A 144179-nucleotide genomic window follows, 5' to 3' on the forward strand; every position below is an offset into this window, starting at 1 on the left:
CCATATTTCTAGGCAGATTCTGTCTTTGCCCAAGGGTTTTGGTGAGGTAGCTTACCCCAACTTGGACGCATATCACTCCGCCTGTCTCCTTAGTCAGGCTTGCGACTGGTTTGTCGTGCATTCCCCCAAACCATGGGTAATTATTGAAAAATCCTTTTTAGGGTCAATTAATATTACAGATCTAATTGCCTATACATAGCGTTCCGAAATGGTCTGGTCCTGGGGACGCGATTACATGTACTTTGAAGCTCTGGCACTCAGTGGTAGTGTCTGACCCAACTATTACGTTACCTGCAGCGGATCTTCCTATCAGAACCATAGCTTGTATTATCCCTAACCTTACGCTCGATGCCTGGATCGATGCTGGAGTTGTGAGACTGAAAGATCTTTTCTCTGAAGGTGGTTTAGTACCTTTCTCTCAACTCCAATTTCATTTTGGTATATCGAAACATTTACGCCACTGGCTCCATTCCTATATTGACAAGTCTGATAGTCCCCATCCTCTACCTGCTCTTTTACTCTCTAGATTGTCTTCCCCTGGTCATAGAGGTGGGATATCTAGATGGTATCAGTATATTGTTCTTTTTAATAAAACAGGTAAACTACCTTGCAGATTAAGTGGGAAAACGACCTCTCTATAATCCTCTAGGAGGAAGAGTGGGACACAATTTCCTTAATGTGCTTTAAAATCTCTAAATGTCTCCAGCACTCCGAAATGTTCTATAAATTATGTCATAGGGCGTACTTCACTCCGCAGTGGCTTCATCATATCTGGCCCTTGACATCCCAGCTATGCTTGCAAATTGTGGTACTGTGGGTACCATTTTACATATTTTTTGGGACTGCCCGGTCTTGAGGCCGTTTTGGACAGAAGTGTTCTCTCTTTTGAGGGAAGTGTTGAGAGCGGATGTGCCACTGGACCCAGTGTTTGCCTTATTCCACTACTCCCCACATGCTGTCCTCAGTTGCGATAGGTATATTGTTGGCCACATCATAATATCTACCAAGGCAGCAATAGGTCAGTTGTGGAAATTGCAGTCAATACCTAACATTCAGACTGTTATCAATAATACCCATAAGCATTTCCTTTTTGAAACAGCAGGGTGTGTGTACTCTTCATCTCCTTCTTCCATCTATATGAGATGGTTTAAATGGAGTGAATTCCGGGAAAGACAAGATCATTCCGTAATTTTTAGTGATCCCATTGACACGTCAATTTTAAATTCTCCACAATCTGATACTAACCAGATGTAACAGATACCCTTCTTTTTTTTTTATGTTTCAATGCCTGTGTATGATGTTCCCCTGGACATATATGTTATCTCCCCTTTGTCTATACGTTTCCTCTCATGTGTCGCTGTACTGTATTGTTTTTCTCTTTTCTCCTCTCTACAAAGTTTTCTATCTTAATCTTCTTTATTCTTTTTATTTCTTATGGTTCTGTCTATGTTTGATTTAAAAAATGTTATGTACACTGTTGGTGAGCTGAGTATTTGGATCAAGATTTATCGTGATGTACATGTTTCATGTGTACGCTCAATATTGTATATTTTGTACGATATATATTAGTGTACACTTATTTCTTGTTTCTTCTATATTTGGAAATTAATAAAAAACATTATTGAAAAAAAGAGAAAGGTCTTTGGATGTGGTCCGGGCTCTCCGTATATATGTGGGGAGAACTGCCTCCATTCGGAGGTCTGATTCCCTCTTCGTACTGTTTGGTTTTCACAAACGTGGCTGGCTTGCAAACAAGCAAACTTTGGCCAGATGTATTAGAATGGTGATTGCACAAGCTTATGCGCAGGCTGGTCTCCCAGCTCCTGCTGCTATCAAGGCCCATTCTACTCGGTCTGTTGGACCTTCTTGGACGGCTCGCCGTGGCGCGTCCTCAGACCAATTGTGCAAGGCGGCTACGTGGTCCTCTGTGAACACGTTCATCAGGTTCTATGCCTTTGATACTTCCGCCTCTCAGGATGCCTCCTTTGGATGCCGGGTTCTTGTGCCCACTACAGTGCGTCCCCTCCCATGAGGAACTACTTTAGGACATCCCGATGCTATTCCCTGTGGAATACCAGTGTGCCCTGCTGCAGAAAAGGGGATGTATGGTAAGACTTACCATTGTTAAATATCTTTCTGCGAGGTACACTGGATTCCACAGGTCGCCCACCCTGACGCACTTAGCTTCTTTGGGTTTGTATGGCATTAGCCGCTGGTCCCTTCTCCTGTCATGAGAACGTGGTTCTATGTGACTAACATCTACCGTCTCTTTATCTGCTACTGCATTGGACTGGTAAACAAAACTGAGCTCCTGTGCACGGAGGAGGGGTTATATAGAGGTGCGGTGCATCCTGGGAACAGTCAAAGTTTTTAGCCTGTTGGTGCCTCAGATCAAGATCCAACTCTGCACCGCGATGTTATTCCCTGTGGAATCCAGTGTACCTCGCAGAAAGAGATTTAACAATGGTAAGTTTACCATAAATCTCCTTTTCTACCTACAAATGAGAAATCAAAGAGCATATAGTAACCAAAAATCGCCTTGCTTTGCCTTACTGGCAAAGAAACGTCTGCAAACCTGTTAGTTAAAAGGGAGTGCAAATTCCTTATACTGCTTTATGAAACATACTGCCTAGCTCAAACCTACTGTAACCAGAGACTATTTCACTTGGCATTATGGGAGACAATGCAAATCGGAGCTGTGGGCACAAGTTGCCACCATTTCTACTGCTTTTAAGGCATCTATCAAAATAATATCCCAATTTCCCTTGTGCCACTGGTTACCTGTAATTGTTTTTTCCCCCCGTTATTTTTGTTTTTTTTCTCTTCCACCGCACTGTGGGCTTTTCATGTAATGTTTTCCTCCACTGATGGCACACTCTGTCCACTGGCCAGGAGCTACTCGTCGCTGCTCGGGTCACAGCGGCTGCATGTGATGTCATGCAGCCACCCGCGGCCCACCCCGGCATAGTCCAGCCACACCTGCGTTTGCCGGACCGTGCCCCTTAAATGGCAGCTTAACACCGCTGTCCCGCCCCCTCCTGCCCAGCGACCGCCCCTGCCTGTCAATCAGGCAGAGACGATCGCTAGCTAATGACAGCCGTTGGCTGTTTGGCATGCGCCTGTGCAGTTCAGGCCTGATCGCTGCTGTGCGAACACGCACAGCACCGATCAGGTCTGAATTAGCCCCTATGTGCATTGTTTTTGATGTCTGTAAAGCGCCTTGAGTCCTGTTGGAGAAAGAGCGCTATATAAATAAAATTATTATTAATATTATTATCTTGTGATCCCCAACATTGCAGTTTAACATCGCACCTGTCAGCGACGGCCCTGATCACCAGCAAACCATCACCAAGGCAGAGTAAGTCCTGGGCTGAGCAGAGACCGCACAAACTGATGTTTCTGCAGTTCTGCTACAAATGCGATCGCACACCTGCACATACCATATACCCACCCTGTAGGCGGCGACTACCTGATAGCAGGGCTGCAAAAAACGCACCCTAGCGATCAGGTCTGAATTACTCCCAATGTTTGGCTACCATAATTCCAAGTGATGTATGCAGCCACACATTATGACTGCCCATTGGTTGAAATTGAATTGCCCTCTTAAAGTCTTATACAAGACACTCATTATTTATATTTAGAATTTGAGTTAAATTATATATTTTATCTGAGCAGCATGGTGTTTTATGACTTATTATAACTGAGAGTGGGTTATGTTGCTTGGTTGTTAGAGATAGGAGGTAGGAGTAATATGGTATGAGTTTATTTTGCCTTATAGGTTTGCCTTAATGTACTTCCAGTCAGTAAAAATGAAGTACCATTTTAGGCCATCAGTAAGAATTAGAATAGCCGACAATTAAAATGTAATTTTGTTCTGACACTAATAAATTCCGGGATGCGTTTAAAATGCCGTCTGTTGGGATCCCTGCGTTCAGGATACCGACGCCGAAATCTCGACAGCCAACAATGCCGCCCGCCGGAATCGCCGCACACCAGTGCTATTCCCACTAGTGGGTGTCCACGACACCGATAGAGCGGGAATAGATCCTGCGGTGAGCCACGGAGCCCACTGCATGGCAAGCACAGCGAGCCCGTAAGGGGACTCTTACCGCTCGCCCTGCTGCTGGCATTCTGGCGGGCGGATGCCGCTGTTGGGATATTGACAACCACGTCCCTTCCACCGGTATTAAGTATGTATTCCAGAAATTATCTGTAGAACTATGTGTATGGTTAGGAATACTTTAAAGAGCTTCCCTTTTATTTGCTTCTATTACATGGCTTGTTTACACTTTATAGAAACTTTTAGTTTCCTGGTACTGATGCGTGTTTGGCGCACGTTGGAAGCTGTCAATTGTGCTTCTGTAGAGCTCTGAAGTTATATGGATACCTTGAAGCCTACAACAATAAAAGATCTAGCAAAAGCTAGTTCTTCAATTGCGGAGCCACCACTTATTATTACGTGTGAGATAAGATTGATTTGGAAGGGGTTGAGCAAATTTTGACACCCCTTTAAACAATTTTGAGAAATGGTGGCTCAATTTTAGAACTGTGACTATTTTCAAATATAAAGCTTGTGCTGACTGACATAGTAGATGAGAAACTGCAGCACAATGTGTAAAAGTAACAAATCACAGCAAAAGCCACCCATAGGAAGTCTAGAAAAATTTAAACAAAGAAAAGAACAGAACAGCGATTCTCACGTTATATCCCTCTGTTATTTTTAAGCAGTTTGCCCATTTCTGCCTCTTTTGCCCCATGTTTATGTGCTATCTCCTTATCATGTTTTCACCCATTAATTTCTGCATAAGAGACAAAAATGACAGCAAAAGCCATAAAAAGACAATATTAAGTCCCAAATAGAACAGCAATTCTTATGCTCTGTCCCACTGTTCGATTCAAGCAGTTTCTTATTTTCTAAGCGTTCAGTCTCTTTTGCCCCATTTTTATTTCCTATTTCCTCAGATTCTTTGTCTTCATCATTCATTTCTGGCACTGTAATTATATTAGTCCCTGAGCTTGCTGAGTCTTCCTTTCTACTCATGCCTCCTATCTGTCCAGTCTCCTTTACCCTGTGCTTATTTTCTCCTTGTATGTCATAATTTTCCTCATTCTTACTTCCAGATATGTCCTGTTTTCCAGGCTCCATTACCCCATTTTTTGTTGCCATTTCCTCATGTTCGTTGTCGTCAGACTCTTTTACTAACTTACTTTCTGACTCTCTTTTCTCTATAATCTGTTCTTCATTTCCTGTTGATTTGGCTGCTTCTGTCCCTGTCTCATTTCCTAAACTTGAGGGCTGTTCCAGCACTGTCTTAGTTCCTGAGCAGAAAGACTCTTCCTTTCCGCGCTCACCTCCTGTCTGTCCAATCTCTTTTGAACTGTTCTTAATTTTTCCTTCTGTGTCATTTTCCTCATTCTTAATCCCAGATATATGCTGTTTTCTAGGCTCTATTACCCCATTTTTATTTGCTCTTTCCTCATATTCTTTGCCTCCAGACTCTTTTAGCAAATGAATATCTGACTCTCCTTTCTCTGTCACCTGTTTGTCATTTACTGTGGATTCGCTAGCTTCTGACCCGGTCTTATTTCCTGAATTTGTGGGCTGTTCTGGTACTACCTTAATTCCTAAATTTACAGTCTCTTCCTTTTCACTCTCACAGGAGGTCTGTGCAACCTCTTTTACCCCTTGCTTATTTTCTCCTTGTATGTCATAATTTTCCTCATTCTTACTTACAGATATGTCCTGTTTTCCAGGCTCCATTACCCCATTTTTTGTTGCCATTTCCTCATGTTCGTTGTCGTCAGACTCTTTTACTAACTTACTTTCTGACTCTCTTTTCTCTATAATCTGTTCTTCATTTCCTGTTGATTTGGCTGCTTCTGTCCCTGTCTCATTTCCTAAACTTGAGGGCTGTTCCAGCACTGTCTTAGTTCCTGAGCAGAAAGACTCTTCCTTTCCACGCTCACCTCCTGTCTGTCCAATCTCTTTTGAACTGTTCTTAATTTTTCCTTCTGTGTCATTTTCCTCATTCTTAATCCCAGATATATGCTGTTTTCTAGGCTCTATTACCCCATTTTTATTTGCTCTTTCCTCATATTCTTTGTCTCCAGACTCTTTTAGCAAATGAATATCTGACTCTCCTTTCTCTGTCACCTGTTTGTCATTTACTGTGGATTCGCTAGCTTCTGACCCGGTCTTATTTCCTGAATTTGTGGGCTGTTCTGGTACTACCTTAATTCCTAAATTTACAGTCTCTTCCTTTTCACTCTCACAGGAGGTCTGTGCAACCTCTTTTACCCCTTGTTTATTTTCTCCTTGTATGTCATAATTTTCCTCATTCTTACTTCCAGATATTATGTCCTGTTGTCTGTCATTCTCACTATTTTGATTCTTGTCTTTCTCCAGATGTGTGTAATCTGTATTTCCATAGTTGGAAACACCACTAGACTGCTTTACATTACCTGGTTCTCCCTCAACCTGACTCTCATAGTTACCCATATCGCAATTCTTATGTTTTCCTTGGACTTCCTTTATATCCTGACTCCCTTCGGCTTCATTTTCTTTTATCTTCTTTTCCTCATAAGGTTTGTAATCTGTCAGTTTTTTCACAGGCCCCCAGATAAACTTCTCTTGCGGTTTGTAGTGTGACCAGGCGAAATGTACCAGGTCCTTGCGTGCTCTCTTGTCCTTTACAGTGAACATGAAATAGTCTAATACACTTCCTTTTACATTCTGTAATTGGCCCTCACACAGGGTCTCCTCCAGGAAAAACCTGACAAGTGGGGCCTGGAAGTGTTCATAGCCCAGCTCCCCCAAACACTTCAGTATCCGTGTGATCCTCAGGTTGTTGTGGCTGCGACTGTGGAGAAGGACAGATTATATTAGAAGTTTGCTGCATGTTAATACCACTGTACCTACAATTCCCATGATAGCTGCAGAACTTCATCACTCACTTGTCCAGGTTACTAAATCTCTCCTTCCAATTTTCCGCTCTAGCCACTTCTCCAGTCTTCTCATCCTGGAGACTGATGCCGTAAAATCCCAACATAAGTTTGTAAGACCTAAGGAACCTGCGTGTGATATCTTCATCCTTCTTCATTATCTAGAACAGGTGCAAATATTATAAATTGAGCAGGTGTTTAACATAATAGAATCAGAAAATAGTTGTTAGTTAACTCTGGTACCTCAATCTCATTCATTGTCAAGGGGACAGCATGTGGGTTCACACCACGCTCCTGTAGTGGAAATAGCCTGTAATGAAAATTGTATATCACTACTTATAATAACATTTTAAAAAAAAAGGGAAAGGGGAGATCCTGAGCACTAGATAAGAATGCAAGAAATGTTGAGTAAAGGGCCCGATTACGCCTCAATTGTAGAGTGCGGAAATCGCTACTCAGCGACTTCAGCACTTGCTTCAGCGCATGCCCTGCCGTCTGGACTGTTTTAGGGGCAGGCCGTGGTGGCTGCATGACGTCACATGCAGCTGCTGCGGCTCAAAAGATGGATGCTCTCCGACTGCCCTCACAGCTAGGCAGGGGGCAACCCTTCTGCGGGGCTAGCTGAATTAGCCCCTTTATGTGGAGGTGCGCCCTGAGAGTTAAATTAGATTACAGGTTCAGGAATTACTAAACTTTTAATATATGAAAGCTTAAAAAGTCATGGTAGAAAATAAATGAAAACTAATATAAACACGTAAGTTTAAAAAGATCCAATGTTTAGCAAATGAAAATGTGTTATCAAATGTATATATATACGTGATAAATTCAATAAAATTGTTAATAGCAGTCACAGCATATTTAATACTTTAATCTTAGATTATAAACAATTATAGTGGTTCAACATGCAGTATTGTTACAGTAATCCCTCGTCATAATGGGAGTATCACAATCAGCTGTTAGAGCAGGGGTGGGCAATTATTTCAGCTGAGGGGCCACTTGACACTTTCCTGTCAGTATTCGAGGGCCGCACACAAAATAGCAGCTCCCCCCACTTGCCAAAAATATAGGGACGTGGCTTCATGGGGAAGGGGTGTGGCCAAAAAATAATACAGATTCATTTTAGGCTGCACAATAGTCTCCATTATTCAAATTACGCCACACAGTAGCGCCACTTACACACATTACTCCAGGTAGAGCCCCTGTCACACATTACGCCAGGTAGAGCTCTCTTTTACACATTACAGCAAGTAGAGCCCCCTTTTACACATTACGGAAGGTAGAGCCCCCTTTTACACATTACGGCAGGTAGAGTCCCCTTTTACACATTAACATTTTATTTGGGATAATCATTGCACAGCAAGCAAATTATCCAGTGTCTTATGGCCCCTGGGGAAAGGTGTGACACAGTGACAGAACACGGGGCTGGGACACGGTGATGGTACACAGGGTATGACACGGTGACAGAACACGGGGGGTGGGGGGTGACACGGTGACAGAACGCGGGGGGGTGATACAGTGACAGAACGCGGGGGCGTGACACAGTGACAGAACGTGGGGGGGTGACACAGTGACAGAACACTGGGGGTGACACAGTGACAGAACACGGGAGGTGACACGGTAACACGGCGGGGTGACTCAGTGACAGAACACAGGGAGGTGACACGGTGACAGAACACAGGGGGGTGACACAACACGGGGGGGGTGACACGGTGACAGAACACGGGGGGGGTGACACAGTGACAGAACACGGGGGGGGGTGACAGTGACAGAACACGGGGGGGGGGTGACAGTGACAGAACACGGGGGGGGGGTGACAGTGACAGAACACGGGGGGGGGCTGACAGTGACAGAACACGGGGGGGGGCTGACAGTGACAGAACACGGGGGGGTGACACAGGGACAGAACACGGGGGGGGGGTGACACAGTGACAGAACACGGGGGGGTGACAGTGACAGAACACAGGGGAGTGACACGGTAACAACACGGCGGGGTGACTTAGTGACAGAACACGGGGGGTGACACAGCGACAGAACACGGGGGGGGGGGATGACACCGTGACAGAACATGGGGGGGCTGACTCAGTGGCAGAACATGGGGGTGACACAGTAACAGAACGTGGGGGGGTGTCACGGTGACAGAACACGGGGTTGACAGGACACGGTAACAACACGGGGGGGTGACTTAGTGACAGAACATGGGGGGTGACATGGTGAAAGAATCCAGGGGATTAAAGATCTCCCCCCTAACCTAACCTAAATACAGTCTGACGCCACTGCCCGCACACACAAACATATACACACACACACTCTCTCATATACACACACACACACACACACACTCTCTCATATATATATATATACACACACACACACACACACACACACACACACACACACACACACACACTTTCTTTCCCTCACTTTTTCCATTAACTTACTGATCTGTGTCTGGTTGGCAGTGGCAGGAAGGATGGATCTGTAGCAGTGACTTATGTCCCATGTAGCTCCGCTCCCTAAAGTCCCGCCCCCTCGTCTCCGCATAGCTCCGCCGGTATCCGGACTCCAGGTCGACAACAAAAAGGTCGACGCCAATTGGTCGACACACCTTAGGTCGACATGGACACAAGGTCGACAGGAACAAGGTCGACATGGAAAAAGGTCGACATGAGTTTTTCACAATTTTTTTCTTTTTTGGAACTTTTTCATACTTAACGATCCATGTGGACTACGATTGGAACGGTAATCTGTGCCGAGCGAAGCGAAGGCACCATGCCCGAAGCAAGGGGTCGCGGTGCACTAATTGGGGTTCCCGGTCACTCTACGAAGAAAACAACAACGAAAAAACATAAAAAACTCATGTCGACCTTTTTCCATGTCGACCTTGTCCCTGTCGACCTTTTGTCCATGTCGACCTAAGGTGTGTCGACCTTTTGTTCATGTCGACCTAAGGTGTGTTGACCAATTGACGTCGACCTAAGGTGTGTCAACTTTTTTGTTGTCGACCTGGAGTCCCAGACCCAGCTCCGCCCCCTTTTCGTCTGATCGCTGCCTTTTTCAATGGGGACTCTGGAGGCGGGAGGATGAGTGTGTCAGGCGCCGTGCAGCAGCAGCAGGGGAGACAGGCGCCGGCAGCTTGGAGTACTGCAGAGCAATGACAAGCAGCTCAGTCAGTCGGGCCGCTTGTCATTGCATGCTGGTGGGAAGCAGTGGGCCGGTCAGGATCGGTTTGCGGGCCGCATCCGGCCCGCGGGCCGTATTTTGCCCACCCCTATGTTAGAGCCAGTCTGCTATGGTAGGTACACACTGGAGCGTTGTCTGGCCGATTTGCTTACAAATTGTCTACATTGCTCAGTGTGCATGGGTGATTGCAACGCTACCGTGGCAGCTAGCATCGGACGCTAGGTTTGATGTGCTGCACATCAAACCTAGCCATATCGCTAGCGACATTGTTTATGCTAATGGAGGACGAAACATGATTGTTCCATTCTTCATTAAACTCGTTCCAGTGTGTACACTCAATCTGGGCTCAAGCACATTGTGGGCGTCATTCCGACCCGTTCGCACGCAGCGGCTCTTCGCTGCGGTGCGAACGGGTCTGGAATGCGCATGCGCGCCATTGCCCGCCGACAGTGGTCGCCGGGCAACGACGCTGGATACGAAGAAAGCGGTCGCAGCGGCGACCGCAAGCAGATTGACAGAAGGAACGCGTTCCGGGGCGTCACCTGTCCGTTGGCGGCCATTTTCGGGGAGTGGTAAGTAAAACGCAGGCGTGTCTAGGCAAACGTTGGTCGGATGTCTGACGTCAAAGCCGGAAGGAACGTCGCTGGATCCGTCACACAGGGTAAGTAGATCCAGCTTTAATCCTAGGTTGCTGGAAACTTTTTTTTAGCATAGCAGGGCTGCACAAGCGATCGCAGCCCTGCTAAGGTAAAATACACTCCCCCATAGGCGGGGATTAGTTGATCGCACCAGCAGCAAAAAGTTGCTGGCTGCGATCAACTCGGAATGACCCCCTCATTCCGATGTCGAAACGAATGCCCATAGCTCAAGTGTGTACTCAGCTCTAGAAAGGTCAATACAGATAAATGTCAGCCGAGCATATGTACCATCAATATAAATAATAATAATAATAGGCAATCAATATTCTGTCAGAGAATAAATAAGAATTTACTCACCGGTAATTCTATTTCTCGTAGTCCGTAGTGGATGCTGGGAACTCCGTAAGGACCATGGGGAATAGACGGGCTCCGCAGGAGACTGGGCACTCTAAGAAAAGAATTAGGACTACTGGTGTGCACTGACTCCTCCCTCTATGCCCCTCCTCCAGACCTCAGTTAGGGAAACTGTGCCCGGAAGAGCTGACACAATAAGGAAAGGATTTGGAATCCCGGGTAAGACTCATACCAGCCACACCAATCACACCGTACAACTCGTGATAACTATACCCAGTTAACAGTATGAATAACAACTGAGCCTCACTGAACAGATGGCTCATAACAATAACCCTTTAGTTAGGCAATAACTATATACAAGTATTGCAGACAATCCGCACTTGGGATGGGCGCCCAGCATCCTCTACGGACTACGAGAAATAGAATTACCGGTGAGTAAATTCTTATTTTCTCTGACGTCCTAGTGGATGCTGGGAACTCCGTAAGGACCATGGGGATTATACCAAAGCTCCCAAACGGGCGGGAGAGTGCGGATGACTCTGCAGCACCGAATGAGCAAACTCAAGGTCCTCCTCAGCCAGGGTATCAAACTTGTAGAATTTTGCAAACGTGTTTGAACCCGACCAGGTAGCAGCTCGGCAAAGTTGTAAAGCCGAGACCCCTCGGGCAGCCGCCCAAGAAGAGCCCACCTTCCTCGTGGAATGGGCTTTGACTGATTTAGGATGCGGCAGTCCAGCCGCAGAATGTGCAAGTTGAATCGTGGAGCAGATCTAGCGAGCAATAGTCTGCTTAGAAGCAGGAGCACCCAGCTTGTTGGGTGCATGCAGGATAAACAGCGAGTCAGTCTTTCTGACTCTAGCCGTCCTGGAAACATAGATTTTCAGGGCCCGGACTACATCCAGCAACTTGGAGGCCTCCAAGTCCTCAGTAGCCGCAGGCACCACAAAAGGTTGGTTCAAATGAAACGCTGATACCACCTTAGGGAGGAATTGGGGACGCGTCCTCAATTCTGCTCTGTCCATATGGAAGATCAGATAGGGGCTTTTACAGGACAAAGCCGCCAATTCTGACACCCGCCTAGCCGAAGCCAAGGCCAAAAGCATGACCACTTTCCACGCGAGATATTTTAATTCCACGGTCTGAAGTGGCTCAAACCAATGTGATTTCAGGAAATCCAACACAACGTTGAGATCCCAAGGTGCCACCGGGGGCACAAAAGGGGGCTGAATGTGCAGCACTCCCTTAACAAACGTCTGAACCTCAGGCAGTGAAGCCAGTTCTTTTTGAAAGAAAATAGACAGGGCCGAAATCTGGACCTTAATGGAACCCAATTTTAGGCCCATAGTCAGTCCTGACTGTAGGAAGTGCAGAAAACGACCCAGCTGAAATTCTTCTGTGGGGGCCTTCATAGCCTCACACCAAGCAACATATTTTCGCCATATGCGGTGATAATGCTTTGCGGTCACATCTTTCCTAGCTTTTATCAGCGTAGGAATGACTTCAACCGGAATGCCCTTTTCCATCAGGATCCGGCGTTCAACCGCCATGCCGTCAAACGCAGCCGCGGTAAGTCTTGGAACAGACAGGGCCCCTGCTGTAGCAGGTCCTGTCTGAGAGGCAGAGGCCAAGGGTCCTCTGAAATCATTTCTTGCAGTTCCGGGTACCAAGTCCGTCTTGGCCAATCCGGAACGATGAGTATAGTTCTTACTCCTCTCTTTCTTATTATCCTCAGCACCTTTGGTATGAGAGGAAGAGGAGGAAACACATAAACCGACTGGTACACCCACGGTGTCACTAGAGCGTCCACAGCTATTGCTTGAGGGTCCCTTGACCTGGCGCAATATCTTTTTAGCTTTTTGTTTAGGCGGGACGCCATCATGTCCACCTGTGGCCTTTCCCAACGGTTTACAATCAGTTGGAAGACTTCTGGATGAACTCCCCACTCTCCCGGGAGGAGGTCGTGTCTGCTGAGGAAGTCTGCTTCCCAGTTGTCGACTCCCGGAATAAACACTGCTGACAGTGCTATCACGTGATTTTCCGCCCATCGGAGAATCCTTGTGGCTTCTGCCATCGCCATCCTGCTTCTTGTGCCGCCCTGTCGGTTTACATGGGCGACCGCCGTGATGTTGTCTGACTGAATCAGCACCGGCTGGTTTTGAAGCAGGGGTCTTGCCTGACTTAGGGCATTGTAAATGGCCCTTAGTTCCAGAATATTTATGTGTAGGGAAGCCTCCTGACTCGACCATTGTCCTTGGAAGTTTCTTCCCTGAGTGACTGCCCCCCAACCTCGGAGGCTTGCATCCGTGGTCACCAGGACCCAGTCCTGTATGCCGAATCTGTGGCCCTCGAGAAGATGAGCACTCTGCAGCCACCACAGCAGAGACACCCTGGCCCTCGGGGACAGGGTGATCAGCCGATGCATCTGAAGATGCGATCCGGACCACTTGTCTAACAGATCCCACTGAAAAATCCTTGCATGGAATCTGCCGAATGGAATTGCCTCGTAAGAAGCTACCATCTTTCCCAGGACTCGCGTGCAGTGATGCACCGACACCTGATTTGGTTTTAGGAGGTCTCTGACCAGAGATGACAACTCCTTGGCCTTCTCCTCCGGGAGAAACACCTTTTTCTGTTCTGTGTCCAGAATCATACCCAGGAACAGCAGACACGTCGTAGGAACCAGCTGCGACTTTGGAATATTCAGAATCCAGCCGTGCTGTTGTAGCACTTCCTGAGATAGTGCTACTCCGACCAACAACTGCTCCCTGGACCTCGCCTTTATAAGGAGATCGTCCAAGTATGGGATAATTATAACTCCCTTCTTTTGAAGGAGTATCATCATTTCGGCCATTACTTTGGTAAATACCCTCGGTGCCGTGGACAGACCAAACGGCAACGTCTGGAATTGGTAATGGCAGTCTTGTACCACAAAACGGAGGTACACCTGGTGAGGCGGGTAAATGGGGACATGCAGGTAAGCATCCTTGATGTCCAGTGATACCATGTAATCCCCTTCTTCCAGGCTTGCAATAACCGCCCTGAGCGATTCCATTTTGAACTTGAACCTCCGTATATAAGTGTTCAAGGATTTCAAATTTAGAATGGGTCTCACCGAACCGTCTGGTTTCGGTACCACAAACATTGTGGAATAGTAACCCCTTCCCTGTTGAAGGAGGGGAACTTTTATTATCACCTGCTGAAGGTACAGCTTGTGAATTGCCGCCAGTACTACCTCCCTGTCCTGGGGAGTGGCTGGCAAGGCCGATTTGAGGTAACGGCGAGTGGGAGACGTCTCGAATTCCAGCTTGTATCCCTGAGATACCACTTGTAGAACCCAGGGATCCACCTGTGAGCGAACCCACCGGTCGCTGAAGTTCCGGAGACGGGCCCCCACCGCACCTGGCTCCACCAGTGGAGCCCCAGCGTCATGCGGAGGATTTAGCGGAAGCAGGGGAGGATTTTGTTCTTGGGAACTGGCTGTATGGTGCAGCTTTTTCCCTCTACCCCTGCCTCTGGGCAGAAAGGACGCGCCTTTAACCCGCTTGCCTTTCTGGGGCCGAAAGGACTGTACCTGATAATACGGTGCTTTCTTAGGCTGTGAGGGAACCTGAGGTAAAAATGTCGACTTCCCAGCTGTTGCTGTGGAAACGAGGTCCGAGAGACCATCCCCAAACAATTCCTCACCCTTGTAAGGCAAAACCTCCATGTGCCTTTTAGAATCCGCATCACCTGTCCACTGCCGAGTCCATAATACTCTCCTGGCAGAGATGGACATTGCATTTATTCTAGATGCCAGCCGGCAAATATCCCTCTGTGCATCTCTCATAGATAAGACTACATCTTTAATATGCTCTATGGTTAGCAATATAGTGTCCCTGTCAAGGGAATCAATGTTATCAGACAGGGAATCAGACCACGCTGCTGCAGCACTGCACATCCATGCTGAAGCAATAGCAGGTCTCAGTATAGTACCTGAGTGTGTATATACAGACTTCAGGATAGCCTCCTGCTTTCTATCCGCAGGCTCTTTTAAGGCGGCCGTATCCTGAGACGGCAGTGCCACCTTTTTTGACAAGCGTGTGAGCGCTTTATCCACCCTCGGGGATGTCTCCCAGCGTAACCTGTCCTCTGGCGGGAAAGGGTACGCCATCAGTAACTTTTTAGAAATCACTAGTTTCTTATCGGGGGAAGCCCACGCTTCTTCACACACTTCATTTAACTCATCTGATGGGGGAAAAATCACTGGTTGCTTTTTCTCCCCAAACATAATACCCTTTTTTGTGGTACCTGGGTTAATGTCAGAAATGTGCAACACATTTTCTATTGCCGTAATCATGCAACGGATGCCCCTTGTGGATTGTGTATATGTCTCATCCTCGTCGACACTGGAGTCAGACTCCGTGTCGACATCTGTGTCTGCCATCTGAGGTAGCGGGCGTTTTTGAGCCCCTGATGGCCTTTGAGACGCCTGGGCAGGCACTGGCTGAGAAGCCGGCTGTCCCACGGCTGTTACGTCATCCAGCCTTTTATGTAAGGAGTTGACACTGTCGGTTAATACCTTCCACATATCCATCCACTCTGGTGTCGACCCCGCAGTGGGTGACATCACATTTATCGGCACCTGCTCCGCCTCCACATAAGCCTCCTCATCAAACATGTCGACACAGCCGTACCGACACACCGCACACACACAGGGAATGCTCTGACTGAGGACAGGACCCCACAAAGTCCTTTGGGGAGACAGAGAGAGAGTATGCCAGCACACACCACAGCGCTATATAACACAGGGATATTACACTACACAAAGTGATTTTCCCTATAGCAGCTATAATACACAGTATTGCGCCTAAATTTAGTGCCCCCCCTCTCTTTTTTACCCTATTGAGCCTGGAAACTGCAGGGGAGAGCCTGGGGAGCGTCCTTCCAGCGGAGCTGTGAAGAGAAAATGGCGCCAGTGTGCTGAGGGAGATAGCCCCGCCCTTTTTTCGGCTGGCTTCTCCCGCTCTTTTTATTAATATTATGGCAGGGGATTTTTTACACATATATGGTTTATTAGACTATATTATGTGTCTTTTTGCCATTTTTAAGGTAATCTAATTGCAGCCCAGGGCCCCCCCCCCCAGCGCCCTGCACCCATCAGTGACCGGAGTATGTGGTGTGCATGGGGAGCAATGGCGCACAGCTGCAGTGCTGTGCGCTACCTTAATGAAGGCCGGAGTCTTCAGCCGCCGATTTTCTCCTCGGAATCTTCCGTCTTCTGGCTCTGCAAGGGGGACGGCGGCGCGGCTCCGGGACCGGACGACCGAGGCTGGGCCTGTGTTCGATCCCTCTGGAGCTAATGGTGTCCAGTAGCCTAGAAGCCCAAGCTAGCTGCAAGCAGGTAGGTTCGCTTCTCTCCCCTAAGTCCCTCGTAGCAGTGAGTCTGTTGCCAGCAGATCTCACTGAAAATAAAAAACCTAATAAATACTTTCTTTACTAAGAGCTCAGGAGAGCCCCTAGTGTGCAACCAGCTCGAGTCGGGCACAGATACTAACTGAGGTCTGGAGGAGGGGCATAGAGGGAGGAGCCAGTGCACACCAGTAGTCCTAATTCTTTTCTTAGAGTGCCCAGTCTCCTGCGGAGCCCGTCTATTCCCCATGGTCCTTACGGAGTTCCCAGCATCCACTAGGACGTCAGAGAAATGTGCAGGCAGTGATTATGTACAGATGCTACATTGATACATAATAGCAGTCATATGTCATGTTATTTAATGAAATGGGTGGTCTTCAGTATGCCGACTGACGGGATCCCGGCGCCGGCATCCCGACAGCCGGCATACCGACACTTATTCTCCCTCGTGGGGGTCCACGACCCCCCTGGAGGGAGAATAAAATAGCGTAGCGCACGTAGCGCGCCACCGTGCCCGTAGCGTGGCGAGTGCAGCGAGCCGGCAAGGGGCTCATTTGCGCTCGCCACACTGTCGGTAAGCCGGCGGTCGGGCTCCCGGAGCCGGTATGCTGGTCGCTGGGAGCCCGACCGCCGGCATACCATAGTGAACCCAATGAAATAACCCATGCAGAGTTACTTGTTTATTAGAGGAAAGTTGATCTGCACTATTCTTATAGATCGAAGTACAGTAATTACTAGGTATATACAGCTCCAGCCCTGAAGGGGGCACCTTGCTCCTTCATTGTCACCTCATCGATGTAGTGTCGGAAAGGCACCCGCTAGTAGGGAGGCCATTTCTGTCAGCGTGGCGCGATACCTGCAGTCAGACTCCGCATCAGTCTAAATTACCATGCTGGCATCAGTACGCTGACTGCCTGATGGGTCCTTCCTGTTAGAGGAGTCACTGAGCAGAGCGATGAGCATCATCATCGCGACGCTCCTCCCCCGTGACCAGGACACAGTGCTTTGGGGGTCGCAGACGTCATTTAACATCCGAGTGCGACGGGACCCTGAGGAGTTGGATGTACTGATGAGCTGGGAGAAAGTGAAGCATTCAGCCATTCAGAGAGAAGCGTTGTGCGTCTGTCAGCCTCCGTGTCGATGGGAGTCGGGAGAGGTGAGAGCAGTAGCAGCAGCTGCATCATAACGGTCTGGTGGCACACAATAATTCTCTAGTAATTCCAAGTCCTATGGGGAAGGGGGGGGGGGGGGGGGTGATCAGGTGACTATGTGCTTGGGCCAAAATAAGGAAAACAAAAAAGGCGATGAAAAATTACAATGGGCTTTCATCACTGATTATAACTCACAACATAAGGATATAGAAAAAGTCTTTAAGAGAAACTGGCGGACCCTACAAATGGATCCGGTTATCGGAAGCTTATTACAAGAGAAACCAGTACATATCTATAGGAAGGCGAAAAATATTAAGAATCAATTAGTTAGGAGTATGCATTCAAGAAAAAATTAACGTTCTAGTTAAAAGAGGTCAAAAGGATTTTATAGATGCAGTTCCTGCATTGGTTGTAGAAATATCAAGGGGGTCACTACCTCTAAATACAATTAAGTAAACATTAATGGGTACAAACATAAAAAGTGGAGGAATTCATTACGTGAAATACAGCCAGTGTTATTTATGCAGTAGAGTGCACGTGCAATAAATTTTACATTGGCCGTACTACAAGACCGCTGAAGGTTAGAATAAGTGAGCATTGCTGGAATATTAAGAAAGGTTTCGAGAATCATGCATTATCAAGTCATTTTAAAGAAATACATGGATGCTCATTACATGAAGCAAAAATTTTTTATGGATTAAAATTGATAAAGATTACAGAAAGATCAAAAGATATATTAAGCTCCCTTGCAAGAACGGAAATGAACTTGATTTATAAGTATAAAACTTTAATACCTATAGGGTTAAATAGTGATTTTGAAGTGCAGTGGTTTTTATCATTTTTAGGTAACATACAGAATTTTAGCATCATTGTTATTTATTGGTATCATTATCAAATGATATTATTTTTATTAGAGATTATGAATTTTTTTGTGTATAGGCCCTCATTCCGAGTTGTTCGCTCGCAAGGCGATTTTAGCAGTATTGCACAAGCTAAGCCGCCGCCTACTGGGAGTGAATCTTAGCTTCTTAAAATTGCGAACGAAAGATTCGCAATATTGCGATTACACATCTCGTAGCAGTTTCAGAGTAGCTTCAGACTTACTCGGCATCTGCGATCAGTTCAGTGCTTATCGTTCCTGGTTTGACGTCACAAACACACCCAGCGTTCGCCCAGACACTCCTCCGTTTCTCCGGCCACTCCTGCGTTTTTTCCGGAAACGGTAGCGTTTTTTCCCACACGCCCATAAAACGGCCTGTTTCCGCCCAGTAACACCCATTTCCTGTCAATCACATTACGATCGCCGGAGCGAAGAAAAAGCCGTGAGTAAAAATACTATCTCCATTGCAAAATTACTTGGCGCAGTCGCAGTGCGGACATTACGCATGCGCACTAAGCGGAAAATCACTGCGATGCGATGAAATTTACCAAGCGAACGACTCGGAATGAGGGCCATAGTTTTTTAAGACGTGTCACTTTAAGACTGGGTATATAGAGACATATTGTTATATATGAAATCATATTAACTCATTTAGTACCTTTATTGTTGCTAATTGATGCTGCTAAATATTCCCCCTCTTTCTTTACATGCTTTTCAAAAGGGGAAAAATAACCGTTTTTCAGTTACAGTCCGTATTCTATTAAGGTGACAGAGAAACGGGTAACCATAACAACGCCTAACAGGAAGAATGGGCCCTGAAATTTGAGTCACCGGGAACATTAAGAAGTGGAACCATCGTTGGAGGATCATGACCGGGAGGAGAGACATTACAGGATCCGCGATGACGACTTCCGGTGAATAGAGAGGAAGTACATCTGCCGCCATCTTGGGAGGGGAATCGAGACGGACGGACAGCGGTAGTGTGTCATGTGCCATCTTTTGAAGGGAATAACGATGTTATACGACCGGGACCATGGCTACCTTATATGGACTTATGTTTAACATATGGACGTTCTCCCCTTTTACAGAGGGAAGGGCGGAGAAATTCATTGAATACACCTGATTTGTATTGTTCATTAGGAAGGGTATAAAATACACATTACACAGACTACCCCATACACCTTGACAAAAATCCCTAGAGGACTGAAATGCGTAGGTGGGGCAGTCTGTGACACAGAGGGGACGCTATCTGGCAAGGAGAGGATGATTGGAGTGATAAAACGGGGCCCTGTTTCCATCATCATCACCACCACCACTCCCTCATAATCTCCAACCCAGGTATGCCTCCCTGTCTCGTTTTAAAAATATTTTATGGATGTCAGTACAAATTAAAGATTTTCTTAAAACGCCAAAACCTGTTTCTACCATCTATTCTTCATGTTTGGAGGAGCTAACAGCAAATAAGGGGAACGGTATTAAGGAACCTTAAAAGACCCATCTACTCTGCAAACTATACAAGGTTTTGTATGTGAGTGCTTTGTATAAGGGGGCATCCCCTGATCTCTCTATCTTTGGTGTGAACACAAGATAAAGATCTATTATTGGCTTACACACAAGTATCTCATCTGAGAGTTCTATAGATAAGGGGGCATCCCCTGAAATTATCTTTGTCTTGGTGGAAGTATCTTATATAATCTGAGGTGGTGATAAAATGATAAACAACCTACATTTGTGAGTGGTTGGATATAGGGAGTAACCCCAGTATATCACTGAATCATTATTTTGGACTTGTTGTATCTAGGGGTGTAGCGAGGGTGGCTCCGGTGGAGCGCAAGCTCCGGGTGCCGGAAAAGTTAAATGGCGCGCCGACGCCTCCCCCCCTCTCTCTGCCCGCTATACCATGGGTGGAGACAGTCAGCCACAGAGGAGGAGAAGCAAAGGGGAAGGTAGGGAAAAGGGCAGGCCAGAGGCGACAGCATGAGACACGGACAGCCAGCACATACCAGAGCTCTGCCGTCCTCTTTATACGTTTCACTGTCTACTTGTAGCTGTGCAGCGGGGTTACTTCTGTCCTGCTATACCACTCTCTGCCTCAGCTGCTCCAGCACCTCTTTCTGTCCCAGCTACTGCTGCAGCCCTCTCTTCCCCAGGACCTCTTTCTGCCATTGCTGCTACAGCATCTCTCTCTACATTGATGCTGCTGCACCCCTCTCTGCATTAGAAGCTGCAGAGTAACTTGTATAAGCGGCTCTACTGTGGCATAACGTATATAAGCGACTACTGTGGTATGACGTGTATAAACATCTCTACTGTGGTATAATGCGTATAAATGGCTCTACTGTGGCATAACATGTATAAGCAGCTTTACTGTGTTGTGTAACGTGTATAAGGGCATAAAGTGTATAAGGGGTACTACTGTGTAGTGTAATGTGAATGGACAATACTGTGTGGTGTAATCTGAATTAGTAATATTCTGTGGCTACTCCCCTTTCCCATGAAGCCACGCCCCAGTACTTTTATTGCACGCCTTAGGCATGTAACATGCACCCAATCCAGTACAGGAGAGGGGGCGCCGAAACACATCTTTGCTCCGGGCTCCATGGAACCTAGCTACACCACTGGTTGTATCCAAACTGTCATTAGAAGTGTGCATATACCCGTACTGTATTACACAAGGATCTATGCATCTCTGTGTTTTCTTTTACATGTCTAAAACATCGATAAGAATGACATGAGGGTCATCTAAGAATTTGTCTAAACCAGGGGAGTACAACATTTTTGTTTATATATTATTTCGGTTTCATATATTGTGATTGTCTTAGGCGCCCATCCATGAATCCAAGATACTCTGGGGGTAATTCCAAGTTGATCGCAGCAGGAAATTTTTTAGCAGTTGGGCAAAACCATGTGCACTGCAGGGGAGGCAGATTTAATGGGATCTGGTCTGAAGATCGACAATGTTTAGGTCGACCACTATAGGTCGACAGTCACTAGGTCGACATGGATGGAAAGTCGACAGGGTTTCTAGGTCGACATGTGCTAGGTCGACAGGTCTAAAGGTCGACATGAGTTTTTCACATTTTTTTTCTTTTTTTTGAATTTTTTCATACTTAAGGATCCACGTGGACTACGATTGGAACGGTAAAGTGTGCCGAGCGAAGCGGTAGCGGAGCGAAGGCACCATGCCCGAAGCATGGCGAGCGAAGCGAGCCATGCGAGGGGACGCGGTGCACTAATTTGGGATCCCGGTCACTCTACAAAGAAAACGACACACACAAAAAACAAAAAAACCTCATGTCGACCTTTAGACCTGTCGACCTAGCACGTCGACCTAGAAACCCTGTCGACCTTCCATCCATGTCGACCTAGTGACTGTCGACCTATAGTGGTCGACCTAAACATTGTCGACCTAGACACTGTCGATTTGATGAACCACACCCAGATTTAACATGTGCAGAGAGAGATAGATTTGGGTGTGGTGAGTTCAATCTGCAATCTAAATTGCAGTGTAAAAATAAAGCAGCCAGTACTTACCCTGCACAGAAACAAAATAACCCACCCAAATCTAACTCTCTCTGCACATGTTATATCTGCCTCCCCTGCAGTGCACATGGTTTTGCCCAACTGCTAAAAAATTTCCTGCTGCGATCAACTTGGAATTACCCCCTCTGTTCTATAGAAATCGGTATTTGGGGTTTAGGGTGTTCCCTACATCTTGTGATTCATTAAGGCATCTTAATTGTGCGCACTCAGACGGTACCATTCGACCATTCGAGCTTTCCATCCTAGTTTTGTGCTGACATCAATGTATAAAAGCTGCGTTTTCACTCGTAATTTTGGGTGAATATACGCAATGTTGCTTCGTAGCTATGCAGCCAATGGAAGTGGGATAGATTTGAGGTTGGGTTGTAAAATCGCAGATAAGATTTTAGGTTTCGCTAGATGTCGTCGCAGATTTGCAATTCATTTAAAAAAAAGAGAATTAAGGCCCTCATTCAGCATCAATTGCAGTTCTGCTAAAATAAGCAAAACTGAAACTGCTATCACTCGCATGCTGGGTGTCGCTCAGCATGCTAATTGCAGCCAGCAATGCGATCACAATTCAATTGCGATTGCATAGCTGAATAAAGGAAACCACCCTGGCTCCGCAGCATGGCTGCGAAGGCAGTCAGTCTGCGGCCATTTTCTTGTTCGCATCGGCCGCATGTGATTTCACGCGGCCACCCCGAACATGTCCCGTTTCCAAAGCCACACCCTCACAATGTCGCATGGCCGCCTGCAGACGCCTCTGCTTGTCAATCAGGCAGAGGCGTTTCCATCAATGCGATGTGATCGCATTGTTCGCCCAGCACATACGCAGAACAGATTCCTGTACGTGCGCACTGGGCCAAATATCAGCCCAATGCTATTGTACCTTTGGAGCTTCATCCACTGTTAGGTTCACTAATATATAATCATATTGAGCCTTTGCAATAGGTTTCTCTTAAGTGGTAAGATGTTGTATCTGGTAGCAATTGCATCGGCATATGTAGCGGAAGAACTACATGCTTCATGTTGGATTTTTGAAGATACATACACAAAGTACTGTAGCAACTAATACTATTTTTCTGTGCCTAAAGTAGTTTTTACTTTTTATATAAATCTGGAAATCATAAAATTTTCTCTTTGTATGCAATCAACCAGCCGGCCAACTATTACATACACTATTAGGGCAGTTGCACCTGTTCAGAAGGAAAGAATCCATGAAAATGGATCAACTTTATATCCAGACATAAGATTGAACAAGGATACCATTGTGCACGTTCATTCCAAGGAGAATGGATGTAAGTGTTGTAAAGGTGGATTCTACTGTTGGTGATCTCCTGTAAATGTAGGGCTAAGTCTTCTGCAGATGATTTATGCAAGGTGACATGGTGGTCATCTCTTCATACCTTTGGAAGGCCCTTCAAACAGCCTTTTGTTGCAATTTATTTGCACTTGTATACTTAACCCACCTTATACTTGAATATTTTCCTTATATGGTATGGCTGCCATGGTGTTGAAAAGACAAGTTATTATAGTTAATTTAATTTCCTTGAAATACTTCAGGGCACGTTTCCACCCATGTTGCCTCTAATATGTTCAGAAAGACAGCTTGGAAAGTATATCAAGGCACCACCTAATCTGAGTCTCTGTTCATACCCAAAAACAAGTGGAGCCCCAAAAATTCTAATCTTACGTCATTTATTCGAACCCTAGATTGAAATCACCATTTTTTTTACTCCAACTAGGATTACTCCAAATTAGTAGGGACTACAGGTGAACTAAATTTGCTTATAATAGCTAAAGTGAAAAACGCCCTGAAATGGCTAAATTAATTCCTCCGGGTACTCAGGTTTCCTCCCCCAATCCAAAAATATACTGGTAGACCAATTGGCTCCTGACAAAACTTAACCCTAGTGTGTAAGTGTGTGCATGTACATGTGTTTAGAGCAGACTAGATGGGCCAAGTGTCTTATCTGCCATCAAATTCTGTTTCGATAACGTAATCCTTTTGTGAAAATGAGGACAAAGTGATTATTGGCTTCTAAATTAATGGGGAACATATCACTGAGCAATTTTTTTTAATTAAAACACCATAAGGCAAAGTTTATCATAATCAAAGGTATATCTTGAATTTTATTATAGATCTTACAACCCTCCCCAAATTGTTCCACCAGCCCACACTATCGCAACAGATCAGCAGTCCCTCTTGAAATTCCACCTGCCCTGTCTCACTTCTGCGACCTCAGAGGCGCTTGATGCTGAGATTATAGATTTAGAAATTGCCTACACCATCAAACAGTTAAAATCCAACAAACCTCCGGGCCCAGGTGGCATCACAGCTTCATATTATAAAAGATGCCAAAACGTGCTCATCCCCCAACTGTCCGCATTAGCACCTTAAATGACGACCCCTTTTCTAAACAGGGTTTAGAAGCTAAAGTTACTGTATACAGCAGTAATTCATTAAGAAGTTGAGAAACCCGACTCATTGTGCCCATTATCTCCCTATTAAATACAAATTTTAAACTTTCTCTAGAAATGATAGCTACCATTAGACTGCAGTTCTCCCCAACTTATCCTAAGCGATAAAGCAGGTTTCATTCCAGGGAGACAGGCAAAGGACAACACCACATACATTGTTAGCCTCATACACTACATTTATACCTCAAAGTTGCTTGCTCTATTACTTTCTCTGGATGCTTATCAGTTGGTTTTAATGCCTGAAACCTTCCTTCATTTTGGGTTCTCAGAGATGTTCAAGTCCCTCCGCTAGAGCATCAGTTACTGATGTTGTCTTTGAGCTTTTCAACATATCTAACAGCACCAGACAGGGTTCCTGCTGTCACCCCTGATATTTGCTTTAGTCATAGAATCCCTGGCTGCTAGAATTTAGACAGTGGAATTTGGCTCTAACATAGTTAAAGTCTTCCTATTTGTAGATGATGTGTTACTTACCATCTCGCCCATCCCCCACATCTCCGTCAAATCTGAAGCTGAGCTCCTCAAATCCAATTACATATCTGCATGGAAAATAAGATATTTTCCTGATCTAGAAGGTCCCTTCAAATGCTACAACATTCCAATGTTGCTATCGTCTTGGTTCTTGCCACGTACCTTTTTACAACAGGCAGGGGTATAGTTGATGCCCCATCTCATGTGAAGCCATTGGGGAGACCAATAGATAGAGGAATTTACGGCAGAACTTTGTATTTTATCATGATTTTGTGAACTTTACCCAAATTATTATTTTTTTTTGAATAAAATGGTTGTTTGCCTATTAATACATTAATTTAATCTTATTTTTTTTAGATATAATACATTTTCCATATTTTTACTAAATAATTTGATCAGATTATCGGAATGTTCACATAGTACAGGGTATTTCCACCCACATAGTGGAAAGAGCAGGTTAATCCAACAGCACAGAGTAGTGATGTGTGGCTGTTTATACATTTATGGGGTATATGCAATTCTGGACGAATTGCGTCTTTTTTTCGACCGTTTGAGGATTCGACTGTACTCGACAGCCGAAACCCTCCACCCGGGACCATGAATTAGACATATTCAATACAAAACGCATTCGACACTCCCCTTGTCGAACAACGGACCAATCGTCGAGTAGTGGGCGTCCTGGATTCGACTTCCCGCTGTTTGGAGCCCTTTATAGGGCTTGTTTGCTGCGTGCTCAGCAGCCATTTTGTGAACCTGCAGAGTGGAGTGGAGGTGCTGCAGAGCTAGCAAATTGGTTGTTTGATGTGGTATCGTTTGGACACCCAGTAGGCTTTAATCCAGGACGGACAGGAGGATACCTGTTACCCCGGAGGAGAGTCGTTTTTGGAGTGATCTCTACATTTGTAGGTAAGTACCACATGTGGTCTGGCGTTGCATGTATGTGTTTGTGTAGTGGGGGGGGGGGGGGGGGGGGTGTTCCATGAGGTGTACATGTGGCGTTGCTTTGGGGTGTTTGGGGTATGTATATGTGTGCAGGTATGTGTATATAGCTCCTGCTTGTATTGCTGCATGTTTTTTTTGGAGTTTTGTGTTTGGGGGTAGTTTTTCACGTTTTTTTTTTCATGAAATGTTTTTTGGGTCATGCTTTTGCATTGGTGTACCTCCAGCATGTGCAGGAATGATTTTTGGCTTGTTTGGGATGATTTTAGAACGTGTCGGTATCCACCATGTGGTCGACAGGTGATGTCGTTTGTTTCCAAAACATGTTTTTTGGATCCTATTTTAGCACTGGTGCATCCCTGAACATTCCAAAACATGTTTTTTGCTCCTACTTTAGCACTGGTTGACCTCCAGCATGTGCAGGGATGCTTTTTGGCTTGTTTTGGGGTGATTTTAGAGTGTGTCGGTATCTGCCATGTGGCCGACATGTGTCGTTGTTTGTTCCCAAAACATGTTTTTTTGCTCCTATTTTAGCACTGGTGCATCCCTGCACATGCTGGAGGTAATTTTGGGCTTGTTTGGGCTGACTTTGACTGTGTCTGTATCTGCCATGTGGCCAACGTGCTGTAGTTTGTTTCCAAAACATGTTTTTTTGCTCCTTTTTTAGCACTGGTTGACCTCCAGCATATGCAGGGATGCTTGTATGGGGGTTTTGGCTTGTTTGGCTGAGGTTTTTTTCAATTTTTCATTTTTTTTTGGGTGTGTTTGGTCCTGCTTGAGCACTGGGGTCCTAACAGCATGAGGTGTGGTTGCATGTAATTATGTAATGTGTGTGAAATTTGTAGAAATATTTTTTTTCCTTTTTACAACAGAGATGTCCAGGGACAAGCGGCCCCGATCCCCCCCTTCCCCCCACCCCTCAGAAGCATTTTCCCTGCACAGCAATGAGGAGTGGGAGCCGACCCAGGAGGAGGATACGACCGACCAGGCATGCAGTGACCAGCCGCGGTCGTCAAGGGACCAAAGACAGAAGCAAAAAAAGAAAAGGCCTAGACAGGTAAATACTGACAACACCTGCAGACACAATAGCATCCAACTTGACACACCCTAGTTTGCGCACTGCCATGCACACCTACAGGTATCTTTGCGCACTGCCAGGGATACTGACACACTCACAGGTACATACCGATCTTATTAAATGCATGGTTTTTTTTATCCCTAAAGGCAAGAAGCCAGCCGGAGGATCAGTCGGAGGAGGAAGCCTCTGGTGAAGACGCAGGACAGAAGAAGCCGCGTGGACCCAAATACACTGAGGCGGAAAACTGTGCCCTAGTGGATGGCGTCGACAGGTCCTACGAGGTTCTGTATGGACCAAGGGCACAGACCACAGCAGCTAAGACCAAGCGAAACATCTGGGATGCCATCGCGAGACAAGTCACTGCAGTATCTGGAAACCGCCGGAGCACCAGAAACTGCATGAAGCGGTACAGTGATTGCCGCAGACAGACCAAGAAGATGGGTATTCAGCGCCGACATGAGACAGCTACGGGAGGTGGTCCGGCTCTCAATCTGAAGTGGCTACCCTGGGAGAACGTTATTAGAAGGCGCATGAACCCTGTTATGGTCCAAGGAGTTCGCGGAGGTGTGGACTCTAGCCGTCCTGCTGGCTTTCCCGAGGAGGAAGAACCGCCCAGAAGACGGCGGGAGACAAGCAGTCCAAAAGGAGGCCTGATGGTAAGAATACATTCAGATGAGCTGTACTAAATCTTTTTTATTTGCTAATGTGTTTGTTCTTTTTCCCCAGACACGCCTGCCCAGAGGACATCACCTGCGCGCAGGACACCGCCAGCGCGCGGACCATCACCTGCGCAGCAGGCATCGGCAGCAGCGCACGGACCATCACCTGCGCAGCAAGCATCAGGAGCGCGCAGACTATCACCTGCGCGCCACACATCGTCAGCGCGCAGAAAGTCACCTGCGCACCAGACATCGTCAGCGCACAGACCATCACCTGCGCGCCAATCATCAGCGCGCAGAACGTCACCTGCGCGCCAGACACAGTCGGCGACCACACCACCAGTTGGGCGCCAAACTACAGCTCCTGCGCGCAGGCCATCACCAGCTCGTCATCTCTCCAGGAGCTCTGGGACTGTGACCGAAGAGCCTCAACAAGACACATCACCCGAACTGTTTGAGTCTACAGGGTTAACGGACGAGACTTTTCCTGGGTTTGAAGACAGCCGTGCAGACGTATCCAGCCATACCCTTGAAAAGTCTCCAGAATTGAGGACAAGTGAAGCTCCTGGAGCAGCGGCACCACCGGATGGAGAAGGTTTTTATTTTTTTATTTTTTTTTTAGGGGGGGGGGGCATTTTTGTATAGTTTATTAACTTTATTTCTTTTTTTTTCTTTTGCAAACAGAGGTGCCACGGACCAGCAGCGGACTTGCGTCAGTGATTGGTCCCTTTCTTCAGGCCGGATCTCCTACAGGATTCGTCGGACGACGAGGTGGAAGTGCAGCAGTCCGCTGCTTCTACATCCCTGTGTGAGTATTTATCAAATTGTGAACCTTCAAACAAATGTATGAATGTGTATACTAAATTCTAATTTTCTTTTCAGCTTCACAAATGCAATTGGTGGCAGACGTACAGCAAGGGCAGGATCCCTGAAATATTCAGAGGGTAAACACCCTGGCAGCAGAGATGAATGTCAGCCAGGATAGTTTTCGGGTTGTCGTTGGAACCAGACTGGACGCCATTGATAAGACAATGGATAAGATGGCAAACGGTTTGGTTGACATGCAAAAGGCTCTTGCCGACAGCATGGCAGAAATGCAAAAGACCAGACGAGAAGATCACAGGGAGACTATGGACATCCTTCACGTTCTGGCCACATCCATCAACCGGCTGGTGGATAACACATCATGCCTGGCACACAGCGTTGACAACATGTCGGAGAGCCAACGACATTCCGCATCCAGCCACCAGATCATCGCAACAACGCTACAGATGATCTATGATAAGCTCCCAGAGCCAGCTCAACAACACGCTGGTGAACCACCACATCCGCCACCACAAGCCGCACTGACGCCTCCTGCCCTTGCTCCACCACGATCCTGGTATGGCCGGTCACAGCTGTACCAAGGATATACAGGGATGTACCACCCCTACCAGATGCCTCCACCACCGGCCGCCACGTCTACACCAGCACGGCCACCGAGGCCAATTCAACACACCCCACAGCCGCCCAGGGCATCGACGCCACATCAAGAGGAAGAAGAGGATCCGGATGGCCAACAACCACCATAAGCCCGGTCGTATGGTTTTATTATTTACTCATGTTTTTCATGTTTCCCTTTCTCCCCCTCCCATTAGTTTTTTTTTTTCCTTTATATTGTTTTATATGTGTGTTGGGCTCCCCCACCCCCGACCGGATACTACCAAGGAGCTTTATGTCTAGGCATACATGCGCGGGCATGTATGCGGGCGCGTGTGGTGACTGATGAAAGCTCCTTGTGGTTACATGTATGATGGGCCAAAGAGCAATTCTGATGCCACTTTGTTTTTTTTAATTGGTGTAAAATAGGCTTTCACTGTTGTGTGAATTTACTATTCACTAGTGTTTATTTTTGGCTTCTTCATAGGATTGGGTGGAAAATTGAAGTGGACGGCGTAGTTCGTGTTGTGCGTACCAAGGTGAGTAAAGCCATGTTTCAATGTATATATTCAAGAAACTTTGGACCGCCTGCCCTTGGGTAACAATACAGTCCAGCAATGGGTCATGCTGGGCTGTGTGGTTCCACAAGTGCAGGCGTGTCAAAGTGCTGACCACTGACACCACTCAGCCACTTTGGACCGCCTGCACTTGGGGAACAACACAGTCCAGCAATGGGTCATGCTGGGCTGCGTGGTTCCACAAGTGCAGGCGTGTCAAAGTGCTGACCACTGACACCACTCTGCCACTTTGGACCGCCTGCACTTGGGGAACAACACAGTCCAGCAATGGGTCATGCTGGGCTGTGTGGTTCCACAAGTGCAGGCGTGTCAAAGTGCTGACCACTGACACCACTCTGCCACTTTGGACCGCCTGCACTTGGGGAACAACACAGTCCAGCAATGGGTCATGCTGTGTGGTTCCACAAGTGCAGGCGTGTCAAAGTGCTGACCACTGACACCACTCTGCCACTTTGGACCGCCTGCACTTGGGGAAACAACACAGTCCAGCAATGGGTCATGCTGGGCTGTGTGGTTCCACAAGTGCAGGCGTGTCAAAGTGATGACCACTGACACCACTCTGCCACTTTGGACCGCCTGCACTTGGGGAACAACACAGTCCAACAATGGGTCATGCTGGGCTGTGTGGTTCCACAAGTGCAGGCGTGTCAAAGTGCTGACCACTGACACCACTCTGCCACTTTGGACCGCCTGCACTTGGGGAACAACACAGACCAGAAATGGGTCATGCTGGGCTGTGTGGTTCCACAAGTGCAGGCGTGACAAAGTGCTGACCACTGACACCACTCTGCCATTTTGGACCGCCTGCACTTGGGGAACAACACAGTCCAGCAATGGGTCATGCTGGGCTGTGTGGTTCCACAAGTGCAGGCGTGTCAAAGTGCTGACCACTGACACCACTCTGCCACTTTGGACCGCCTGCACTTGGGGAACAACACAGACCAGAAATGGGTCATGCTGGGCTGTGTGGTTCCACAAGTGCAGGCGTGTCAAAGTGCTGACCACTGACACCACTCTGCCACTTTGGACCGCCTGCACTTGGGGAACAACACAGACCAGAAATGGGTCATGCTGGGCTGTGTGGTTCCACAAGTGCAGGCGTGACAAAGTGCTGACCACTGACACCACTCTGCCATTTTGGACCGCCTGCACTTGGGGAACAACACAGTCCAGCAATGGGTCATGCTGGGCTGTGTGGTTCCACAAGTGCAGGCGTGTCAAAGTGCTGACCACTGACACCACTCTGCCACTTTGGACCGCCTGCACTTGGGGAACAACACAGTCCAGCAATGGGTCATGCTGGGCTGTGTGGTTCCACAAGTGCAGGCGTGACAAAGTGCTGACCACTGACACCACTCTGCCACTTTGGACCGCCTGCACTTGGGGAACAACACAGACCAGAAATGGGTCATGCTGGGCTGTGTGGTTCCACAAATGTTCTTGGGAAAGGAATGAACATGACATCATTAGTGTCTTTACTTAATATGGAATTTCTTTTTTTTTCCACAGATCTCTACACAAGAAAAGAATGTAAAGAAGAACACACACTACTTTTTTGTTTTTATTACATTTTATTTTTTTAATAAAAAAAAATACAATTTTAATTCTTCAATAAATTTTTAAAATGAGAAGTTTTGTGTGGTTTCTCTTTAAATTATTAGTTAATAAAATGTAAAAAAGGGCATTTCAGAGATGCAGTGGTATTGTGGTAGGTTGCCCATGGTACAGCAGGGGAACTGTCTTGTCCCTTGACATCCACGCTGGTTCCTGCACCTTGGGAAGGATACTCCGCAAGACCTGTGGAAGAGAATAGTCTGGTGTCATCCAAAGACAAGGTACAAGTAACACTTGAACACAAGCAGGTTACATTGGCCTTTGTCACAAATGCAACCCTCCGGCACTTGAGAAACTACACATCCAAGCATGCCCTGACACAGCGTAAGCATGCTGTGTCAGGGCATGATTGGATATGCAGTTTTGCAAATGCTGGAGGGCCGCAGTTGGGACATGCCTGGGTTACTTGGACAAGAGGGAGTTTTGGGCAATACATCTCACCTGAGGGGGGGGGGGGGGGGGGGGGTGTCTGCTACATGGCGGAGGTCCAGATCACAAGTAGGTTGCCCATGGTACAGCAGGGGAACTGTCCGGTCCCTTCATCCACGCTGGTTCCTGCACCTTGAAGGATACTCCGCAAGACCTGTGGAAGAGAATAGTATGGTGTCATCCAAAGACAAGGTACAAGCAACACTTGAACACATGCAGCTTACATTGGCCTTTGTCCCAAATGCAACCCTCCGGCACTTGAGAAACTACACATCCAAGCATGCCCTGACACAGCGTAAGCATTGCTGTGTCAGGGCATGATTGGATATGCAGTTTTGCAAATGCCGGAGTGCCGCAGTTGGGACATGTCTGGGTTACTTGGACAAGAGGGAGTTTTGGGCAATATATCTCAACTGAGGGGGGGGTGTCTGCTACATGGCGGAGGTCCAGGTCCACATCACAAGTAGGTCGCCCATGGTACAGCAGGCGAACTGTCCGGTCCCTTCATCCACGCTGGTTCCTGCACCTTGAAGGATACTCCGCAAGACCTGTGGAAGAGAATAGAAGAGAACAAAAGGTCCCAGCAACACTGCGCAAATACACAGGTTACTCAGACAAGATGGAGTTTTGGCCAATACATCTCACCTGAAAGAGTGACTCTAACATGGCGGTGGTTCAGGTCCACATCACAAGTAGGACATCCATGGTGGAGTGGGGTAAACTGGTCCAATACTGGAGTGGTTTTGCAGAAGTGTATCCTGGGTAAAACTGTTGAAGCATGGGTACATTCCCCTCAGCAGAGTGAAGAAAAAAATATTCTTTTTAAAAATCTATTAAAAAATACTTGTGAGTCAAAAATAGACAATCCAAGTACATAATCCCTTCTAATAAAAATAGATATGCTATTAGCAATAAAAAACCCCTAAAAAAGAACATGTTTTTAAATTTTTTTATTAGATTCCGCCAGCAAAGTGAGGCGGAATGAAATTGACGAAATTACTGTCGAAAAGCACTGTTGTCGAATCGACAATCTTCAATTGAATATACTTTTGTCGGAAAGCCGCATTTTGACCATTGCAGACATGTCGAATTTTGAAAATGTCGATTTGCAAAAAGTCGAATCTGAAACGGCAGGTATTTTGACGAAAAGTACTGTATTGCATTGTCGAATCCAATTCGACATGTTTTTTTTTGTCGAAAATGCCCCATTTTTCGACCGCAATTGAATATACCCTTATGCTGGAAGATTGGTGTGTCAAAACATGACGGGTCTAGGGCAGGGACGTGCGGTGAGGTAAATGGCTCAGGAGGCACTGGCTAGTACCAGAGCCAGATTGACACACAATTTATGAGCCAAAGGGTTCATGTGGGCATTATACACAGGTGCAGCAGTATATACTATACTGCTGGAAATTTGGCGAGTTTTGATCAGAGATGTGCGGAAAAGATAAGCAGATGAGGCACTACAAAAATCATTGCAATAATAAAAAGAAGATATTTATAATATATTCTTTGTATATGTCATATACTTTATATAGTCAAACTTCTAGTTTAAACGTTAGTATTGCAGGAAAGGATTTGCCTCACCCCACCGCACGTCACTGGTCTAGGGGAAAGGCAAGCAGTGTGGTTGCCCGGGTCACTGTGACCTGAGGACGTGTCCACAGTCTCCCTGCTGACGCCATCTAATTTGATGGTACCCGCCCACTCTTGCTCGCCTCTAACAGCCGCTATCAGTCGCTACTACTGGGTGCTGCATTGCCACCTAAGGCAGTTACTACTTCTGCCCATTAGGTGGAAGTGATGTATTGGGAACCGCTGCGGCCGAAAGTATCCGCTCCGTCCATGTACCCACTGCCTCTACCACACCTGTATGGAGTGCTGCGCACCCACCCATACCGTAGGAAATACAGACAGAGTGGAACACCTCCATCACACTAGGGAGGACAGAAGAACAAGTAGGGTCAGTTAGGGATAGTACCATCACTCAGCAATCTGTGTTTCAGTGTGCACCTGATCCCTGTGCAACCTGTGTGTGTCAGTGTGCCCCTGGTCTCTAAGAAATCTGTGTGCATATAAGCGGCTCTACTGTGGTGTAACATGTATAACGGGCTCTAATGTGGTGTAATGTGTATAAGTGGCTCTACTGTGGTGTAACATTTATAAGTGTTCTACTGTGGTGTAACGTGTATAAGCGGCTCTACTGTGATGTAATGTATATAAGAGGCTCTACCATGGTGCAACGTGTATAAAGGGCTCTACCATGGCATAATGTGTAAAAGGGTCTCTATTGTGGTGTAACATGTATAAGGAGCTCTACTGTGTGGCATAACTTGTATAAGGGTCTCTACTGCAGTGACGTCACAAGGAGGGTGAAGGGGGTCTGGCCTGCACCCAGGTGTCACCCGCCGACGAGTGACACCAAAATGCCCGCTCCTGCTCAGTGACAAGAGCTGGGTTCTGCACTGTAACACTATGTGCAGCACTCGACTCCTGCCAAAGTGTACGAGCCAACACTGCAGCCTACACCATCACCAGGTAAAGCCCGCACCTCCCACGCACCCGGCGTGACAAAAAAAGGGGTCAGCCTGTGAGGCCACACCACCTCCCAATGAGACCACACCCTTTTCTGCAGCAGGGTACATTGTGTTCCAAAGGGAAACATTGGGGTGTAGAGTGGATCTTGATCCAGAGGCACCAACAGGCTAAAGCTTTAGGCTGTCCCAGGATGCATTTGGGCCTCCTCTATAACCCCGCCTCCAGGCACTGTAAGCTCAGTTTTGAGTTGGTGCCTGCAGCAGCAGGTCATTTAACAAGGGGGCTCCACTGGGCAGCCCTGAAAAGCTTTCTAAGAAGACTTCAAGTGCCGCAGCGCTGTTATGTCAGTGTGCCATTCAGTGCTGCGGTTCCATCACCTCCAAAGCCGCGTTGCATACTCCCGCGGCCTGTTCCCGAGTACTTGCGGCACAGATGCTCCGGCTTTAGGCACACGGTCGTAGACGCTCTCTTGGTTTGCGTGGCTGCTATGGGGAGGAGGTAAGAGGGTCCCCCAGGCGAGACCTGCCATTAAATCACGTTCCATCTGTGACCTAGGGAGACTGGTCGCGGCGCTGGCGTGGACAGTCACCGAGCAGGGACCACACTAGATCACCAGGGTGTATTGAGCACAGGTCGGGTGTACTAACACCCCATTTAATAAGACTCACAGTACCCGGGGTGGAAGTCCAGCATAGGGGAGGTGGCGCTTGACCTTTAACCCCTCCCCCGGCCCAGGGCACCATATACTGCAGATTTTCCCACCCTGGAGCTGCCTCACACTCTTCCTCACTGAGACGCTGGGTGCCATCTTCTAAGCATAGCTGCGGCTGGTCTCCGGGACTGCAGGGCAAGGTCTTCCTTGTAAAGCCACCTGCATACAGCGCTGTGACTTTACAAACACTTGAGTATTCTACATGTCTTTCTACAGACAGCGTTAGTTAAGAAAGAGTGTACCTATTACAGGATATATTGTACGAGTATTCTGATATATACCGCTGGTCTAGGACCGCGCTGTGATTATATATATATATATATATATATATATATAATCTATATCGTCAAAATGTATAAGTGTGCGCTCATGTGGATCAAATATAATCTGTAGTAAAATATTAAAATATTTTCTTATAATTAAAATATTTTCACATGCATTCCTCACAAACATGGGTGGCAGTTGATAAATTATGGCGATTAGAATGTGTAAAAAATAGAAGTAATCAGCGCCTAATAATGCCCAGAAAATGATGGTGGGGACATAGAATGAAATTTAGTGAAAAAAATGGGACAAACACTTTTCTCAGATAGGAATCTTCGGTCCTCAGACCAATATCACCACAGTGGTATGCAAAAGAGAAAAAGATACAACCAATAGTGTGTACCGTTTAAACAAGAAACAAATGATATAGAAGCTTATCTGTCCATAAAAGTAGGGTCCAGGATATCTCCCTTCACATTTACTTTAGTACATAAATTAAACCCACGGTTTAAAACTAGCAGGTATCACACGTACAAGAAACAATTGATATAAAAGCTTATCTGTCCATCAAAAGAGGGTCCAGGGTAACTCCTGATGCATTTAGTCCTAATGCAAAGGACTAGGGGATAATGGCCCTCATTCCGAGTTGTTCGCTCGCAAGGCGATTTTAGCAGAGTTACACACGCTAAGCCTCCGCCTACTGGGAGTGAATCTTAGCTTCTTAAAATTGCGAACGATGTATTCGCAATATTGCGATTACAAACTACTTAGCAGTTTCAGAGTAGCTTCAGACTTACTCGGCATCTGCGATCAGTTCAGTGCTTGTCGTTCCTGGTTTGACGTCACAAACACACCCAGCGTTCGCCCAGACACTCCCCCGTTTCTCCTGCCACTCACGCGTTTTTTCCGGAAACGGTAGCGTTTTTAACCACACGCCCATAAAATGCCGTGATTCCGCCCAGTAACACCCATTTCCTGTCAATCACATTACGATCGCCGGAGCGAAGAAAAAGCCGTGAGTAAAAAAACTATCTTCATAGCAAAAATACTTGGCGCAGTCGCAGTGCGAACATTGCGCATGCGTACTAAGCAGAAAACCGCTGCGATGCGAAGAAAATTACCGAGCGAACGACTCGGAATGACCCCCAATGTCCCAGAGGCATTTATTTTTAGGCATTTAGGCAGAGTCTCCATTTGAATTGATACTATTCTGTGACCGTGTCCCTTCCCCATGAAGCTATGCACCTATTTTTTTGGCACTAGCCTTCGGCATGCACTGTCCCTATTATTAATATTAGGAGAGGTAGGTGGGTGGGTGGGTGGGGGGTGGTAAGGAAACTTTCGCTCTGAGCTCCACAAGGTCTAGAACCAGTCCTGTGTCAAACGTATGCATTTCATTTATGTCACCTCCCCTAAACCTGAACAAATGCCCATTTGTAAACCTTCTTTACTCACCACTGGATGTAGGAATGATTGGACTCCAGTGTGTTATAGTCTTCTTTCCAGTAATCAAGCAGCTTTTCTATTTTAAGTCCTATATTACATAAAGAGAACTGGTCATATTTTTTTACCATAAACATGATGCCTTAAGAAATAGAGACCGCCTGATTTCAGTATTTCATTAGCAATACACAGTACTGGAAATACTAATTTGAATGTTTTACTTAAACTGGTGGAAGTGCACCCAGAAAAGCTTTTACCTAACAGTGTAGTATATTATTAAGACATTGCAAATATAGACATCATAATTACGGCGGGAAATACGTAATTTTTTGTAATTAAGTTCCAATCAATAAGGTATAAAAGGCGGAAGAGGAAGGAGCACAGTATCCAAACTTGAAAAAGGTGTTAATCACCGAAACGCGTTGCTTGGACATTGTGCTTCAACTTGCCTGGAAAGAAAGGGGAAGGAGTTTTGCCTGGACAGCCTGGAAAAGTTTTCTGCGGTGGTGCCGAGCTTTCCAGCCCGGGACCAGATCTGTTACGAACAGCCAGCCTACCGCAGCAACAAGGCATGGTGAGACTCAGTGATATTCCCATTTAAAGATCAGTACCAGCAAGTTGTATTTCATCAGACACACATTGAATTTTGTGTATCAGTATAAATTTTTTTATATATTTTTTATTGTCATTGTTTCACAGTGTGCACATAGTGTGGATTTTAAATATGATGTCAAAAAAATAAAATTCATTTTAATTAAAAACTAGTGAGAGGCATCTAAGAATTATTCCCAGCGCCAATTAGTGTGTCTATTTTTCATTGTTTAGTATCCATTTCCAAGGAAACACTGTACTCGTTTCCCAGACGCACTAAGGCTGCAAGGAGAATCTGGACTGCGCAGAAAAAGGTGTAAATCCAGTTTACAAGACATCATAATTTAGACACTCACAGTGGGAGAATGTCTTGCACATTTGTCAATTATAACTTAGCTATGTCAACTTTATGACTACCTACGCTTTGTTTGTCGTCATTATGACTGTCGCTATTTATTTTGACACTGTCAACATTTTTACTGTGTCTACGTTTTAATGGTTGACCTTTTGGTCATCAACATTTTGACTGTCAACCTTTTGATGTTGACTTTTTGTCTAGATTTTCATTGTCGACATTTTGACTACAGCCCCTCTTTCGGAGGAAGAAAATTGAATTCCATTGAGAGTATAGGACAACTCCTGAATGCTACCACCTACTGGTTACTCAAAAGGGTCACATCCTGTGCAGAGGCTGATTGCATGAAAGAGGTAGAGGCAGGAGAAAAGGAATATATATTCTTCCTGTCCTCTACTTTCTCCTCTCTCTATGCCAGTCACCTCTCACTCCTGTAGTGAGTGACCAGTAAACAGAGCAGTGTAAATGCTATCTCAGATATGTGAGTACATTGGGAGTCATTCCGAGTTGATCATTCGCTAGCTGTTTTTAGCAGCCGTGCAAACGCTATGCCGCCTCCCACTGGGAGTGTATGTTAGCTTAGCAGAAGTGCAAACGAAAGGATCGCAGAGCGGCTACAAAATAATTTTGTGCAGTTTCAGAGTAGCTTCAGACCTACTCAGCGCTTGTGTGAAACTACATCGGACGTTGTGAAAGTACGTCGCGCGTGCGCATTGCGCCGCATACGCATGCGCATTGCGCCGCATACGCATGCGCAAAAGTGCCATTTTTTTGCATCATGGCTGCGCAGCGAACATTTTCAGCTAGCGATCAACTCGGAATGACCCCCATAAGGAGATACAAGAAACATTGTGAAGGCGATCAATTTTCATTATAACTGACCATTTGGCTTAAATTCTATCTTGTTCTGGTAGAACTCCAGGTTTGGCATGTAATCCTATGGAGAAAAGACATCAAGAGACATTTGTAAACGATATACATATTCTATTATAAAATAAACAATGGTTCAGGTAAAAAGATTAAGAAAGTAATAATCTTACATCCTCCTTCAAGTGGACCTTTCATCTATACACAGTGGCACATGTGAGCTGAAGCAAAATACCTGAGATTGCAGCTTCACAATTTACTAGGAAGTTTAGGAACTATGGATAACACTGAGACTTAGGGGCAGATTCAATTGAGAGCAAAGTTTAGTGAGGTAAAAAACCTTGTTTACCTCGTGCCAAATTTAAAATTACCGTGGATTTGCGCGCTCCTGATACCCGTGGTATTCAATAAAAAATAAGATTTTACTTACCGGTAAATCTATTTCTCGTAGTCCGTAGTGGATGCTGGGGACTCCGTAAGGACCATGGGGAATAGACGGGCTCCGCAGTAGACATGGGCACTTTAAGAAATAATTCGGATTCTGGTGTGCTCTGGCTCCTCCCTCTATGACCCTCCTCCAGACCTCAGTTAGAGAAACTGTGCCCGGAAGAGCTGACAGTACAAGGAAAGGATTTTGGGAATCCAGGGTAAGACTCATACCAGCCACACCAATCACACCGTATAACTTGTGATAACTTTACCCAGTTAACAGTATGAACAACAACAGAGCATTAGATCAACCCTGATGCAACTATAACATAACCCTTATTTAAGCAATAACTATATACAAGCATTGCAGAAGAAGTCCGCACTTGGGACGGGCGCCCAGCATCCACTACGGACTACGAGAAATAGATTTACCGGTAAGTAAAATCTTATTTTCTCTAACGTCCTAGCGGATGCTGGGGACTCCGTAAGGACCATGGGGATTATACCAAAGCTCCCAAACGGGCGGGAGAGTGCGGATGACTCTGCAGCACCGAATGAGCAAACACAAGGTCCTCCTCAGCCAGGGTATCAAACTTGTAGAACTTTGCAAAGGTGTTTGAACCTGACCAAGTAGCCGCTCGGCAAAGCTGTAATGCCGAGACCCCTCGGGCAGCCGCCCAAGAAGAGCCCACCTTCCTTGTGGAATGGGCCTTAACTGATTTAGGCAGCGGCAACCCAGCCGCAGAATGAGCCTGCTGAATCGTGTTACAGATCCAGCGAGCAATCGTTTGCTTTGAAGCAGGCGCCCCAAGCTTGTTGGAAGCGGATACAGGATAAACAAAGATTCTGTTTTCCTGACCTTAGCCGTTCTGGCTACATAAACCTTCAAAGCCCTGACCACATCCAGTGACTCGGAATCCTCCAAGTCAGTAGTAGCCACAGGCACCACAATAGGTTGGTTTATATGAAAGGATGAAACCACTTTCGGCAGAAATTGTGGGCGGGTCCGCAATTCTGCTCTATCCGCATGGAAAACCAGATAAGGGCTTTTATGTGACAAAGCCGCCAATTCTGACACACGCCTAGCCGAAGCCAAGGCTAATAGCATGACCACCTTCCACGTGAGATATTTCAATTCCACCGTTTTGAGTGGTTCAAACCAGTGTGATTTCAGGAAACTCAACACCACGTTAAGATCCCAAGGTGCCACTGGAGGCACAAAAGGGGGCTGAATATGCAGCACTCCCTTTACAAACGTCTGAACTTCAGGCAGAGAAGCCAGTTCTTTTTGAAAGAAAATGGATAAGGCCGAAATCTGAACCTTAATGGAACCCAATTTAAGGCCCAAAGTCACTCCCGACTGTAGGAAGTGAAGGAAACGGCCCAGCTGGAATTCCTCCGTAGGGGCATTCCTGGCCTCACACCAAGCCACATATGTTTGCTATATACGGTGATAATGTTGAGCCGTCACGTCCTTCCTAGCCTTTATCAGCGTAGGAATAACTTCATCCGGAATGCCTTTTTCTGCTAGGATCCGGCGTTCAACCGCCATGCCATCAAACGCAGCCACGGTAAGTCTTGGAACAAACAGGGCCCCTGTTGCAACAAGTCCTGTCTTAGAGGCAGAGGCCATGTATGAGAGGAAGAGGAGGAAATACATAGACCGACTGGAACACCCATGGTGTCACCAGTGCGTCCACAGCTATCGCCTGAGGGTCTCTTGACCTGGCGCAATATCTCTGTAGCTTTTTGTTGAGGCGGGATGCCATCATGTCCACCTGTGGCAGTTCCCACCGACTTGCAATCTGCATGAAGACTTCTTGATGAAGTCCCCACTCTCCCGGGTGGAGGTCGTGCCTGCTGAGGAAGTCTGCTTCCCAGTTGTCCACTCCCGGAATGAACACTGCTGACAGTGCGCTTACGTGATTCTCCGCCCAGCGAAGAATTCTGGTGGCTTCTACCATCGCCACCCTGCTCCTTGTGCCCCTTGGCGGTTTACATGAGCCACTGCGGTGATGTTGTCTGACTGAATCAGAACCGGTTGGTCGCGAAGCAGGGACTCTGCTTGACGCAGGGCGTTGTATATGGCCCTTAGTTCCAGGATGTTGATGTGAAGGCAAGTCTCCTGACTTGACCACAGCCCTTGGAAATTTCTTCCCTGTGTGACTGCCCCCCACCCTCGGAGGCTTGTATCCGTGGTCACCAGGACCCAGTCCTGAATGCCGAATCTGTGACCTTCGAGAAGGTGAGCACTCTGCAGCCACCACAGGAGAGACACCCTGGCCCTGGGGGATAGGGTGATCAACCGATGCATCTGAAGATGTGATCCGGACCACTTGTCCAACAGATCCCATTGAAAGGTCCTCGCATGGAACCTGCCGAAGGGAATGGCCTCGTATGATGCCACCATCTTTCCCAGGACTCGCGTGCAGTGATGCACCGACACCTGTTTTGGTTTTAATAGGTCTCTGACCAGTGTCATGAGCTCCTGAGCCTTCTCCATCGGGAGATAAACCCTCTTCTGGTCTGTGTCCAGAATCATGCCCAGGAAAGGCAGACGAGTCAAAGGAATCAACTGCAACTTTGGAATATTTAGAATCCAGCCGTGCTGTTGTAACACTTCCCGGGAGCGTGCTACGCTGATCAGCAACTGCTCTCTGGACCTCGCCATTATGAGGAGATCGTCCAAGTATGGGATAATTGTGACCCCTTGCTTCCGCAGGAGTACCATCATTTCCGCCATTACCTTGGTAAATATTCTCGGTGCCGTGGAGAGACCAAACGGCAACGTCTGAAATTGGTAATGACAATCCTGTACCACAAATCTGAGGTACGCCTGATGAGGTGGATAAATGGGGACATGAAGGTATGCATCCTTTATGTCCAGAGACACCATAAAATCCCCCCCTTCCAGGCTTGCGGTGACCGCTCTGAGCGATTCCATCTTGAACTTGAACCTTTCAGGTATACGTTCAGGGATTTTAAATTCAATATGGGTCTGACCGAACCGTCCGGTTTCTGTACCACAAACATGGTCGAATAATAACCCTTTCCTTGCTGAAGGAGGGGAACCTTTGACCACCACCTGCTGAAGATACAATTTGTGAATTGCAGCTAACACTATTTCCCTCTCTAAGGGGGAAGCTGGCAGGGCCGATTTGAGGTATCGGTGAGGGGGCATCTCTTCGAATTCCAGCTTGTATCCCTGAGACACAATCTCTATCGCCCAGGGATCCACCTGGGAGTGAACCCACTTGTGGCTGAAATTTCGGAGACGCGCCCCCACCGGGACTAGCTCCGCCTGTGGAGCCCCAGCGTCATGCGGTGGATTTAGTGGAAGCCGGGGAGGACTTCTGTTCCTGGGAACTAGCTGTGTTGTGCAGCTTACTTCCTCTGCCCCTGCCTCTGGCAAGAAAGGACGCACCTCGGACTTTCTTGCCTTTTTGTGTAGGCTAATGTCTCTTTGAGCATCTCTCATACATAGGACAGCGTCTTTTATATGCCCCAGGGTCATTAATATAGTATCCTTGTCTAAGGTATCGAGTTCCTCAGAAAAGGTATCCATTCATGCTGCTACAGCGCTACACACCCAGGCCGACGCAATTGCCGGCCTTAGTAAGGTACCTGAATGTGTATAAATGGACTTCAGGGTACCCTCTTGCTTTCTATCCGCAGCATCTTTTAGGGTGGCCGTATCCTGTGACGGCAGGGCCACCCTCTTGGATAAGCGTGTTAAAACTTTGTCCACCCTAGGGGAGCATTCCCAGCGTAACCTGTCCGTTGGCGGGAAAGGATACGCCATAAGCATCTGTTTGGAAATCTGCAGTTTTTTATCTGGAGATTCCCAAGCCTTTTCACATAACTCATTTAGCTCATGTGAAGGGGGAAAGGTCACCACCTGCCTTTTTTCCCCCATACATATGAACCCTCTTGTCTGGGACTGGGGTTTCCTCTGTGATGTGCAACACATCCTTAATTGCTATAATCATATAACGGATGGATTTAGCCAATTATGGCTGTAACTTTGCATCATTGTAATCGACACTGGAGTCAGAGTCCATGTCGGTATCTGTGTCAACAATTTGGGATAGTGGGCGCTTCTGAGACCCTGACGGCCTCTGCGACATAGGATCAGGCATGGGCTGAGACCCTGACTGTCCTAAGGTTTCAGCTTTATCCAACCTTTTATGCAAGGAATTAACATTATCATTTGAAACCTTCCACATATCCATCCAATCAGGTGTCGGCGCCGTCGGCGGAGACACCACATTCATTTGCTCCTGCTCTGTTTCCACATAGCCTTCCTCGTCAAACATGTCATCACAAGCGTACCGACATACCACACGCACAGGGAATGCTCTTTTTGAAGACAGTTCCCCTACAAGGCCCTTTGGAGAGACAGAGAGAGAGTATGCCAGCACACACCCCAGCGCTATATAACCCAGGAATCACACAGTAACTTAGTGTTAACCCAGTAGTCGCTGTAATAATGATTTTTGCGCCTAATCATGTGCCCCCCCCCCTCTCTTTTTTTACCCTCTTCTACCGTGTATCTGCAGGGGAGAGCCTGGGGAGCTTCCTCTCAGCGGAGCTGTGGAGAAAAAAATGGCGCTGGTGAGTGCTGAGGAAGAAGCCCCGCCCCCTCAGCGGCGGGCTTCTGTCCCGCGTTTATGTACAATATTATGGCGGGGGCTCATACATATATACAGTGCCCAACTGTATATATGTCCAACTTTTGCCAAGAGGTTCTAATTGCTGCCCAGGGCCCCCCCCCCTCCTGCGCCCTGCACCCATACAGTGACCGGAGTATGTGGGTGTAGTGTGGGAGCAATGGCGCACAGCTGCAGTGCTGTGCGCTACCTCAGTGAAGACTGGAGTCTTCTGCCGCCGATTTCGAAGTCTTCTTGCTTCTTTCACCCGGCTTTTGTCTTCCGGCTCTGCGAGGGGGACGGCGGCGCGGCTCCGGGATCGGACGACAAAGGGTGAGATCCTGTGTACGATCCCTCTGGAGCTAATGGTGTCCAGTAGCCTAAGAAGCAGGACCTATCTGCAGAGAGTAGGGCTGCTTCTCTCCCCTCAGTCCCACGATGCAGGGAGTCTGTTGCCAGCAGAGCTCCCTGAAAATAAAAAAACCTAACAAAATACTTTCTTATAGCAAGCTCAGGAGAGCTCACTAAACAGCACCCAGCTCGTCCGGGCACAGATTCAAACTGAGGTCTGGAGGAGGGTCATAGAGGGAGGAGCCAGAGCACACCAAAATCCAAATTCTTTATTAAAGTGCCCATGTCTCCTGCGGAGCCCGTCTATTCCCCATGGTCCTTACGGAGTCCCCAGCATCAACTAGGACGTTAGAGAAATAAGTGGTTGCAGGACGTTCAGCACTGAGAACCACACGACGTGTAAAATAAAAAGTTATACTTACCTGTCCTGAGGTCTCCCATCCATCTTCCGACTGAGGAGGGGGCTTCTGGGAGTCATGGGGGCAGCTGCGATGCTCCGGGCTGCAGGGAGGTGCAAGGGCTGCTGAAAGACGTACTTGTCCCAGCGGACTGTTCCGGGGGTAGGGGGTCATACAAATATACTGGGGGATGACATACGCTGGGGTCACTCGCACACACATGCTCACACATACACACACTCACATATATACATGCTAACACACACTCATAGACGCTCCACAGACCTCACAGGGTTCCAGAGCAAGTCCCAGTGATTTTTCCTACAATTAAAGATTTTAGGAAAAATCATACTTGCTCTGGGGGTACGAGAAAAAAGACGTCCACTTTTCTGTCCTGCATTTGAATACCAAAACCCTGTGGCTGCGTGAAAAACCACACCCGCAATTGGATTCCCCTAATGAGGCCTGTTTGTAAGTAAAGCCAAAAAGCAAGCAACTGGGCAAAACCATGTTGCACTGCAGATGGAGAAGATGTAACATGTGCAGAGAGAGTTAGATTTGGGTGATGTGTGTTCAATCTGAAATCTATATTGCAGTGTAAAAATAAAGGTGTCTAACATTTTGTGGGCTACATGCAAAAGAAGCCAGTATTTACCCTGCACAGAAAAAATATAAATGTATCCTTTGCATGGCAACATGGTTTGTTCCAGATACAAAGGGGGTAATTCCAAGTTGATCGCAGCAGGAAATTTTTTAGCAGTTGGGAAAAACCATGTGCACTGCAGGGGGGGGGGCAGATATAACATTTGCAGAGAGAGTTAGATTTGAGTGGGTTATTTTGTTTCTGTGCAGGGTAACTACTGGCTGCTTTATTTTTACACTGCAATTTAGATTGCAGATTGAACTCACCACACCCAAATCTAACTCTCTCTGCAAATGTTATATCTGCCCCCCCTGCAGTGCACATGGTTTTGACCAACTTCTAAAAAAATTCCTGCTGCGATCAACTTGGAATTACCCCCAAAGTTATGTGTTTTTGTTTATTCACTTATAAACATGAATCAGGCCCATGATGCAGTTAATATTGGTTCAGTCAACAAAATTTCTGTCTCCACTGAGTAGAAGATGATTGTATTTTTCTGTGAAATAAAGAGTAATCATCCAAAGTACAGTGCATCCGGAAAGTATTTACAGCGCTTCACTTTTTCCACATTTTGTTATGTTACAGCCTTAATCCAAAATGGAATAAATTATTTGTTTCCCTCCAAATTCTACACACAATACCCCATAATGACAACGTGAAAAAAGTTTTTTTAAGATTTTTGCAAATTCACATGTACATAAGTATTCACAGCCTTTGCCGTGAAGCTCAGAATTGAGCTCAGGTGCATCCTGTTTCCACTGATCATCCTTGAGATGTTGCTACAGCTTAATTGGAGTCTACCTGTGGTAAAATCAGTTGATTGGACATGATTTGGAAAGGCACACAACTGTCTATATAAGTTCCCACACTTGACAGTGCATGTCTGAGCCATACTTGCCTACCTGACCCTCTCCATGAGGGAGAAAATGCTCTGTTCCTGGACTTTCCTGGTAATGTAGGATTGCCATCACCTGTGGTGAAACACCTTTCTTATCAATTAACTAGCTCACCACAGGTGATGGCAATCCTACATTACCAGGAAAGTCCAGGAACAGAGCATTTTCTCCCTAATGGAGAGGGTCTGGTAGGCAAGTATGGTCTGAGCACATACCAAGCATGAAGTCAAAGGAATTGTCTGTAGGCCTCCGAGACAGGATTGTCTCAAGACACAAATCTGGGGAAGGGTACAGAAAAATATCTGCTGCTTTGAAGGTCCCAATGAGCACAGTGGTCTCCATCATCTGTAAATGGAAGTAATTCGGAACCACCAGGGCTCTTGCTAGAGCTGGCCAGCTCTCTAAACTGAGTCATCGGCGGAAAAGGGCCCTAGTCAGGGAGGTGACCAAGAACCCAATGGTCACTCTGTCAGAGCTACAGCATTCCTCTATGGACAGAGGAGAACTTTCCAGAAGGACAACCATCTCTGCAGCAATCCACCAATCAGGCCTGTATGGTAGAGTGGCCAGACGGAAGGCACTCCTTAGTAAAAAGCACATGGCAGACCGCCTGGAGTTTGCCAAAATGCACCTGAAGCACTCTCCGACCATGAGAATCAAAATTCTCTGGTCTGATGAGACAAAGATTGAACTCTTTGGCGTAAATGCCAAGCGTCATGTTTGGAGGATACCAGGCACCGCGCATCACCAGGCCAATACCATTCCTTCAGTGAAGCATGGTGGTGGCAGCATCATGGTGGGAGGATGTTTTTCAGCAGCAGGAACTGGGAGACTAGTAAGGATAGAGGGAAAGACGAATGCAGCAATGTACAGAGACATCCTGGATGAAAACATGCTCCAGAGTGCTCTTGACCTCAGACTAGGCTGATGGTTCATCTTTCAGCAGGACAATGACCCTAAGCACACAGCTAAGATATCAAAGAAGTGGGTTCAGGACAACTCTGTGAATGTCCTTGAGTGGCCCAGCCAGAGCCCAGACTTGAATCCGATTGAACATCTCTGAAGAGATCTGAAAATGGCTGTGCACCGATGCTTCCCATCCAACCTGATGGAGCTTGAGAGGTGCTGCAAAGAGGAATGGGCGAAACTGGCCAAATATAGGTGTGCCAAGCTTGTGGCATCATATTCAAAAAGACTTGAAGCTGTTATTGCTGCCAAATGTGTATCAACAAAGTATTGAGCAAAGGTTGTGAATACTTATGTACATGTGATTTCTTCGTTTTTTATTTTTAATAAAATTTGCAAAAAATCTCAAAAACACTTTTTTCACGTTGTCATTATGGGGTATTGGGGGCAATTCCAAGTTGATCGCAGCAGGATATTTTTTAGCAGTTGGGCAAAACCATGTGCACTGCAGGGGGGGGCAGATATAACATTTGCAGAGAGAGTTAGATTTGGGTGGGTTATTTTATTTCTGTGCAGGGTAAATACTGGCTGCTTTATTTTTACACTGCAATTTAGATTGCAGATTGAACTCACCATACCCAAATCTAACTCTCTCTGCACATGTTATATCTGCCCTCCCTGCAGTGCACATGGTTTTGCCCAACTGCTAAAAAATTTCCTGCTCCGATCAACTTGGAATTACCCCCATTGTGTGTAGAATTCTGAGGGGAAAAAATAAATTTATTCCAGTTTGGAATAAGGCTGTAACATAACAAAATGTGGAAAAAGTGAAGCACTGTGAATACTTTCCGGATGCACTGTAAATAACTGCTGCATACACTTACCGGTTCACCTGCAGAAGGCATGAATTTATTTCCATAGCCATGTCTGTAATTCTGCATGTCTCTCGCTGCTCTGTTCCATGAATTTTTCTTCTACAAGTATGACAGAAATCAATAAATTCCTTGCGTCAAATATATAAACAACTCACATTCAGGATGATTTATAAAAAGGGAAATAGTCCTATTGCTGGTGATAAGGATTTTTTTTAGTCTTGTACCTATACATAAAAGAGTTACTACCAGGTGATAACAATGCTATAGCCAGCGATCACCTTCACTGGCAGTAAGATTCTCCATTTGACAAATATTACTATTTAATACATAGGGGGTAATTGAGACTTGATCGTAGAAGTGCTAAACTTAGCACATCTATGATCACTTTCACAGACATGTGGGGGGACGCCCAGCACAGGGCTAGTCCTTCCCGCATGTCTGGCTCTCCCTCCCCTGCACAGGTACAAAAGCATCGCACGGCGGCTATGCTTTTGTACCTGAAGAGTAGCTCCCTACCAGCGCAGCTCCTGCGCTCTGGCAGGGGGCTACCCGTCGCTCTCCGGCACGCAGCTGATGCGTGTGATGCCACGCAGCCGCCACAGCCCCCCCCCCGCGCACAGGGTCCGGGCACACCTGCGTTGCCCGGACCGCACCCCCAAAACGGGCCCACCCAGCGAACACCTCTGCCTGTCAATCAGGCAGAGGCGACCGCTGGGCTGAGATGCCAATCGCTGGGCACTGGCGCAGTTCAGACCTGATCGCCAGCTGTGCAAAAACGCACAGCATCAATCCGGTCTGAATTAGCCCCATAATGTGGCCTGATAGTGAGCAATAACATCAAATACATGTTAAAATCGTGAAAAAAATAGTATACGCATGATTTAAGTAAAAAATGGCTTGATGCATAAGGTTTATTTATCAATAATGGTGTTGTGCAGTTCTAATTGCTCTCCAATTAATGTTTTTGCTTACATTAACAAAGTTGAGGTGCCAGGACAGATCTTCCAAAAAAGTTCTGTCTAGTAAAGGGCTAAAAACAAAGTGATAGCTACTGCTATCATTCTGCTTCTGGGATAGGACCCGGTAAGAATACTACACATGCATGACCATCGGCCTGTATTACACTATATGGACAAAAGTATTTGGACGTCCGGCCATTACACCAACAAGGACTGTAATGACATTGTATTCAAATACGGAATGCAATCAAGTTGCCGGCTGTTGGGACTCCGGCAGTCAGGATACCGACGACGGAGTCCCGACAGCCAACAATACTAACAGCCGGAATCCTGGCACACAGGGCCTATTCCTACTCAAGTGTGTCCACAACACCCACAGAGTGAGAATGGAAGCTGTGGTGAGCACAGCGAGCCCGCAAGGGGACTCTTAGCGCTTGCCCCGCTGCCGTTATTCTGGGGGAGGGCGGGGGGTGCCGCTGTAGGGATTTTGACAGCAGGCATCACTGCCCACCGGTAAATAGTATGTATTCCTTCAAATACATATACTTTAATATGGAGTTGGTCTCCCGTTTGCAGCTATAACAGCTTCCACTCTTCTTGGAAGGCTTTCCACAAGATTTATGAGGTAAGGCACTGATGTTGGACGAGTAGGCCTGGCTCGCAATCTCCATGCCAGTTCATCCCAAAGGTGCTCAGTGGGATTGAGGTCAGGGCTCTGTGCAGGCCAGTCAAGTCTTCCACACTGATCTCATCAAACCATGTCTTTATAGTCCTTGCTTTGTGCACTGGGGCACAGTCATGTTGTAATAGAAAAGGGCCTTCCCCAAACTGTTGCCACAAAGTTGGAAGCATAGCATTGTCCAAAATGTCTTGGTATGCTGAAGTATTAAGATTGCCCTTCAATGGAAATAAGGGGCCTAGTCCAAACCCTGAAAAACAGCCCCATACCATTATCACTCCTCCACCAAACTTCACAGTTGGCATAATGCAGTCAGGCAGGTAACGTTTTCCCGGCATCTGCCAAACCCAGACTTGCCCATCTGACTGCCGAACAGAGAAGCGTGATTTGGCACTCCATAGAACATGTTTCCACTGCTCCACAGTCCAGTGTCAGTGTGCTTTACACCACTCCATCTGACGCTTGGCTTTGGTGATGTGAGGCTTGCATACAGCTGCTCAGCCATGGAAACCCATTCCATTAACCTCCCGCCACACAGTTTTTGTTATTACATAAATGCCAGTGGAAGTTCGGAACTCTTCAGCTATGGAATCAGCAGAGCATTGGTGACTTTTACACACCATGTGCCTTAGCAGTAGTTGACCCCGCTCTGTGATTTTATGTGATCTTGGTGGCTGAGTTGCTGTTGTTCCTAAATGCTTACACTTTCTAATAATATCACTTACAGTTAACCGTAGAATATCCAGCAGGGATGAAATTTCACGAACCGTCCTTTTGCAAAGGTGGAATCCTATCACAGTTCCATGCTTGAAGTCACTGAGCTCTTCAGAACGACCCATTTTGTATCACAAATGTTTGCAAATGGAGACTGCATGGCTAGGTGCTTGATTTTATACACCTATGGCAACGGGTCTGATTGAAACACCTGAATTCAGTAATTAACAGGTGTCTTGACAAAGAGGACGGTGCTCCTTGAAACGCGTTGAAGCTGCTGGAGAGACCATTTGATGCAGGAGGAAACCGGTAACATCCACAAACATCGGAAGCAGATGTAACATCGCATCCAGTGACTGCAGCACAGGACATTTGCACCACCTGCACTTTCCGAGAACTGTGTGTTTCCCCACAAGCAAGTGATATACCAAACTGTTTTTTTTTTTTTAACATTAATAATTTTTATTGGATTTTATATTGAATGCAAAAAGAAAAAAAGGGGGGGGGGGGGGGGGAGGTACAGAAAAAAAAAACAGGGTGGGGAGGGATGTACACGTCAATGAAATAAAACATACATATGAGGCAGGTAACATAGCGACTAAGCAGGTATTCAGGTATCATAGTCATATTAACAGATAAAAGGGTGCAGAGCTAGGTCAATAGGATTTATCAACTCCGACCCTAGTATCAGGGGGGAAGAAATTGATAGCATTATAGACATAACAGCCAGTATAAACCAAAAGGAAAAGTATGGGAGATGGAACACTTAAGAAGTAGTAGATTCCTCATTCAGGCTAAATTGTAAAGGGGATGTCTTCTGTGGGTGTGATATGAGAGCAGAACCTTCCCCCTGTGACGTATTCATGCCAATGGAACCATTGCATAATGGGAGAGGAAGCAGAGGGGGAATAAGGCACATATTCAGTTTCCATGGTATAATGGAAATGAACTTTAGGAGAGAGAAATGACTACATAGGAATGGAAAGAGTTAAACCTCCTGTGAGGGGTAGACCTAGCTGTGAGGAAAAGTACAGCCTATGGAAAAAGGGGGAGGGTTAATATATATAGGGAATGCTAGGCCAGCTTGGTCTCTCTTGCTGCTAATTTGCCTGGGTGAGTGCTGCATAGCAGAGTCTCCCCATTATTTGCCTGTGTAATTATTTAGTTCAATTTCGTCCCTACATCAAACTCCATTGTTGTCATGGCTGCATCTCGCCCTCGCCGTTCCGCCGGGACCCCAGCCCGTTACCGCTCATCAGGCGGTGGGTCTGGGCCCGAGGACGGGCTGGCTGGCCCTGTGGACGGCTTCCCGTCCTCTGGGGCCTATGCGGGCGCTAGTGTGGACGGGGCGCGGCGGACCCGGTCATCCTGGCCACTTGGGGCCGTGCCGGTTTTGCCGGCCGGGCGCGGGCGGCGGGGAGGGCTGGGGGTGCAGGCAGGACGCCCGGAGGTGGACGGGCATCGGCCCTCACCTCCAGGTGCAGCGGTGGAAGCCTCAGTGCCGGGCGCGCGCATGCGCGCCGCGGTGGGCGGCAGTCGAGGGAGCCGGAATCGTCCCCAGTCTCTTCCCCCTCGTCGCGGCCGCGAAGCGGTGCCAGGCGAGGGGGGCCGAGCGGACGGGAGGCGGCGGCAGGTCGGAAGAGGCCCGTCGCGGGGTCTCGTCCGTCAGCATCTCGAGACGGCACAGCCGGGGGCTTGGTGGCGGAAAGAGGCGGGACGCGCGCACGTGGTGCACGCACGCCCGCGCTCTCCACAGGCGGCGCCGTTCGCGCACGTGTGCGCGCAGCGGCGCCGCTGGTCTCCCTGTCTCCCCAGCTCACTCCCTTGCAGCCGGAGTCCGGCGGGGAGCGGGGGAGGGGGAGAGGCAGTGTGTGGGACAATATAGGATTTAATGCACAGGGCAGCGTGGAGTCACGCCGCGGCGCCCTCCCAGCGGGCGGAGGGAGCTCCGGCCTGCGGGGGGAGGGTGCGCGCGGGGGATTTGGAAGAGGTGGCAGTGCCGGCACCATGAGGCAAGCGCAAGGGGAGAGCAGTGACTGGTGGGGGACCGGGCTGCTGGTGGTCAGGGGCGCTGCCGGTTCCCCACCGGGCCAGTCTGGGCTCCTGGCATCGGGCCCCCCGTTGGCACCTGTCGGGCGAAGGCGGGGGACCCCACGCGGGACGGCGATGAGTTTCGGGGTGGTCAGGACCCCTCCGGAGAGCTGGCGTCGGCCCTGTCAACGGTGGTGGCGGCATTGGGCCCGCTGGCCGCTGCCGCGTCCCCGGGGATGGCAAGGAGTTCCGGCACGCATACAGTAGCAAGCGGGTCCGGTACGCGGGCGGTGTCGGCGGTGCAGCGAGTTGCTCGCGCTTGTCGCGAGCTGGGGGCGGCCGCGGCACAGCTGGATCATCGTTCCGTGCGGGACGAGCAGGGGCGCGAAGCGGGGACGCCTGCGCCCCGGGGTGCTAGGCATGCGCCGCGATTGTTTTCTGGGTCCTTTGCTCCGTCTTCTTCTTCAGGTGATCGCGGAGAAGTGGAGACGGTGGGGAGCGAGGATGAGGATGTCGCATTTGCCACACCGGAGGATTCCCTGTCCGAGCAGTCGACGGCATCAGGTGAGGTAGAGCAGTCGGGGTCGGGCTCCAGCACGCACTCTAGTTCTCGCAGCTCTTCCTCTTCTTCTTCTCTGTCGTCGCCCGATGTCAGTAGCACGACTCGGGCGAAAAAGCGCGCGACGAAATACGCCAAGAGGGCGGCGGGTCAGCAGGAGAGACGGAAGCGGCTTAGCGAGGACGCTCGCAGGGCCAAGAAGCGCCGCGATTTGCCTGGGGTAGTCCACTGCGATTACACGGCCGTGATGCGGGGACTGAGGGATAGCTGCCGTAGGAAAATCGGCAGGGGGGATTACGTTGATATGTTCGTCTTGACGAAGGACGCAAAGAAGGACTATAAGTCGGCGTCAGCGAAGAAGGGCATCGGGGCCGAGGCTTTCCGTACCTTCGACAACTGGCTGGCCGTTTTTTGTGTCTTCGCGGCTTGTTACCTAGAAGATAGACCGGACGAACATATGAACGTCATCAGATACCTGCATTTAATACATGATATGCAGCGCACATCGTCGGGCATCGAATGGAAAATGTATGACGAGAAATTCCGGGAAAAGCAGGACTGCTTGCAGGTGATAGACTTTGGTTGCAAGGACGTGGAAGTCTGGCTCCAAGTCACCCGGGCTTCGCAACAGGCTAGGGAGCCCCGGAATCCGGGGGCGGACGGGCACCGCACAGGGTCGTCCGCCCAAGGGACCGGCGCGGACGGCGGATCGGCCAAGACAGGTAGGTCGGCCGTCCGTGGGAGGGGGGGCCGCCGCAAAAGGGAAGTGCTTCGCGTTTAACAATGCGTCCTGTTCCTTCGGCAAGCAGTGTCGGTTTCGACATTTGTGCTTGCAATGTGGCGGCTCCCACCCAGCCTCTACCTGCTTTAAAGGCAGTCGCCAGGGCGCCCGGGGTAAGCAAAATTACCCAAGACCTGGCGGGAGCGCTCCGCAGAGCTCCAACGCCAATTAATTTGGATACAATGGCCAAGTGGTTGGATTGGTATCCAAATAGGGCGGACGCGCAGTTTTTGTTTTACGGTTTTCAGTTTGGGTTTCGCTTGCCTGTTGCGAGCAAAGTTTCGGTCCGGGCCCAACGGAATCTCCAGTCTGCTCGTGCCTTGCCGTCGGTTCTGCGGGAGAAAGTGGATAAGGAGATTAGGCTGGGTAGGATGGAGGGACCGTTTATCTCACCCCCGGTGGATGGCTTGGTCATCTCCCCAGTGGGGGTAGTTCCCAAGAAGACTCCAGGTGCTTTTAGGCTCATTCAGCATCTTTCTTACCCGTCGGGGTCGTCGGTCAACTACGCGATACCGCCGGCTCATTGCTCGGTGGTGTACCAGTCGTTCGACGAGGCGCTAGAGTTGGTCCGTAGTTACGGCCCTGGGGCCCTTATGGCTAAGATAGATGTGGAATCCGCGTTTCGGTTGCTGCCGTTGCATCCGGACTCATTCCGTTTTATGGGTTTTCGGATTGGAGCGGAGTATTTAATCGACAAGTGTTTGCCGATGGGATGTTCCGTTTCCTGCTCGTTTTTCGAACGGTTTAGCACATTCCTACATTGGTGCGTGGAGTCTTCATCAGGTGGTCACGGAGTCGCCCATTACCTCGATGACTTCCTGTGTGTGGGTCCGGCGAACTCACCACGCTGCGGCGACTTGCTGTTCAGCATCCGGGCTCTGTTTTTTCACTTCGGCGTTCCTGTGGCCGAGGATAAAACGGAGGGGTCAGTCTCCTGTTTGTCATTTTTGGGGATAGAAATCGACACGGTGGCGGGATCGTGTCGACTGCCTCAGGACAAGGTTGCGAGGCTATCTGCCGGTTCGTAAGGTCGCGCAAAGTCACGCTGCGGCAGGCGCAGTCCTTGCTGGGCATGTTGAACTTTGCTTGTCGGGTAATACAGATGGGCATGGTTTTCTGCCGAAAGCTGGAAAGGGCGACTGCGGGGTGTGCCAGACCGCATCATTTCGTACGCTTGTCCTCCGAGATTAAAAGGGATTTGGCCGTATGGGCCTCGTTCCTGGAGGACTTCAACGGGGTGTGTATATGGCAGGCCCCAACAGTCGACAGCGCTGGGCTGCAGCTGTTTACAGACGCGGCGGGATCCTCTGGGTTCGGTTGCTATCTGGAGGGATCTTGGTGCGCGGCCTCGTGGCCGGCGGAATGACATCGCGAGGGTTTCACTAAGGACCTTTTGCTGCTGGAGCTTTTCCCCATTATGGTGGCGCTGGAGGTTTGGGGCGATCGTCTGGCGCATCGCAGCATCTTGTTCAGATGTGACAATCTGGGCGTGGTGCATGCGATAAATAACCAGAGGGCAAAATCGCTGGTGGTCCTGCGGGTGCTGGGGCAGTTGCTGTTGACATGCTTGCGTAGGAATGTGTGGTTCCGCGCGCAGCATGCGCCTGGGCTTGAGAACGGAATTGCCGACGCGTTGTCACGAGGTCAATGGGAGAGGTTTTGTTTGTTGGCACCCGAGGCCGATGGGCAAGGTTTTCAATGTCCCGGTTATGTCTGGCAGGTGATCGGGCCGGACTGGAGGGTCTAGCGATGCGGTCAGTCGCTCCGAACACGCTCAAGGCTTACGGACAAGCTTGGAGCGAGTGGGAGGAGTTTGTCCAAGGATGAAGTCAACAAGGTAAGAGCGGGCATCGGCTGATGCTTTCTTTTATTTGGCAGCTGTTTGTTTCGGGTAGGTCCAGAGCGGTGGTATCCCGGTACTTGGCTGGTATTTCGTTCTTTAACAAAATCAAGGGTGTCCCTGATGTGACAAAGAGCGGGATTCTGCTTAAGGCGATGAAGGGGTGGGTGCGCGTGGCGCAGACGCTGCCTGATAGGAGGCGGCCCATTGATGCGGCCTTGCTTCCGGCTGTCATCATGGCGGTTGGCAATATCGCTGCTGTTCCGGTTGGCGTTCTCAATGGCTTATCACGGTGCCTTTCGGGTGTCGAAGCTGGTGGCGCCTTCTAAGCGAGCAGATTCGTGCATGCTTCTCGAAGACGTGGTGGTGGGTGAGAGGTCCTTGCTGTGCAGATTGCGTCGCTCTAAGACGGACCAAGTAGGTAGAGGGCGATGGGTCACCTTGGTTTCGGCGCTGGAGGAGAGCATTTGCCCAGTGAGGTTGGCAGTTCAGTATGCGGCAGTACGGCCCGATGATCGGGGGTCGTGGTTGCTGCATTATGACGGTATGCCCATGACGAAATATCAGTTTCGTTGGATGCTGGGTCGCTGTCTGGCGAGCTTGGGCCTTCCACCCGCTGCTTTCAGGACGCATTCCTTCCGCATCGGGGCTGCGACGTCGGCAGGGTTTTCCGTGGCTGAAATCCAGGCGGTGGGGCGATGGAAGTCGTCAAGTTACAGACGATATATTCGCCCCGTCGCATGAGATGTTTGATTGAATATGGTTTTGTTTATTTGTAGTTGTAGAAGTCCTGTCGTAAAGTTCAGTACGTCCTTGTGTGGTGTATCGGTTTGTCTCCCCTGTTTATCCTACTCAGGGATTAGCTACTCGCCGCTGCTGGCAGCGGGGGTCTGGAGTTCTTTGGCGATTTTTTGCCTGACTTGACGGACTGAATTCTAATCTACAATTCGGCTGATCAGTTCTAATCAAAGTCCCTCAGCAGGTTTTTACGCTTTCACCTCCAGCTGAGTTCTTACATGTTTTTCCCGTTTTATACCCCCCTACCCCCCCCCCCCCCCCCCCCAGTTTATTTTCTTATTTTAATTTGATTTTTCCCATTGTGTGTTTATGTTCTGCTTCAAATTGGCCGGAAGCTTGTGCAGATCGGCTAGGCCGTGACTTCTGCAATAAACAAAAGCCCATTTTTTCTTTTGGCAGATCCTTCAGGTTAATGCGTTTAATAAACACTGCTTTAGATACTTAGTAACCAATTTTTACCCCTTTCCTTCTCTTCAGGTTGGGTAGAAGATGAATTGGCTATCTGGGTGGTTGGCCACTCTTATGTGTACTGGGCAGCCAGGTTTTTGGCCTCGGAGGGGGCACAGATGTTTCCTAGGGCTCATGGCATTCGTTGGCTTGGTTGGCGGGGGATGATGTGGAAAGATCTGAAGAGTAGATTAGTCAGTCAGGCCAGCGAGCATGGAGTCCTTAGGGTATTGGTTGTCCATTTAGGTGGCAACGACCTGGGGAAGAGGACATCTTTGGAGCTGCGGTGGGCCATGATGCAGGATCTGGCCAGTGTGGCCGCGGCATGGACCAATTGCGTCTTGGTGTTCTCGATGATGGTGCCAAGGTTGAGTTGGCGAGGTGTGGCGGACGGTCGCCTGATTGATGAGGCCAGGCAAAAGGTGAATGGGGCGGTGGCGAAGTGGGTGTTGTCCCACGGAGGCAAAGTGGTTCGCCACCCTAGGATTCGGTTTCGAGACAGTCACCTTTTTCGGCCTGATGGTGTGCATCTGTCCAATGAGGGGATGATGCTTTTCCTGGAGGATCTGTTTCTAGTATTGCAGGAGTTAGGTTGAGGTTATGGTGGCGGTGCGAAGGCTCTGGGGAGGAGTCTTTCGCTGTTGGCGGAAAAGAACGGCAGGTTGTAGTTTGTCTTGTTAGCTGTAGTGATTTACAGTTTGGTGTGGTTTAGGTGCACTCACCTCCATCGACTTTTAAGGCCGCTCGACCACCCGTCCGGGGGCAGCGGCAGCACCCATCAGGGTGGGTAGTCACCGTGGGGGTTGAGTTGGGCACCTATTACCGATTTTATAGTTTGTATTTAAATTAGGATAGTTTTGAATTTTAACGTTTTTAAGGTTAGCGTCAGTTCAATAGAGCCGTTCTTTTTTCTGCCACCATATGCCGGCTGAATCGGCATGTTAACTAAATTTTCAATTTACAGGTTTGCTAATGGTTAGGGTACAATAAATAGCTAACAATTTTTCTGCCAAATTCAAGTCTCCGTGTCATTATTTCTTGGTATTAAAGGTAATGAATGCTTTACTTTTGAATGAAGGGGTCCACAGAGTATCATTAGGAGGTTTATGAAATACTTTTAGAGCAGGGGGGACTACCGCTTGTTTCCAGGCTTGGGCCAAGGTTGCCCTTGCTGCTATACAAATGTGTCCTAATATGTACCTTTGGGAGGCTGAGTCCTCCAGGGGATACATATGTAGGAGAGCTAAAGCTGGGGATGGGCTTAAAGATAGACATAAAACTTTATTTATCAGCGTAAATACTTTTGCCCAGAAAGTTTGGAGAAGGGGACATGACCAGAAAATATGATACAAATGTCCTATTTCTCCGCAATTTCTCCAACAGAGTGGTGAGCAGGAAGGCCAAAATGTGTGCAGTCTGTCCGGGGTCAGGTATAATCTATTCAGTAATTTAACATGCATTTCTGAATGGTTTAAACAGCGTGACATGCGGAATGTTAAACGATATAATTTCTCCCATTGTGTCTCTGCTATGGGAATACCTAAGTCCCTCTGCCAGCGCTTCTGGGCATTAGACTTTTGGTATGGGACCAATGAGATGAGTGTATTATACCAATAAGTAATATCTTTAGTTGATGTAAGCAATACCACACGGGATAGAAAAGACTGAACTAAAGAGCTGGGGGGAGTTTGTACGATGGGTAAGCTCTTACACCAGTGTCTGATTTGAAAATAGTGAAATAGTTCAGTACTCGGGAGGGAGAATTTATCGTGCAACTGGGCGAATGAAAGAAAGGCAGTTCCATCTAATAAGTCTCCGAGGGTATAAATATTACAAGCATTCCACGCAGAGATATGTAAATTGGGAATTAATTTACTCACAGCTTTAAGTGAAAGGGCAGTGTAGGGGGTAGTAATGCCAGGGAGCTTACTTATCAAACTATCCCATATTCGTAGAGAAGAAGCCGTAGAGGGAAGGATGGCCAAGTCGATGGGACGTAGGGCTTTAGGAGTCCACAACAGATCTGCTAAGGGGTATCCTATGCAACCGACATCTTCAATGTGGGCCCACAAGGATACGGGATTGGAGGGGTTCCAAAATTTCAGTTGAGCAAGCACACAAGCTTCTTGATATAGACTCAGGTCGGGTAGTGCGAGACCTCCTCTGTGTCGAGGGAGTATCATTCTAGCATGTGCCAATTTTGGGGGGTGCGATTTCCACAGGTATTTTGTCAAGACAACTCTGCATTTCAAACTGGTATTTTTTAAATTGACGGTGTATTTTAAATAAATCCTTTTTTAACCTTTATTGGGATGCAAGCCTTGTTTGGATTGAAAGGTCATTCTGCACAGATGAAAGATACCTTTATATGAACACAAGGAAGAAATTGAATGTAAGTTTCATTCTAATTTTAAATGAAGAAAAGCCTTGTTTTGAGGTGTGTAAAGAAACTGCTACGTGCACTCGAGGCAGAATTTCAATGAAAGTTCTGTTCTTGAGAGAGCCAGAGATTGTCCAGATTTGAGAAGAGACCAATATATTAGAGAAACATAGCGCTGGTTCATCCCTTTCGCACCTAAATCCCAGGTCCAAACCAGGGTAATTAACAAGGTTTCAAGCTGTATCAATGCTGTTCAAATCCCTTTCACACTGCACGTTAGACCTGGCTTATTCCCAGGTTATCCCCTTTCACGCTGCACATGGATTTGCCCTGCCAAACTTTTATGAAGTAACTAAAAGTGAATGGCGTGAAGGTGGCGTCACTGCACAGTACTTCTGATCCACCAATCTGCCAATGAGCAGCTTTTAAATATAACCTGGACCCATCCTTTCACACCCCACACAGAAGAGCTGTGTCGGTCCCAGTAATAACCCTGGTAATAACGAAGATTGCGGACCCGGGACACAGAACCTGGATTGATCCTTTCACACCAAGACAAGATATCCCAGGTCAAAAGCTCAGTGTGAAAGGGGTAATAGAGCATTAAAGAGCTTTCTAGAGCTTTGTTAATTTGACAGTTTACCAGCACCAAAAGAAACCTATGGGGGCTGCTTTTGCAGTTGGAAATGGAGGGCCTGGATCCACTTTCTTACATCCTGGAGATAATTTACTTTTGTGGGAATCCCCCAGAAATACCTGCAAATGTTATTTGCTAAATATGCCCCATAGACCCCTTAGTACAGTACACCTACCCAACATGACCTGGCCACTGCAAGTGATTATAATACAATTTTATGACTCTCTGATTCACATGTGGTTGGAGGTGCCATCACTGCTGCTTACATACATAGCACTAATATGGTAATGCAGAAGGAGGCGTTTGATATAAGTCTTCTAATTGCATTAGTGATCTGTGATGCATACTAAAACACAGCATTGGATCACCTGCGACACCATCGCCTCAGACCCAAAAAGAGGCCAGGAAATTTCTGTCTTCCAATAAATATACTGGCCTCATCACACCCCCAAAACATAGGCAACGTACCTTTGTTTTGGGAAACGATACATCATTTGCAAACATCGGTACTTTGCGGCATGCGCCGCAGAACCAACGGGACCTGAACCATGCCCACTGTACAGACATATAGCACACTACACCTACCCAACATTATGTGACCACTGAACATGATCATAATAATAAGATTTTACTCACCGGTAAATCTATTTCTCGTAGTTCGTAGTGGATGCTGGGGACTCCGTAAGGACCATGGGGAATAGACGGGCTCCGCAGGAGACTGGGCACTCTAAAGAAAGATTTAGTACTACCTGGTGTGCACTGGCTCCTCCCTCTATGCCCCTCCTCCAGACCTCAATTAAGGAAACTGTGCCCGGAAGAGCTGGCATTACAAGGAAAGGATTTTGGAATCCAGGGTAAGACTCATACCAGCCACACCAATCACACCGTACAACTCGTGATAAACTTACCCAGTTAACAGTATGAACAACAACAGAGCATCAAACAACAGATGCCAACATAACATAACCCTTTAATTAAGCAATAACTATATACACGTATTGCAGAAAGTCCGCACTTGGGACGGGCGCCCAGCATCCACTACGGACTACGAGAAATAGATTTACCGGTGAGTAAAATCTTATTTTCTCTAACGTCCTAGTGGATGCTGGGGACTCCGTAAGGACCATGGGGATTATACCAAAGCTCCCAAACGGGCGGGAGAGTGCGGATGACTCTGCAGCACCGAATGGGCAAACACAAGGTCCTCCTCAGCCAGGGTATCAAACTTATAGAACTTTGCAAAGGTGTTTGAACCCGACCAAGTAGCTGCTCGGCAAAGTTGTAATGCCGAGACCCCTCGGGCAGCCGCCCAAGAAGAGCCCACTTTCCTTGTGGAATGGGCTTTCACTGATTTTGGATGCGGCAAACCAGCCGCAGAATGAGCCTGCTGAATCGAGTTACAGATCCAGCGAGCAATAGTCTGCTTTGAAGCAGGAGCACCCAGCTTGTTGGATGCATACAGGATAAACAGCGAGTCAGTTTTCCTGACTCCAGCCGTCCTGGCTACATAAATCTTCAAAGCCCTGACTACATCAAGCAACTTGGAGTCCTCCAAGTCACGAGTAGCCGCAGGCACCACAATAGGTTGGTTCAAATGAAAAGATGACACCACCTTCGGCAGAAATTGCGGACGAGTCAGTAATTCTGCCCTGTCCATATGGAAAACCAGATAGGGGCTTTTACATGACAAAGCCGCCAATTCTGACACACGCCTAGCCGAAGCTAAGGCCAATAGCATGACCACTTTCCACGTGAGATACTTTAGCTCCACGGTCTTAAGTGGCTCAAACCAGTGAAATTTCAGGAAACTCAACACCACGTTAAGATCCCAAGGTGCCACTGGTGGCACAAAAGGGGGCTGAATATGCAGCACTCCCTTTACAAACGTCTGAACTTCAGGAAGCGAAGCCAGTTCCTTTTGAAAGAAAATGGATAGGGACGAAATCTGGACCTTTATGGATCCTAATTTTAAGCCCATAGTCACTCCTGACTGTAGGAAGTGCAGGAACCGGCCCAGCTGGAATTCCTCTGTAGGAGCCTTCCTGGCCTCACACCAAGCAACATATTTTCGCCATATACGGTGATAATGCTTTGCTGTCACGTCCTTCCTAGCCTTTATCAGCGTAGGAATAACTTCATCCGGAATGCCTTTTTCCGCTAGGATCCGGCGTTCAACCGCCATGCCGTCAAACGCAGCCGCGGTAAGTCTTGGAACAGACAGGGCCCTTGTTGCAACAGGTCCTGTCTGAGAGGCAGAGGCCATGGGTCCTCTGTGAGCATTTCTTGCAATTCCGGGTACCAAGTCCTTCTTGGCCAATCCGGAACAATGAGTATTGTTCTTACTCCTCTTTTTCTCACAATTCTCAGCACCTTTGGTATGAGAGGAAGAGGAGGAAACACATAGACCGACTGGAACACCCACGGTGTTACAAGTGCGTCCACAGCTATCGCCTGAGGGTCTCTTGACCTGGCGCAATACCTTTTTAGCTTTTTGTTGAGACGGGACGTCATCATGTCCACCTGTGGCAGTTCCCATCGATTTGCAATCTGCGTGAAGACTTCTTGATGAAGTCCCCACTCTCCCGGGTGGAGGTCGTGCCTGCTGAGGAAGTCTGCTTCCCAGTTGTCCACTCCCGGAATGAACACTGCTGACAGTGCTAGTACGTGATTCTCCGCCCAACGAAGAATCCTGGTGGCTTCTGCCATTGCCACCCTGCTTCTTGTGCCGCCCTGGCGGTTTACATGGGCCACTGCAGTGCAGGAATATTCAGAATCCAGCCGTGCTGTCGCAACACTTCCTGAGAGTGTGCTACGCTGATCAGCAACCGCTCCCTGGACCTCGCCTTTATGAGGAGATCGTCCAAGTATGGGATAATTGTAACCCCTTGCTTCCGAAGGAGCACCATCATTTCCGCCATCACCTTGGTAAATATTCTCGGTGCCGTGTACAGGCCAAACGGCAACGTCTGGAATTGGTAATGAAACGTCCTGTACCACAAACCTGAGGTATTCCTGATGAGGTGGATAAATGGGGACATGCAAGTACGCATCCTTGATGTCCAGAGACACCATAAAATCCCCTTCCTCCAGGCTTGCAATGACCGCTCTGAGCGATTCCATCTTGAACTTGAATTTCTTCAGATAAATGTTCAGGGATTTTAAATTCAAAATGGGTCTGACCGAACCGTCCGGTTTCGGTACCACAAACATAGTGGAATAGTAACCCCTTCCCTGTTGAAGGAGGGGAACCTTCACTACCACCTGCTGGAGATATAGCTTGTGAATTGCTGCCAACACTACCTCCCTTTCCATGGGGGAAGCTGGCAAGGCCGATTTTAGGTAACGGTGAGGGGGCGTCACCTCGAATTCCAGCTTGTATCCCTGAGACACAATTTGTATAGCCCAAGGATCCACCCGTGAGCGAACCCACTGGTGGCTGAAATTTCGGAGACGCGCCCCCACCGCTCCTGGCTCCGGCTGTGGAGCCCCAGCGTCATGCGGTGGATTTAGTGGAAGCCGGGGAGGACTTTTGTTCCTGGGAACTAGCTGCATGGTGCAGTTTATTTCCTCTACCCCTGCCTCTGGCAAGAAAGGATGCACCTCTGACTTTCTTGCTTTTTTGTGAACGAAAGGACTGCATTTGGTAATACGGTGCTTTCTTTGGCTGTGAGGGAATATATGGCAAGAAATTTGACTTCCCAGCCGTAGCTGTGGAAACTAGGTCCGAGAGACCGTCCCCAAACAATTCCTCACCCTTATAAGGTAACACCTCCATGTGTTTTTTAGAGTCGGCATCACCTGTCCATTGCCGAGTCCATAGGACCCTTCTGGCAGAAATCGACATTGCGTTTATTCTAGAGCCCAGCAGGCAAATGTCCCTCTGGGCATCCCGCATATATAGGACAGCGTCTTTGATATGCCCTAGGGTCAGTAAAATAGTCTCCCTGTCCAGGGTATCTAACTCCTCAGACAGAGTATCTGTCCATGCTGCTACAGCACTACACATCCAGGCCGAAGCAATTGCTGGCCTCAGAAGAGTACCAGAATGTGTATAAACAGACTTCAGGATACCTTCCTGCTTCCTATCCGCAGGATCCTTTAGGGCAGCGTAACCTATCCGTTGGCGGGAAAGGATACGCCATAAGTAATCTTTTGGAAACCAGTACTTTCCTATCAGGGGAATCCCACGCTTTTTCACATAACTCATTTAATTCATGTGAAGGGGGAAAAGTCACTTCTTGCTTTTTCTCCCCAAACATATAAACCCTCTTGTCAGGGAAAGGGTTTTCCTCCGATATGTGCAATACATCCTTCATTGCTATAATCATGTATCGGATGGCTTTAGTCATTTTAGGCTGCAACTTTGCATCATCGTCATCGACACTGGAGTCAGAATCCGTGTCGACATTTGTGTCAATCAACTGGGATAGTGGGCGCTTTTGAGACCCTGACGGCCCCTGAGCTGTAGAATCAGACATGGGTTGAGACCCTGACTGATTATCCAACCTTTTATGCAAGGAGCTTACGTTATCATTTAACACCTTCCACATATCCATCCAATCAGGTGTCGGCGGCGGCGACACCACATTCACTTGCACTTGTTCTGCCTCCACGTAACCGTCCTCATCAAACATGTCGACACAAACGTACCGACACACCGCACACACACAGGGAATGCTCTAATTGAGGACAGGACCCCACAAGGCCTTTTGGGGAAACAGAGAGAGAGAGTATGCCAGCACACACCCCAGCGCTATATAACCCAGGGATTACACAGTAACTTAGTGTTTACCCAGTAGCTGCTGTCTATGATAATTTGTGCCTAAATTTATGTGCCCCCCCTCTCTTTTTACCCTTTTTCTACCTTGATACTGCAGGGGAGAGCCTGGGGAGCTTCCTCTCAGCGGAGCTGTGGAGAGAAAATGGCGCCGGTTAGTGCTGGGGAAGAAGGCCCCGCCCCCACAGCGGCGGGCTTGTGTCCCGGGTCTGTGTAAATAAAATGGCGGGAGCTCGTACATATATACAGTGCCCAGTATATGTGTCTTTTTGCCAAGAGGTATCCTAATTGCTGCCCAGGGCGCCCCCCCCTGCGCCCTGCACCCTACAGTGACCGGAGTGTGTGGGTAGTGTGGGCGCAATGGCGCACAGCTGCAGTTCTGTGCGCTACCTCATGTGAAGACAGGAGTCTTCTGCCGCCGAATTCGAGGTCTTCTTGCTTCCGCCGGCTTCTGTCTTCTGGCTCTGCGAGGGGGACGGCGGCGCGGCTCCGGGAACGGACGACCAAGGTTAAGATCCTGTGTTCGAACCTTCTGGAGCTAATGGTGTCCAGTAGCCTAAGAAGCGCAACCTAGCCGCAGTTAGTAGGTTTGCTTCTCTCCCCTCAGTCCCTCGTAGCAGAGAGTCTGTTGCCAGCAGAAGCTCTCTGAAAATAAAAAACCTAACTAAAATACTTTCTTATTAGCAAGCTCAGGAGAGCTCACTAAAAGCACCCAGCTCTGGCCGGGCACAGATTCTAACTGAGGTCTGGAGGAGGGGCATAGAGGGAGGAGCCAGTGCACACCAGGTAGTACTAAATCTTTCTTTAGAGTGCCCAGTCTCCTGCGGAGCCCGTCTATTCCCCATGGTCCTTACGGAGTCCCCAGCATCCACTAGGACGTTCGAGAAACTATACATTATATCAGGCTTTTTCAACCAGTGTGCCGCGACCAGTTGCAAGGTGTGCAGCGGAGCCAGAGCAGCTTCTTGCACCTTCAGAGTGAACTGTTGGCCCAGGCTCTTCTTAGAGGATCAGTCGTGCTCCGGCCGTGACCTATGCCTTGAAAACGCGTTGGTGTGATATCATAGGTCGCGGCCGCCGCGTCTCACCACCCAGCCAGCCCACCCGCCTGCATACACATCTTCCAGTTCCCGCCTGCATACACAGCTTACTTTGCCCACCCACATCCACACTTGCCCGACCGCACCCTGCGCAGTATCGCAGCAATCCACTATGAACAACCCCCGCCACTGAGGGACAGGGAGGAGGACAGCTGACCGGTAGGGGCTAATATTTGTTTTTTTATTTCTCCTGTGGGGAACAATAGGATTTCAATAGGATTTATGTGGGGAGAATAAGAATCTATGGATTTATGGTGGGAACAATGTGAATAATTAATGTGGGTAGCAATAGGATTTATGTAGGGAAAAATGTGATTGATTTATGTTTGAGCAACACGATTTATGTGGGGAGCAATGTGATTGTTTTTTCTGAGTAGGCCATTGTATGTGTGGATTTTTTTTACTGTGAGGGCCAATGTGTGTGTTTTGTTTTTTTATGTGGGGAACTGATGGTGTGCCTTGGCAATTTTAAATTATTGTTCGGTGTGCCGCGAGTAAAAAAAGGTTGAAAATCACTGCATTATATTATGATCTACACATAGAACACTACACATTTCAACATGCACAGCTGAACAGACAAATATGAAGACAATTGTGTTTTGGAGAGACTTAAAGGAGAAACTGTATTGCCGGGGATATCCTATTAGCCTCGACGTGGCGCGCTCCTACCCCCATGCCACCACTTATCGCGGATTATACTTCGGGTGCCTGAGACACCTGAAGCATAATCTGCGATAAGCGGCTGCCGGACCCACAATGACATATGGAATTTGGGACATATCCACGATCCCATGTGTTTTCGCGCAATCACAGGTCAGTTTTCGGACGATTAATTGGATACCGCGATAATGGCAATTGGTCAAAAGTGGTCCTAATTGGATACCCCCCTTAATGTCTCTGGCATGCCTTTTTCAATAATGCATTGCACAACTAGGGAAGTATCGGACAGGAAGAATATTTTAGAGTCATTACTAATTTAACTTTAATTGGTCCTTTAAGATCTAGCCAGTGGTTGTTATAGTGGTGTGCCCTGAGTTTCTAAACTACAGCCATGCAGGTTCACACTTAGGGTCTCTGGTTGAATGCCTAGAAATCCCTTTTGATATGTGCTAAGACACGTTACCCTGTGACCATGAGGAGTGGGAGCCGCGTGGCACATGTTAGCTTGATGGTCCATGGAGTCTGGTCTGCACTTATTTGAATAGCTTATCGACTACTTCCCTACCGGCCCCTTGGGGCATGCATCTCTGAGGTTTTATCCAACAAATCTCTGATGTCTTATCCAGATCAATGCTGTAGAGGATGACTTCAGCTTTGTAATGCCAGGAACAGTGGTGCAAAGGGTCCAGCAAGATACTAAAGTTCCCCATATAGCAGCGCTGCAAAGGTTCTTGTCCAACCACTGAAATTGAGGTGAAAAGCAGTTTCAAACAGCATCATATCTGTCTGTACCTGGCACAGACTACGCAGAGCTGAGACACACCAAGGAGGGTTTCTGCTGATCTAAAAACCTCTCCCCAGAAACACTGTCATGATAGAGTGCTTCTTGGAGCTCTTGCTACAAGTGCATCATTTGATTACAGTGACCTTGGTTCCCAGTCACACAGGTCATATTTGCCAGTATTGTGTTTTCTTCCTAGGTCCATACCTGATGATGTTTTCTAGGCTTTTTATTTTCTGGGGGATTCTCTTCCTCCCATGTAGAGTCATACTCTTCCTCCCAGGCATTACTTTCATAGACATCATAATACATACTTCAGAAGTCACAAAGAATATAGTAGACTGCAACTACGTAAGAGGGAGAAATATGTTACTATTTATTACAAAGCTCATATGTTACAGAAAACCATAAAACAATATATTTAATGACACAGAAATTACATAATGTACTGTATTTGTACTGGGTAATTCATTTCAGACAATAAAACCCTGAATGAGCGGGCTTTTACCATAACAATCACTGTGGTTCTATGTGATGGAGACACCAGCCAGCAGAAACCACTACCACAGGTTTGATGTGGCCCAAACAGTACTAGACAAACTAGTACTAGTACTAGTACAGCAAAAGTACATGAAACATGATATAAAAACTTAAATAGCTGAACCAGCGGCGTAGCCAGAACTTTGTGGGCCCTATAGCAGCATTTTGAAGGGGCCCCTGTCCCAATGCTTCTAGGGAGACACCTCTCCACAGCAGGTGTTAATTTTATGCCCCATAGTAATGCCTTAGTTCAGGGGTTCTCAAACTCGGTCCTCAGGACCCCACACAGTGCTTCTTTTGCGGGTAACCCAACAGGTGCACAGGTGTATTAATTACTCACAGACACATTTTAAAAGGTCCACAGGTGGAGCTAATTATTTCACTTGTAATTCTGTGAGGAGACCTACAAAACATGCACTGTGTGGGGTCCTGAGGACCGAGTTTGAGAACCTGTGCCCTAGTTCATATTCTGAACCATAGAAGTGACCTAGTTTATTTTATGAGCCATAGTAGTGCACTAATTCACATTATGTCACATTGCAGAACTGCCAGTACACATTATGCCACACAGTACCCCCAATTCACATTATGACATACAGGGGTATATGCAATTAGCGGCGAATCGCGGCAATTTTTCGGCCGTTTTTTAATTCGACACAATTCGACCGTCTAATTTCGGCAAGTGGGTGCCGAAATTGACCATATTCAATAAAAAATGGATTCGACAGTCCGCTGACGAAAAACGGCCGATTTGACGGATTTTGTTCCGATTTTTAAAAAACGGGTAAAAACACGAAAAAAATTTGCGTGGGTCCCCCCTCCAAAGCATAACCAGCCTCGGGCTCTTCGAGCTGGTCCTAGTTCTAAAAATCCGGGGGAAAAATGGACAGGGGATCCCCCGTATTTTTAAAACCAGCACCGGGCTCTGGTGCAAAAAATACGGGGGACAAAAAGAGTAGGGGTCCCCCGTATTTTTTACACCAGCATCGGGCTCCACTAGCTGGACAGATAATGCCACAGCCGGGGGTCACTTTTATACAGTGCCCTGCGGCCGTGGCATTAAATATCCAACTAGTCACCCCTGGCCGGGGTACCCTGGGGGAGTGGGGACCCCTTCAATCAAGGGGTCCCCCCCCAGCCACCCAAGGGCCAGGGGTGAAGCCCGAGGCTGTCCCCCCCATCCAAGGGCTGCGGATGGGGGGCTGATAGCCTTGAGAAAATGACAAGAATATTGTTTTTTCCTGTAGTACTACAAGTCCCAGCAAGCCTCCCCCGCAAGCTGGTACTTGGAGAACCACAAGTACCAGCATGCGGGAGAAAAACGGGCCCGCTGGTACCTGTAGTACTACTGGAAAAAAATACCCAAATAAAAACAGGAGACACACACCTTGAGAGTAAAACTTTAATGCACACCTGCCGACACACACATACTTACCTATGTTGACCCGCCGACTGCCACGTCTCCTGATCCGACGATCCGGGGTACCTGTGAATAAAAATAAGATTTACTCACCGGTAAATCTATTTCTCGTAGTCCGTAGTGGATGCTGGGACTCCGTAAGGACCATGGGGAATAGCAGCTCCGCAGGAGACTGGGCACAACTAAAGAAAGCTTTAGGACTACCTGGTGTGCACTGGCTCCTCCCACTATGACCCTCCTCCAGACCTCAGTTAGGATACTGTGCCCGGAAGAGCTGACACAATAAGGAAGGATTTTGAATCCCGGGTAAGACTCATACCAGCCACACCAATCACACCGTATAACTCGTGATACTATACCCAGTTAACAGTATGAAATATAACTGAGCCTCTCAACAGATGGCTCAACAATAACCCTTTAATTAGGAAATAATTATAAACAAGTATTGCAGACAATCTGCACTTGGGATGGGCGCCCAGCATCCACTACGGACTACGAGAAATAGATTTACCGGTGAGTAAAATCTTATTTTCTCTGACGTCCTAAGTGGATACTGGGACTCCGTAAGGACCATGGGGATTATACCAAAGCTCCCAAACGGGCGGGAGAGTGCGGATGACTCTGCAGCACCGAATGGGCAAACTCTAGGTCCTCCTCAACCAGGGTGTCAAACTTGTAGAATTTAGCAAATGTGTTTGACCCCGACCAAGTAGCTGCTCGGCAAAGTTGTAGAGCCGAGACCCCTCGGGCAGCCGCCCAAGAAGAGCCCACTTTCCTCGTGGAATGGGCTTTCACTGATTTAGGATGCGGCAGTCCAGCCGCAGAATGTGCAAGCTGAATCGTGGTACAGATCCAGCGAGCAATAGTCTGCTTAGAAGCAGGAGCACCCAGCTTGTTGGGTGCATACAGGATAAATAGCGAGTCAGTTTTCCTGACTCCAGCCGTCCTGGAAACATATACTTTTCAGGGCCCTGACTACGTCCAGTAACTTGGAATCCTCCAAGTCCCAAGTAGCCGCAGGCACCACAATAGGTTGGTTCACATGAAAAACTGATACCACCTTAGGAAAGAATTGGGAACGAGTCCTCAATTCCGCCTTATCCATATAAAAAATCAGATAAGGGCTTTTGCATGACAAAGCCGCCAATTCCGATACACGCCTGGCCGACGCCAAGGCCAACAGCATGACCACTTTCCACGTGAGGTATTGTAGCTCCACGGATTTAAGTGGCTCAACCCAATGCGACTTCAGGAAATCAAACACCACGTTGAGATCCCACGGTGCCACTGGAGGCACAAACGGGGGCTGACTATGCAGCACTCCCTTAACAAAAGTCTGAACTTCAGGCAGTGAAGCCAGTTCTATTATGGAAGAAAATCGATAGAGCCGAAATCTGGACCTTAAGGGAACCCAATTTTAGGCCCATAGTCACCCTGACTGTAGGAAGTGCAGAAATCGACCTAGCTGAAATTCCTCCTTTGGGGCCTTCCTGGCCTCACAGCACGCAACATATTTCCGCCATATGCGGTGATAATGGTTTGCGTTCACTTCTTTCCTAGCTTTAATTAGCGTAGGGATAACTTCCTCCGGAATGCCCTTTTCCTTCAGGATCCGGCGTTCAACCGCCATGCCGTCAAACGCAGCCGCAGTACGCCTTGGAACAGACAGGCCCCCTGCTGCAGCAGGTTCTGTCTGAGCGGCAGAGGCCATGGGTCCTCTGAGATCATTTCTTGGAGTTCTGGGTACCAAGCTCTTCTTGGCCAATCCGGAACAATGAGCATAGTTCTTACTCCTCTCCTTCTTATTATTCTCATTACCCTGGGTAAGAGAGGCAGAGAAGGGAACACATACACCGACTGGTACACCCACGGTGTTACCAGAGCGTCCACAGCTATCGCCTGAGGGTCCCTCGACCTGGCACAATATCTTTGTAGCTTTTTGTTGAGGCGGGACGCCATCATGTCCACCTGTGGCCTTTCCCAACGGTGTACAATCATTTGGAAGACTTCTGGATGAAGTCCCCACTCTCCCGGGTGGAGGTCGTGTCTGCTGAGAAAGTCTGCTTCCCAGTTGTCCACTCCGGGAATGAACACTGCTGACAGTGCTAACACATGATTTTCCGCCCATCGGAGAATCCTTGTGGCTTCTGCCATCGCCATCCTGCTTCTTGTGCCGCCCTGTCGGTTTACATGAGCGACCGCCGTGATGTTGTCTGACTAGATCAGCACCGGCCGGTGTTGAAGCAGGGGTCTAGCCTGACTTAGGACATTGTAAATGGCCCTTAGTTCCAGAATATTTATGTGTAGGGAAGTCTCCTGACTTTTCCATAGTCCTTGGAAGTTTCTTCCCTGTGTGACTGCCCCCCAGCCTCGAAGGCTGGCATCCGTGGTCACCAGGACCCAGTCCTGTATGCCGAATCTGCGGCCCCCAAGAAGATGAGCACTCTGCAGCCACCACAACAGCGACACCCTGGCCCTTGGAGACAGGGTTATCCGCCGATGCATCTGAAGATGCGACCCGGACCACTTGTCCAACAGATCCCACTGGAAGATCCTTGCATGGGACCTGGCGAATGGAATTTCTTCGTAAGAAGCTACCATCCTTCCCAGGGCTCGCGTGCATTGATGCACCGACACCTGTATTTGTATTAGGAGGTCTCTGTCTAGAGACGACAACTCCTAGGACTTCTCCTCCGGGAGAAACCCTTTTTATCCTGTTCTGTGTCCAGAACCATACCCAGGAACAGTAGAAGCGTCGTAGGAACCAGCTGCGACTTTGGAATATTCAGAATCCAGCCGTGCTGTTGTAGCACTTCCCGAGATAGTGCTACTCCGACGAACAACTGCTCCCTGGACCTCGCCTTTATAAGGAGATCGTCCAAGCACGGGATAATTATTTCGGCCATTACCTTGGTAAATACCCTCGGTGCCGGGGACAGACCAACGGCAACATCTGGAATTGGTAATGACCATCCTGTACCACAATTTTGAGGTACTCCTGGTGAAGAGGGTAAATAGGGACATGCAGGTAAGCATCCTTGATGTCCAGCGATACCATGAAATTCTTCAGGCTTGCAATAATCGCCCTGAGCGATTCCATTTTGAACTTGAACCTTCGTATATAAGTGTTGAAGGATTTCAATTTTAGAATGGGTCTCACCGAACCGTCTGGTTTCGGTACCACAACATTTTGGAATAGTAACCCCGGCCTTGTTGAAGGAGGGGTACCTTGATTTCACCTGCTGGAAGTACAGCTTGTGAATTGCCGCCAGTACTACCTCCCTTTCTCCGAGGGCAGCAGGGAAGGCTGATGTGAGGTAACGGCGAGGGGGAGTCGCCTCGAACTCCAGCCTGTATCCCTGTGATACTACTTGCAGAACCTAGGGATCCACCTGTGGGCAAGCTCACTGGTCCCTGAAGTTCCCAAGACGCGCCCCCACCGCACCTGTCTCCACCTGTGGAGCCCCAGCGTCATGCGGTGGACTCAGAGGAAGCGGGGAAAGATTTTTGATCCTGGGAACTGGCTGTCTGGTGCAGCTTTTTCCTTCTTCCCTTGTCTCTGTGCAGAAAAGAAGCGCCTTTGAACCGCTTGCTTTTCGGAAGCCGAAAGGACTGTACCTGAAAATACGGTGCTTTCTTAGGCTGTGAGGAAACCTGAGGTAAAAAATTTTCTTCCCAGCTGTTGCTGTGGATACGAGGTCCCAGAGACCATCCCCAAACAATTCCTCACCCTTATAAGGCAGAATCTCCATGTGCCTTTTAAAGGCAGCATCACCTGTCCACTGCCGGGTCTCTAATACCCTCCTGGCAGAATGGACATTGCATTAATTCTGGATGCCAGCCGGCAAATATCCCTCTGTGCATCCTTCATATATAAGACGATGTCTTTAATATGCTCTATGTTAGCAAAATATTTTCCTGTCTAGGGTATTAATATTATCTGACAGGGTATCAGACCACGCTGCAGCAGCACTATTTATGCTGAGGCAAATGCAGGTCTCAGTATAGTACCTGAGTGTGTATATACAGACTTCAAGATAGTCTCCTGCTTTTTATCAGCAGGCTCCTTCAAAGTGGCCGTATCCCAAGACGGCAGTGCCACCTTTTTTGACAAACGTGTGAGCGCCTTATCCACCCTAGGGGATATCTCCCAACGTGACCTATCCTCTGGCGGGAAAGGGTACGCCAGCAGTAACTTTTTAGAAATCACCATTTTCTTATCGGGGGAACCCACGCTCTTTACACACTTCATTCACTCATCTGACGGGGGAACAAAACACTGGCTGCTTTTGAGTATAATGGAGAGGCTTTGCGATGCGCTGTCTGACAGCCTGACGTGCAGCCAATCAGCAGAGTGCCAGGACGTTGCGCTCGCTGATTGGCTTAAGAGACCTTTCTGTGACAGCAGTCACGGGGGGGGGGGGGGGGGGGGGGTCTCTGCATTCGGGGAAAGGGGTCCCATGTGAAAACATGGGACCCCTTTCAGTCCGCTGGTCCGGGTGTTCGTTTATTTGTTTTGCCAAGTACGAGGATTTATATCTGGACACTGGATTGAGGTGAGTATAATTTTAGTATAGTGTCCCCAGTTCATATTATACCACATTACAGTGCCCTAGTTCATATTATGCCACAATAAAGTGCCCACCAGTTAATTTTAAACCACATTGCAAAGAGAATGTTCAGGGGCCAAAAGTAGATATTTGTAGGCCCCAAGGCAAACGTTTGTAAGTGCCACTATGTACCTCCAATGGTAGAAAATGTATAGGTCACATGTAACTTTGACAGGGAAGGTGGCCCCTCTCAGCTCTGGGTCCCATAGCAGCTGCACTGCCCACACCTCTGGTAGCTACGCCCTTGAGCTGAACATAATAGTGTATACAGCACATAAAAAGAATTCCAAACTGAGTCCTTAGGGGGGATTCAATTAAGTGTGAGTTCCTGTAGGAGCCTTGTGTGATATTACTGATACACAACTGCTTTATTTTCCTAATACCTCATAGTAGTGCGAGTAAACAGCTCTTTACTGCGCTGTGCTGGCCACACCCTGAGTGCATGATGTCATAAGGAGGGGGCGGGCCGCCAGCATCTGAAACTACAGATGCCACCTGTGAGTAAATATAAGCAATGTTTTCGGTACCATAATATCCATAAGTGTACTTTTTGCAGTTCATTGATCCGGCACCTTAATCTCCATAGCATATTTAAACATAATTGAGACATTTTTCCATATTGCTCCTGAATTCTTGTGCAACATCCAGTCCTAACACAATGGTTGGAGATAACGGATAATGCATACACAGGACACACATTATGTGGCGGTTTCCTGACACCCCGGGACACAGCCGGCCGAAATCCCCACTCGGGTGGTGGTCCACGCCACCACCTGAGGGGGAATATAACCCTGCTGTGGGTCGCCACTGGGCCCGAAGTTTGGCGAGTGCCGGTATTCTGGCTGCCAGGATCCTGACAGCCGGGATATCATATTGATTCCAAAGAAATTTCCAGACAAGTCATCAAATGCATGTAACCACTAGCCATTGGAAATGTAACCGACTACTTGTCTGTAATTTTCTTACTAGACAAGGTACTATGGATGGGGGGGGGCAATTATCAAAAATTGCATTTCCAATGTGATCTGGGTGCAATGTTAGTGGACAATATAGCATTGCAGGATTCAATTTTACCGGCCCCATGTATTAAGCGGTGGAGTGTCGGTCAAAAGGATATCTATCTGTCTAAATTCCTGTTAAATAATATCTGCACCAACAGTTCTTATGTGTCATTTTACATTTTTATATTCTACCAGGACAAAATAGATGCTATCCTGTGTACAGGGCCGGCGCTACCACTAGGCAGCTTTAGACAGCTGCCTATGGGCGCCGGCATTTTAAGGGCGGTGCAGAGTAAAAAAAAACAAAAAAAACAATGCAAGGCCACCACGTCCCGGCTCACCAGGTGTCTTCCCTCCTGCTCCTTTACTGCTGCGTCGCTCACTCCCCCCCTCCCTTCTCATACCCGCCCCGATGTCCGGGGGCGGCACATTCACCCAGGGAGGAAAGGACTTCTTCCCCTAACGGCACATCCGTCACCCCTCGCAGCGCGACCTGACCGGCGGCAGTTGGAAGAGCAGAAGGTGCGGGACAGGAGGAGGGGGTCAGAGTGCCAGGCACATATTTTTAGCAGGCAGCCGGCGGTGATTAGGAGGAGCCAGGCTGACTGATAAGCTGCCAGTGGCGTAACTACTGCCCCCGCAGTCCTCGCGGTGGCTTGGGGGCAAGGGGCTGCGGGGGCGCCACTGACTTAGCACAGATTGACATGCGGACGAGCGTCCGCATGTCAATCTGCGGTCTCCTTCCCTCCGCTGCTGTAAGGAGGGACACGGAGGGCACAGCGTGCGCCTCTCCCGTGTCCCTCCTGGCTCTCCGGCCGGTCTAATAAAGGAAGTGCTGTTCGTGAGCTCTGATTGGCTCACGAACCGGCACTTCCTTTATTAGACCGGCCGGAGAGCCAGGAGGGACACGGAAGAGGCGCGCGCTGTGCCCTCAGTGTCCCTGGGGGGGGGAGAGCAGGCACTATGGGGGAATATCTGGCACTGGGGGGAGCAGGCACTGAGGGGGCAAATGTGGCACTGTGGGGGAATATCTGGCACTGGGGGGAGCAGGCACTGAGGGGGCATATGTGGCACTGTGGGGGAATATCTGGCACTGGGGATATATACCTGGCACTGTGGGGGAATATCTGGCACTGGGGGGAGCAGGCACTGAGGGGGCAAATGTGGCACTGAGGGGGAATATCTGGCACTGGGGGGAGCAGGCACTGAGGGGACATATGTGGCACTGTGGGGGAATATCTGGCACTGGGGGCATATACCTGGCACTGTGGAGGAATATCTGGCACTGGGGGCATATGTGGCACTGGGGGGGTATATTTGGCACTGGGGGCATGTACCTGGCACTGTGGGGGAATATCTGGCACTGGGGGCATATGTGGCACTGGGGGCACGGCCCTAGCAACAAGCACTACCCCCTAGCAACGAGCATGACACCCAGTGCATGAAAATCTCTGGCACCGTGCATGGAACCAAGAGCATGAAATCCCTGGCAACGAGCAGGTAATTTAAAAGTAATTAGAAGCCTTACTGTAGAACTTAATGTGTAATGGGCATTACGGTGTGTGGCATAATGTATTACGGACATTGCGGTGTGTGTCATAATGTGTCACAGGCATTACGGTGTGTGGCATACTATATCACGGGCATTGTGGTATGTGGTATAATGTCTCAGGGGCATTGCAGTGTGGCATAGGGTATAACGGGCATTGCGGTATGTGGCATACTATATCACGGGCATTGTGATATGTGGTATAATGTCTCAGGGTCATTGCAGTGTGTGGCATAATGTATCACGGACATTGCGGTGTGTGTCATAATGTGTCAGGCATTACGGTGTGTTGTATACTATATCACGGTCATTGTGGTATGTGGTATAATGTCTCAGGATCATTGCGGTGTGTGTCATACTGTGTCACAGACATTGTATGTGCTATAATGTATCAGGGGCATTGCAGTGTGTAGCATAATGTATAACGGGCATTGCGATTCCTGCCATAATGTGTCACAGGCATTACGGTGTGTGGCATAATGTGTCGGGGGCATTACGGTGTGTGCATTATTGTGTGTGGCATAATGTCTAAGGGCCATTGCAGTATGTGGCATAATGTATACTGGGCATTACTATAAGGAGGAAAAATGACAAATAATGTAAGGGGCATGAATCAAGATTATTTTATTTTCCTGTGGTGGCGAACGTCTGGGCGTGCAGGTTGCAAAACTGGGGTATAAGGTAGTCTTTTCCTGCAATGCCATGCCCCTTTATGCGAAGCCACGCCCCGAAGGCGCGCATGTTTGTCCCGTTACTAGTGCCAATTATGGGGGGGGGGGGGGGGGGCGCCGAATAATTTTTTGGCTTGGGGGAGAAAAATTTCTAGTTACGCCACTGTAAGCTGCTGCTGGTCGGGGCTGTACAGGGGGACGGATCTGCAGTTAGTGGAGTAAGTCCTTTCCTGTCGTCCCTGGGTGTTGAAGGTGCCGCATCCGTTTTTTTTTTTTAAATGGTGGAAAACGCGCCTGCGGCAGCCGCTAGTTTCAAATAGGGGGAGCTGCAGCAGAAGCGCGCAGCTCCTCTCAGCAGTAATCATCTGTGGGACTTTGTGACAGAGCCGGGTGAGCGCAGGGTAGCGGAGCCGGGGTAACGGTGAGTCAATGACTATCTCCCAGCCGACGGGAAGGGTGGGGAGGTGAGCGCGGTGTGGTCTGTGTCTTTTGTTATTTGGGTGTGTGTTTGTCTCTGCAATATGTGTATGTATGTCTATACTCTGTGTGTATGTATGCTCTGTGTATGTGCTACTGTATGTGTGTCTATGTATGTATGTAAACTACTTTATATATTTATCTTGATGATGGGGGATGGTTGACCCAAAAACACTGTTGCTGTGTGTTGATATCCCGCCACAGGTGAGCACTGGCAGTTGTTTGTTTATATTCACATGAGTTAAGGGTTGCTGTCCCCCGCACATATTGAGTGCCTAGTAATTGACTTTATGCAGCGATGGGACCTGGGAGGCATTAAGTGTATTCTCGATGTGTTTTGTGTCTTTTACAGAGCTCAATTGATGATATATATATATATATATATATCCACACACATACACACAGCAAAGGTACCCGGCACTCCCGTGGCATGTATTTATTTTTGTATTTTATCATCTACACACATATATATATATATATATATATATATATAATTATTATTATTTTTTTATTTGGGGGGGGGGGGGGGGGGAGGGTTTGCTGATGATTTGCCTAGGGTGCTGGGAAACCTTGCACCGGCCCTGCCTGTGTAAATGCACCAGGTCAGCACAAAGTGTCCATGAGATTTGAGTCTCTGGAACCCTCAGATGTATCTACAGTATAAATCCTTCGAGTCAGGGTCAATAGCTGCAGGCAGTGACCTTTTAGTGTTCTGTACAGCAGAGGGCTTCCTGTTCACTGCTTACCACACCTATTGTATATCTACTGATCACATGACAATAAAGATGATCAATACTAAAAAAAATTGCAATGAAAACCAATATGTAAGCTCGCCCAAATATTCTAATTATTTTTAAATAACTGGAAGTACTGTCAGTAGGATTTTTCAGACTGACTCCTGATCCCAGTGTCCCTATCATGTTTTTCGCTGACTGCTCTTAAAGTTATTTATTACAAATCTCAAAAAACTAGCAGATGTTAGTCCCTATAATGGTTTTAGCATTTTTATGTATTTAACCTGTGTAATTTTTCACACAGTTATACATATTTTATACATTGTGAGTACCAGTTTACATTAAAACAATGTTAATTACCAAAAGACTGATACGAAATGAGTATAAATTATACTACATATTGTGAATTCATCTTGTCCAATACATGCCCAGCTAACCTTTTACTCACAGTTCGGTAACACTAGTAGAATGTTTGCAGGTAAGCAGGGATCCGTCCTCTGAACAATGCAGTAACACAAAAAATAAACTTACACTCAGAAAACCAGAAGTCAGTGCCTCTAGTTTCACTTTCTGTTCCTAAGATAATAGTCGATCAACCCTTTAAAGAGACAGTGTCCCATATTTACACCTTTAAGCAGCTCTGGGAGGCTAGAGGGCACACCACTTGCAACAGTTAATGCATACCTCCCAACTTTTCTGTGCATCAAAGCGGGACTGTTTGGAAAGGGAGTCGCGCCTCAGGAATAGTGGTGGGGCCTCACTGCATTCAGTTGATGTCACTGTGTGTCCTTGCATTGGGCTACCCCCAGACTTCCCCTACACTGTGAAAAGATGCCATCTATTCTTCTGCTGCTCACCTGCTGTAGCAGCTACCCTGCTGTGCAGAGCAGCAGTGTGTGACTGTGCTCCTCCTAACCCCCCCTCCATCGTAGGACACTGCAGCTTGTGGGTGGAACAGGGAGTGAGTCCCAGAAAAACTGGACTGTTCTACTGAATATGGGACAGTTGGGAGGTACAGTATGTTTAATGTAGATAAGTATGTAACAAATTCTCTTTCATTGAAAGTGTTAAAAAACAATTAGGTTGTCATATTGCTTAGAGCACATTCTCTGCAGAGGGACTTTACAATACCTGTATATTAAAGTCAGCCAGAGGTGGATTTAGATCTCACAGGCCATGGCCCTAAGCAAGATACTGATTTAGGCAGTGGCGTAACTAGAAATTTTTCTCCCCCAAGCCAAAAATTTCTCTGCCTGCCCCCCCCCCATAGTTGGCACTAGTAAAGCAATGAATCTGCGCACGCCTCAAAAAAAAAGAAGCGTGGCCTTGCTGAAATGGGCGTGGCTTTGCATGAAGGGGTGTGGTGTTGCAGAAAAAGAATATCTTATACCCCAGTTTTGCAACCTGCACACCCAGACGTTAGCCACCACAGGAAAATAAAATAATCTTGATTCATGCCCCTTACATTATTTGTCATTTTTCCTCTGTATAGTAATGCCCAGTATACATTATGCCACATACTGCAATGGCCCTTAGACATTATGCCACACACAATAATGCCCATGACACAATATGCCACACACCATAATGCCCCCGACACATTATGCCACACACCGTAATGCCTGTGACACATTATGACAGGCTTTCATGCACTGGGTGTCATGCTCGTTGCTAGGGGGTAATGCTTGTTGCCAGGGATTTCATGAGCTGGATGTTGTGCTTGTAACCAGGGGGTATGCCCCCCCCCCCCAGTGCCAAATATGCTCCCCCAGGGCCAAATATGCTCCCCCAAGTGCCAAATATGTTCCCCCAGTGCCAAATATGGCCCCCCAATTGCCAAATATGCTCCCCCAGTGCCAAATATGCCCCCCCAATGCCAAACATGCCTCCCCAAGTGCCAAATATGTTCACCCAGTGCCAAATATGCTCCCCCAGTGCGAAACATGCCCCCCCAAGTGCCAAATATGTTCCCCCAGTGCCAAATATGCCCCCCCCCCGTGCCAAATATGCTCCCCCAGTGCCAGGTACCCCCCCCCACCCCACCCCGGGGCTCCCCTGCTGTTTTTGGGAAGGAGGGACACGGAGGGCACAGCGCGCGCCTCTCCTGTGTGTCCTTCCTGCGTCTCCAGCGGCAACGGCGTGTCTATCAAATGAAGTGCCGGTTCGTGAGCCAATCAGAGCTCACGAACGGGCACTTCATTTAACAGACACAAAGCTGCCACCGGAGACCCATGAGGGACACACAGGAGAGGCGCGCAGTGTGCCCTCTGTGTCCCTCCTTCCCAAAACAGAATCAGTGGCGGCGGCTAGGGTGCCCCGCAGCCCTGCACGCCTCCAAGCGCTCGCAGTGACTGCGGACCCCTAGTTACGCCACTGTATTTAGGGCCCCCTCCCTCAAACTATATTTTTGTTCCTGATTTATGTACCTTACATTATTTGTTGTTTTTCCTCCTTATTCTATTACAGTAGAATACTTTCCCCTTCACTGATTGTACCATGTCCCCTCACCTTTAATTTCCATTATTACACCACTCACCTACTGCATTTTAGATCAGTGCTCCCCTCAGGGCCGTAACTACGTGTGTGCCAGCGATGCCTGGCACACATCGCAGTCAACCTGCGGGCGCAATTGCCCGCATCCCTATTCAAAGGGCCCAAAGTGTGCAGCATTGTAATGAGTCCAACTGACTCAGTACAAGCCTATGATGTGTGCTACCGCCAGAGCGAGGAGAGGAGCAGGAGGGAGGGGGACTCACTCTAGAGCCGCAGCAGCGCCCCTCACAATTGCCTGCTGCTCAGTCCCTGAGGAAGCAAGGTGGAGACTCCGCCCAGCAAAACCTCTTGGTCACACCCCGGCCCAGCTTTAGTGGGGCATCTGAACTGATGTGCTGCTGGGCACTGCATGTCCTTGTCTGCATTCCCAGAAATCCTCCTCTACCAGCCAGGTCAGCTAAAGGTGTCTGCTCTCTGGATCTGGAATTTTTAAGGGGCGTGGTCACGAGAGTCCATGATTAGGCCACACCCCCATCTTGGCCTGGGCAGATTGTGTGCAGCCCTACCTGCTCAGTGCTCTCTCACCTTCTGGCTAATTACCCCTGCAGTCATTCACCCTGGAGGTAAAGTGTGTGTGTGTGTGTGTGTGTGTGTGTGTGTGTGTGTGTGTGTGTGTGTGTGTGTGTGTGTGTGTGTGTGTATAGGAAGGGCCGCAACTAGGTGTGTGACAGTGGTGCGTGGCACACAGTGCAAAATGCCCTGGAGGCGCAGGGACACTAGCAACACCTGCCTGGCTGCTCCATCACCGCCGCACTGTGATGTCCGGGCTGCCTCCCCCCACCGTCACCGCCCAGCTGCATTGCCCGGCTACCTCTCACTTAGGTAGCTGGACAGCACTGTAGCTCCCCCTCCACTCACTCTCCAGGTGCTGGGAGAGATGACGTCTCTCCCAGCCCACCCACAATGCCCTGCGATGTGAAGAGCGCAGCGTAGGGCGGGAAGAGGAGAGGCATGCCAGCTCATCACAGGTGAGTATAACTCTCTCTTTCCTCATCTGCCATAATGTGTAAAAAAGGGGGACTGCCTGCCGTTTTGTGTAAAAACAGGGACTGCCTGCCATACTGTCTAAAAAAGGGGACTCTGCTGCCTAATGTGTAAAAAGGGGACTCTACCTGCGTAATGTGTAAAAAGGGGGACTCTGCTGCTGTAATGTGTAAAAAAAAAAAAAAAAGGGGGATCCTGCCTACTGTGTAAAAAAAAAAAGGGGGGGGGGGGCTCTGTTGCTGTCATGTGTAAAAAGGTGGAGTTTGCTGCTGTAATGTGTATAAAAAAGGGGGTCTCTGCCTGCCTAATGTGTAAAAAAAGGGGGTTCTGTTGCTGTAATGTGTAAAAAAAAAGAAGAAGGGGGGACTGTGCTGCTGTAATGTTTAAAAAAGGGGGACCCTGCCTACCTGTGTAAAAAAAAAGAGGTGCTCAGTTGCTGTAATGTGTAAAAATGGGGGACTCTGTTACTGTAATGTGTAAAAATGGGACTCTGCTTAATGTTTAAAAAGGAGGACTCTGCTTAATGTGCAAAAAGGGGGACTCTGCTGCTGTAATGTGTAAAAAAGGGGGACTCTGCTGCTGTAATGTGTAAAAAAGGTGACTCTGCCTGCCTAATGTGTAAAAAAGGGTGGCTCTGCTGCCGCAATGTGTCAAAAAGGGGGACTCTGCTTGCCATAATGTGTAAAAAGGGGACTCTACCTGCCGTAATGTGTAAAAAAGGGACTCTGCCTGCTGTAATGTTTAAAAAGGGGAACTCTGCCTGCCGTAATGTGTAAAAAGGGGGACTCTGCCTGCCGTAATGTGTAACAGGGAGCTCTGCCTGCCGTACTGTGTAAAAGGGGACTCTGCCTACCGTAATGTGTAAAAGGGAGCTCTGCCTGATGTAATGTGTAAAAGGGAGCTCTGTGGCCACGCCCCTTCCCCCATGAGGCCACGCCCATATATTTTTGACACGCACCTACACTGGTCCTGTTTTATATATGGGGGGCGATGCTGTTTCTTGCACACAGCGCTAAAATGTCTAGTTACGGCACTGGCTCCCCTCACTGAATGTAGCAGACCCCCATACACCATTATTACACCCTCACTCACTGACTGCATTGTATATGAGTGACCAGGGCCAGATTAAGGGCCTCATGGGCCTGGTGCTGAAAATGTTCAAGGGCCTATTATGAGAAGCAGAGGGGGTGTGACCAATACTGTGTGGGTGTGGCCAGTGCCATGTAAACCCCCTACAATATCAGCCCAAATGTCTTCTAAATATGTAAAAGTACAAAAAAATGCATCATTTTTATGTGGAAAATAGAAATACAATTTAATGCTTATGATTTATGGTCGACTGTGTGTCCAGCTGTGCAGCTGGTGGATGGTCATCATTATGCTGTTATGATGATAGGCCTATTTTTATGTGGAGGCCTGGAGCTACAGCTTCATCTGCCCCATTATTAATCTGGCCCTTTGATTAACCCAGGCTTACTGATTGTAGCAAGCCCCAGCGGCTAGAATACTCCTTATTCCCCCCACTAACTGACTGCATTTTATATCAGCATTTCATAATACCCATTATTACACCCTTCAGTCACTGTGACTGTATTGATTATATATCAGTGCCCACTGATTGTAGCAGGAAGGCTCTCATCGCCTATACACAGTAGGACTTAGAGTATAATAGCATATTGATATACAGTATATACAACTCTGGAAATAGTTCCTTTTGTAATTTCTCACCACAGAATGAGCTGCTGCTGTTACACTCTTGTCTTCACCGAATTATTATTCTTAATATCAGTATTAGACTTTTATAAGATATAAACAGGGTGTGGCCAAACATCGGGGGAGAGCAGTCGCAGCTTTCTACAGCTCCTGCTTCCACACCATCTATTTAACCCTCCTGGCCTACTCAGACCCGCTCCTTCACCCCATCCTTCTCCTAACCCCCTGCTACTGTCTGACCGAAGCCGCGGAATCGGGGAGCACTGTGGATGCTCCCGCGGTTTGCGGCCTACGTCCTGCACTGAAGCCGGGGCCTCGATTTTGACGTCGGCCCGCCGGACCTCCGGACGAGCCGTAGCAGCGGCAAACAGGCCTGCCCCACCTCCCCTCGTGCTCCCGGGCTTGCTCATCGCCCGCAGACGGCCCCGCAGCCGCCAGCCCTGCAGCGGAGATCCGGCTGAAAGTGCCGAGGGGTGCCCTCCTGACTCACTACACGGTCTGGCAGCCATCTTCCCTCTGCAGCTGCGGACCGCTCCATGAGATCTGGGGAGAGGACGCTACTGTTACACGCCATACAGCCCGCTGGAATTCTGGTAAGGTGTCCTCCCCTGCCTTTCTGTGACTCGGCCGTTATCCCCAGTGACCAGAGGTGGTTTTCGCCTGCCTGCAGACCTACAGGCCTCTCTGCAATGAGCTGTATGTGACCTTCCCTAGCTTGGGATCTGCAGGAACACTCTCTTTCGCCGTTTGATATAGTCTCTCTTCTATCCTAGTCTGCTATTGACATAACAACACAGCTTCTGCTGGGAATCTTATACATGCTGGACATTGATCTCTATTGCTGAAATAGTATCTCTCATTGCCCTTCTCTGCCGGCTGGCGAGACCTGTTTCTTGGGAGACATTTTAGCATGCCTATTGGGATTTATGTTTTACTCTCTATTCACCTTCGTTGATTTCTGTGCTATATCCTTGCTTCAGTGGTCTAATCCGCCCCTACAGGAGAAATTACACTTCTAATTACTTAATTCGTATCTTGATCATGATGTGACGACTTTGAGGATAGATGCTTAGTATGTGAGACCCGATACACCCTCAACTACTCAAGTTCTCTGCGTACTTCTGTTGCCCCTTATCTTTGACACCCCTGCATGGAAAAATTCCTGATACCTCTGTATGACGTCTGCAGGCACTCCCTGTGGCAACTCATCCGACTCAGACCACTCGACTACACGCTCTCTCTCCCAACGCTCACGCAAGTCAAGACCGCCTGTCAAACAGCCAAAAATGGGGTCGATTCTATTCGGCAACTTAAGAATAGCGCCGGGAATTAGCTCCCGACGCTATTCAATTCAGCTGCTAGTGACCCGCAATTGTCGGGAATTCTTCTCTCATCCCCGGGGGATGAGAGAAGAAACCCGGCAAAAGTGCTGCCTCGCGACCGGCGCGAGGCTGATTCTGTCGGGAATCAGCATCGCCGCGGGTAGTTAAGTCGGAAAATGCCCGTTCTCCCGACAAAACTGCCTGTTAAGTCGGCGAGAACGGGACATCGCCGACTTAACTGGAGCTGAATTGAATAGCGTCGGGAGTTAATTCCCGGCGCTATTCTTAAGTTGCCGAATAGAATCGACCCCAATGAAACATAAATACTTGGTAGCGGTTTTGGGACGAGAAATTGGCTGGCATTAAGGAAGCCATTGAGTCTACCTCGACCCAATTTAGCGAGCACTCAAGCCGCCTAGACGAAGCGGAACAAAGAATATCGTCCCTGGAAGATGACCTAAAGACAGCTCAGTGTACTTTATAAGCCAAGCAACTGGAGGTCTCCGACCTATCAGAGAATCTCCTTTAACTCCAAAAATCACCCGCGTAACAATCTGAGGGTCATAGGCATTCCAGAATCGATTAAAGGCTACGAGCTCATGGATCTCCTCTCGTCGGGCATCCCAGAGCAATTATCCATGGATCTTAAGAGGGTCCCACTCGTCATTGAGAGAGCCCATAGGATTGGGCCTGAACGAAAAAATTCTTCTGGGCGCCCTCACCCTGTTATAATGAGAGTCCTGAACTATGCGGACAAAATGAGACTCTTTGATCACTACCGCAAGACTGCTGGCCTATCTGTCAATGGCAACCGCCTCCTCATTTTTCAGGACTTCTCTACCCCCGTGGCCACTAAACGCAGAGAATTTGCCCCCATCTGCAAACACCTATTCGATATGAAGGTCAAGTTTTCACTACTCTACCCAGCCCGCCTCAAAGAAGATATTTCAAACATATTCTTTGTATTTTTCATATACTTTACGCAGTCAAAACTCTGGCACAAACGTTAGTATGACAGCAAAGGCTCTGCCTCACCTGACTCACCCCACCGTACGTCACTGGTAGAACCTTAAAATTGGTTTGTCATAGTGATAAGGTAGTTATGTACAGTTTGTTCCCAGGGAATGTGCTGTGCAGCTAGCTATTTCATAAGTTGGGTTCCCGTCAGCTTTATGGTCTCTGGCATGGAGAAGGCACCTGTCAAATCCTTTGCTGATATGTTCCGGAATTGAAGCAGCTGACATGAAAACCAGTGTACGCAAGTCATTATGTGTTCAGACCCTGGTGCCGGAGCTGGACTGCAGCGCTGGCGAGCGCAGATTAACAGAAGCTGGAACTTGCAGAGATCAAATCACCCATTCATTTGCAATGCACATATGAAAATTATATGGTGCTGCATTAAAACAGCGCTATCTATACTGATAAATACCTGCAGCTGAAAATAACATTCACAAGGTTTTAACAGCTAAAACTCATTGATAAATGTGGCCCTTAATTTGCTAGATTAAAGGTGCATACACAAAGTGCGATGTAACTTTACGATTATGACTTTATAGTCAAAATCGTAAGGAAAGTTAGTGCAAATCGCACGTGTGTACACAGCTTGCAATACCGATGTGAGGCCCTGCGGGATCGGTATTGCAAGAAAAAATAAATTGTCTACGCAAGGCAATTTTGGATATATTGTGTACAATCTAGTACAAAGTATGGTCAAAAACAGCCACAGCCAAAATCGCACCCTGTGTATAGACAATATTGCGGTGCTTCTGGACTCTAGAGGAATTCAAGGGAAATTGCAAAATCGGGCATAGTCAATATCTCACCGTGTGTATGCACCTTTAGTCAGAGTGATCAATTCTGGCCCACTGATTGAAGGAGTAAAACTGAAAAGCATAAGATCACTGACCAATATTGGTTGTAACAGTCCTAAAACATGCTTCTTATCTATTATGGGTGTGTATTGCGTGACCGGCGGTCAGGAGACTGCCAGCATGCCACGGGTTCTATTCCCACTCTATGGGTGTCGTGGACACCCACGAGTGGGAATAGTCCCCGTTGGTCGGCATGCCAACTGTCGGGATTGTGAGGGTGTGTGATGTAAGGGGAGGTAATGTGACATAACTACATCCCTCTATTACTACTCAACCTGTTTCATACAGGGCAAGTGGGTGTTGATGCCCCTTCACTGCTACAATCAGGGACATGGCTTACCATTCACTGCTACAGTCAGGGATAGGGCTTACCCCGGAAGCTCTCCGGCGAGCCGATGTGCACATGGTGCCTGTTTTGTGTTTTGGTATGTGACCCCCCCCCCCCCCCCCCATAACAGACAGCCCACCGGCACTCATTACACCCCCCCCCCCCCCCCCCCCATAACAGACAGCCCACCGGCACTCATTACACTCTACACTGCACTGTCTGCATTCATTGTTATTCCATCTCTATGCAATGTATGGAGTACAGCAGGGAATACAGAGAGGTTGTGGGGGAGACACATGTTGGGTAGGACTACGAAGATGCCCAACGGCTATCACTGTAATCATTTGAGGTCTATAAGAATTCAGACATGCCGCTGTCAATCAATTACCCTGCTCCAGAAGACCCAAAAACCTCATGGGTAACCACTGTGTTTTCATGGAAGTGGTCATGTGTTGTGAGTGCTGTGAAGCTGCCTTTGTACAGTGTCATATACTGTAGCTCCCATAGTTTTTTTTTACAGTACAGAAAAAGTTGCTGTACAGCTGATCTTCTGACCTGCAGTAACTGTGAATAACCAGTACGGTGCTTACCACCCACCGCTTAGAAAACCACAGCAGTGAAACATGTTGTTTTGTTGCAATCATTTTAGCAACCCCCCCCAAAAAAAAACCAATCAAACTTATGTTCGGAACTACACAAAGTGCCAAATTCAAATGTCCCCCCTACCTTCCTCCCGTGATCATGTCCACCAGCAGCTATTCTAATGTTGCTGTCGACGGGCGCGACAAGTTCATTTCAGCTCGCTACCCCCGTGATAAGTTGGGGCATTTGAATATCGTCCCATGATCTCCCGTTACTTTAGACAGGAGATCGGGGGTGCGATAACATTTGAATTTCCCCCAAAGTGTTCAAATATTCCTCCTCAATCTGTTTTAAATAGGTGGAGTAGAAACAGCAGAGAGGTGGTATTGTGGCTCATCATGGATTTGGAGAACAGCACCTGTAAATGCTCTTTTAATGCTACTATAGGTAAGTAACGTTGTTATGGAATTTTGCAACAGAGCAGTCCAATGTTTTGGAGGCTTGTATGCCATGGATTTATAGACTACTAGCTGGAGTACCCGGCATTGCCCGGGATTTTAAGAATGTTTTTTACAAAAATGTATTTAAATATTAAACACACAGTATAAATAACAATACGCTCGTATATGTAAAATTTCCCGATCTTCGCTTGTAAACTGTGGATTTGTATAAAAAGACAGAAGGACAGAAGCACAATTTTTAGCTTTTATATATTGGATAAGTACCTAGATAGATCCTCCTCCCCCAAACACTCCACAGTTACTTATATAGCACAGCACATTATGTATCTCCTGATATACTCTGTGCTGCTAGGGGACGTGCTACTTCCACTATATAACTCTGTGTGTGGGTTTGTGCTACCTCCATTCCCCTCCTCACATCATGTCACTGGCCCTGTCACATGCAGCCCTGTCATCACTGACATATCATGCGTGTCCTGAAATAGTGTGTGCTGCTGGCCCACCCCTAGGGGTGCTAGTGGTGTGTTACCCCCACAGTGTTTGTTCACACAGTGTAAGTAATGGGTGGTCTTCAGTATGCCGGCGGTCGGGCTCCCGGCGACCAGCATACCGGCGCCGGGAGCCCGACAGCCGGCATACCTACACTTATTCTCCCTCGTGGGGGTCCACGACCCCCCTGGAGGGAGAATAAAATAGTGTGGCGCGCTTAGCGCGCCACAGTGCCCGTAGCGTGGCGAGCGCAGCGAGCCCGCAAGGGGCTCATTTGCGCTCGCCACACTGTCGGTAAGCCGTCGGCCGGCCTCCCGGCGCCGGTATGCTGGTCGCCGGGAGGCCGGCCGCCGGCAGATCGTACTGAACCCGTAAGTACCCGTAAGTACCCGTAACCCGTAATGTGTCGCAAGTTTGGTGTAAATTGGTCCTGGCCTTCCACAGTTATGCTGTCTGCTGAAAAACTATGTGCTGCTGCCTCAACCCTAGGTGTGCTAGGGGTGTCTTACCCCCCCCCCCCCCCCCCCCCAGTGTTTGTTCCCAGCATGTAAGTCATATGTGTACCTAGTTTGTTGTAAATTGGTGTATGCATTCTGGAGTTATGCTGTTTCCTGTAATACTCTGTGCAGCTGTCCCATCTGTAGGGGTGCTAGGGGTGTCTAACCCCCACAGAGTTTGTTCCAAGATTGTAAGTCAGATGTGTACCAAGTTTGGTGTAAATAGCTCCAGGCCTTCCACAGTTTTGCTGTCTGCTGACATACTTTGTTCTGCTGTCCCACCCCTACGTGTGCTAGAGGTGTCTGACCCCCATAGTGTTTGTTTCCAGAGTGTAAATCATATGTGTACCCACTTTGTTGTAAATTGGTCTAGCCATTTGGGAGTTATGCTGTCTCCTGAAATACTCTGTGCCGCTGTTCCACCCCTGGGGGTGCTAGGGGTGTCTAACCCCCACAGAGTTTGTTCCCAGATTGTAAGTGAGATGTGTACCAAGTTTGGTGTAACTTGCTCCAGCCCTTTCATAGTTTTGCTGTCTTCTGAAATACTCAGTGCTGCGTTCCCACTGCTAGGGGTGTCTAACCCCTACAGAGTTTGTTCCAAGATTGTAAGTCAGATGTGTACCAAGTTTGGTGTAAATTTTCTGCAACCATTCCAGAGTTGTGCTGTCTGCTGAAATACTCAGTGCTGCTGCCCCACCCCTAAGGGTGCTAGGGGCAGAGGCGTATCTAGGGTAGGGCGAGTGGGGCACGTGCCCTGGGCGCCTTGGCAGGCCCAGGAGAGGGGGCGCCGGCGGCAGCCAGGGCATCATGCCCCACTCGCCCCCGTCAACCCTAAATGTGAGGGGAGGAGAGCGCAGCGTCTCTCCCTCCCCTCACCGCCGCTGCCAGCACTAGCAGCGCTGCCAGCAGCGCTGCTGTGTCCGGTCTCCGGCGTTAGCCAATCAGAGCTTGCGGACCGGCTCCTGATTGGCTGCCGGTCCGCGAGCTCTGATTGGCTAGCGAACCGGCGCCAGACAGCCGCCGGAGACCTGGAGCGGTGAGGGGACGGAGAGGCGCTCCGCTGCGCTCTTCTCCCCTCACATTCACATATCAACAACAAGGCGGCTGGTGAGTGACCGGGAAGGGGGGGGGGGGGGTCGGCGGCGGCGGCACAGTGGGGCATGTATCTGGCACCAAATGGGGCATGTAACTGGCACTGAGTGTGGCCTGGCACTGTGGGGCATGTATCTGGCACTGTGGGGCAATGTATCTGGCACTGTGGGGCAATGTAACTGGCACAGTGGGGCATGTATCTGGCACAGTGGGGCATGTATCTGGCACTGTGGGGCAATGTAACGGGCACTGTGGGGCAATGTAACGGGCACTGTGGGGCAATGTAACTGGCACTGAGTGGGGCATGTATCTGGCACTGTGGGGCAATGTATCTGGCACTGTGGGGCAATGTATCTGACACTGTGGGGCAATGTATCTGACACTGTGGGGCAATGTAACTGGCACTGTGGGGCAATGTAACTGGCACTGTGGGGCAATATTACTGGCCCTGTGGGGCATGTATCTGGCACTGAGTGGGGCATGTATCTGGCACTGTGAGGCGATGTATCTGGCACTGTTGGGCAATGTATACGGCACTGTGGGGCATGTATCCGGCACTGTGGGGCATGTATCCGGCACTGTGGGGCATGTATCCGGCACTGTGGGGCATTGTATGTGGCACTGTGGGGCAATGTAACTGGCACCGTGGGCCATTTTCAGTGGCCACACCCCTTCTGGTGTGTGGCCACGCCCATTTTTTTTGGGCGCGCGCACATCCTTCTTTTTCTGTTTTTATTTTATTTTTATTTTTTTGGGGGGGGGCGCCATTTTTCATCTTGCCCTGGGCTCCGAAAACCCTAGCTACGCCTCTGGCTAGGGGTGTTTTCCCCCCACAGTGTTTGTTGCCAGATTGTAAGGTATATGTGTACCAATTTTTAGTACATTGCTCGTGCAATTCCGCAGTTATGCTGCCTCCTGATGTACTCTGTGCTGCTGTCTGCCCCCCTAGGTGTGCTAGGGATTTCAAATTGTTTTAGTTGCCTCCACCATGTTTTAATACGCTTGTATGTGAAATTTCATGGTCTTCGCTTGTAAACTGTGGATTTGTATAGAAATACAATACAGAATGACAGAAGGACAAATTTTCATTTTTATATATTCGATAGAGCTGTGAGTTCACTCGGCATTGTGGTGCTGTTGGCCTAGGGAATGCCACATGGAACACATGGGGGCAGAGTCAATTATACCCCTTTTCCATCTGTAGCATGGGTCGCAGCCGGGAGCCTGACAAGGCTGCGACCAGTGCTACAGCCCCCTTTCCCACAGCGCTCACCAACCCGGCATATTGCCGGGTTGGTGACGCTGCTGCTGACGCGGCAGGGGTGGCGCTGGGAGATCACATGATCTCCCAGTGCCGCCCTTCCATTCACTGTGAACGGTAGCCGTGTCGCATTGAGACGGCTCCCGTTCACACTACACAGCTTACCCGGGTAGGATACCCGGGTAGGATTCCCGGATCACTTGATCCGGGAATTTGCAGGGGGACCCCGCGCATTTACCCGTGTTTTTAAAGCTAGTGGAAAATGGGTATTAGCCATGGCTAATTGCTCTACCCTCAGCAATTCAACCATAAGCCGCATCTTTGTGCGTTAAGCCTCAGAAGCTGCGAGGAAAAATGTGCAGTACATTCACTTTATGGGGCTCATAGTGTAGGGAAACCCACAGAGTCAGGCACTTAACGTGAAATCTATGGGTTACCACGCATTGCCCGTAGGTCTGCTGCGCAGGGAAAATGCGGAATTATTGAATAGCTCCAGACATTTAACCCAGAGCTTTGCCTGCGCGGTAAACACTACAGGTAATTGAATTTGCCCTTTAAGGTCGAATTCCAGACATGTAACAGTTTTGAAAATGTCTGTCTCCATACAAAAGCGAAGTAACTGGTAGTGGTAGTGTATAATGATCAAATCTCCATTACACTGATTGGATAGCTTGGCAATCAACAGAAGATTTGTTTAATTAGTCTTTTACCTGACAAAAATAATTTACTGCAAATTAAGGGTTCCCCCATGTAACATGGACATGGGATAAAGAAATTAATTTCACCATTCCACCCTGTTTACTAGTTCTTTGCCTGCGCATTTACAATTTTATATCAAATTTTATTTTATTTTTACATGTTTTCTGTACCCTGCCATCACACTCATAGGGGTGTATTCAATACCTCGGAAACTGCCGTCTTGTTGGACCTATTCAATGCCGGGCCAATTTTTCCGACATGTCGGCCGGGGTAGCAGCTGTCCGGACAGAGCGGCAGGGGTAGCAGCCGTGCGGAGTGGCAGGGAGCGCCTGTCCGGGCGGAGCGCCTGTCCGGGTGGAGCGGCAGGGAGCGCCTGTCCGGGTGGAGCGGCAGGGAGCGCCTGTCCGGGCAGAGCGGCAGGGAGCGCCTGTCCGGGCGGAGCGGCAGGGAGCGCCTGTCCGGGCGGAGCGGCAGGGAGCGCCTGTCCGGGCGGAGCGGCAGGGTGCGCCTGTCGGGACCGAGGGCCGTGGATGGGTGGGAAGCGGCTGTCGAGAGCGGCTAAATCCGACAGTCGGATTTAGGCAGGTCATTGAATACTGACCTGTCGAATCCTTTCCATCGGAAAGGATCCAACAGGTATTGAATACACCCCATACACCCCATATTGAATACACCCCATACAGTATATACACAGTCATGTTCTGCGATTTCTCCGTTTTTCCACAGGTCCCAATTTAAACTTCTCTTGCGGTTTGTAGTGTTTGGTGGCAAAATGCTCCAGGTTACTGCGCTCTCTCTTGTCTCTCACAGTGGATATGAAATAGTCTAATACACTTCCTTTTACATTCTGTAATTGGCCATTACACAGGGTCTCCTCCAGGAAAAACCTGACAAGTGGGGCCTGGAAGTGTTCATAGCCCAGCTCCCCCAAACACTTCAGTATCCGTGTGATCCTCAGGTTGTTGTGGCTGTGACTGTGGAAAAGGTCAGAGAAGATGTAGATTAGAAATATGTTGGATGTTTACACTTCTGTACACTGTTAAGTCAGGAAAGAGAGGACAAGAAAGTTCTATCTCATATAATGCACCAAGCAAATCAGGATAAACCAAACAGGACACTGCGAACAGGTCCAAAAAAAGGGAAAAATACAGCAAGCAAACCATTATTTGATGATAGGAGTCTGGGAGGTCAGGCCTACTTAGCATCACTAGGCCTGGCAAAGGTTTTCCTGGACTTCCTCCTGATGAATTTCAGACTGGGCTTTAATGCCTTACAAAGGACATATGGAGTATATGTATTAAGCCTTGGGGGGTATATTTACTAAAGTGCAGGTTTGTGGAAGTGGAGATGTTGCCCATAACAACCAATCAGGTTCTAGCTATTATCCTATAGACAGTGCTTCATAAATGATAAATAGAATCTGATTGGTTGCTATGGACAACATTTCCACTTCTATAAACCTATACTTTAGTAAATCTACCCTTTGGAGAGAGATAACCTACCATCCCATTAGCTCCTGTCATTATTCAAACACAGCATGTAACATGGCAGGTAGGAACTGATTGAGAGGTACTTCTCTCTGATTGGCAGGTATCTCTCTCCCCTTTATCACTCTCCAATGCTTAGCACCTCTCCCCCATACTGATCCCTCCTCTTAAGGTCTGATTTTGAGTTGGACTCAGTTGCAGCCTTCCTTGCGACTTTTGCTGCAGTTGTGTCTGCGACTTTAGGCTAATGATGCTGCAATGCACTTCACTGGTGTACTGCCGTACATCCAAAGACTAAGGGGCCCACTTTTAGTGTTTACAGACGCTGCAATCATGCTTTGCATGTTTTTAGATTGGTCACACCATTGATACTTTCACCAGTTCCTAGGGGGCCAGGGGTAGGGTATGATCCTGAGATGGGGGGGAAGGATCGGTTACAGGTATGTTATAAAGGCAGGGGTGGTGGTTAGGGTGCATACTGTACTGTGAGGCCATGGGGTAGGGCTAGTTAGCCCAGCAGAGGGGAGCATTGGAATGGCTCAGCTTGAACTTTCCCACCTTCACAGTGGCTCAACCCACTCCTGCCATGAATAATTCCTGCGCACACAACACATATCTCTATACCACAGGTCAAAGACATTCCAAACCTGTGCATATCCATTAGCTATCACACACCTTAATCTAGCAATAACAATTACCAATAAAAGGTGCAGCGCAGTTACCTACCAGAGAGAGAGAGAGGGAGAGAGAGAATAGAGGGAGAGTGACAGAGAGAGAATAGGTGGAGATGGGTGAAATGGAGAGGGGGGTTGAAATAATGGGCGACATGAGAAATAGGCGAGAGGGAGAGATAAATAATGGGCAGAGGGGAGGAATAGGAAGAAAGAGAGACTATAGGGGGATAGAGAGAGACGAGGAAAAAGAGAGATCGGGAAACAAAATATTACAATACTCAAAATCTGATGATCATGGTCTAAAAAGCTATAGCTAGATACAGTAGATAGATAGAATACTTAGTTTGTCCCCAGCTATTTTAGGATTAGTGTCAAAGGAACAGTATCTGGTAAAAGTGAAGAGAACAGAAGTTAAATAAACAATACTATACCAGCTACGTTGCTAGCACTGCAGTTGATGTGGATTTCTTGTGAGGTGTTTTCTGCAGCCCTATAGATGTCCCTTCATGATTTAGGAGTGGAGCATACCTGCGCCAGTGGGGAGGTCTCGGGGACAGACTGCTGTGAAGAACCGCACAGTCTGTAGATGGACTGTGTGGCAGATGGCAGCCTATTAGGATTATTATTTTTATTATTATTATAATAAGAGCTATGTGTCTGCCCACCCTCTACAGCCCGGGGTGGTATATACTCTCTGGCTCTGGACCAGGCAGACACAGGGATGGGGTAGGGGAATTGACGCAGCCTGCGGTCAGAGGAAGGGTGAAGCCGCATCTCTGCACCTCAGCTGCTTAAATGCTTCCATGCCTGGCTGCCCGTCTCATCACTGGTGCCGGCCATTGTGTGTAGTACAGGCTGCTTGTCAATGGCCACAACCCGCAGACATTCAGAGCAGTGCACTGAGCACGGCCAGCACTGTCAGTATGACAGAGAGCTGTGCGGTCAGTGGCTGCAATTGCAGGCAGCGTGCAGCTCTGGGAAAGGGGTGGTGGGCATGTCTTCCTAAAGGTAGGGGGCCATGTGGCTGTGAATATACAGGCTACGTGCATAGCCTGGTTAATTAACAGACCTATCCGTCCCTCACCTTTGTGCCGCTCACACATGCGGCTGCAAAGGCACATCTCGGCCTCCAAGATCACAGGAGGTGGCTGCTAATGAGAGAGGGGGTCCAGCCCAGCAAGTGTCAGGAGACCGCCTGTCAGGATCCCAGCGGTCACAATGCTGCCGCCGGAATCCCAACAGGTGGTAAAATGCTGCCGCCGGAATACTGGCGAGCCAGGCTATTCTCCCTCTATGGGTGTCCACGACACCCAAAGAGGGAGACTATAACCTGTGGTGAGCGCAGCGAGACACCGTGACTGCAGCGCGGCGAGCGCAGAGAGCCTTCAAGTGGCTTGCTAGCGCTCGCCCCACTGCCGGCATACTGGTGGCCGGGATCCTGCTGTCAGGATCTTGACAGCCGGGATCCCGGCCGCTGGTAATTAGTATGTACTCCGTCTGGCCCAGCAGGAAGTATCACATTTTTTCTGGTAACCTAATTCGACACTGAATGCTTAACTCCTTCTTCAATGATCTCAGCTCAGCCACAACTTTCAAAACCTATGATAGCTGAATAATAAATAACTCACTTGTTCAGGTTCTTAAATCTTTCCTCCCAATTGTATGCACGACCCACTTCTCCAGTCCTCTCATCACAGAGATTGATACCATAAAATCCCAGCATTAGTTTGTAAGACTCAATAAACCTTCTCATGACATTTGTGTCTTCTTTCATACTCTGGAAGACATTGTAAAATGAATTGATGTGTGACAGAATTATATGCCAGGGAATGTTCATTCTGTCACAGTCTGATACCTTGATCTCTTTCACTGTCAGTGGCTTAGCATATGAATTTCTACCAGGTTGTTGCAGTGGAAAAAGCCTGCCGTGAAACAAACACATTAAATACATTTTAGACATTATGAACTGTATAAGCAGAAGGATGAATGAGAATAACTAAAATGATTAAAGCACCAAAACTGAATAAGACCAGCTTGGCACAATAGTCACATAAAATGCTGCCAATAATGTAAACTGACAGTGTCCAGTTTTCACTTATGTCAAATACAACCAATATATTAAAGCTCACCATGAAATGTAGCAATGGTTCATCTCAAGCCGGATATAGTCATTCTTCCATTTAGCAAGCAGCTCATCTATGTGTACACCTGTGACACAGACAGCAGGTCATACCTTTCATCTAACCTATGACACCCATAGGAAAACAAAGGCCTGTTCACTACACTAGATTTTAGCCCAATAATAACATGTATTCCTGTTATGTAGTATGGCAGTATGAGGGTAAATTGCATTGATGAGACATGCATTCTGTGTGCAGTAGAGGGGATTCTGCCCACACAGGGAAGCAAAGGCAGGTGTGAGTACACAATTGCTGTAGAAAAGAGTCAGTCTAAAAGACTCTGCAGTCAGGACAGGCTGTGGCCTATGTATCCTGCCCAACTGGGGTTGGGAAAACAAGTCAGAGCTCAGTTTGCTATGAAGCTACTTAGGGCCAGGCGGTCTGAGACTATACCTGTAAGAAACAGGGAGGGCCACAAAACTTTGGGACTAAACCACATGCGGCTGAGAAGAAGCCAGGCCGGTGAACCTGTTGAATGTGTGAAGGACAGGAGGTGCCATACGGTACCTGGGAGAAACAGCACTGTGATTGTGAGTAGCTGTGGCAGCCAAGTCAAGCCAGGCTGGGGCCTGTGACAGACCTGCAAAAAAGCAGCCAGAGACTTTGAGAGACTTTATTTGCACACTAGCTGCCCAAGGATAGTCAGGGACAAAGAAGTGAGTCAGTACCCTGAATGGGCGCTAAAGCACCATTTCATTTAATTACCTGAAAAGCTGTGTTTGGATGCTGATTAAGCACCTAAACACTGCACCAATACATCCTCTGCCGAGCTAATTACCCCAAGTCATCACGGGATCCGGTCTGAAGATCGACAGTGTCTAGGTCGACAATGTTTAGGTCGACCACTATAGGTCGACAGTCACTAGGTCGACATGGATGGAAGGTCGACAGGGTTTCTAGGTCGACATGTGCTAGGTCGACAGGTCTAAAGGTCGACATGAGTTTTTCACTTTTTTTTTTCATACTTAACGATCCACGTGGACTACGATTGGAACGGTAAAGTGTGCCGAGCGAAGCGAAGGCACCATGCCCGAAGCATGGCGAGCAAAGCGAGCCATGCGAGGGGACGCGGTGCACTAATTTGGGATCCCGGTCACTCTACGAAGAAAACGACGCCCCAAAAAAAAAAATTCCTCATGTCGACCTTTAGACCTATCGACCTAGCACATGTCGACCTAGAAACCATGTCGACCTTCCATCCATGTCGACCTAGTGACTGTCGACCTATAGTGGTCGACCTAAACATTGTCGACCTAGATACTGTCGATAAAACGAACCACACCCAGTCATCACAGCAGACAAGAAGGAAGTAACGGCCTGGTGAGTCGTACATGGATACAGAAGGAGAATGAGACAGAGTCATAACTTCACTACTGATAATCACCATTATAGCTGCACTTACCGTTTGGCTCGAAACACATATTGTTTTGGTAGAAGTCCAGATTTGGGGTCAGGTATGAAGTCTCACCCTAAGCAAATGATATGTTATGTCAATAGTTAGGCAACATGAATATATACAGAAATAAAGTGATAGTATAATTGTCCTAAAAATCAGATCACCTATTCCCCTTAGAATTAAAATGTTATCTGCTCATCATTACACAACACAGGAGACAATTGTTAGGTGCATTTGAATAGGCTTACAGTCCCTAGTCTTCAAATGTAGGAACATATAGAGTACCAGTCAAAAGTTTGGACACACTTTCTCATTCAATGGTTTTTATTTATTTTAATTATTTTCTACATTGTAGATTAATACTGAAGACATTAAAACTATGAAAGAACACATATGGAATTATGTTGTAAATAAAAAAGTGCTAAACAAATCAAAATATGTTTTATATTTTAGATTCTTCAAAGTAGCCCCCTTTTGCTTTGATGGAAGCTTTGCACACTCTTGGCATTCTCTCAATCAGCTTCATGAGGTAGTCTCCTGGAATGGTTTTCCAACAGTCTTGAAGGAGTTCCCGGAGGTGCTGAGCACTTGTTGGCTGATTTTCCTTCACTCTACGGTCCAACCTATCACAAACCATCTCAATTGGGTTTTTAGGTCGGGTGATTGTGGAGGCCAGGTCATCCGACGCAGCACTCCACTTTACTTCTTGGTCAAGTAACTCTTACATAGCCTGGAGGTGTGTTTGGGGTCATTGTCTTGTTGAAAAACAAATGATGGTCTCAGTAAGTGCAAACCAGATAGGATGGCATGGCGCTGCAGAATGCTGTGGTAGCCATGCTGGTTAAGTGTGCCTTGAATTTTGAAGAAATCACCAACAGTGTCACCAGCAAAGCACCTCCACACCATCATACCTCCTCCTCCATGCTTCACAGTGGGAACCACACATGCAGAAACCATCCGCTCACCTTCTTTGCGTCTCACGAACACGGCGGTTGGAACCAAAAATCTCAAATTTGGACTATTCAGACCAAAGTACAGATTTCCACTGGTCTAATGTCCATTGCTTGTGTTTCTTGTCCCAAACAATTCTCTTCTTCTTGTTCATCCTCAGTAGTGGCTTCTTCACAGCAATTCAGATAAGTAAGAGATTAAGAGGTTGGGCATGCGTGACCGGCGGTCTCCTACCGACACCGGTACCCCGACAGTGGAATGCCGGCAAGGGAGGAGGGGCGAGTGCAACAAGCCCCTTGCGGGCTCGATGGCTCACCACAGGTTCTATTCCCACTCTATGGGTGTCGTGGAATAGTGCCTGCTGGTCGGCATGCCAACCATCAGGATTGTGAACGCGTGGGATTTAGGGGCCAGTCTTGTGACCGGCGGTGTCCTGACTGCGCTCACAGAACAGTAACCCGATTTACCTATTGCCAACAAGACTACTATCCAGTTTATTAAGTGCATCTGCTTAATAGAATGGTGCCCACTATTTTCACTCCGAACCACCTGACTGAGTTGACTGAACAAAGTGTGAATGCGCAGCAGAAGGATACTGAACTATGTGACCTTCAAAGTGTCTTATAGTTGTTGAAAATTATCTGGTGGTATATCTCTCAACTGAATCTTGGACCCATGATTTGCTGGGTCACTAGCTAATGTGCCCAGTATACTCGTATACCCCCCCCCCCAAAAAAAAATTAAAAAAAAATAATAAGATTTTAAACCTACCGGTAAATCTTTCCGGTAAAGCTCTCAAACGGGCGGGAGAGTGCGGATGACTCTACAGCACCGATTGAGCAAACAGGAGGTCCTCCTCAGCCAGGGTCTCAAACTTATAGAACTTTGCAACGATGTTTGAACACGACCAAGTAGCAGCTCGGCACAGCTGTAGTGCCGAGACCCCTCGGGCAGCCGCCCAAGACGAGCTCACCTTCCTAGTGGAATGGGCCTTGACCGATTTTGGTAACGGCAATCCTGCCGTAGAATGTGCCTGCTGAATCGTGTTACAGATCCAGCGAGCAATAGTCTGCTTTGAAGCAGGGCACCAACCTGGTTGGCTGCATACAGGACAAACAGTGCTTCTGTTTTTCTGACTCTAGCCGTTCTGGCCACGTAAATTTTCAAAGCCCTGACCACAGCAAGGGACTCTGAATTCTCCAAGTCCTGTGTAGCCACAGGCACCACAATAGGTTGGTTCATATGAAAAGATGACCCCACGTTGGGCAAGAATTGAGGACGAGTCCGCAATTCCGCTCTATCCATATGGAAAACCAGATAGGGGCTTTTATGAACAAAGCCGCCAATTCCGACACTCGCCTAGCCGAAGCCAAGGCTAATAACATGACCACCTTTCAAGTGAGATATTTTATCTCCACCGTTTTAAGTGGTTCAACCAATGCGACTTAAGGAAACTCAACACCACGTTAAGGTCCCAAGGCGCCACCGGAGGTACAAAAGGAGGCTGAATATGCAGCACTCCCTTCACAAAAGCCTGTACTTCTTAGAGAGAAGACAATTCTTTTTGAAAGAAAATGGATAAGGCCGAAATCTGAACCTTAATGGAGCCTAATTTTAGGCCCAAATTCACTCCAGTTTGTAGGAAGTGAAGGAAACGGCCCAGATGGAATTCTTCCGTAGGAGCATTCCTGGCCTCCCAAGAAACATATTTTCGCCATATACGGTGATAATGTTTAGAAGTCACGTCCTTCCTAGCCTTTATCAGCGTAGGAATGACCTCATCCGACATGCCTTTTCTGCTAGGATCTGGCGTTTAACCGCCATGCTGTCAAACGCAGCCGCAGCAAGTCTTGGAACAGACAGTGCCCCTGTTGCAACAGGTCCTGTCCTAGAGGAAGAGGCCACGGATCTTCTGTGAGCATTTCCTGCAGATCCGGATACCAGGTCCTTCGTGGCCAATCTGGAACAATGAGAATTGTTCTCACTCCTCTCTTTCTTATTATTTTCAACACCTTGGGTATGAGAGGAAGAGGAGGAAATACATAGACCGACTGGAACACCCACTGTGTCACTAGGGCGTCTACAGCTACCACCTGTGGATCTTTTGATCTGGCGCAATACCTCTGTAGCTTTTTGTTGAGGCGGGACGCCATCATGTCTATCTGGGGTAATCCCCACTGACTTGCAATCTGTGCGAAGACTTCCGGATGAAGTCCCCACTCTCCTGGATGCAGGTCGTGTCTGCTGAGGAAGTCTGCTTCCCAGTTGTCCACTCCCGGAATGAACACTGCTGACAGTGCGCTTACATGAATTTCCGCCTAGCGAAGAATTCTGGTGGCTTCCGCCATTGCCACTCTGCTCATAGGTTCAGGGATTTTTAAATTTAATATGGGTCTGACCGAACCGTCCGGTTTCGGGACTACAAACAGGGTTGAGTAATATCCCCTTCCTTGTTAAAGCAGGGGAACCTTGACCACCACCTGTTGAAGATACAATTTGTGAATTGCATTTAACACTATCTCCCCTTCCTGGGGAGAAGCTGGCAGGGCCGATTTGAAAAACCGGCGAGGAGGCACCTCTTCGAATTCCAGCTTGTAACCCTGAGAAACAATTTCTATTGCCCAGGAGTTCACCTGCGAGTGAACCCAGATGTGGTTGAGAATTCGAAGACGAGCCCCCACTGGGGCGGACTCCTTTAGCGGAGCCCCAGCGTCCTGCGGTGGATTTTGCAGAGGCCGGGGAGGACTTCTGTTCCTGGGAACTAGCTGTGTTGTGCAGCTTTTTTCCTCTGCACTTACCTCTGGCAAGAAAGGACGCACCTCTCTTGTTTCTTTGTGATCGAAAGGACTGCATTTGGAAATGTGGTGCTTTCTTAGGCTGTGAGGGAATATAAGGCAAAAAATTTAGATTTACTACCTGTAGCTGTGGAGACCAGGTCCGAGAAACCTTCCCCAAACAATTCCTCATCCCTGTAAGGTAAAACCTCCATATGCCTCTTTGAGTCGGCATCACCTGTCCATTGCCGGGTTCATAGGACTCGTCTAGCAGAAGTCGACATAGCGTCTTTGAGCATCTCTCATATATAAAACAGCATCTTTTATATACCCTAGGGTCAATAAAATGGTATCCTTATCTAGGGTCTCAATTTCCGCTGATAAGGTATCTGTCCATGCTGCTACAGTGCTACAAACCCAGGCCGACGCAATTGCCGGTCTGAGTAAGGTACCAGAATGTGTGCAAATGGACTTCAAGGTAATCTCCTGCTTGCGGTTAGCAGGATCCCTGAGGGTAGCCGTATCTTGGGATGGCCGCGCTACCTTTTTGGATAAGCGTGTCAATGCTTTTTCCACCCTAGGGGAGGATTCTCACCGTATCCTGTCCGTTGGCGGGAAAGGATACGCCATAAGAATCCTTTTGGGAATCTGCAGTACGTGGATCGGGTTTTGCGTTTTATTATTTGCCAAGTACGTGGATTACAAACAAAAAGAGGACAGATCTACACAGGATTGTTGTGAGTATAATTTTATTTTCAGGTACCCCGTGGATTCTACATGGATAAGGGGACCGACTCTTCGTGCCAACATAGGTAAGTATGTGTGTGTCGGTGTGCATGTATGTAATAAAGTTTTACTTTCACGGTGTGTGTGTACTGTTTTTATTTGGGTATTTTTTTTGCAGTAGAACTACAGGTACCAGTGGGCCCGTTTCCCCCCCCCCCCGCATGCTGGTACTTGTGGTTCTCCAAGTACCAGCTTGCGGGGGAGGCTTGCTGGGACTTGTAGTTCTGCTACAAAAAATAATATTCTTTATTTTGTCACTTGGCTATCAGCCTCCATCCGCCGCTTTGGATGGGGGGGACAGCCTCGGGCTTCACCCCTGGCCCTTGGGTGGCTGGAGGGGAGACCCCTTGATTTAAGGGGTCCCCACTCCTCCAGGGTACCCCGGCCAAGGGTGACTAGTTGGGGATTTAATGCCACGGCCGCAGGGATCGGTATAAAAGTGTCCCCCGGCTGTGGCATTATCTCTCCAGCTAGTGGAGCCCGGTGCTTGTGTGAAAAATACGGGGGACCCCTACGTCTTTGTCCCCCGTATTTTCTGTACCAGGACCGGACGCAGAGCCCGGTGCTGGTTGTTAAAATACGGGGGATCCCCTGTCAATTTCCCCCCCCCGTATTTTTACAACCAGGACCGGCTCAAAGAGCCCGAGGCTGGTTATGCTTAGGAGGGGGGACCCCACACATTTTTTTCCCAGGGTTTTTTAAACACTTTTGTGCCGTCCATGAAGTTGAATCCAGGACGCACACTATCCGTCAATTGGTCAGTTTTTCGACAGCGGGACTGTCGAATCCGTTTTTTATTGAATATGTCGAATTCGGGTCCCGGCGGGAGGGTGTCTGACTGTCGAATTAAAAAACGGTCGAATTCCAGCCGGTATTCGACCGCAATTGCATATACCCCTTAAGCTCCTTGTCTTTATCATATGAGGAAGTAATGTAGGTGAGAGTAACAAAGACTTACCACAGTATATGGATCATTTTTACCTTTTGTGGAACCAACAAAACAACACAGTGGGACCATATCTGCACTAGAATTATTCTGCTACAAGAATAACAGAAAAGAGAAGTTATATATTCACAAAGGTTAAGCCCAAATTCATTGTTAAAATTATAAGGGCACTAAAATGAATAACTACCCTTTAAAGTCTTGTTCTGTAGTGTACTTGACACTTACCAATATTCAGAATGAAAGAGGAAAATTCACAGCACAAAACAAACAATTCCTATACATCAATATATGCATGAAAGTAACAATTAAGCAACATTAATCAAATATATGAATACATTTAATCAATGTTAGCTTATGCAAACTTGTTTTTAAAATCTTTATATCTCTAAAGTATAAAAATGTAAGGATTATGGACAATGAAAATAAATAATATTTAAACATCACAACAATATATCTACGTAATTTAAATAATGTGAAAGAGATACATTTTTGTGTTAAGCACAATAGTGACCCAAAATAACACTTATAAACTCTCTGAGAATAGTATATAGGGGGTTATTCCGAGTTATTTGCTCGTTGCCGATTTTTACTATGTTGCGATTTGTTGCAAACTGCGCATGCGCAAGGCACGCAGGGCGCATGCGCTTAGTTATTTAACTAAAAACTTAGCAGATTCACCAGACAAAAAGTTGATGGAGGCTTGGCCTTGCCTCACTTCCAACTGTATTACTATGCGGCTCAGTTGTCACATATCGGTATTTGGCTCCGAGGAGGGGAGGAGGCTGGCTTATACTGGGCGTTCCTTAGGTGTTACTATCCGGATCTCTCCCCGGCGCAGGTCCTGGTGGGAGGGAGTCCTTCTAGATTCTCGCCTCCTATTGTTTTTCAGGCCATGAAGATCTGGCTAGCTTTGAAGGGTCTGCTCGGGTATGATGGTATGGACCCGGATACTCCTCTTTGGCACTCTGCATCGCTCCATGAAATGGGGTCTCTGGAGGGAGGGGAGGTGTGGGCTCCGTATTCAATAACTTCAATGTCCCAGCTGTATAGCGATGGTTCATTGAAATCGTTTCAGCAACTAAAGGAGGAGTTTGGACTCCCGAACTCTCACTTTTACAGATTTTTACAGCTCAGGCACGCCTTGCAATCACAGTTCGGGGATTCTCCCCCGGCGCTCCTCCCCTTCCCCATAAAGACCTTTCTGCAATCACTGGGTCGAGTCAAGGTGATCTCCTTCACTTACTCGTACCTTCTTAAAACAATTCATGCAGACACGCTCTCGAATCTTCGGGAGCGCTGGGAGTGTGACTTGGGCCCCATAGATGTGGAAGATTGGGAGGTTGCGCTGGGAAACTCGAGCCAGGTCACCAAATCACTATGGTTACAACAGATACAACTATTTATTTTGCACAGATCATATATGACGCCAAGTAGGCTGGCCAGATTTGGGGTTGGTAGTGTTGACGTTTGTCCCAAATGCGGGGCTGCTGGAGGAACCTTCTGCCACCTTGCATGGGAATGTCCGTTACTGCAGGCGTTCTGGGCTGGGGTCGAGTCGATTCTGGAACATACGGGGATATCGAGAGGCATGCTGACTCCGAGATTTTGTATTTGGGTCTCGGTGGGAGGGCATGTATGCCCGCAGTATGTGCGCCCTTGCCAAGGTGTGTATTGCGCGGGCATGGTTGGCTCCGCATTCTCCTACGATATCTGCATTTAAAGTTTTGGTGAATGATACTCTATTGATAGACCGCTATGTATATATAAAAAATAATGCCCTTACTAAATACGAGAAAATATGGTCTCCTTGGATCAACTCTACATACTCATCCCTTGCCCTTCGGATTTAGGGGGCACTGGCCCTAACAGTAGAGCGTCCTCTGGGCCCTGTGGTGTCGAGCCGGACCCCTCTCCCTTATTTTATTTATCTTGCTATTGCACCTCACCTCACACATTCGGGTAGTTTTAGGCTTGCTGGGTTTGTGTTGTTTGTTTTAGGGTTTGTTTTTTTTTTAGGGGGGTTGTGGGCTATATCTGGCCTGCTAGTTGTGGTATTTACAATAATGTTTAGGGGAGAAAACTTAAAATGTTAAGTATGTGGATCACGATTTGTTTACGGACTTCAGAAAATCTGTATTCTGTGGGAAGAATGCAATTGGAACAGTATTTACCGGGAAAGCTTACTTTGTATGTATACTGTTGGGGAGGTGTATGGTTCAGTATATTGTATAATGCCAACTGTATTTCCCAGCGTACACTGAATTGTCTGTATCGTTAATTATTTTGTTGAATAAAAACACTATTCAAAAAAAAAAAACAACTTAGCAGATTTGCTGTGGATTCTACGGCGCTTTTCAGTCGCTCTGCTGATCGGTAAATGATTGACAGGAAAGGGGCGTTTCTGGGAGGTAACTGAGCATTTTCTGGGAGTGTGCTAAAAAACGCAGGCGTGTCAGAGAAAAACGCGGGAGTGTCTGGAGAAACGGGGGAGTGGCTGGCCGAACGCAGGGCGTGTTTGTGACGTCAAACCAGGAACTAAACGGACTGAGCTGATCGCAATCTAGGTGTAGGTCTGGAGCTACTCAGAAACTGCAAAGAATTATTTATTAGCAGTTCTGCTAATCTTTTGTTCGCAATTCTGCTAAGCTAAGATACACTCCCAGAGGGCGGCGGCCTAGCGTGTGCAATGCTGCTAAAAGCAGCTAGCGAGCGAACAACTCGGAATGAGGGCCATTGATTTAAATGTCACAGAGATATATGAAGCTGGCCCTATAGTACTGCATATGTAGTGTGCATATATAAGAAGATGCACTTTAACTGGCTGACATTGGCAGCCATTGCACACACTTTGTGGTTATGGGACACGGATTAGCCATTTAAAAAAAACGTATCAAATATGAAATATTGGAGAGAGATAAAGTGGAGAGAGCACCTAACTGCCTTTTTACAGGCCGTGTCATACCCTCCAACATGACCCATTCCATTATTTACAAAATGCTCTGTTCCTGGACTACCCCCTGAATTTATGATTACCATCACCTGTGCTGAAACACCTTTCATATCAATTAACTAGTTCAACACAGGTAATGGAAATATATATATATATATATATATATATATATATATATATATAAAAGCTCGTAGCAGAACAACTGAACGATAATGTCAACAAAGGTGGATGTGCTCGCCTGAATGGAGCAACAACTGAATTGCTGAATCTGGCGCCATGCAGTGACCACTGGCATGCATTTGAATACCCCCCATAGAGTTGAGGAGCAGCTTTAGCTTTTTTTATTATATAGTGCTTGTGTATATATATATATATATATATATATATATATATATATATATATACACAAGCACTATATATGTGTGTGTATATATATATATATATATATATATATACACTGCTCAAAAAAATAAAGGGAACACTTAAACAACACAATGTAACTCCAAGTCAATCACACTTCTGTGAAATCAAACTGTCCACTTAGGAAGCAACACTGATTGACAGTCAATTTCACATGCTGTTGTGCAAATGGAATAGACAACAGGTGGAAATTATAGGCAATTAGCAAGACACCCCCAATAAAGGAGTTGTTCTGCAGGTGGTGACCACAGACCACTTCTCAGCTCTTATGCTTTCTAGCTGATGTTTTGGTCACTTTTGAAAGCTGGCGGTGCTTTCACTCTAGTGGTAGCATGAGACGGAGTCTATAACCCACACAAGTGGCTCAGGTAGTGCAGCTCATCCAGGATGGCACATCAATGCGAGCTGTGGCAAGAAGGTTTGCTGTGTCTGTCAGCGTAGTGTCCAGAGCATGAAGGCGCTACCAGGAGACAGGCCAGTACATCAGGAGACGTGGAGGAGGCCGTAGGAGGGCAACAACCTAGCAGCAGGACCGCTACCTCCGCCTTTGTGCAAGGAGGAACAGGAGGAGCACTGCCAGAGCCCTGCAAAATGACCTCCAGCAAGTCACAAATGTGCATGTGTTTACTCAAATGATCAGAAACAGACTCCATGAGGGTGGTATGAGGGCCCGACGGCCACAGGTGGGGGTTGTGTTTACAGCCCAACACCGTGCAGGACGTTTGGCATTTGCCAGAGAACACAAAGTTTGGCAAATTCGCCACTGGCGCCCTGTTCTCTTCACAGATGAAAGCAGGTTCTCACTGAGCACATGTGACAGATGTGACAGAGTCTGGAGACGCCAAGGAGAACGTTCTGCTGCCTGCAACATCCTCCAGCATGACCGGTTTGGCAGTGGGTCAGTAATGGTGTGGGGTGGCATTTCTTTGGGGGGCCGCACAGCCCTCCATGTGCTCGCCAGAGGTAGCCTGACTGCGATTAGGTACCGAGATGAGATCCTCAGACCCCTTGTGAGACCATATGCTGGTGCGGTTGGCCCTGGGTTCCTCCTAATGCAAGACAATGCTAGCCCTCATGTGGCTGGAGTGTGTCAGCAGTTCCTGCAAGACGAAGGCATTGATGCTATGGACTGGCCCGCCCGTTCCCCAGACCTGAATCCAATTGAGCACATCTGGGATATCATGTCTCGCTCCATCCACCAACGCCACATTGCACCACAGACTGTCCAGGAGTTGGCGGATGCTTTAGTCCAGGTCTGGGAGGAGATCCCACAGGAGACCATCCGCCACCTCATCAGGAGCATGCCCAGGCGTTGTAGGAAGGTCATACAGGCACGTGGAGGCCACACACACTACTGAGCCTCATTTTGACTTGTTTTAAGGACATTACATCAAAGTTGGATCAGCCTGTAGTGTGTTTTTCCACTTTAATTTTGAGTGTGACTCCAAATCCAGACCTCCATGGGTTAATAAATTTGATTTCCATTGATAATTTTTGTGTGATTTTGTTGTCGGCACATTCAACTATGTAAAGTATAGTATAATAAAGTAAAGTATAATAAGAATATTTAATTCATTCAGATCTAGGATGTGTTATTTTAGAGTTCCCTTTATTTTTTTGAGCAGTATATTTATATATATATATACATACATACATACATACATACATACATACATACATACATACAGTATATATGTAGATAGATAGAGTAACCGGGTCATGGGAACGTGTACCATCTCCTCTGGTAGAAGGCAGGATGCAGCAGGTGGGAGATCACACAGGTCTGTTGGTTTGATGCAACTGGCCTCAACCAGTTTTATTGTGCATATGGAAATAAACATCAGAATTAATACCGTTCTGTCAGGCTCTAGCTATGTACAAGGTAATCCATTTTGACTAAAGCAATACAAGAAGTTTTTACCAGACACAGCTCGCTTGATTTCAATAGCAGGATTCTATCACAGAGACTCTATAGTCTCTACTTTTCCCCAAGTAGTGTGAGAGACAGATGATCAGGCTGATAGCCTTTTAACACACACATATAGCTGAAAGTCCTAATTAGCCTTCTGTGAGGCTAATAGCCCAAAGACCCGAATTGGGCCTAAATGGATGGAGAACCCACCCTCTGTTCTCACATCCAACACCAGGGCCCTAATCGGGTTCTTGCCAAAAGCTCTCAGCAGAACCAATAAAATATTCCTGGGGTTTTTTGAAACACATAGGTAAGAAACCTGGGGGCAAATATACCTGCCTTCTACCACCATTCTAGTGATCTTGTCACTATATATATAAATAAAATGTTGCTATGGTCTAGCTACACCCCTGTAGATCTTTAAAATAAAACTACTGTTCATGGGAAAAAGAGAATATTAACATGTGTTAAGGACACAATTCAGAGAAAAGATAGGTGAGGATAGATGCACTAGTGGGTTGCAACATGGGAAGCTTCAAGTACTGACTTACAGTTTGGAGCTTCCACGAGCAAAGACTTCTGAGAAAAACAACCATGCATATTGAAGTATGTTCATAAATGGCCCCCAGAGATATTCCTGCAAGTGGGAGAACTGGCAAGCTCACCAAACATAGGCCGGGATGTGATGAAGTCCAAGTTCAGTGGCCGTGCGGGATGCCGGCTGAACTTGGATGTTTCTTTAAAGGGGCAATCATTTACAAGGCATGGTTAAGCCTGGTAAATGATTGCCCCTTTAAAAAAACATCCGAGTTCGGCCGGCATCCTGCACGGCCGATGAACTCGGACTTAATTACATCCCACCCACAAAATCAGTTGTGCACATAGGGTCACTGCCGCAATTATTCCGTATCGCAAAAAACTTTTTCATTATTAAAGTTTCCCCACTACTGTATGTAGTAAATGTAACTCGCGGGGACAGTGGTTGCAATAACTTCTGTCCCTGCGAGTTACATCCTGGCCACATCAGAGGAGTCTTTTTTCCTGCAAGAATGCTTCCATAGATACTGTATAAAGCAGTTTATGAATTAATCAGACCAAACTTTGGTACGTAGGTAATAACGGGGGTTGTGCTCTCTGAATTCCCATACATCAGGCTGTTAGGACATAGTGTGGGAGGTTGCACCCATAGAGAGGGAACAGATCCTGTGGCAAGAGCAGTGAGCCACCAAGCCCGCAGTGTGGCGAGTGCAGCAGGCTCGCTAGGGGACTCTAGGTGCTCGCCCTGCTGCCAGCATTCTGACGGACGGGATACCAACAGGGGCGGATCCAGAAGAAAATGATAGGGGGGCACCATGGAAGGGGCAAGTACATTTGCGTGCGGCTTCGGTGCATGTGAGGTGGCGCTTCTTATACAATGCCCACAGTTGTAGCGCTAATTATGCAATGTCCACTGTACTGGTAGTGCCCCTTATATAGACCCCATAGTAGTGGTGCCCCTTATGCAATGCCCGTATTGCCCCCAGTAGTAATGTTACCTGTAGTAATGCCCGCAGTCATACAGTGAGTGTGGCCAATTAAAATGAGACGTGATACACAGACATATGCCCCCAATAGTGCAGTGCCAAATCCACAATTGCCCCCACAGTGCCAGATCCACAATAGCCCCCACAGTGCCAGATCCACAATTGCCCCCACAGTGCCAGATCCACAATTGCCCCCACAGTGCCAGATCCACAAATGCCCCCACAGTGCCAGATCCACAAATGCCCCCACAGTGCCAGATCCACAAATGCCCCCACAGTGCCAGATCCAAAAATGCCCCTACAGTGCCAGATCCAAAAATGCCCCTACAGTGCCAGATCCAAAAATGCCCCTACAGTGCCAGATCCAAAAATGCCCCCACAGTGTCAGGTATACAAATGCCCCCACCGTGCCAGGTAAACAATTGCCCTCACAGTGCCAGGTAAACAATTGCCCCCACAGTGCCAGGTATACAAATGCCCACACAGCAGTTCTGCAGCTGCTTACCGCTGCTGCTGCTGCTTCTCTGCCCGGCTGGCTCTGAGGGTGTCAGGAGGAGAGCGCGGCTATGTCTGGCGGCGTGTAGGACTTCAAACTAGCCGCCAGTTCGTAAGCCAATCAGAGCTCGCGGACCGGCGGCTCCTGATTGGCTGCCGATCCGCGAGCTCTGATTGGCTCACGAACCGGCGGCTGGTTTGAAGTCCGCAACACGCCGCCAGATAGCCGCGCTCTCCTCCTGGCAGCTGAGACACGCTGCCGCCGGACTGAGCGGCAGCGTGTCTCAGTGACACAAGCGGGGGGACGGATGGGGCCACAAATGACAGGGGGGGCACAGGCCCGAATGCCCCCCCCTTCCCTCCCCGTATCCGCCACTGGATACCAATGTCGGGATACTGACAGCCAGCATCTTGTCCGCCGGTAAATAGTATGTATTCCAGTGTAGGGGATATATACATTTTTTCAGAAACTGCACTTTCTACATAATTTTATCTCACTTTGTCCTGTCTTCACTGCTTTACTGATCATCTGACAAGGTTGATCTTTAGCATTTACTGTTACCACATACACTACAATACTGTATCTGCTGATTCATTCAATATAACAATGTATGTGGACCCAGAACAAAGGTCAGATAGCACTAATTATATTAAAACATTAGGGTTTGTCAAACCTGTCTTTTTTGTGCAATCACAACAGAAAGAAATGATCTAATAGAATAGGGCATTCCGACAGTTTTCGCATGTATGTGCAAACAGAAGGAAGTTAGTATACCTCTTTCAGACAGGTTGGGTATGGATGACCAGCGGCTTGGATCCCGGCGGTCAGCATACTGACGCCGGGATCCCAGCCGCCAGAATGCCAGCAGGGGGTCGAGTGCAGCAAATCCCCATGCAGGCTCACTATGCTCGCCACTCTATGCTCACCACGCTGTGGGCACGAGTGGGAATAGCCCCTGTTAGCTGGGATTCCGGATGCTGGCATTGTCAGCTGTTGGGATTCCGGCGTCGGTATCCTGACTGCCGGCATCCCTTTCAGACTTAAGATTCGGGAAGTACAGGGGTACGACTCGGTCTATCAGCCAGGGAATTTCCCGGTTTCCAGTCTAAGACCCCCTTCACACTACACCAAAAACTAGGGAAATTTCCAGGTCAGATACGTTCACACTGAACCCGGGACTATTCTGGAATTTGGTGTGTTTATAAAGGGGACGTTTTCATGTATATTATGCAGCCTTTGTTAATGGCAGATTTGTGGCTTTATTTCTTATATAAATATATTTTGCTTTAAAGCTGTGCTACTTACTAGGTCTTTTTTTTCTTACTAGGTGTTCCTACTCTCATACCCCCCTCCCACACCCATCTATCTGCCAGTACTACCATGCCTCAGTTTCAGATCTGCCCTTCTCGTTGATTTAACTTCTTGTAAGTATACAGCATTTGCATAGTCTGCTGTGTCTAACTGATACCCCTTTCAGACATACAATTAAAACCTGAGTTTTTTTGTCTGTGAACGTGCTTCATGTGAACAGAAACGACCCGGGTCGAAGTTCGGTAACTCAACCCTGCTCTCTACCAGGGTTTTTCCCAGGTGCGACCCTGGGTTGCCTCTAGTGTGAACGCATCCAACCTGGGTTTTTAGACCCGGGCAGGAAGAAAAGCGGTATTCCGCTTTTATACTAAAATGACGAGTGGCACCCGGGAGCCGTACATGGGTGCTTCCCGGGTGCGACCCATCAAGAGAGCTCTTTCAGACAGTGACCAGGTTGGTGATGTCACCGCTGACATGTGCGGAGGCGGCGCTTGGAGATGAAATGATCTCCAAGCGCCGCCTCTTCTCTATGCAGTGAGCAGGCCCCGGATGGCATCGACCCAGCTAACTTTAGTGGCAGTGTAAAAGGGGCATAACCCGGTAATTTCCCGGCACGAGCAGGGTCGACCTGGGATTTTTCCTGTCTGAAAGGGTCAACCCGGCACTGAATTCCCAGGACTTTGACCCAGGTCTTTAGTTGGGTTTTTCCCAGATTGTACACGGGTTGACGGCTGTATGAAAGGGTCCGACCTGTGTTTTTTTTTAATGGTTTGCAGTAAACAGCGCTTATTGGCTGGGTTGGCAAAGCACTGGCTGATTGGCTGAGCGTCTGGGTCTCCCTGATTGGCTGAGTGGGTGGGGTGCTGGCGTCTGATGTCACAATTGTGCTGGAGAAATTGAGAGAGAGAGTGCATAGCGCATTGGAAGGAGGAGGAGATCCGTGAGCTGCTGGCAGCCAGAGGGGAGGAGTAGATATGGAAGCAGGTCACTGGCACAGTGAAGCAGTCAACACCCACTTTTAATGACCTCATCTCTGTGTGCCCTAAAAGCAGTCCATTTCTTATGACACACAGTACATTGCAGGGCTGACCCGAGTTCTGTGTGAAAGGTGTCGACCCGGGAATAATCTGTGTTAAATGTTCTGTGTGAAAGGGGGTTAGGAGCTTTAACCAGGGTCCAACCCGGTTTGACAACTCCATGAAAAACCCAGGAATTTGAAATGTTTCTGTCTGAAAGTGGAATGACTGGCTGTTCGACTAATGGCTATAACATAACCCAGCTAAGTTTAGACTATTACACAGTAGACTGTGCAACTGCTGCATACTTACTGTATGGCTAATAGCTGGGTGTGGGAGGGAAAATGTGAGGGGGCTACACGCGGAAAGATCTGTGCTTAAAATCTAAGCAATCTGACTAGATTGCTTAGCAGTTAAGCACGGATCTCTCCGTGTGTATGCCCCACAGCAATAGCGGCCCCGCGCGTTGCTATCGCCAGTGCTAGATTGGCCTGCATGCAGGCACAATCTAGCACATCGCTCATTTCACCCGTTGGGTGAAATGAGCGGCCCCCCATGCCCCCCTCAGTCAGCAAACATTGCACTGAGTGCTGAGCTTGGAGAGATGTGTGCTTAGCGGTCTGTGATAGATCACTCAGCACACATCTCTGCCCATGTGTACTGCCCTTTAGTAAAAAAGAGCACAGCTTTAAAGCAAAATTTATTTTCTCTGACGTTCTAGTGGATGCTGGGAACTCCGTAAGGACCATGGGGAATAGACGGGCTCCACAGGAGACTGGGCACTCTAAGAAAGAATTAGGACTACTGGTGTGCACTGGCTCCTCCCTCTATGCCCCTCCTCCAGACCTCAGTTAGAATCTGTGCCCGGCTCGAGCTGGTTGCACACTAGGGGCTCTCCTGAGCTTCTAGTAAAGAAAGTATTTATTAGGTTTTTTATTTTCAGTGAGATCTGCTGGCAACAGACTCACTGCTACGAGGGACTTAGGGGAGAGAAGCGAACCTACCTGCTTGCAGCTAGCTTGGGCTTCTAGGCTACTGGACACCATTAGCTCCAGAGAGATCGAACACAGGCCCAGCCTCGGTCGTCCGGTCCCGGAGCCGCGCCGCCGTCCCCCTTGCAGAGCCAGAAGCAAGAAGAACGTCCTGGAAATCGGCGGCTGAAGACTCCGGTCTTCATTACTTCATTAAGGTAGCGCACAGCACTGCAGCTGTGCGCCATTGCTCCCTATGCACACCACATACTCCGGTCACTGATGGGTGCAGGGCGCTGGGGGGGGGGGGGGGCGCCCTGGGCTGCAATAAGAGTACCTTACATTGGCAAACTGCACATAATATAGTCTAATAAACCTATATATGTGCAAAAATACCCTGCCATAATATTAATATAAGAGCGGGAGAAGTCCGCCGAAAAGGGGCGGGGCTATCTCCCTCAGCACACTGGCGCCATTTCCTCTTCACTGTCAGGAATCGACTTACCGCTGTTATGTCTGTCCGCCGGAGCGGACTCCGTCCGGGGTCACTGCATGTTGCTGTCACCTGTCACCCTGCTCGTGGATACCATCTCAGGCCTGGGAGCGCCCCTGGAGTCAACGGGCGTGTGGGCGCGCCGCGTCCCAGCCGGGCCGCGTCATGGGCGCCGCCATGACAGTTTTACCCAGTGTAAGTGCGGCGGCCAATCCGGAGCTTGGCCGCACCTCCTCGTCTCACTCCAGCCAATACCTGCCGGTCAGGGGGTATATCAGGAGCTGCAGGGTGAGTCAGAGGTTGTCCTGAACTTTGTGTCACTCCTGCGACCCGTGTGTCTGGACCTGTTCTCCTGTTCCTCCGTGTTCCTGGATATTCTCCTGATCCTCCGTGCTCCTGGATATTCTTCTGTACCTGTTACTTCCGTGGAACTACAAGTACCAGCACCAGCAATACCTTTCTGGCTTCACACCTTCAACACCTGCAGTGTGCTCCAGCCTACAGCAGTAGAGACTCCCTCTCCAGGTGCATTCCGTCATCTCACCTGTGATTCAGCCTGCATGCTGATTGTGCACTTCCAACAGCACAGTGAACATTACCATCCAGTCTCCTGCATTGCTACCAGGTTTGCTACCATTATTCCACCTCTGCTGGCTCCACGTTTTAATTACTCTGGTTCCATTTCTGCATTACAAACTCTGCCATAGACTTTCAAGTTTCAAACCATATTATATCATTGCCATTACCATTGCCGTTACCATTATCATTTCCATTGCATTCGTTTGTTTTACTTTCTGCTGCATTATTATCTGGACTTTCTGTTAATAATAAATCTTCATTGTGCACATGCGCAGAAACCCAATACTGCCTCCTCATTTCATTCCACCTACCTCCACTGACCCACTAGCGCCCCCTCCGGGGACACAAACTAAACCGACTCTGACAGTAAGTTCAGGACCGATGGACTCGGACGGTGGTCAGAGTGTGGGGTCAGGGGCCTTACAAAACCTGGTCTCCCGTTTGGATGGACAAGAGGCTGTGCAGCAGCAGATATTCCAGTTTCTGCAAGGGATGTCCTCCCGGATTGATACGTTACAACAATCTCTGCTAAGTGCGCCTGCACCTCCAGTTCCTGTTACCCCTGCACATGCAAGTGTAGGGGGTTCTTCTTCTCCGGCTGCATCTGCTCCTGTATCTCGTTTGCACCTGCCTGTGCCTAGCAGCTATGATGGCAGTCCGAAGTTATGCCGTGGGTTCCTCAACCAGTGTGAAGTCCAGTTTGAACTTTTACCTCACAATTTTCCCACGCCAAGATCCAAGGTTGCTTATATTATTTCACTGCTCTCCGGATCAGCCCTGAGTTGGGTGTCTCCTCTGTGGGAACGTGCCGACCCGTTGATGAACAACTATGCCGAGTTTGTTTCCATCTTCAGACGCATCTTTGATGAACCGGGTCGTGCAACATCAGCCTCCGCAGATCTTCTCCAGCTCCGTCAAGGGACTCGCAGTATGGGCCAATACGTCATCCAGTTCCAGACGTTAGCCGCAGAGGTTCAGTGGAATAACCAAGCCTTGGTAGCAGCCTTCTGGCATGGACTCTCGGAACGGATAAAAGATGAACTGGCAACCCGTGATATCCCTGTGCAATTACCAGAATTAATCTCCCTATGTATCAAGTTGGACTCTCGCATCCGCGAACGCAATAGTGAGCGTGCTCGTGCTGAGTGTCGCAAACCAAGAATGGTACCTCCTGTACAGTTTCAGCCTCCACCTTCTGACGAGCCTATGCAAATTAATAGGTCCCGCTTAACCTCTGAGGAGCGGTCAAGGAGACTTCGTGAGAGACTGTGTCTTTATTGTGCGGCAGTAGGTCACCAAATAAATTCTTGTCCAGTGCGTTCGGGAAACGCCAGATCCTGACTTGTAGGGGAGGAGTCAAGTTGGGATTTTTCAAGCAAGCTCCTTCAACCCAAGATTTCATTCTTCCTGTGACCTTAGAGACGGCGGCTGGACTCCAATCTGCAACTGCGTTGGTAGACTGTGGTGCAGCGGGGAATTTCATCACTCAAGCTGCGGTAGACAAGTTTCATCTGCCGGTCTATGAACTTCCATATCCAGTCTACATCATGGCAGTTGATGGTAGTCGTATTTCTAAGGGGTATATCACTCAACAAACCCGGCCAGTGATACTGGGGGTTGGGTTCCTGCATTCTGAGTTAATAAAATTTCTAGTTATTCCTCAGGCAACTCAGGAGATTGTGTTAAGTATGCCCTGGCTCCAGCTACATAACCCACAGATTGATTGGGCTACCTTACAACTAACTGCTTGGGGTTCACATTGCCGTCAGTCCTGTTTAGCCCAAGTTGTTCCTGTCAAGACTTCTGAAATCAAGACCCAGTCTACTCTTCCTATGGCCTATCAAGATTTCGCTGACGTCTTCAGCGAGAAGGCCGCTGATGTCCTGCCGCCCCATAGAGAGTGGGATTGCCCCATCGACCTCATTCCTGGCAAAAAACCACCTAGGGGGCGCACCTACCCGTTATCTGTTCCTGAAACCGAAGCGATGAGCGAATACATCAAAGAAAACCTACAGAAAGGATTCATCCATCCCTCATCATCACCTGCTGGGGCAGGTTTCTTTTTTGTTAAAAAGAAAGATGGAGGACTACGTCCATGTATTGACTACCGGGGACTTAATGATATTACCGTTAAGAACAGCTACCCGTTACCTCTTATTACCGAGTTATTTGATAGAGTCAAAGGAGCCCGCATCTTCACCAAGTTAGATCTCCGCGGTGCCTATAATCTCATCAGAATCCGCAGCGGTGACGAATGGAAGACAGCTTTCAATACTCGGGATGGCCATTACGAGTACCTGGTAATGCCATTCGGGTTGAGCAATGCTCCAGCAGTGTTTCAACACTTTGTTAATGAAATTTTCCGTGACGTTCTGTACAAGTATCTCGTTGTTTACCTGGACGATATCCTCATCTTCTCTCAAGACCTCCCTTCTCATCGTCTCCAAGTCCGTGAAGTCCTCCGACGTCTTCGTGAGAATTGTCTTTACGGCAAATTATCTAAGTGTACCTTTGAGGTTACCTCCATACCCTTCCTGGGGTATATAATTTCTGGATCGGATCTCCAGATGGACCCGGCAAAATTGGAAGCTATTGCCAATTGGTCCATTCCGAACACTCTCAAGTCCATTCAACGATTCCTGGGCTTTGCCAATTATTATAGGAAATTCATCCGAGGCTTTTCAACTCTCATTGCTCCTATTACTAGCTTAACTCGGAAAGGGGCAGATCATTCCAACTGGTCAGAAGATGCCCTGGCTGCGTTTCAAAAAATCAAGATGGCTTTTGTTACCGCTCCAGTTTTGTTACAGCCCGATATTAATAAGCCATTCGAGTTGGAGGTGGATGCTTCCACAGTAGGAGTGGGAGCTGTTCTCTCTCAGATGGGAGCTGACGGGAAGATTCATCCCTGTGGATTCTTTTCCCGTAAGTTTCTTCCTGCAGAAGTTAATTATTCCATCGGAGATCAAGAGCTTCTGGCGATTAAACTGGCCCTTGAGGAATGGAGGTATCTCCTGGAAGGGGCGAAGTTTCCATTTAATATCTATACGGATCATAAAAACCTGCTCTACTTGAAGGCAGCTCAGTGCCTTAATCCTCGCCAGTCCCGATGGGCTATGTTCTTCTCCCGTTTTAATTTCAAGCTCCATTTCCGCCCAGGTTCTCAGAATACCAAAGCAGATGCCTTGTCTCGATCCGTGGAATCTGAGGACGAGATATCCGATCCAGTACCACGCTCCATCCTGGATCCTGTTGCTTTTGCTTCTTCACAAGTTTCTCCAGCTCCGCCTCCTGGTAAGACTTTTGTTGCTCCTGAACTCCGTTCTAAGTTGTTGTCTTGGGCTCATCAGTCTAAATTTACTGGGCATCCTGGTGTCCTAAAGACTTTTAAATTTCTCTCTGAAACATACTGGTGGCCGAAGATGAAAGTCGACATCAAAGACTTTGTGGCGTCTTGCCCTAAATGTGTGCAGCACAAAACTCCTCGTCAGTCTCCAGCAGGTCAGTTACAGCCATTATCCATTCCCAGCCGTCCTTGGTCACATCTGTCTATGGATTTCATCTCTGACCTTCCCTCCTCCCAAGGATTCAATACCATCTGGGTAGTGGTCGACAGATTTACCAAAATGGCTCATTTTGTTCCACTCCAAGGACTTCCTTCCGCTCCAAAACTGGCTCAAATCTTCCTACGGGAGATTTTCCGTTTACATGGACTACCCACTGAAATAATACCTGACCGTGGAGTTCAGTTTGTGGCAAGGTTTTGGAGAGCTCTCTGTTCTGCCATGCAGGTCCATCTCAAGTTCTCGTCAGCGTATCATCCTCAGACGAATGGGCAGACAGAGAGGGTAAACCAGGAGTTGGAAACTTTCCTGAGACTGTACATATCATCTTCCCAAGATGACTGGGTAGATTTGCTCCCGTGGGCTGAATTCGCTCACAATTTCCGCTACCACACAGCTACTGAAACTACTCCGTTCTTCGCTGTTTATGGGCAGCATCCACGAGTTCCTGATTTTCAAGACCTTCCTAGCATCGATGTTCCTGCTGCCACTACTGTCCTCAGTCAGTTCTCAACAATCTGGAGGAAGATTCATACTTCACTCAAAAAGGCTTCTGCCCGGTACAAATTCTTTGCCGACCGCAAGAGACGTGCAGTTCCCAGCTTGAAACCTGGGGATAAAGTCTGGCTGTCAACCCGGAATCTTCGTCTTAAAGTGCCTTCGATGAAGTTTGCACCACGCTTCATTGGTCCTTTCTCCATCGAAAGAGTTCTAAATCCTGTGGCTTACAAGCTCAAGTTACCCTCTTCATTGCGTATTCCTAATGCTTTCCATGTCTCTCTCCTCAGACCATTAGTCCTAAATCGCTTCCAAAGAGCTCTTCCAGCTGGCCCCAGCATTCCAACTCAGCGGGGCATAGAGTTCGAGATAGAGAAGATCCTGGACTCCCGTCACCGGTATGGTCGTCTGCAATATCTCATCGACTGGGCCGGCTATGGTCCTGAGGAGAGGAGTTGGGTGAACTCTGCTGATGTCCACGCTCCCAGGTTGGTCCGTGTTTTCCACAGGTCTCATCCTTCCAAGCCACGTGGGTGTTCGGTGCCCACCCATAAGGGAGGGGGTACTGTCAGGAATCGACTTACCGCTGTTATGTCTGTCCGCCGGAGCGGACTCTGTCCGGGGTCACTGCATGTTGCTGTCACCTGTCACCCTGCTCGTGGATACCATCTCAGGCCTGGGAGCGCCCCTGGAGTCAACGGGCGTGTGGGCGCGCCGCGTCCCAGCCGGGCCGCGTCATGGGCGCCGCCATGACAGTTTTACCCAGTGTAAGTGCGACGGCCAATCCGGAGCTTGGCCGCACCTCCTCGTCTCACTCCAGCCAATACCTGCCGGTCAGGGGGTATATCAGGAGCTGCAGGGTGAGTCAGAGGTTGTCCTGAACTTTGTGTCACTCCTGCGACCCGTGTGTCTGGACCTGTTCTCCTGTTCCTCCGTGTTCCTGGATATTCTCCTGATCCTCCGTGCTCCTGGATATTCTTCTGTACCTGTTACTTCCGTGGAACTACAAGTACCAGCACCAGCAATACCTTTCTGGCTTCACACCTTCAACACCTGCAGTGTGCTCCAGCCTACAGCAGTAGAGACTCCCTCTCCAGGTGCATTCCGTCATCTCACCTGTGATTCAGCCTGCATGCTGATTGTGCACTTCCAACAGCACAGTGAACATTACCATCCAGTCTCCTGCATTGCTACCAGGTTTGCTACCATTATTCCACCTCTGCTGGCTCCACGTTTTAATTACTCTGGTTCCATTTCTGCATTACAAACTCTGCCATAGACTTTCAAGTTTCAAACCATATTATATCATTGCCATTACCATTGCCGTTACCATTATCATTTCCATTGCATTCGTTTGTTTTACTTTCTGCTGCATTATTATCTGGACTTTCTGTTAATAATAAATCTTCATTGTGCACATGCGCAGAAACCCAATACTGCCTCCTCATTTCATTCCACCTACCTCCACTGACCCACTAGCGCCCCCTCCGGGGACACAAACTAAACCGACTCTGACATTCACAGCTCCGCTGGAAGACAGCTCCCCAGGCTCTCCCCTGCAGTTTCCAGGCTCAAATGGTAAAAAAGAGAGGGGGGGCACTAAATTTAGGCGCAAACTGTATTTGTATAGCTGCTATAGGGAAAATCACTTTGTGTAGTGTAAATCCCTGATTATATAGCGCTGTGGTGTGTGCTGGCATACTCTCTCTCTGTCTCCCCAAAGGACTTTGTGGGGTCCTGTCCTCAGTCAGAGCATTCCCTGTTTGTGTGCGGTGTGTCGGTACGGCTGTGTCGACATGTTTGATGAGGAGGCTTATGTGGAGGCGGAGCAGGTGCCGATAAATGTGATGTCACCCCCTGCGGGGTCGACACCAGAGTGGATGGATATGTGGAAGGTTTTACACGACAGTGTCAACCCCTTACATAAAAGGTTCGATGACATAACAGCTGTGGGACAGCCGGCTTCTCAGCCAGTGCCTGCCCAGGCGTCTCAAAGGCCATCAGGGGCTCAAAAACGCCCGCTACCTCAGATGGCAGACACAGATGTCGACACGGAGTCTGACTCCAGTGTCGACGAGGACGAGACTAATGTACATTCCACTAGGGCCATCCGTTGCATGATTACGGCAATGAAAAATGTGTTGCACATTTCTGACATTAACCCAGGTACCACTAAAAATGGTATTATGTTTGGGTAGAAAAAGCAACCAGTGGTTTTTCCCCCATCAGATGAGTTGAATGAAGTGTGTGAAGAAGCGTGGGCTTCCCCCGATAAGAAACTAGTGATTTCTAAAAAGTTACTGATGGCGTACCCTTTCCCGCCAGAGGACAGGTTACGTTGGGAGACATCCCCGAGGGTGGATAAAGCGCTCACACGCTTGTCAAAAAAGGTGGCACTGCCGTCTCAGGATACGGCCGCCTTAAAGGAGCCTGCGGATAGAAAGCAGGAGGCTATCCTGAAGTCTGTATATACACACTCAGGTACTATACTGAGACCTGCTATTGCTTCAGCATGGATGTGCAGTGCTGCAGCAGCGTGGTCTGATTCCCTGTCTGATGATAACATTGATTCCCTTGACAGGGACACTATATTGCTAACCATAGAGCATATTAAAGACGTAGTCTTATATATGAGAGATGCACAGAGGGATATTTGCCGGCTGGCATCTAGAATTAATGCAATGTCCATTTCTGCCAGGAAAGTATTATGGACTCGGCAATGGACAGGTGATGCGGATTCTAAAAGGCACATGGAGGTTTTGCCTTACAAGGGTGAGGAATTGTTTGGGGATGGTCTCTCGGACCTCGTTTCCACAGCAACAGCTGGGAAGTCGACATTTTTACCTCAGGTTCCCTCACAGCCTAAGAAAGCACTGTATTATCAGGTACAGTCCTTTCGGCCCCAGAAAGGCAAGCGGGTTAAAGGCGCGTCCTTTCTGCCCAGAGGCAGGGGTAGAGGGAAAAAGCTGCACCATACAGCCAGTTCCCAAGAACAAAAATCCTCCCCTGCTTCCACTAAATCCACCGCATGACGCTGGGGCTCCACTGGTGGAGCCAGGTGCGGTGGGGGCCCGTCTCCGGAACTTCAGCGACCGGTGGGTTCGCTCACATGGGTTCTACAAGTGGTATCTCAGGGATACAAGCTGGAATTCGAGACGTCTCCCCCTCGCCGTTACCTCAAATCAGCCTTGCCAGCTACTTCCCAGGACAGGGAGGTAGTGCTGGCAGCAATTCACAAGCTGTACCTCCAGCAGGTGATAATAAAAGTTCCCCTCCTTCAACAGGGACGGGGTTACTATTCCACAATGTTTGTGGTACCGAAACCAGACGGTTCGGTGAGACCCATTCTAAATTTGAAATCCTTGAACACTTATATAAGGAAGTTCAAGTTCAAAATGGAATCGCTCAGGGCGGTTATTGCAAGCCTGGAAGAGGGGGATTACATGGTATCACTGGACATCAAGGATGCTTACCTACATGTCCCCATTTACCCACCTCACCAGGTGTACCTCCGTTTTGTGGTACAGGACTGCCATTACCAATTCCAGACGTTGCCGTTTGGTCTGTCCACGGCACCGAGGGTATTTACCAAAGTAATGGCCGAAATGATGATACTCCTTCGAAAGAAGGGAGTTATAATTATCCCGTACTTATAAAGGCGAGGTCCAGGGAGCAGTTGTTGGTCGGAGTAGCACTATCTCAGGAAGTGCTACAACAGCACGGCTGGATTCTGAATATTCCAAAGTCGCAGCTGGTTCCTACGACGCGTCTGCTGTTCCTGGGTATGATTCTGGACACAGAACAGAAGAAGGTGTTTCTAAAAAAGTTTTTTCTAACTAAAGAGACAGTACGGGAACTAGGGGACTTAGAGCTTGTGCCGAACACCCCCTTCAGACCGAGATCCGTGTTCTATCCACACCACATGAAAGGGAATTGCGTGGAGACATTCTCAACATTGGTTCAGGATGACATAAGAGACATGAATGTGCGAGGGACGAAATGTAACTTGACCTACAAAGAAAGGACGGCCCTCAAATCCCTTAAAGCAAACAGAGAACTTGTCATCAAACCCGCCGATAAAGGCGGGGGGGGTGGTGGTTATGGATAGGTCATGGTATGTTAATGAAGTTATACTTCACTTAGCAGATAGAACCACCTACCATAAGCTAAGAGCCGACCCAACATCAAAAATCCAGGAAAAATTAGAGATCATGACGAAAAAATATGGAACTTTAAAAGTACTAAATGAAAAAGAACAAGAATTTATACACAACAAGGAACCTACAATACCTGTTATTTACCTTCTCCCCAAGATCCACAGGGATGCACAACATCCCCCAGGACGTCCCATCGTATCAGGGATTGAATCCATTACAGCTAGCCTATCAGAAATGATCGACTATCATTTGCAACCACTGGTATTAACAAACAGATCGCACTTGAAAGATACTAAAGATCTGCTCAATTACTTACCTACTGTCCCTTGGGAGGATGGCATGCTGTTAATCACAGCAGATGTCAAGTCCCTGTACACGATTATAGATCATGATGCAGGAGTAGGAGCAGTCTCTGAATTCCTTAATAAGAGCGATATGGACATCAATCTACAAAATTTCGTGGTCGAGTCAGTTCGTTTTATTTTAACGAACAACTACTTCATGTTTGATGGAGATTTTTATCTCCAAAAAGTCGGAACAGCCATGGGCACCAGGTTTGCCCCAAGTTACGCCAACTTATTTATGGGGAAATGGGAATCAGACTATGTCTGGGGACCCAACCCATTTGGGGCAAACCTGGTGTCGTGGAAACGTTATATTGACGACATCATCTTTGTATGGAGAGGAGGAAGAGATGAATTAGAGAGATTCTGTACTTACCTCAACAATAACCCATTGAACATAACCCTCACTTTCCATATAAGTTCGGAAAGTGTAGATTTTCTGGATATCACTCTCTACATCAAAGATGGAAATCTGAGCACTAAAACCTACACCAAACCGACAGATTCCCAAACATATATTGACAAAAACAGCTGCCATCATCACAACTGGCTACAGTCAATACCAAATAGCCAGTTCAAGAGAATTAGACGAAATTGTTCTGAGGATCCAATCTTCGAACAACAGGCCACACAGCTGGAAAAGAGGTTTAAAAGGAGTGGATATGAAGCTGAACATGTCAGGAAAATCAAAGAACAGACACTAGGGATCAAGCGAGAAGACCTATTGAAAGATAAAATACCGTCTAGGGGGGAGTCCAACCGCTTTGAGTATAACTTTATAACTAGTTACAGCATACAACATAAATCCCTAGAATATTCCATCAGGAAACACTGGAATATTTTGAAAAAAGACCCAGTACTGACAGATGTCCTACCTGACAAACCAGTGTTTATCTATAAAAAAGCCCCTAATATAAGTAGCAGCTTAGTGAGAAGTGATCTCCCCCCACTGAGTAAAAAGGGGCAGATCAACGCCACAGGCTTCCATCGCTGTGGATCATGTGTAGGGTGCAGGATAATTAAGACGGATAGTGGGAAGAAACTAGAGCTATTAGAGATCAATGGGTTAACACATAAGATCAATGACTTCATAACCTGCAACGTGAAAAACGTTATATATGCCATAGAGTGCTCATGCCATATGTTTTACATAGGCAGGACATCTAGGCCTTTAAAAACACGTATAAGTGAGCACCTGAGAAACATAAAAAAATGTCTAGACACTCATGCACTCTCTAATCATTTTAAAAGAAATCACAACTGTGATCCAGGTCACATTTTGAGGTTTGTAGGGTTAAACCGAATAGAGGCGAATCAACGCCAAAAATCCACCTCTAAACTATTGGCCAAAAAGGAGATGCAGTTGATTTATAAGTACAACACACTTATACCTAAAGGGCTTAACTCAGACTTCGAAGTGAAGTGGTTTTTATAAAATTTCTTGATTTGTTCATCTTATTTGTATAAATTGACTCTTTATAGACCCTTTTTTAACTTTATTATGTGTTATTAGCAATCTTGATGTAAAATGCCTAAGACTAATAAGGCCACCTGTTTTAAATAGGTACTAAATCCGGAACACACAGTGTTAATTCTCCCCTCCGGGATCCGCTTGTGGGACACTACCGATAAGTGTTTTGAACTTGGCCGGGACTCTGTTGCCTTGGCAACATAACAAATAGAACAGGAAGGAGATCAGCACGTGACCCCTAGTGATAAGCAGGAGGACGGAAGCGCCGACACGTACGGGGAAGGTGCTCCCCGGGACTCAATCTAAAAACCGGAAGTCGACAAATGACGCACCGAGTGACCAGCGGGCGGAAGCATCGGACCGCCTATCAGATCGGACTGTCCACTGTAACCTAGCAACCGGGGACGGCTAATACGGGAACATGTATCAGTATCAGTGTGCTTCATACTTTGCATTGAATACTAACAAGGACTTAGAAAGAGAGCTCACTATTTAGACTTTATGTATGTAGTGTGTTGTTTTAAACAGAACCTATTTTTAGATGTATTCTTATCACGAGGCTTGACCGGAAGTGGTTGCTAAGGCAACCAGGAATAACTTATGGAGGGAGCCATCTTTGTTACAGATGTTACTGCTTTTTTAATTAGTATTGTGATTGGTTAGTTGAAGAATAAAAGGAGTGTAGGATTTAGAAGGAGCATATCAGCCTTGAGAAAGGGCCTAGCAAGGCCTGAAACGCGTTGGAACAGCCTGGAATACTTGGTTTGCTGTGTGTGGAGGGAGCCGCTGCCGGATAATCCAGAGTGCCATTTCCCGGGAGGCTGTCTGGTGACTTGATACACGCTTGTCTGAGGATATTTATCCTCCCACTATCTGGTAATTGCAACCTTTTTTTTCACACAGCTCAACCAGTATTTGCCATGCTGTATGTGCTCCATAAAGTATTTTTAAAATAATTTTATACATCGGAAAAAGTTGTTTATATGGAATATTTGTGCTATCATTCTGTGAAGGAATAAAACGGTGTTGCACTAGGTATTCCCTTCTTTCTATTTTTTATATGACGTCACGAACTGGATTACTGATGAAACCGTCTGCCCTCTTATGACGAGATCAGAGAACCCTATACATGCCTGATTGCAAGTATTTGAAAGGGACGTCTACCTAATATATCTGAAAATTTATTCCTATGCTTGATTGTTTAACATTGTCATTTGGCGCCCCATATAGTGTGTACTTGTCTTCTATAACAAATTGTGTCTATTGGGAGTGAGTTACGCCCATATTTTGGTTCACACAGTTAAGGCAGCCAGTTCCGCGCATTGGAGGGGTGCTCCATTCTTGTGTTTAAAAAATCCTCCCCTGCTTCCACTAAATCCACCGCATGACGATGGGGCTCCACTGGTGGAGCCAGGTGCGGTGGGGGCCCGTCTCCAGAACTTCAGCGACCGGTGGGTTCGCTCACAGGTGGATCCCTGGGTTCTACAAGTGGTATCTCAGGGATCCAAGCTGGAATTCAAGACGTCTCCCCCTCGCCGTTACCTCAAATCAGCCTTGCCAGCTACTCCCCTGGACAGGGAGGTAGTGCTGGCGGCAATTCACAAGCTGTACCTCCAGCAGGTGATAATAAAAGTTCCCCTCCTTCAACAGGGACGGGGTTACTATTCCACAATGTTTGTGGTACCGAAACCAGACTGTTCGGTGAGACCCATTCTAAATTTGAAATCCTTGAACACCTATATAAGGAAGTTCAAGTTCAAAATGGAATCGCTCAGGGCGGTTATTGCAAGCCTGGAAGAGGAGGATTACTTGGTATCACTGGACATCAAGGATGCTTACCTACATGTCCCCATTTACCCACCTCACCAGGTGTACCTCCGGTTTGTGGTACAGGACTGCCATTACCAATTCCAGACGTTGCCGTTTGGTCTGTCCACGGCACCGGTGGTATTTACCAAAGTAATGGCCGAAATGATGATACTCCTTCGAAAGAAGGGAGTTATAATTATCCCGTACTTGGACGATCTCCTTATAAAGGCGAGGTCCAGGAAGCAGTTGGTGGTGGGAGTAGCACTATCTCAGGAAGTGCTACAACAGCACGGCTGGATTCTGAATATTCCAAAGTCGCAGCTGGTTCCTACGACGCGTCTGCTGTTCCTGGGTATGATTCTGGACACAGAATAGAAGAAGGTGTTTCTCCCGGAGGAGAAGGCCAAGGAGTTGTCATCTCTGGTCAGAGACCTCCTGAAACCAAAACAGGTGTCGGTGCATCACTGCACGCGAGTCCTGGGAAAGATGGTAGCTTCTTACGAGGCAATTCCATTCGGCAGGTTCCATGCAAGGATCTTTCAGTGGGATCTGTTAGACAAGTGGTCCGGATCGCATCTTCAGATGCATCGGCTGATCACCCTGTCCCCGAGGGCCAGGGTGTCTCTGCTGTGGTGGCTGCAGAGTGCTCATCTTCTCGAGGGCCGCAGATTCGGCATACAGGACTGGGTCCTGGTGACCACGGATGCAAGCCTCCGAGGTTGGGGGGCAGTCACTCAGGGAAGAAACTTCCAAGGACAATGGTCGAGTCAGGAGGCTTCCCTACACATAAATATTCTGGAACTAAGGGCCATTTACAATGCCCTAAGTCAGGCAAGACCCCTGCTTCAAAACCAGCCGGTGCTGATTCAGTCAGACAACATCACGGCGGTCGCCCATGTAAACCGACAGGGCGACACAAGAAGCAGGATGGCGATGGCAGAAGCCACAAGGATTCTCCGATGGGCGGAAAATCACGTGATAGCAGGGTCGATTTCTGCACTTCCTACAGTCAGGAGTGACTATGGGCCTAAAATTGGGATCCATTAAAGTCCAGATTTCGGCCCTGTCTATTTTCTTTCAAAAAGAACTGGCTTCACTGCCTGAAGTTCAGACGTTTGTTAAGGGAGTGCTGCATATTCAGCCCCCTTTTGTGCCCCCAGTGGCACCTTGGGATCTCAACGTTGTGTTGGATTTCCTAAAATCACATTGGTTTGAGCCACTTCAGACCGTGGAATTAAAATATCTCACGTGGAAAGTGGTCATGCTTTTGGCCTTGGCTTCGGCTAGGCGGGTGTCCGAATTGGCGGCTTTGTCCTGTAAAAGCCCCTATCTGATCTTCCATATGGACAGGGCAGAATTGAGGACTCGTCCCCAATTTCTCCCTAAGGTGGTATCAGCGTTTCATTTGAACCAACCTATTGTGGTGCCTGCGGCTACTCGGGACTTGGAGGCTTCCAAGTTGCTGGACGTAGTCCGGGCCCTGAAAATCTATGTTTCCAGGACGGCTAGAGTCAGAAAAACTGACTCGCTGTTTATCCTGCATGCACCCAACAAGCTGGGTGCTCCTGCTTCTAAGCAGACTATTGCTCGCTGGATCTGCTCCACGATTCAACTTGCACATTCTGCGGCTGGACTACCGCATCCTAAATCAGTAAATGCCCATTCCACGAGGAAGGTGGGCTCTTCTTGGGCGGCTGCCCGAGGGGTCTCGGCTTTACAACTTTGCCGAGCGGCTACCTGGTCGGGATCAAACACGTTTGCAAAATTCTACAAGTTTGATACCCTGGCCGAGGAGGACCTTGAGTTTGCTCATTCGGTGCTGCAGAGTCATCCGCACTCTCCCGCCCGTTTGGGAGCTTTGGTATAATCCCCATGGTCCTTACGGAGTTCCCAGCATCCACTAGGACGTCAGAGAAAATAAGAATTTACTCACCGGTAATTCTATTTCTCGTAGTCCGTAGTGGATGCTGGGCGCCCGTCCCAAGTGCGAATTGTCTGCAATACTTGTATATAGTTATTGCTTAACTAAAGGGTTATTGTTATGAGCCATCTGTTCAGTGAGGCTCAGTTGTTATTCATACTGTTAACTGGTATAGTTATCACAAGTTGTACGGTGTGATTGGTGTGGCTGGTATGAGTCTTACCCGGGATTCCAAATCCTTTCCTTGTAGTGTCAGCTCTTCCGGGCACAGTTTCCCTAACTGAGGTCTGGAGGAGGGGCATAGAGGGAGGAGCCAGTGCACACCAGTAGTCCTAATTCTTTCTTAGAGTGCCCAGTCTCCTGCGGAGCCCGTCTATTCCCCATAGTCCTTACGGAGTTCCCAGCATCCACTACGGACTACGAGAAATAGAATAACCGGTGAGTAAATACTTATTTAAATAGGAAATAAAACCACAAATTTGCTATTAAAAAATATCAAAGGCCGAATAATATACATGAAAGTGTCACTTTTACATACATGTGAATGCATCGGACTCAGGAATTTAACAGGTTTTTGGTGTAGTGTGAATGGGGGACTCAGACTAAGGGGTACATCTATAATTTGCATACTATAAAATGATACAGAGCTGCTGATTGGTTGATGGGGAAATTTCTCCACTGGCTCACTTCTCCGCTCTTATCACTGCTTAGTAAATGTCCCCCTAAGACCCAGGAAGTTCCCAGGTTGATAAACATGGGTCATACCCGTGTATTTCCTGGGTCTTATGGGGTCTATTCATGAAGCAGTGAAAAGTGTGGAGAAGTGAGCCAGTGGAGAAGTTGCCCATGGCAACCAATCAGCTGCTCTGTATAATTTTATAGTATGCAATTTACAAGTGTTACTTCAATGCTGATTGGTTGCTATGGGCAATTTCTCCACTTGCTCACTTGTCCACTCTGATCACTGCTTCATGAATAGACCCGTAAGTCTGAAAGTGTATTAGCTGGGTTATGTCATCACCATTAGTCGACAGCCAATCAGACACTTTTGCACCTGGGAAAAACTCTGGTACAGAGCACGGTAGTGGACCAGGGACTTTGACCTTGGTTGTTTCTGTTCACACGTAGCAAAAGTCTGGGTCAATGCATGTTCAAGGGCAAAAACCTGAGTTTTTGCTGTATGTCTGAAAGGGGTATTAAGCCATATAAACATGATAAAAGTTAGTAAGAATATTATTATTATTATTATGTATAAAGTTGAAACAAAGCCAGCTATATATCTGGGAACTAATCAGTAAAAAACACATATACTATCACATAAACTGTACCTACAGTACACACTATGATCCTGCTGCTTAGCCTAAGTCAAATGAGATTGTCACTGTCCATTAATATGACTCCTCATGAGGGCGGCATGATTGGACTAGTGGGCTGATTCAGACCTGATCGGTGCTGTGCGTTTTCGCACAGCAGCGATCAGGTCTGAACTGCGTTCGGGTCGTAGCCCTGTGATCGCCTGTGCCTGATTGACAGGCAGAGGCGGTCGCTGGGCGGGCCGGCGGTGCTTAGTCGCCATTTAGGGGTCGCGGTCCGGGCAACGCAGCCGCTGCGACCTGGGCAGCGACGATTAGCTCCCTGCCAGTGCGCAGGAGCTGCGCTGGCAGGGAGCTACTCCTGAAGTACATCGCCACTGTGCGATGCTTTTGTACTTGTGCAACGGGGCAGGGACTGACATGCGGGGCGGGCTAGCCCTGTGCTTGGCGTCCCCCGCATGTCAGTGTGACTGATCTTTAGCACATCTACGATCAGTCTGAATTAGCCCCAAGATCGGGCTGCTTGGCCTAAATGGACAAATCCCTTTCAGCTTCATTGGATTATGATTAGTGTGGTTGGAATATGACTGTGCACACAGTCTGGACAGCAGTTACCAATAAGTCCTAGAATGCTTTCTTATGATTTGAGAGTATGGGCAAAATCTGTACTACAAATTAAAATGTTCTTACATATTGTTTTGTGCTTTACAATACATATTCAAATGTTGTTATTCCCCAGGTCTAACATAGCAAGTAACTGGTAAGTAATGTTTACATTGTACAGTAGTCTCTAAGTAACACGCATGAATACACACTGACCCATAGTTGGTACCTGTTTTACTTTTCTTTTCTGTTTCTGAGGTCTTTCTTCATCCTCCCAGCTGGAGACATCCCCCAAATTCCACTGTTTGTCGCTGTGGAAAATCATTTTCCTGGGTTGGGTGGTTTTAGAAGGTCGCTCCATGCTACATAGAGTATGTCTGTTCAGTACCTTGACAAAACTAGTGTTAGGAAGACTGTCAGGCACAGATTCCTAGAAAAAGTTCTGTGGACAGAACGAGCTGTCCTGCACTGACAAGGCAGAAATGGATCTGCCTGGAGTGGGATGTTCAGTGTCGGCAGCAGCAGCCCGAACAGCAGGTGAGACTGCAATGTAAACAGATTGCTCCAAGAGTTCTTTATCTTTGTAGAAAACTTAGTTGTATAACTGAAAGTGAAACTTAGAGAGAGGGAGGGTCCAGAGACACAGGTAGCTAAGTGACATGTACTGTATATCGGAGGCAAACACATGATTTGCACAGGCGTAGGAGTGACATATAGTCACGGGTCTTGAAATGTAGAAAACAGATGACAAACAGTGTCTGTTCGTTCAGTGTTTCAGTCCAATAACTGATGCAGAGCTTCTGTGACTTGTATTGAAACACTGTGGTCACATACCACATACACCCCAGATGTAGGAGTGGCGAGTGCAGTGAATCAATACCTTTTGATCAGTTCACAAACTGCGCTGTTTACAAAATACAGCCACCCTTGGACCGAAAGGCGATTATTATTATTATTATTATTATTATTATTATTATTATTATTATCCTTTATTTATATGGCGCCACAAGGGTTCCGCAGCGCCCAATTGCAGAGTACAGAAATAATCAAACCGGAAAACAGCAACTTACAGTTGACGACAGTATAGGACAAGTACAGGGTAAATAAACATAGTTACATCAGCAGATGACACTGGAATAAATATCAGGTGGCAGAAGACTGCTGGATGTGGTACAGTTGAAGATTATTAAAGTAAGACAAAGGATAAGCACATGAGGGAAGAGGGCCCTGCTCGTGAGAGCTTACAATCTAAAGGGGAGGGGTAGACAGACAGGGGTGACACAGATGGGGTACATAGAGAATGTGGAACAGAGGCTTAGGATGAGATTTGGCTGGGTTTGGTGAAGAAGTGGGTCTTGAGAGCCCGTTTGAAGTTTTGTAGAGAGGTGGAGAGTCTGAGGGGGAGAGGTAGGGAATTCCAGAGAAGTGGTGCAGCACATGAAAAATCTTGGAGGTAGGAGTGGGAGGAAGTAATCCGTGGGCAGGAGAGTCGTCGTGCATTAGCAGAGCGAAGAGGACGGGTGGGAGTGAAAAGGGAGATAAGGTCAGAGATGTAGGTGGGAGAGGAGTGGGTGAGGGCTTTGTAAGCGAGTGTGAGAAGCTTGAAATGGATTCTGAAAGGGAAGGGGAGCCAGTGAAGGTCTAGTAGGAGAGGAGAGGTAGACGTAGTGCGTTTGGTGAGGAAAATGAGCCGGGCAGCAGCATTGAGGATAGATTGGAGTGGAGAGAGGTGTTTGTCAGGAATGCCAGTCAGGAGGAGATTACAGTAGTCCAGTCTGGAGATGACCAGTGAGTGGATAAGAGTCTTAGTAGCATCCTGGGTCAGAAAGGGTCTGATCCTGGAAATATTTTTTAGATGAAAACGGCAGGTTTGTGAGAGGTGCTGAATGTGTGGTTTAAAGGAGAGGGAGGAGTCGAGGATTACTCCAAGACAGCGCACTTGGGGGCTAGAGGATATAGTAGTGCCATCAATAGATAATGAGATTGTAGGAGGTGAGGTTATGCGGGAGGGAGGGAAGTTGATCAGCTCGGTCTTAGACATGTTAAGTTTAAGAAAGCGCTGGGACATCCAGGAAGAGGTAGCAGAGAGACAGTTGGAGATATGAGTGAGGAGAGCAGGGGAGAGGTCTGGAGAGGAAAGATAGATTTGGGTGTCATCAGCATAGAGATGATATTGGAAGCCAAAAGAACTAATGAGCTTACCTAGTGAGGATGTACAGAGAGAGAAGAGAAGAGGACCAAGGACAGAACCTTGGGGTACACCTACAGTTAGTGGAAGTGAGGCGGAGGTGGAGTCATGAGAGGAGACAGAGAATTAACGGTCAGAGAGGTAGGAAGACAGCCAAAAGAGGGCAGTGTCACGCAGACCAATGGAGTGAAGGATTTGCAGTAGGAGAGGATGGTCTACAGTGTCAAAAGCAGCAGAGAGATCAAGTAGAATAAGTATAGAGTAGTGTCCCTTAGATTTAGCAGCATGGAGGTCATTGCATACTTTTGTAAGGGCAGTTTCAGTGGAATGGAGAGGACGGAAGCCAGACTGGAATGGGTCAAGTAGTGAGTGTGAGGAAAGAAAGGAAATAAGGCGGTTGTAGACGATACGCTCAAGGAGTTTGGAGACAAAAGGGAGGAGAGAGATGGGTCGGTAGTTGGAGAGAGTGTTTGGATCAAGGGTAGGTTTTTTAAGAATAGGAGAGATGAGTGCATGCTTGAAGGCAGAGGGGACAGTGCCTGATGAGAGGGAGAGATTGAGAAGGTGGAAAAGATGGGAACAAGCAGAAGGAGAGAGGTAGCGGAGGAGGCGGGAGGGTATAGGGTCAAGTGGGGAGGTGGTGAGGGGACAGGAACAAATGAGGGCCAGGACTTCCTCTCCAGATGCATGGGAGAAAGATGTCAGAGTTGGTGGGAGGGGTGGTAAGGGATGGGAGAAAGCTGGTTACTGATGGTCTGGTGTGATGTGATGTCCTTACGTATGGAGTCAATTTTGGATGTGAAGTAAGTGGCAAAGTCAAGAGCAGAGAGTGAGGAAGGGAGACGAGGTGGAGGTGGGCAGAGGAGTGAGTTGAAAGTGGCAAAGAGGCGCCGGGGGTTGGAAGACTGGGAGGAGATGAGGTTCTTGAAGTATGACTGTTTAGCAAGAGAAAGGGCAGCACTGAAGGATGAGAGCATAAGTTTGAAATGGAGGAAGTCTGCCTTAGAGCGTGATTTCCTCCAGTGATGCTCAGCAGTACGTGAGCATTTTTGCAGATATCTGGTGCATTTTGTGTGCCAGGGTTGAGGTGTTAATTTGCGAGGGTGAATAGTGGTTGGTGGAGCAACAGAGTCAAGAGCAGAAGTGAGGGATGCATTGTATATGGAAGTGGCTTGTTCAGGGCATGAGAGAGAGAGAATAGGAGAGAGAAGTGAGTCAAACAGGGAGGAAAGGAATGGGGTGTCAATATCCTAAATATTACGCTTAGTGATGGTAGCCTTGGGAGGTAGAGATGGGGAAGTCAAGAGAGATAGGTTAAAGGAAAGCAGGTGGTGGTCAGAGAGGGGAAATGGGAAATTGGAAAAATCAGAAATATCACATCGGTGAGTTAAGAGCAGATCCAGTGAGCTCCCATTCACATGGGAGGGTGAGGAGGTCCACTGGGAGAGACCAAGTGAAGAGGTGAGGTTAAGGAGTTTAGAGGCAAGGGATTGTGTGGGGATGTCAATAGGGATGTTAAAATCGCCTAGGATAATGGAGGGAATGTCAGAAGAGAGGAAGTGAGGAAGCGATAATCAACTCTGATTAATTGCCCCTTTTACCCATGACACTAACGAGTGATATGTGTGCAGATGGCCTATCGCACACCTTATATACCCACCAAGCCAGCGCACGGCACGTGACGTACTTCATGGGCTATGCGCTGCTGATGTCAAACGTAGGAGGTGATCATAATAACGTGACTCGACCATGTATATACAACACTGGGCAAAAGTTTTAGGCAGGTATGGGAAAAATGCTGCAAAGTAAGAATGCTTTCAAAAATAGAAGTGTTAACAAAATGTAAAGTGAATGAACAGAAGAGAAATATTTAGTGTGACCACCCTTTGCTTTCAAAACAGCATCAATTCTTCTAGGTACACTTGCACACAGTTTTTGAAGGAACTCGGCACAGAGGTTGCTAAAAATAATCTTGGAGAACTAACCGCAGATCTTCTGTGGATGTAAACTTGCTCAAATCTTTTTGTCTCTTCATGTAATCCCAGACAGACTCATTGATGTTGAGATCAGAGCTCTCTTGGGGCCATATCATCACTTCCAGGACTCCTTGTTCTTCTTTATTCTGAAGATAGTTCTTTGTGACAATGGATGTTTGTTTGGGGTCGTTGTCCTGCTGCAGAATAAATTTGGAGCCAATCAGATGCCTCCGTGATGGTATTGCATGATGGATAAGTACCTGCCTGTATTTCTCAGCATTGGGGACACCATTAATTCTGACCAAATCACAACTCCATTTGCTGAAATGCAACCCCAAACTTGCAAGGAACCTCCTCCATGCTTCACTGTTGCCTGTAGACACTCATTATTGTACCTCTCTCCACCCTTCGGAAAACAAACTTCCTGCTGTTACAGCCAAATATTATACTCCCATCTACTGTTCTGAGACGTCTGTCCAGCCGTGGTCATCATGGAACAATTGTGGCCAAAAAGCCAAACCTTCATCGTGGAAACAAGGCCAAGCGACTCAACTATGCATGAAAACATAGGAACTGAGGTGCAAAAAAATGGCAGCATGTGCTCTGGACTGATGAGTCAAAATTTTAAATATTTGTCCGGCAAAACTATATTTCTCTGACGTCCTAGTGGATGCTGGGAACTCCGTAAGGACCATGGGGAATAGACGGGCTCTGCAGGAGACTGGGCACTCTAAAGAAAAGATTAGGTACTATCTGGTGTGCACTGGCTCCTCCCTCTATGCCCCTCCTCCAGACCTCAGTTAGAATCTGTGCCCGGCCAGAGCTGGGTGCTCCTAGTGGGCTCTCCTGAGCTTACTAGTAAAGAAAGTATTTATTAGGTTTTTTATTTTCAGTGAGCTTCTGCTGGCAACAGACTCACTGCTACGTGGGACTAAGGGGAGAGAAGCAAACCTACCTGCTTGCAGCTAGTTTGTGCTTCTTAGGCTACTGGACACCATTAGCTCCAGAGGGTTCGAACACAGGCACCTGTCCTCGATCGTCCGTTCCCGGAGCCGCGCCGCCGTCCCCCTTGCAGAGCCAGAAGAACAGAAGCTTGAAGACGACGAAATCGGCGGCTGAAGACTCCTGTCTTCATTAAGGTAGCGCACAGCACCGCAGCTGTGCGCCATTGCTCCCAGCACACTTACACACTCTGGTCACTGTAGGGTGCAGGGCGCTGGGGGGGGGGCGCCCTGGGCTGCAATTGAAGTACCTTTGGCATAAAAACATACATATATACAGTCTAGCACTGTATATATGTAAAATCCCCCGCCACTTTTTTACATGGAAAGCGGGACAGAAGCCCGCCACTGAGGGGGCGGGGCCTTCTTCCTCAGCACACCAGTGCCATTTTCCCTTCACAGCTCAGCTGGAAGCAGCTCCCCAGGCTCTCCCCTGCAGTATCCAGGTACAAGACGGGTTAAAAAGAGAGGGGGGGGGGGCACATAAATTTAGGCGCAAAACAATACAAAAAAAGCAGCTATTGGGTAAATCACTTATTAGCAGTGAAAATCCCTGTGTTATATAGCGCTGTGGTGTGTGCTGGCATACGCTCTCTCTGTCTCCCCAAAGGACTTTGTGGGGTCCTGTCCTCAGTCTGAGCATTCCCTGTGTGTGTGCGGTGTGTCGGTACGGCTGTGTCGACATGTTTGATGAGGAAGGTTACGTGGAGGCGGAGCAAGGGCAGATAAGTGTGGTATCGCCCCCGTCGGGGCCGACACCTGATTGGATGGATATGTGGAAGGTCTTAAATGACAATGTAAACTCCTTACATAAAAGGTTTGATGACGCTTCAGCCTTGGGACAGCCGGGGTCTCAACCCGCACCTGCCCAGGCGTCTCAGAAACCGTCAGGGGCTCATAAACGCCCTCTATCTCAGATGGTTGACACAGATGCCGACACGCAGTCCGGCTCCAGTGTCGACGATGATGAGGCACATTTACAGTCTAAAATGACCAAGGCCATCCGATACATGATTATTGCAGTGAAAGATGTATTACACATTTCTGAGAGTAAACCGGTTAATACCAAGAGGGTTTATATGTTTGGGGAGAAAAAGCAGCCAGTGACTTTTCCCCCATCTGATGAATTAAATTAATTGTGTGAAGAAGCGTGGAGTTCCCCTGATAAGAAATTAGTGATTTCTAAGAGGTTACTGATGGCGTACCCTTTCCCGCCAACGGACAGGTTACGTTGGGAAACATCCCCTAGGGTGGACAAGGCACTGACACGCTTATCTAAAAAGGTGGCCCTGCCGTCTCAGGATACGGCCACCCTAAAGGAGCCTGCGGATAGAAAGCAGGAAGCTATTCTGAAGTCAGTGTATGCACACTCTGGTACTCTACTGAGACCTGCTATTGCTTCAGCCTGGATGTGTAGTGCTGTAGCAGCGTGGACAGATACTCTGTTAGACGACATAGATTCCCTCGACAGAGATACTGTTTTGCTAACCCTGGGCCATATCAAAGACGTCATCTTATATATGCGGGATGCTCAGAGGGACATTTGCCTGCTGGGCTCTAGAATTAATGCTATGTCCATTTCTGCCAGGAGGGTCTTATGGACTCGGCAATGGACAGGAGATGCTGATTCTAAAAAACACATGGAGGTTTTGCCTTATAAGGGTGAGGAATTGTTTGGGGACGGTCTGTCGGACCTCGTGTCTACAGCGACAGCTGTAAAGTCGACTTTCTTGCCTCAGGTTTCCTCACAGCCTAAGAAAGCACCGTATTATCAAATGCAGTCCTTTCGTTCCCAGAAAGGCAAGAGAGTCAGGGGCGCATCCTTTCTTGCCAGAGGCAAGGGTAGAGGTAAGAAGCTGCACCATGCAGCCAGTTCCCAGGAACAAAAGTCCTCCCCTGCTTCCACTAAGTCCACCGCATGACGTTGGGGCTCCACAGGCGGAGCCAGGTGCGGTGGGGCCGCGTCTCAGAAACTTCAGCAGCCAGTGGTTTCGCTCACAGGTGGATCTCTGGGCTATACAAATTGTATCTCAGGGATACAAGCAAGAATTCGAAGCCCCCCCCCCCGCCGTTACCTCAAATCAGCCTTGCCAGCTTCCCCCATGGAAAGGGAGGTAGTGCTGGCGGCAATTCACAAGCTGTACCTCCAGCAAGTGATTGTCAGGGTCCCCCTCCTTCAACAGGGAAGGGGTTACTATTCCACAATGTTTGTGGTACCGAAACCGGACGGTTCGGTGAGACCCATTCTGAATTTAAAATCCTTGAACACTTATATAAAGAAATTCAAGTTCAAAATGGAATCGCTCAGAGCGGTTATCGCAAGCCTGGAAGAGGGGGATTTTATGGTGTCGCTGGACATCAAAGATGCTTACTTGCATGTCCCCATTTATCCACCTCACCAGGAGTACCTCAGATTTGTGGTACAGGACTGTCATTACCAATTCCAGACGTTGCCGTTTGGCCTGTCCACGGTACCGAGAATATTTACCAAGGTAATGGCCGAAATGATGATACTCCTTCGGCAGAAGGGGGTTATAATTATCCCGTACTTGGACGATCTCCTCATAAAGGCGAGGTCCAGGGAGCAGTTGTTGATCAGCGTAGCACTCTCTCAGGAAGTGTTGCAACAGCACGGCTGGATTCTGAATGTTCCAAAGTCGCAGCTGATTCCTACGACGCGTCTGCTTTTCCTGGGTATGATTCTGGACACAGAACAGAAGAAGGTGTTTCTCCCGGTGGAGAAGGCCCAGGAATTAGCATCTCTGGTCAGGGACCTCCTGAAACCAAAACAGGTATCGGTGCATCACTGCACGCGAGTCCTGGGAAAGATGGTGGCTTCATACGAAGCCATTCCCTTCGGCAGGTTCCATGCGAGGATCTTTCAGTGGGATCTGTTGGACAAGTGGTCCGGATCGCATCTTCAGATGCATCGGCTGATCACCCTGTCCCCAAGGGCCAGGGTGTTTCTTCTGTGGTGGCTGCAGAGTGCTCACCTTCTCGAGGGCCGCAGGTTCGGCATACAGGACTGGGTCCTGGTGACCACGGATGCAAGCCTCCGAGGGTGGGGGGCAGTCACTCAGGGAAGAAACTTCCAAGGGCTGTGGTCAAGTCTGGAGACTTCTCTACACATAAATATACTGGAACTAAGGGCCATTTACAACGCCCTGAGTCAAGCAGAGCCCCTGCTTCGAAACCAACCAGTGCTGATTCAGTCAGACAACATCACGGCGGTCGCCCATGTAAATCGCCAGGGCGGCACAAGAAGCAGGATGGCAATGGCGGAAGCCACAAAGATTCTTCGATGGGCGGAGAATCACGTGCAAGCACTGTCAGCAGTGTTCATTCCGGGAGTGGACAACTGGGAAGCAGACTTCCTCAGCAGACACGACCTCCACCCGGGAGAGTGGGGACTTCATCAAGAAGTCTTCCAACTGATTGCAAACCGATGGGAACTGCCACAGGTGGACATGATGGCGTCCCGCCTCAACAAAAAGCTAAAAAGATATTGCGCAAGGTCAAGGGACCCTCAGGCGGTAGCTGTGGACGCCCTAGTGACACCGTGGGTGTACCAGTCGGTATATGTGTTTCCTCCTCTTCCTCTCATACCAAAAGTACTGAGAATAGTAAGAAAGAGAGGAATAAGAACAATACTCATTGTTCCGGACTGGCCAAGAAGGACTTGGTACCCGGAACTACAAGAAATGTGCACAGAGGACCCATGGCCTCTGCCTCTCAGACAGGACCTGCTGCAACAAGGGCCCTGTCTGTTCCAAGGCTTACCGTGGCTGCGTTTGACGGCATGGCGGTTGAACGCCGGATCCTAGCGGAAAAAGGCATTCCGGATGAAGTTATTCCTACGCTGATAAAGGCTAGGAAAGACGTGACAGCAAAACATCACCGTATATGGCGGAAGTATGTTGCTTGGTGTGAGGCCAGGAAGGCCCCTACAGAGGAATTCCAACTGGGTCGTTTCCTGCACTTCCTACAGTCAGGGGTGACTATGGGCCTAAAATTGGGGTCCATAAAGGTCCAGATTTCGGCCCTATCCATTTTCTTTCAAAAAGAACTGGCTTCACTGCCTGAGGTTCAAACAATTGTTAAGGGAGTGCTGCATATTCAGCCCCCTTTTGTGCCACCAGTGGCGCCCTGGGATCTTAACGTGGTGTTGGATTTCCTGAAATCCCACTGGTTTGAGCCACTTAAGACCGTGGAACTAAAGTATCTCACGTGGAAAGTGGTCATGCTGTTGGCCTTCGCATCGGCTAGGCGTGTGTTGGAATTGGCGGTTTTGTCATGTAAAAGCCCATATCTGATCTTCCATATGGACAGGGCAGAATTGAGGACTCGTCCCCAATTTCTCCCAAAGGTGGTGTCATCGTTTCATTTGAACCAACCTATTGTGGTGCCTGCGGCTACTCGGGACTTGGAGGACTCCAAGTTGCTGGACGTAGTCAGGGCTTTGAAAATATATGTTTCCAGAACGGCTGGAGTCAGGAAGACTGACTCGCTGTTTATCTTGCATGCACCCAACAAGCTGGGTGCTCCTGCTGGATCTGTAGCACGATTCAGCAGGCTCATTCTGCGGCTGGATTGCCGCATCCAAAATCGGTGAAGGCCCATTCCACAAGGAAGGTGGGCTCTTCTTGGGCGGCTGCCCGAGGGGTCTCGGCTTTACAACTTTGCCGAGCAGCTACTTGGTCGGGTTCAAACACATTTGCAAAGTTCTACAAGTTTGATACCCTGGCTGAGGAGGACCTTGTGTTTGCTCATTCGGTGCTGCAGAGTCATCCGCACTCTCCTGCCCGTTTGGGAGCTTTGGTATAATCCCCATGGTCCTTACGGAGTTCCCAGCATCCACTAGGACGTCAGAGAAAATAAGAATTTACTCACCGGTAATTCTATTTCTCGTAGTCCGTAGTGGATGCTGGGCGCCCGTCCCAAGTGCGGATTTTCTGCAATAAGTGTATATAGTTATTGCTTAACTAAGGGTTATTGTTATGAGCCGTCCGTTGAGTGAGGCTCAGTTGTTGTTCATACTGTTAACTGGGTAAGGTTATCACAAGTTGTACGGTGTGATTGGTGTGGCTGGTATGAGTCTTACCCTGGATTCAAAATTTCCTTTCCTTGTAATGTCAGCTCTTCCGGGCACAGTTTCCCTAACTGAGGTCTGGAGGAGGGGCATAGAGGGAGGAGCCAGTGCACACCAGATAGTACCTAATCTTTTCTTTAGAGTGCCCAGTCTCCTGCGGAGCCCGTCTATTCCCTATGGTCCTTACGGAGTTCCCAGCATCCACTACGGACTACGAGAAATAGAATTACCGGTGAGTAAATTCTTATTATATTCACACAGATTTCATGTGTGCTATGAAGAGACCGCCAGTCACAACATCTCCCCCTACATCCGGTCCCCCGAGTATCCCGACGGTCCAAGAGGGACGGTCGCCGCTGAGCCTGCAAGGGACTTGTTGCGCTCAACCCCCCACCCGTTGTGCTCACCCCCTCCCTCCCGGCCAGCATTTCGCTGCCGGGACACCGGAGGAGGTATGCTGACCGCTGGTCACGCATACCCAACCCACAGCAGTGTGGAGTGTTTTGTCTTCTACGTTATCTCACAATTATGTTATCAGGCCCAGTATAATTATTGAACAGACCTATATATTTGCAGTTGTTAACTAACATATATCAATGGCATATAATAAAGCCGTATAGATTCATTATCATATAAATTGCATATGTATTATAGATCAGCTAATGGTGTGGGGTATCATGTCTCCTACATCACGTCAATCACATAACAGTGTTTGAGCATAGTATAAATCAATAATAAATAGTAGTAAACATTTTCTTGTATCGGCGGCACACAGACAAGCTGATGCGTATGTCACTCTTGATAGAGCTTTGTCAAGGCTAAAGCTGTTTGATTTAGAGCACAAATGAAGGGGTATATTATTTACTAAAGTATGAGCTTTTTAGAAGTGGAGATGTTGCCCATGGCAACCAATCAGATTCTACTTATCATTCATCTAGCACCTTCTAGAAGATAATAAAATCTGATTGGTTGCCATGGGCAACATCTCCACTTCTAAAAAACACTTTAGTGAATTTACCCCGAAGTCTGTGAATATATATATTTTTGCAGGACACGCTACGAAACACCACAGAGTGTGCCTTGCATATATTGTGTTGAATACCAATGATCTGCTGCCCTGCAGGCCATACTTTCCTACTTTTGAAAAAAGCATTTCAGGGAGATTGTGAAAGTAACACCTATCAGCGTGTATGTGTAATGCTACATCTGAGAGGCGTGTCATAAACGTGACTTGCATCCAAATGTAAATGAGCCCCAAAGTTAGTAGGATCTACTTGTTGAAGAAAAGACACTGATATTCTCAGGAATTGTTTGTGTATTGTGTTTTACAAGAAGTTCCAAATACTGTAAGTGGCCACGAGAAACCTAATTTAAAATGTATGTAGCCATTCAGATCTGATCGCTGCTGTGCGTTTTTGCACAGCGGGCGATCAGATCCTAACTGCGCATGCATCTGAGCCGCAATGCGCACGCGCGTCGGACAGCTACAACGGGCATTGGCGGTCAGCGACGGGATGGTGCGAAGAATACATTCGCACGGGCGAACGCAAGGTGATTGACAGGAAGAGGCCGTTTGTGGGTGGCAAGTGAACGTTTACAGGGAGTGTCCAGAAAAACGCTGGCGTGTCCAAGCGTTTTGAGGGAGGGTGTCTGACGTCAGCTCCAGCCCCAATCAGCAGGATTCAATCGCACTGGAAGAGTAAGTGCTGGGTTGCACAGAGCCTACACAAACTGATTTTTAGCAGCTCTGCTACACATAGGAACACACACTTGCTCAGCGAAAATACACTCCCCCTGTAGGCAGCGACTATCTGATCGCAGGACAGCAAAAAACGCAGCCCAGCGATCAGATCTGAATTAGGCCCATTGTGCCTTATAACCAATGCAGGGAAATGGCACTGATGTTTCCATTTGAATGTATGTATCTCTGTTTTTAGTCTTTCTCCAAGAATGTAACAGCTACATAATGGGGGTAAGGTGCAATCAGGGAGACTGCTGGTCTATTCAGGGAGTCAGGGAGATAGTTGCTATTTCAGGGAGTCTCCTGTAAAATGCAGGAGGGTAGGCAACTGTGCTACAGGTGTGACAATTAAAGTGAATATTGAATGAAATCACCATGTTAAAACACACTGTCTGAACATGCATATATACACACAGGATGAATCTTTAATGATTCGAGGTGTTGAAATAATCACAGATATCTATCATGTATGTATATCAATGTACAGTAAGTTGCATCCACAATAAATACATACATTGTGTCAAAGTCGGAAAAATATCATGCTACACAATGCCATATATCCACCCCATGCGCGTGCCTGCTGCACGTGCACATTCTCTCCCGTGCGTGCGGATACTCGCAGCCGCGTGATGGCGCCTCCTCGGCCATGCGCTCGAGCGCGTGGTATGTGCATTTACGGTAGAGTTTGTGTGCGTCTAGCGGGCGACTCAATCGTTAAATAATAAAACCAAATAGTATGTTTTATAGATAATGTTCCCCTTAATAATGACTGTAAGTTTGTTTAATGTAAATGGTCGCTGGACAGAGGAATTCCTCTTTGCATGGTACGAAGGGTCAGACAGGGTTTGAGCAGCTGTGTCTGGTACCTAACTAAAGAACATTTTATTAGAAACAATCCGGTGCTGGTTAGGTAAAGATTAATCGCTCCTGCGTATAGTTATGGCCATTAGTATTTTCTGGACATTTACTATATTTGCGATTCATTACCCATGCGGCGGGAATCTTCAGATTCCCTCCCACCTGAGCAGTTTGATATAGTCGCAGCCCACCTGTTCAAACTAACCTATGACCTTTTGTTATGATGTGAGGAGACATTCCTGTGTCCAATGAACAATGAGATTATAGGTCCCTTTGTAGTGTACTGTACTCAGTGTATATAAGATCAGCCAGCCTGGGCAGCTCTCTCACTCTCCACAAACGGTTTTCATCTTGACTAACTTGGAGCTGGTACCAGAAGCTGCGCAGCGATCGTTCCCAGTGTGTGTAAGTAATTCTCTGTAACCAACTTTTTCTCTGTTTGTATTGGCCATACTCTCTCTCTCTCTCTGTTATAGTATAGGATTGTGACGCTATTGTATATTTCTGTCTAGATATTCTGTTAGAATGATATGTTAGCTTGTAGTGTATGACTTGTAAACTGTTTCCCCTTTTCGATATAACTAAAAGCTTGTTAGTAAAGGTGTTGGAACCTTAGCAAGGTATCGTGTGTTTATTATATTGCAGAGGGTAATAGGAGCGTCTCAAACGCTCAAGCAGCTATAGCATTAACAAGGTTAAGCAGCGTTACATCGCTACAGTATTTCAGTACAAAGTTTACAGTATAAGAGTATCCTTTCTGTGTGTTACATTCAAGGTTTACTGATTGTCATCCCGTGAGCGTCTGCGCCGCTCGTGTTCTCCTCGTGGACTCGAGCGTCCGCTACGCTGGTAGCGTAGCATTACGGTAGTCGGCCGCCTATAGCGTGCTCGACACCACGCATTAAGCTGTGAGCGAGCGTGTCGCATGTGCGTCTCGATCATGGCTGAGCATATGCTACGCTAAGTGCGTACCCTTACGGTACCCCACACGCCAATTGCGTACTGAGTCTCTTACCCATTTATAGTGAATGTTATAAGATAAATAGTTAGCTTTATCAATTGGCGGCTCGTCCGTCCTCCACATATCCGCACTAGCGAACACAGACTTTATCTGTCAGCAAGGGCGGGAAGGCAGTATCCCT

General features: G+C 47.9%; 2 protein-coding genes across 6 annotated transcripts; both read right to left on the reverse strand.

Annotated features, from left to right (window-relative positions):
- Window positions 1-4647: 4647 nt before the first annotated feature.
- Window positions 4648-78664, reverse strand: LOC135055338 (opioid growth factor receptor-like). Of its 5 annotated transcripts, none has more exons than XM_063959286.1 (8): window positions 78646-78664; window positions 66994-67133; window positions 47653-47742; window positions 38512-38566; window positions 36696-36774; window positions 7186-7252; window positions 6955-7103; window positions 4648-6860 (listed from the first exon to the last, which is right to left on the reverse strand). In XM_063959286.1, the coding sequence occupies exons 2-8, from the start codon at window positions 67096-67098 to the stop codon at window positions 4793-4795; spliced, it is 2613 nt and encodes an 870-aa protein (XP_063815356.1). In that variant the 5' UTR covers window positions 67099-67133; window positions 78646-78664; the 3' UTR covers window positions 4648-4792. The 5 variants fall into 5 exon arrangements, with proteins under 5 accessions (XP_063815356.1, XP_063815355.1, XP_063815354.1 ...); XM_063959285.1 differs by lacking the exon at window positions 78646-78664 and adding an exon at window positions 78473-78629; XM_063959284.1 differs by lacking the exon at window positions 78646-78664 and adding an exon at window positions 78320-78395.
- A 12124-nt stretch (window positions 78665-90788) lies between these two features.
- LOC135055339 (opioid growth factor receptor-like) lies at window positions 90789-130860 on the reverse strand. Its single transcript, XM_063959287.1, has 6 exons — window positions 130414-130860; window positions 97384-97450; window positions 95931-96009; window positions 95657-95723; window positions 95430-95578; window positions 90789-92614 (listed from the first exon to the last, which is right to left on the reverse strand). The coding sequence occupies exons 1-6, from the start codon at window positions 130543-130545 to the stop codon at window positions 92335-92337; spliced, it is 774 nt and encodes a 257-aa protein (XP_063815357.1). The 5' UTR covers window positions 130546-130860; the 3' UTR covers window positions 90789-92334.
- Between the last annotated feature and the right edge of the window lie 13319 nt (window positions 130861-144179).

The sequence above is a fragment of the Pseudophryne corroboree genome, chromosome 3 (assembly GCF_028390025.1).
Source record: "Pseudophryne corroboree isolate aPseCor3 chromosome 3, aPseCor3.hap2, whole genome shotgun sequence".
Classification (NCBI taxonomy): Eukaryota; Metazoa; Chordata; class Amphibia; order Anura; family Myobatrachidae; genus Pseudophryne; species Pseudophryne corroboree.

Coding starts and splice junctions, on each gene's coding strand:
- LOC135055339 (XM_063959287.1), bottom strand. CDS start 130,545: ATGGAGCGACCTTCTAAAACCACCCAACCCAGGAAAATGATTTTCCAC. Junction 97,451..130,413: donor AGAAAAGAAAAGTAAAACAG/GTACCAACTATG, acceptor TCATTTGCTTAG/GGTGAGACTTCATACCTGAC. Junction 96,010..97,383: donor TATGTGTTTCGAGCCAAACG/GTAAGTGCAGCT, acceptor TCTGTGTCACAG/GTGTACACATAGATGAGCTG.
- LOC135055338 (XM_063959286.1), bottom strand. CDS start 67,098: ATGTATTATGATGTCTATGAAAGTAATGCCTGGGAGGAAGAGTATGAC. Junction 38,567..47,652: donor TGCCTTCTGCAGGTGAACCG/GTAAGTGTATGC, acceptor TTTTCTCCATAG/GATTACATGCCAAACCTGGA. Junction 7,253..36,695: donor AATCATTCCTACATCCAGTG/GTGAGTAAAGAA, acceptor TTTTCATTACAG/GCTATTTCCACTACAGGAGC.